The sequence below is a fragment of the Geotrypetes seraphini genome, chromosome 1 (assembly GCF_902459505.1).
Source record: "Geotrypetes seraphini chromosome 1, aGeoSer1.1, whole genome shotgun sequence".
Lineage (NCBI taxonomy): Eukaryota > Metazoa > Chordata > Amphibia > Gymnophiona > Dermophiidae > Geotrypetes > Geotrypetes seraphini.
Window position 1 is genome coordinate 211,544,467 of NC_047084.1, and position 144,179 is coordinate 211,688,645.

The 144,179-nt window shown below is 41.9% G+C and overlaps 1 protein-coding gene across 3 annotated transcripts; it reads right to left on the reverse strand.

The window, feature by feature from the left end:
• Positions 1–14,061: 14,061 nt before the first annotated feature.
• On the reverse strand, positions 14,062–106,596 carry PDGFRA (platelet derived growth factor receptor alpha). Of its 3 annotated transcripts, none has more exons than XM_033945368.1 (23): positions 106,425–106,596; positions 73,979–74,042; positions 70,128–70,445; positions 67,174–67,440; positions 65,491–65,621; positions 59,929–60,100; positions 59,621–59,810; positions 57,296–57,411; positions 55,765–55,891; positions 55,460–55,653; positions 47,532–47,626; positions 44,174–44,306; positions 43,326–43,430; positions 41,948–42,058; positions 39,743–39,896; positions 35,398–35,564; positions 32,567–32,682; positions 30,359–30,481; positions 24,785–24,896; positions 21,798–21,897; positions 20,532–20,637; positions 19,478–19,713; positions 14,062–15,568 (listed from the first exon to the last, which is right to left on the reverse strand). In XM_033945368.1, the coding sequence occupies exons 2-23, from the start codon at positions 74,028–74,030 to the stop codon at positions 15,421–15,423; spliced, it is 3,273 nt and encodes a 1,090-aa protein (XP_033801259.1). In that variant the 5' UTR covers positions 74,031–74,042; positions 106,425–106,596; the 3' UTR covers positions 14,062–15,420. The 3 variants fall into 3 exon arrangements, with proteins under 3 accessions (XP_033801259.1, XP_033801267.1, XP_033801249.1); XM_033945376.1 differs by lacking the exon at positions 106,425–106,596 and adding an exon at positions 105,331–105,433; XM_033945358.1 differs by lacking the exon at positions 106,425–106,596 and adding an exon at positions 76,412–76,776.
• Between the last annotated feature and the right edge of the window lie 37,583 nt (positions 106,597–144,179).

Genomic DNA, 144,179 nt, shown 5'->3' on the forward strand with positions numbered 1-144,179 from the left:
GCAGCCCACCTGCACACGTGGGCGGAGCTACAAACAGTAAATCAGATTTCACCCATTCATGTCAATGGAAAAAATGTAAAAAGCTGCCATTCTCACTGTAATTCAAAAACGGCTTGACCGATTTGAACAAAACTTGGTATGCAGATCCCTCACTACCTGGGGTGATATGTTCTGAGGGTCTCACGGCCCACAACTCTTATGTTGCTTGCTCAAGGGTGGGTTCACCCAAGAATTTATATGTTCTTGCTCCAGGAGGTGAAACTAAAATTGTTGTTTATAATCACGTTTTGCGTTAGTTGTATTGTATTCATTTTGTCAAATATTTCACATTATAATTTGAATATTGTACTTTTTATTAAGCTGTAAAAAAATAATTTCATTCACCACTATAAAGTATCTTTATTTGAATCCATTTACAGTGTTATTGCTATAATTAAATACCCGTGCAACGCCGGGGCATCAGCTAGTAATAATATAAAAGATGAGTAGCATTTAGGTATAGTAGGGGAAAGTGTGGTTAAAGCCACAGCCTCAGCACCCTGATTTGTGGGTTCAAACCCACACTGCTTCATGTGACCTTGGACAAATCACTTAATCCCCCATTGCCCCAGGTACAGTAGATAGATTATGAGTCCACCAGGACAGATAGAGACAAATGCATGAGTATCTGAATAAATTCATATAAACTACTCTGAGCTCCCCTGGGAAAACAGTATAGAAAAATAAATAAATATCCCTAGAAGACTTACAGTTCATGCATTAGGCACTAGAGGGTTAAGGGACTATCCCAGAGTCCTAAGGAGTGCTGGTTGAATGTTAATTCTTTCTTGCCCTGGATCTTAGCCCACTTCTCTAACCACAAGACCACTCTTTCATTCCTTGTAATATCTTTAACATTAATATAGTACTTTGTTTACTTATTTAGGAGTCTTGCTACAGGAAAGTGTTAGTAGTAAGGAATATAAGTGTTATTTTAGGCTTAACGTTACATAACATGGGATACTAAAACACGGCAAGACCAAAATTAATGCTGCATCATGAAAGGAAGTTCTCACTATTTTTTATTGCAGATTATGCATTAGCAAATTAACATATAGTTCCTGTTCCTGGTTAATGCAGAAGCACATACCACCTCCTATTTAGAAAGCATTAACTCTGATTGAAAAATTTGGCAACACGTGGCAAACTACTGCACAACCTCTTAACGTAGTTGCATGGTTGCGTTTTTCCATGTGTTAATACTCTTTAGTAGATGAGTCACATGATATGTTTATATTTCATCTATAGAAAAGGGGTTTGGATGGATTCCTAGAAGGGAAGTCCATAGGCCATTTTTGAGATGAGGAAATCCACTGCTTATTCTCAGGATAAGCAGCATAAAATCTGTTTTACTCCTTGGAATCTAGTTAGGTACTTGGGACCTAGGTTGACAACTCTTGGAAACAGGATACTGTGCTTTATGGACCTTCAGTTTGTTTCAGTATGGCAATTCGTATGTTCTAAAGTTCTAAGTGGATTGTAGTAAAACATAGGCCAGACAATATTCAAAGCGAGTTAACTGACTGGGAGTGGCTGTCGATTGGTAAACTTGCCTATATGCTGCTATCCAGTCATTCCAGTGCATAGGGTACAGTATTCTAGACCAGTGTTCTTTAACCGCTGGTCCGTGGACCGGTGTCGGTCCACTGAAATTTTCTGCTGGTCCACAGGGCCAGCACGTACATCGGGCAGAAGACAGTGTTCTTCAGCAGCCGGTTCACGGTGTGATCAACGTGGTGTCTTCGGGCTGGCTCCCTGAGTGCTGCAATGCACAAAGCCGTGGGAAAAGGCTCCTACGCGCATCCTGCACCTGAACCGGAAGCCTTCTCTCTGACATCGCAACGTCAGAGGGAAGGTTTCCGGATGAGGCATGGGACACGCGCGATGAGCCGCTGCCCACAGCTTTGTGCACTGCAGCACTCAGGGAGCCAGCTCGAAGATGCTGCGTAGATCGCACTGTGGACCGGCCCGAAGATAACACTGGGGCGCAGGCCAGAAGGCAAGACACAGCATGGAGGGAGAGAGAAAACAACAATAGGGGGAATGCTTTTATTTTTTTATTTAGTGATTGATTTGTCTGTTTAGGAAGAAATGCGTTTGTTTCTTTTCCTCTGGGGTTGTACTGCTTGCAGAGTCTTGCATCTTAGGGTTTGTTTGTAAATATTAGTACTTTTAGTTTTTGGTCCTGCATTTGCATAGGATTATCTGTTTTCTGGTAGGAATGAATGTTGAAAAGCATACAGTGAGCTTTGTGTATTTTAATTGTGTGGTTAACCATTATGTGTTGTTAATACGATTATATTGTGTGTGTGTGTGTGTGTGTATATATATATGAAAAATGAATGAAAAAAATGATGTTACAATTAGTACTATTATGGGGGCAGGGTCTGGGGTGGAGACTGGGTGAGTTTTCTTCAACTGCTGGTCCACGGACCGATGCCGGTTCACAAAATAATTATTTTATTTCCGCCGGTCCATAGGTGTCAAAAGGTTGAAGAACACTGGTCTAGACTATTGGCTTTATCCTCCTAATCATGGGAAACCTGCAGAAGGCATCAAATAGAGTATTTAGCTTTACCTCCTTGTGTCACTGATCAGTGCCCTTCTCCCGCAGTTCTTCCTTCTGCAAGGAGGTTGGGAAGGTGTCTTTTCTTCTGCTCTGCATCTGATTTTTATTTTTTGATTTTTTTTTATCTGATTCTGGGAGGCTTTCTGGTGCCCAAGAGGCCCCAAGTATTCCTGGGGGGCATCTCTGCCTGGGAGAAGATACAAATTCTGCAATCAGAGATCTATAGCTGGAGGTGGGGGGGGGGGGCAACTCTTCTCTTAGAGCACCTGTCTAGCACTAATATTCTGGACAGCTTGTGGTTCGGTCCCCTGGGAGTGAGGTTTGTCCCTGCTTAGTCAGATGCTTAAGCATAGGTTGGCTGGCCCCCATATCGATCCTGAGGATTTACAGGTGTCCCTCCCCCAAGAACACAAATCAGAAGCTAGTGGAATCAAGTGTTTCAGGCTCTTGGAGTCTAACTAAAAGGCAGCCCAACGAGACAAGCTTCTGGAAGATCTGCATACTTGTCTGAGGCAGAAAATCTCCAGAGCCCAGCTGCTGTATAAAGCTTATGCAGGCAGGCACCTGACAGGATTGTAAGTAGAGTCTATTATTAAAGATACATTGATACACCTTAATGGTCATGATTATCCTATAGATTACTCCATAAATGTTTTGGGAGTGACACTAGATCAGCATCTAACTCTGGAGGAACATACAGATTTGTTAGTCAGAAAATGTTTCTCAGTACTATGGAAACTTCGAACTATTACAAAATATTTCGACTCAGTATCGTTTCGATTGTTAGTTCAGTCATCCATATTAAGTATCCTTGATTATTGTAACATAATTTATTTGGGAACTTATAAGAAAATTTTTAAAAGATTAAGGGTAATACAAAATTCAGCTGTACAATTGATTTTCGGTTTGAAAAAAATGGGAGCATATTGGTCCCTATTATAAAAAATTACATTGGTTGACATCTTTTATTTCTGCATTATAATTGATTTTGTCTTTAATTTGGTTTAATTCTGTTCACATCCAGGGTGGGGGGAGAGATGGGTTTACTTTATTGTGTCTTGTTGATTACTCAATAGAAGGGTGGGGGGGGGGATAAAATGATGGTTAATGGGTCATGGTAAGTTGTATGTGCTTTTCTTGTTTTATTGTATGCTACTAAATCTGTATATTGCACTGTTAAATATTTTTGAAACTCAATAAAAAAAAAATTACATTGGTTGCCGATGGAGGCAAGAGTTTCATTTAAATTCGCCTGCATCTGTTTCAAATCAATATTATATGTCTCCAGTTTACCTATTTTCTCCTGGATTGTTCTAACAAGTCCACACGCAAAGCTCATTTATTTGTATATCTAACAGTAAATGCTTGTCAATTTAAGAGATTTTTCGACAAAACATTTGCCTTTCAGGCAAATGAATGATTGGCTTGGCTAAATTATTCCATGAGCTTCATCTTACCTTTCTTTTAGGAAATTAGTTAAGACTCAGTTATTTGATAGATTTGTAACTTAAGATTTGCTGTTTAGGTCTTTTTATTTTATTTATACATTTTCTATAATTTTGTATATTTTGCTGATTGTTCAGTTTTTCTTGTTGTAAACCGCCTTGAATTGTCATGATGTGGCAGTATATTAGAATAAAATTAGAAATATTATTATTATCTATGGAAGACATTTGGGGGGGGGGTGAAAATTGACTTTTGGGGGTTTCTAGGGCCAGGATTTAGGTCTCCCACCTCCAGAAACCCCTTTTCTGTATTTTTTTGTCTTTTGATCTTGCTCTCCCAGGCCATTTTTGCCATGAAATCGTAATCACAGCAGCCACCATGGATTTTTCAATCCATTTCAATCTGCCTCAAAAATAACTTGTATTGATACATTGTTGAGTGCCTAAATAAGGGCTAATATGAAGGAATTGTTATATTGATTGTTTGTATAACATGTGTTGTATGTTTTTTTATATGACTGTTTTTTTGTTTTTTTTAAACCACCTAGTTATAGGCAGTTAAGAAATCTTTTAAATAAATAAACTTGATTTGACTCAAAATCAATAGAAATGTGCTCCTCAGACTGTTTTGACTCTATATCATGCCAAATTTGCATGGATGGTCGGTGGAGCAGTGTTCATGCATTTGAGGGGAGTGGGCATTTGAGGGGAGTGGGAACACTGGGCTTAACCCCCCTCTGGTCCCTCCAAAGGGTGGAAGTAGCGGTCAGCTCAGTTGTTGGGTCAGATGGCCCTTCCAGAGCTCCCTGAGAGTGACTCAACATTGCTGGCGAAACGCAAGCATGCAGATGTCTCTGAACCCATGAGGAGACAGGATGTGACCTTGCAGAGATCCTCAAGAGCTCCAATGCAGGTCTGATGGATCTGGATTTTCAGCAGCTTTTTGCACAGCTTAATGTAGATTAGACAACCTTATGCCCAGTGTCATGGGCCGTCGTTCCAAGGCATTGCCTGACAGTAAGACACATACCCAGGGGGTCAGGTAGGAGTTCCTTTCGTAGCTACAGGATGTCTCACCAATCAGCAAGCTTATCTGCACAGAGACCCTTTCATGGATATTGGCAGAAGTTTGGAGGCTCCAAACAAGCACATACATCAGGGTCCTGCTTAGCAGCCTCCACCAAGAAGTCCCAATGATGCTAGGCCACTACTCGAGCTCCCCTGAATAAGAGGGAGACTCTTGGAGTTCTGGGAGGCTTGGAATCAGATTTGATCAGACCAATGGGTGCTGGAAATCATTTGAGAGGGTTATAAGCTTGAGTTTAGTCATCCACTTCAGAATTTCTTTGTGGATTCCCTGGATGAAAGACCAGAGAAAGCAGCCAAAATCTGGGCCACAGTAAAGCATCTAATAGACATTCAGGGCCTGTCCCAGATGAAGACTCAGGTTTTGGCAGATACTCTATATATACTTCATCATGCCCAAGTAAGCAACTACGGTCTGCTGGGTTGGTAGAATTACATATTCCATCTGTTAAAGATCTTAGACTGGCAGTGTCCACGGATAGCATATTTTGTTGTATGGGCCCGAGAGAATTAAATAAGCTACCCTTATACATATGTCAATAGCATAACTTGGCAAGTTTTAAGCAATTACTTAAATGGCATCTTTTTTGTCAGATGAACTGAGAGGGGACATGATCGAAATGCTCAAGATAATGAAGGGAATAGATTTAGTAGATAGACAGGTTGTTCACCCTCTCCAAGGTAGGGAGAACGAGAGGGCACTCTTTAAAGTTAAAAGGGGATAGATTCCGTATAAACGTAAGGAAGTTCTTCTTCACCCAGAGAGTGGTGGAAAACTGGAACGCTCTTCTGGAGGCTGTTATAGCGGAAAACACCCTCCAGGGATTCAAGATAAAGTTGGACAAGTTCCTGCTAAACTGGAACGTACGCAGGTGAGGCTGGACTCAGGGCACTGATCTTTGACCTAAGGGCTGCTGTGGGAGCGAACTACTGGGCACAATGGACCACTGGTATGACCCAGCAGCAGAAATTCTTATGTTCTTAAATATGGAGCATGATTTTGAAGTATGTATTGAAAGTGGAGTGCTGGTTGCCCACTTAGTTTGTTGTAAGTAGTGTGTGTTGTATTGAATTATTTGGTGTTTATTTATATGTATGTATTTTTTTTATAACCCGCCCTGGGTAAGGGTGGGATATAAATAAATAAACCATAAACCACTTGGATTACTGCAGACCGATTCTAGATCTGAAGAATGTCAATGTATGTCTAAGAGTGCCTTGGCTTCAGATAGAAATTTCCAATTTTATTTATCATTTGATATACCAGCTATCAAGCAATAGCTAAACGATTTACAATAGGCATAATATTAAAAAAAACTATAGTAAGCCAAGATGGCAACAGCATAGGTTGGCTGTGCGTTTGCTCCAGAGTCTCCTCTTACCACAGTTATTTTACCTGCATTGCAAACACAATTTCCTACCTTAGAAATGCCAAAGCGGAGAGGGAGAAGCATCACTGGTGCCTCGCGACGCTCTGGGCTTCCGTGGTCTGCAACATTGAGGACCTCATCCGGCGCATGCAGGGCATGCCGATGGTGTCAGAGACATCCCCGCTGGAGACACTGCAAAGAAGCGGTATGCAGCAGTCCTCCTTGGGGCTTGAGATGACCTTTAGCCCTGACATGCTAGCACCGTCCCCGCATCCCCAGACTACCAGTTCCCCGAGGGAGGGGGAGCTTCCAGGAATCGGAGTGCTTCCTCCTCCGGAAGCAGTGGAGATCATTACGGGGAATGGAGATTAAGGTTCCCAGCTTTTCCAAGGGAGCCTGAATATGGAGTTGGATGACTTAACAGCTACTGGGGCTGGTTCAGCCCAGCCAGAACAGCAACGGGAAGACTTGCCAGTGGCTGAGCAAAAATCTTTGCACTTACAATTTCCTCAATTTCATAAGTCCCAGGAAGTAACGTTGGATGCCCTGTGGGACTTGGTAGCTAATATTCCTAAAACTATAGCTTCTCAATTTCATCAGATGGAACAGTGATTTAAAGAGCATGATAAAGATATTTCTGAATTGAAGAAAATTACTTGTGATTTTAAATCACAAGTAGAAAATCAGCAACAAGACAATAAATCTTCAAAATTAATACAGGAGACACTAATTAAGGACAATATGAACTTAAGAACAAAACTTGAATCACTTGAAAATTTTTCAAGAAGTAATAATTTTAGATTAATTAATTTCCCTAGGATTGCTACAACAACTCCTAGGGAAATGTTGAACTGTTACTTAACGGAAATATTCGGAATACCTGAGTCACCTATACCTCCACCCATACAGGTTTACTATCTTCCTGTTAAGGACCAAAAGAATCCACAAGTGATTCAAGACCCATTGGATGTATCAGCCTTATTAGAGACTTCTGATAGGGAAGTAGCCACTCCGGCTACCTTGCTTCTCTCAGTTGCTCTTACCTTAGACAAAACGAGGCTTTTGAAATTATACTTTAAAAATAAGCACAAAGAGTTCTTAGGTTTGAAAAGTTCAAATGTTTCCTGACTTGGCCAGAGACACACAGAGGCGCAAGAAAGAATTTATTTTATTTAGACCAGCTATTACAACCTTGGGCGCTACTTTTTTTTCTTCAATACCCTTGTAAATCAAATAAATTTGTTTTCTTTGAGCCCTCACAACGGACAACATTCCTGTCTCTGTCGAGGCTGGAGAATGCTCAATGAAGGATAGATGACTGCCCTTAGCACAGATTAACCTATAACTGTTTTTTTTTCCCCTTAATAAATAAATTGCTTTAATTCCGTTTAATTTAATTCTGGATCTTATATGAGGACTCGAGCTAGATTTAAGTTAGGATTTTTTATTCTTTGAATCTGTATAATGTTGTTCTGGATGGTTTTCCTTTACCTCTTGAATCTTGCTTTCTGTACAAGTTAAATCTTGATTGTGTTTATTTGAAAATTTATAAATAAATAAATAAAAACTATAGTAAAAAAAAAATAAAAAAATTAATTAATTAAAAACAATATCTGGTATGATATGATAAAACTGGGGTACAAAACAGACATGAACAGACAAGGTCATGGGAGAGAACATTGGGGAATATAATTACATCGAGATACAAATAAAATAAAAGTGATGAGGGGGGAGTGGAAAGTCACAAAAGGGAGAGGGTCGCTTCTTAGGAAGTGTTTGTAGTTCTCGGCTAAAGTGTTTGTCTGTCTTTGAGGAGGAATTGAGATCTCAGATTCCATATGCATCCCTGAAGAGAGAGGTTTTAACTTTGGAATGGAATTTTTCCAGCGAAGGTTCTAGCTTAATGTCCAGTGGAAGAGCGTTCCAAAGCTAGGATGTGGTAACCAAGAAAATGGCTTTTCGGGTGGTATCATAGAATAGTTCACGGACAGAGGGATTTGCTAATAAGTTCTGATTATTGGATCTTAGTGTTCTGTAGGAAGAATAAGGAATCAAATGTTTATCAATAAATGTTGAAATATGAGTGTTTAGTTTTGTAAGCAAGGAGAAGTATTTTAAAGGTGATGCAATGCATTATAGATAGCCATTGGGCATCATGAAGGAGGAGGGAGGGTAACATGATCAAATTTCTTAGCTTTGTAGATAAGTTTGACTACTATATTTTGCAGAATTTGAAGTCATCAAATTTATTTTTGCGTTATGCCTTGGTAGAGCAAGTTACAGTAGTCTATATGTGATATTACTAAAGTGTGGAAAAGTATGTTAACAGATGGAGGGTATGATTGAGCATATGAGTTTTAGTTTGAAGAAGCATCTGTTTGTGAAATTTTTGTCCAGGATTTAATTTTTGAATCCATTTGAATCAGTATGGTATCTATGCTGATTGGTAGTGTAAAGTCTTCTTTTTCTGAGGTTGGGAAAAGTATGCCTTTGGTTTTAGTGATGTTTAATACTAGCATGTTTTCATGAAGCCAGGCACTGATTTTTTGTCAGCTTGGTGTTTATTTCGAATTTCGTCTATGATTTGTGGATTGAGAGGGTGAATGAAGTAGTTGGATGTCATTAGCATAGGCGAATACCATGAATCCTATTGACTGAGTGAGTGTTAGTAATGGGAGCTAAAAAGATATTGAAAAGCAACAGTGATAATATGGAGCCTTGAGGGACTTCATGATTTTGGGTTATAGTAGAAGATATTGAGTTGTTAGTTTACTCAGTAGTTATGATCCTGGAAGTATGAGGAGAACCAGTTTAATACTGTGCCAGAGATTCCCGTGGATTGCTGTCTTTTGAGGAACAGATTGTGATCAATCATGTTGAAGGCTGCAGTGATAAGACAGATTTTCGATGATCTCTAAAGTAATGGATAGCCGTCATTAGACCGATTAGTGAGGTTCAGTTGAAAAGTGGGGCCGGAATCCAGTTTGATTAGGGTGGAAGGCATTGGGGGTTTTTTTTCTAGAAAAGAAGAGAGTTGGTTAAATACTAACTTTTCTGTGATTTTGGATACAAAGGGAAAATTTGCTATAGGCTGATAGCTGGAACACTGGTCTACCTGAGAGTTTTCAGATTTGAGCTTGTGAAGTATCGTGGCTAATTTTCAAGGCTTGGGAATAGTTCCCGATTGTAGACTTTTACTTATCATTGCTTGAACAAATGGACCAAAGATGGGGAAGTTTTTTTTTAAGAGTGATGGGGGATATTGATTCCAAAGAGTTGTTTGAAGTATTCATAGTCTTAATTGTTCAAAGGATGTCTTCTGCAGATGGTGTATTGAATTCGGTCAAAGAACTGAAAGAGAGATGAGGTTCAATGTTGGACGAGCCAGGGGGTTAAGGGTATTTCTGACTGTATTGATTTTGTCATCAAAAAAGATTTGGACGTCTAGCGGTTCAATTTTTGAAATTAGATATTTCTGTGCTTCCAAATTTGGACTTCTGGGAAATGTCCAAATCCAGACTTAGGTGTCTTTTTCAAAAATGGCCTTCTCTGCATGTAAATTAAGGCTTACACCCAATTTGTATGCATAATTTAATTGAATGAGCCAATTAGCACTGATAATTGGGATCTTAAAGATCAATTATTGGCACTAATTTTATTTAATTAAAATTTATGCATATAAATTTAGGTGTGGGATCTGTGCGTAAATTTTATACTAATCCAAAAAGAGGATGCAGAAATGGGAGAGTCCTGGGTAGATCGAGAGCATTCCTCCATGTCTCATGTGTAGTTATAGAATAAGGGGATACCTGCACTTAATTTAGGCATGAGGATTTGCACCATGTTTCTGTTGGGTTAAATAGTCATGCCTAAAATTAGGTGTTTTTCCCCATGCCAAGTGCTATTCTATAAACAGTACGTAACTTTGAGCGTCATTTATAGAATAGTACTCGGTGGTTTTTTTGTGGCACAATTTTTTTAGACACCATATATAGAATCTAGTCCTACATGTGAATCGCTGTTGCAGGATAGAAAACACACTTAATTTTAAGGTCTACCTAACCACTTCCCCTTTAAGTTTGTATGTGCCATGAGTGCATACAGTTCCATATGGCTTTTCAGAAATCTCTGCCTACGTGTGCATGTCCCTTTATATATGCAGAATCTTTTTTTTTACATATACATACATATATATAGCCTTATTATTCTAAAATCCATGCCTATATTTATAACCTTCTAAAGCACTTACAAAGGCAATAAGTTGGAAACAGTTTTTTATTACTCTAAAATATAATTTTCAGACATTCAAAAGTGCAACAGTTAACATGGCTGTGGAGTATATCACAGTCATAGAAAAATTACAAAACAAACAAAAAAAATTCAATGGCAGTGATACAGCTTAGCATAAATGTTTTGGCAGTATTCCAAAAGATGATATTGACATACATATATACAAAATTGATGTATAACATCATCATAATTCCATCCTATATTAGATAATAGGACTATTTTAATTCATCAGACCTCATTTTATGTATTATATGGCCTTTACAAAAATGAAACTGTGTTCCTCTGGCCAGATCTTTCTGATTGTCATTTAATATCTATATAAAACAGGAAGAATCAGCAGTCAATCGTTCCACATGCAACCAAAAAGAAATTAATGGTCAACGTTCAACCCAGCAACAATATCACAAAGCAGATCCTTTTTTTAATGGCTGGTATAAAAAAAAAAATAGAAAAAGCATAATATCAGATCTGAAATTTTAATTTGTTAAAATGATAGGTATGTGATTATGTGATTTTAGAATGATGAGAAGTTCCCAGAAAAGCAGGCTCCGAGTCAACCACTAAATAATCGTACTTGCTCCATTGAGATACCCGTAGCTAAAAGCAAGAGATTGATAGCAATTATCAGTGTAGCCACATGGAGTATCACTTTTACAGAATTAAAAATTGGGGATTGCTACAGTTTGTTTTTTAGCTATTGCATCATTAGGCTTCTCTCAACCAACAGCACACACCACGATTTAAAACCAATGGACTTCTGAGGGCCTCCTATCACATTATCTCAAGTAACAGACATTGAAGTTACAAGGGCTTTCCTCAATCTTCCTTTCAGCTGTAGAGTTGCTAATGGCTTTCATTATATCAGGACAGGTTGGTCCATTCCTGGATTCAGCTTATTGTAATCATGGATTTCTAGTTTCTTATTTCCCTATAGATACGCGTTTATAAAAAACACCTGTATACCAGTTAACCTGGTAAAAAAAAAAAAAAAAAGAATAGCATGGAAAATACAAGGGGAAATTCTGTAAATAGCGTCTATAAAGACAGGTGCTTACCGCCTGTCAATCACACTGGTACCTATTACAAAATCGTACCTATTGGTGCCTACATTATAGGCACCCAAGTTCTTTAGAGAATCAAATCTAGCGGCACCTAAATCCTTCTCTGCCCCTAACTTGGAGTTAGGCACCGCTATGGACTATGCAATAGGCACCTATCTTATGTAGAATCACACCTAAAAATATAGGCACCTATCACCCAATTAATTGTTACTTTTTTCAATTATGAGCTCACAATTGAAGCCAATTTACTAATTAAGTTGCTTCATGGACTGAGAACCAGGAAGGCATAGTTCAAATCCTACAGAGTCCTTGTGATCCTGGGCAAGTCAATTAATGCCCATTGCCTCAGGTCCAAACTTAGATCATAAGCCCTCTGGAGACATGAAAATATCTATTGCAGTGAATGTAACTTGTTTTCATCCACAGCTGAAAAGGACATGAGCTAAAATTCAAAGCCCCTTCCCCTATACCCCACCATAATTACAGTGAGGTATATTTTTTTCTGTAGAAGTTTGGTCATGAAGCAAATTTTGTGCGTAGTTGATCTATGTTTTCATAGGTAAGCCATTGCTTTCCATGATTTTGCATTCCAGCAGCTAATTTTAATAACATTTTCCACACAGAAAGCTATGTGTGAAATTTCAGCCTTTGGGATGAAGAAACAGTTATCAAAAAATGGTTCCATGCACTAAAACAGCAACTAGTATACACTATCACAAATAGCATGCACTATCTCCCATTTATGCATGAAAATACATTTTTGTGACGTTTCTCCACTTACCCTCTCTTCTACAAAGCCGCAGCAGCCCCAAAGCCCTTTAAATCTCTATGGGCTGCAGGGCTGTTATCATGCGGCTTTGTAGAAGAGGGGGGTTAGTGTATTGGTATTTTAACATGAACATAAGAATAGCCATACTGGGTCAGACCATCATGCTGTTTCCAACAATGGTCAATCCAAGTTACAAGTACTTCTCAGAAACCCAACTAGCAGCAACATTCCATGCTACCAATCCAGGGCAAGCAGTAGCTTTCCCCATGTCTGTATCAATAACAGACAATGGACTTTCCGTGCAGGAACTTGTCCAAACCTTTAACACAGCTACGCTAACCACTGTTACCACATCCTCTGGCAACGAGTTCCAGATCATATCTATTTTTTGAGTGAGAAATATTTCCTATTTGTTTTAAAGATATTTTCTATGTAACATAGTGTCCCCCAGTTTGTAATTTTTGAAAGAGTAAAAAAAAAAAAATAATCATCATCTGTTTTTATCCCCTCCACAAAAAAAACAAAGCCAGAATGCATTTTGTTGTATAAAGTCCCTTTTTCTCTGAAAGCGCATAATTGATAATGGTCAATGTGGTTTGCATTTCAAAGGATATCCATACAAGCTTTAATGCTACGATTCTAGGAAGAGATCATTCAGTGGACTCTGTTGTGTTTTGTCGCTGTGAAGTATTTTCTGAGAAAAGAATCCATAGGTTTCACTAAACTCTCAAAGGAGTCCATGTATTAGACTTGTAGGCAGCTGAGGGATTGAATTTGTAACAGACTTGGGAAAGTTATTGATACTGTGTTCATTTGATCAATCTTTAAAAAATAAAAAAATAATAAATCATAATAAATACAATATGAGATTATGGGTTACATGATTCCAGCAATTAACACATCAGACACAGTGATTTTTATGCCACCACTGAAATCTGCTCATCACAGTAACAAAATCCATTGACATGAGAAGTGATCACATCATTAGGACCTGAGAAACCAGAAAGTCTAATTCAGCGGTCATAACAAACACATTTGCTATACACTTCTCCCTCAATATTTGCTGGGGTTAGGGGCAAAGCCGGCCCATGAATATTAAAAACCCGTGAATAATATTCGGGCCAGTTCTGACCCACCCCCCGCCTTCCCCCAGAATCTCGGACTTTACCTTAAGCCTTCTGAGACTCCCCGGAACCTTACCTGGTGGTCTAGCGGGCTTCTGGGCAGGAGCAATCTTCCTACACTCCTGCCCCATGCAGATCACTCATAGGAAATGGCTGCTGTGAGCTCCCGTCGTAGTCTTAAAAGACTACAGGAGCTCACGGCAGCCATTTCCTATGAGTGATCTGCACGGGACAGGAGCGTAGGAAGATCACTCCTGCTCCGAAAGCCCGCTAGACCACTAGGTAAGGTTCCGAGGAGTCTCAGAGGGCTTAAAAATAGCCTAAAAAATGTAAATCGATTTAAAAAACAAAACACAACCCCCCCCCAAACACAAATAACCGAATCCGCGGATTCAGAGGGAGAAGTATAACATGTAGTTAAGATGTGTACATTTAAAATCATTTTTAGATAACATCATTTTTAGCTCCCAGATCAGCTCATCTTAACAAATAATCTTCCTATTTTGATGCACTATAAATTCAGTTCTGAGATGTGTGGCATGTAATTGAGAGTTGCATATTATTGAGTTGCATCCATAATATTTGCGATCCAGTTTCATTTCTTGCACTTCCACTCTGAATTAAAATGAGAATCTCAGAGAAAGATGAATGCATTAAAAAAGGGTTACTGATATTTTGTTACATAAAAATACTTAAGTACAGTACATTTTAAGAATCTTGGTACCACACAGGTTATTATCTACAGTTTTCTATCCACGTGAATGGGCAAAGTCATGTAGTGGTCATGATAATGTTGATTGATTAGTCTAACCAAAGTTCTTATGATACATATTGTCAACTAGTTTTAATCTAGAATAAGCATTAGTATTATTTATCTAACCACAGAACTGAATTCCTTAAATTCATAAAAATATGTTTAGCTACTTGTTTTGTTAAACAATTGTGCTTTTGCTGGCATTAGTTATCAAAAATACACTTTCTATTCATTAATGATGACACTAGAAATTAATTATAGAAAAAGTTATTTGCAACAAACTTTTAATATCCACAATCCCTTATAGAACTTTGCAATTATTTTCTTTTGCCTTTATCCACTATATAAAAATAACACTGTACCTTTAAATTTCAAAAGTGGTTTTTAACTGTCCTCTCAACAAAACTATAGCATGACTCAATATTGGGAAAGAAGATTCACCCAGGAAACACTGCTTGGTTTGTTCTTCAAGTCCAATAAAATGTTTACCTTTGATGTGAACGCATTTGTGATTAGGCAAAATTATTTACATAATTACATTAATGAAAATTAGCTGCAGAATGAATTATTTTCTTCAGTTATGAATGCCCTTGAGTCACAAAACTGCAGTTTTATGGCTTCTCCCTTTCTTCATCCACTCTGTATAACGATGACTGATACCGAGATGCTACTAAAGTATCACAACAAGGGTCTGTTCTTAAGACAGTTTTGATGCGTCCCATTTTTACCAGATTACGGACAATCTTTTCACCATCAGTTGACCCCTTGACTTGACAAATCAAATTTCCTTACATCCTTTTCTTTGTTTCCAATGTGATAAGTGGTTTGTCATTAGAAAAGTCAGAAGTCTGTAGATGGTATGGCAAGTTTCCCTTTAATTACTGATAGATGTCCACTCATCATGTGTTAAAGGTTACAGGAAGCTGTCTTCAACAAGGTCTGTGGAATCGATTCCTATGTCATCCATCATCTCAATGTCCTCCATGGTCTCATCCTCTCGCTTGATGAAAGTAGAGCTGCTGGAACCAGTCTCAATGGCACTTTCATCTGAGGTCTGAGAGCTGTGAAGACAGGACAATCTATCATGTAATATAGCCCAAACAGTGTTAGAGCAATGCTGTTTACCTAATACCTGGCACATAAAAACCATAGGAGCCCCTTTACTAAAGCAGGTAGACAAATTTGCACTTATAGCATGTTAGTTAAAAAAAATTTACACAAGTAACTGCAAAGCCTCCATAGTAATGGTTAGGGGCATACCCAACATAAGAATTGCCAAAGGTCCTTCAAGCTCAGTATCCCGTTTCCTATAGTAGCTAGATCCCAAGTAGTAAAGCAGATTTTATGCTGCTTATCCTAGGAATAAGCAGTGGATTTCACCAAGCCATACCAATAATGGCCTATGGACTTCTCTTTTAGGAAATTAGCCAAACCTTTTTTAAACCCCACTAAGCTAACTGATTTCACCACATTCTCTGGTGACAAATTCCAGAGTTTGATTACATGTTGTGTGAAGAAATATTTTCTCTGGTTTCTGTTAAATCTACTACTTAGTAGTGTCATCGCATGCCCCCCCAGTCCTAGTATTTCTGGAAAGAGTGAACAAGTGTTTCACATCTACCCTTTCCACTCCACTCATTATTTTATAGACATCTATCATATCCTTCCAGAGCCATCTCTTCTCAAAGTGAAGAGACCTAGTTGCTTTAGCCTTTCCTCAGAGAGATGTTGTCCCATCCCTTTTATCATTTTTGTCACCCTTCTCTGTACCTTATCTTCTCATACAGTTAACAAAGATAATCTGCTCAGTATGTAAAACCATTTAACCAGCCAAGATCGCCTCCTGGCCAGTTAAATGACACTTAACCAACTACCAAGCAATATTCAGTTATCTCCTAATGAATTTTGCTGCTTAGCAAGTAGCCAGTTATACTGAGTAATATTTAAAGCCAACCTGTTCAACTGATTTGAAACCAAGAACTCTTAAACAGCCTCACCCCCGAACTCTACTTACTTGCACTTGATGTCCCTACAATGTGACTCACTCTCTCTTCCTCCCTACAAATATTCATGTATTCAAAGACATCATTGTTATTCTAAGACTTCATTGTATTCAAGGACTTCATTGTTATTTCTTCGCTGACTGTCCAGCTCATCTTGTTGTAAACAGCCTCGAACTACTTAGACTTTGGCAGTATATAAAAAAATAAAATTATTATTATTAATTATAAAACTGGCTATCTGGTGATATTCAGTACATCCCCGGCTAAGTTTGGTGGCCAAATTAAATTGCTGAAATGCAGATGCACTTAACACAATCTAGTAAAATATTGTATCATATAAATGGGCACCTCCATTTAGATTCTCCAAAACTGCTTTCCGAGAGCCTTTTCTACAACACTTTCTGAGCATTCAGATTCTATTGTAGAATATTGTACTAGCATAAACTGGCACCAATGGATCTTATATTTATGCAGCTGCAGTTACACTAGCCACAGTTCTGGCATACATGCAGTTGCATACGTGTAGCAAGGGCACACATAACTATTCTGTAAGTTGCACCGGTAAGTGGGAGACATACCCATGTCCTGCCTGTGAACCACCCATGTGAACGTCCTCTAGTATTTACATGCTATATCACATATATTGACCAGATTGCTTTAACACCTACACTTAAATCAAATAGCTTTGATTTCTTATTAACAGTTAATTTCAGACCAATTGTGAGTATTTCTTCTTTCACTAAGGGCTCCTTTTATCAAGGTGCACTACGGGGGTTAGCACGTCGGACATTTCATCATGCGCTAACCCCCGCAGCAAGCCAAAATACTAATGCCTTGTCAATGGAGGCGTTAGCGACTAGCGCGGCAGGCGGTTTAATGCGCAGTATTCCGCACGTTAAACCCCCTACCGCGCCTTGATAAAAGGACCCCTAAGTTGATTGAGACTTATATGAGCCAACAATTTGCTAAATATCTAGACAATTTTTCTTGCTTGCACCCTTCACAATTTGGCTTCAAAACCCAACATATCACTGAAACCTTATTAATAACCTTGACTTCAGAGATTAAAAATCAGTTAAGCTTTGGAAAACAGGTTGTATTACTTCAACTCAATATTGGATTCTGTTGACTATTCTTTATTGTTGAACAGGTTACTTGAGATTGGATTTATTGGCAGAAGCTGTTGTTCTCATACTTGGAGTCCAAAATGTGGCATCCTTCAGGGATCCCTCTTGTCCCCATTGTTTTTTAAAATCTTTTTACGAGTACTTTAGGGCTTATTATTCCAAGTGCTTATGAATTACCTTTTTGATATACACAGATGACATTTAAATGTTAGTCTCAGTTCTAGACAATTTAGATGACACATTAGGTAAGATATTATCCTGTATGAGAAGGATTAAACATTGGGCAGTGGAAAATATGCTTAAATTGAACACTTACAAGACTAACAGATTACAAAGGCACTACTGTAGAATGCGCTCGTACATCCCGTAGTAGTCCCAGGATCAGCTAACACCAGTGTTGGATTCATCGCTTATACTGCCTTCAACCATAAGTCTTAAATACCACAATTAAAACGTTCTTTTAACATACTATATTTATAATTTTTGCTGCGATAAAAGTGCCACTCAATCGTGACATTCATTCCAGTAAGTGTATGTTCAATAAAGTTAATTAAATTGAATGGCAAGAACAGAATGACATTTTTATTATGCCATCTCTCTATTAAGGAGTGCGTCATAATCATTTGTTTAATTCATTTTTTTTTTTTTACCAAGTTATATTTATTTGGAATGGCTTACCTATATGCATCAGTGTTGAACCCAATTTTTTATCTTTTTATAAGATATTGAAAATTTTTATTTGATAAATTTTGAATAATTTATGTGGGCCTTAGAGTACTTGGAACTTGCTGGCTGATATTTAGCCAGTGGTGGCCAGTGTATTTTTAAACGTCGACTATTGCCAGCAAGATTAGCTCCCGATACTCGGGGTCCTTTTATCAAGGCGCGGTAGGGGTTTAACGCACGGAATACCGCATGTTAAACCGCCTGTCGTGCTAGTCGCTAATGCCTCCATTGACGAGGCGTTAGTATTTTGACTTGCCGCGGGGGTTAGCGCATGATGAAATGTCCGTGCTAACCCCCGTAGCGCACCTTGATAAAAAGGAGCCCTCAGTGTTGAGCCATGTCCAGGCACTGAAACTGAATATCTGGAGCTAACAGATAAGGTAGGGTTTTTAGAGGTCTGGGTGCCAGGATGGGCTTCCAAAACCCAGCAGTTTGTCGTTTTGGAAGGCCCCAAGCTCGGGGCCATATCTGATGTCCTCTGCATGTGCGTGGACATCGTAGCGATATCATCTTGTCAACATCTGCACATGCACAGAGGATATCCACACACAGCCCCGAGCTCAAGGAAGGAGACATGCAGTTCACGTGGAGGCGGAACTAAGAGCGGAACAGGGTGGGGCAGAACAGGGCGGAGCCATGTGTCCTCTTTTTTTAAAGCTTATACAGGTCCCGACTAATTTTCATCCATGGCCTTCATAAGACAGTAATGTAGGCCCTGGTTGAATCTCAGCTAGGACTCGCATAACCTTTTTTGTTTTAGTATCGTGATCTCCCTCCTGGCCCCCTCAGAAAGACCCCCCTTTTTTTACCTTCCCCTGCCAGTACTCCCACCCTCCTGGCATGTTGATCCCCCAGCCCGCTTCCCCGGCAATCTAGATAGCCTCCCCCCCAGGCCTACTTCTTCTCCCTAGTGGTCCAGTAGGGTGTTGGGGGAAGGAGTGCAGCCCCTTTGCTTCTGCTTCTTGTTGCTGGCCTGAGGAAATGGCTACCATGACCTCTCATGGCAGCTTGTGGTAAGTGTAAATCTTGCAGGCAATTACTTTACCACCAAAGAAAAATTATTTCCATTCTATTTCATCAGAAACTCTGTCTGATAACATGCACAGTGCGTTACCTGTGCCTGTTCCTTTTTCCTTGTTCATCATCCGAGACCGGGTCAATGTCAGGCAGGGGAATGATATAACCGCTGTCTGCACTGAGCCTCTGTTCATCAAAGCCACTTTCCCGGTCCTTCAGCTTATCTTCATTCTTGTATGTGACGCCACTGTACGTGTTATCACACTCCGATCTCATGCGTGTGACAGCAGGATGGTCACTCTTGAGGAAATCGCTGTGGATTTTTTCATAGCTCTGTAAAAGGATATTTAAAAAAAAAAAAACCTTCTATATGTGTATATCATGTGAAAGGTTCACTTAAGTGCAACTCACCTCTAATTAAAATCTAACAACATCATGCTGCTATTTCTGAATTAGCAAAAAGTTTCAATAACCCTATTTGCCATGGTGCTCTCTACATAATCCTTAATTTGATCCACAAAAGAAAATCACAACCTGCAAAAAATCCAGTTTAATCCACTAAACAAATCATAGCTGATTAAATGAAATAAATGCAATAAACCTTTTCCAATTGCTGACCTACCTTCTTGAAAATGGATTCACTCAGTTTATATAAATCTGTAATTCTGCACCAGATGGTTGTCTGACAGCTACATAGCTCATAAAGGGCACTTTTTACTAAAGTGCATTAGATTTTGCAAGTAATGGATCCCTTTTATTTAACTGCGATAACGGTTTTTAGGACAGGGAGTCGCGCTGAATGCCCTATGCTGCTCCCGATGCTCATAGAGTTCCTATGAGCATCAGGAGCAGCGCGAGGCACTCAGCACTGCTCCCTGCGCTACAAACCGCTATCACGGTTTAATAAAAGGGGGCCAATGTGCTTTACTGTAGGAAATTAACTTGTAACAAAGGCAAAACTAACATGGCACTTAGTGGGGAACATACCAACATGTAACTTAAAGTTGCTACATTAGAATCCGTCTAGCCCAGACCATTTTTTTCTACATTCATTTACTGGACTAGAGTACAAAAGTTAGAATCAACCTCTCATATATGTCCACCACCAGCTAAATCAGATCCGATAAAATACTGATTTTTAATGCATATACCTTCTTGTATTCCCCAGGCAAAAGGCTTTCAACAATTTCACTCAAATGATAAAAGGACGGTCTTTTTTCTGGTTCTGTATTCCAGCACTTCACCATCAGCTCATACCTGAGGACAAGATAGAGACCAGGGTAATCAAATAATTCAAATAAAAAAAGAAACACAATAAGGGCCATAGTCTAGAGCCTAAAAAATCAGCACCGACTAGAATGGTGCTTAGCTTAATTCTATAAGACAGTGACTTTTTTTTTTTTTTTGAGTCATGGACCTCTTTAAGAATCTGATGAAAGCTATGGACCCCCTTCCCCAGAAATATTCACATAAACACAACTTTGTATGCAATGAATATAATGTACTTTATGTATCAAGATTTGATTGTCTTGTCCATACGACATATACAAACCTCCTCTTCTATGAAAGTGCTAATAGAGAGTTGTGTTTTTTTAGATTGTTTACTTTAAAGTTTACTTTCCCCCTCTTCTACGAAACTGTGCTAGCAGTTTCTAGCGTGGGGAGCCGCGCTGAATGGCCTGCGCTGCTCCCGACACTCATCGACTTCCTATGAGCATCGGGATCAAGTGTGGGTCATTCAGCGCAACTCTCTGTGCTAGAAACTGCTAGCACAGTTTCGTAGAAGAGGGGGAAAGTGTTATTAAACTTTAAAGTAAACAATCTAAAAAAAACACAACTTTTTTTATGCAAAAAGTAATGGCCACTCATAATTATGAAATAGAATCCTCTTGTGCAAATTAAAACAGATCTATTACTACTATATCTACTCTCTTGCTATCTGTGTATAATGAATATAAATGTTAATTTTTTTATCTGATCGTCATGGACTCCCTGAAACTCATCCATGGTTAAGAACCCTTGCTATAAAAGATATGCGCACCTTATAGAATTGCATTAAGCGCCAGTGCATGTCTTAACTTTTAGGTGTACTCATTTAGGCCAAGGAAAACCAGGCCTAAATACCTGGGCCTAACGCCCACAATCTGCCAATGCTCATCCCCTGATCACATCCTCTCTTCAGATTCACGAATTAGAATTGGCTCATAACTTTATAGAATACTCTTGTCATGTGCGTAACTTCTAATTAGTGCCAATTAGCTTCAATTATGAGGTATTAATTGCCAATTATCAATACTGATTAGGCTTGTTAAACAATTATGTTGTATGTGTAGATTAGTTGTGTGCAAGAGGTAAATCAATAAAATAACATAAGAGGAATATGTAACTAGGGTAATAAAAAAAATAAATTTGCATACACTTCGTGGGTAGCATGATCAGGTTTAGCCATTCTGTAGCCACTTTTGATCTTGTTGTAAAAAGTAGAATCAACCATCATTCCAGGGTATGGGGTGCCACCTAGAGGTGAAATGTTAAAAATAGAATTATGAAAAGATTTATATTTGTTGTATGTTTTGGTTTACATAGCACAGATATGTCAAAATCTATTTAAATTTTTATAGTGCTAAAACATTATGGCCTACATTTACAGTAGGTACTACAGTTCTCAAATGACAGTCAAAAATAGAGGAGAGTCCTCAATACCTGCTACTGCTTTGACCGAAAGTTATATTTCTATCAAAAGGAACAAAAATAGCTTCATAGATTCAATATTGTATAACACACTACTCTGAATGCACAAAATGAATGACATTACTGCTTTGATTATGCTATATGAAAACATGCAAAATTTCCAGTTAATATCATTAAACTTATGGCTGCAGTTCTTTGAAATGATTAATGTATTTTCTAATGATTCTAAAATCAATCATTTAATAATTATAAAGTGGTAGGAGCCGACTGTTTCTTTCAAAAGCCCTGAAGAGAAAGGTCAGACATACAGTATTAAGTTGTAAGATCTTGTGTTTGAAGCACACCAGACCCAATCATGTAATCTAATGGCTTTTCTTAAATAAGAAGCCAGGCTAATTGTTGGGTTTTTTTTTGTCACAATTGTGTAACTGGTAGGAGGGTTTAAAAAAAAAAAAAATTGTTTTCATTGGATATTTTTGCCATGCGATAACTCTGAATACTCTGAACAAACTGTGGTATATATGAGAGGCACATAAGTTATTTTTTAGTTAGTCCTTAGTCATGTTGGGCACTTCAAAAAAAAGCTTTCACCCTGATAAAGCCACCTCTTGGCATAACACTATCCATAACTAGTGATAAAGTTGATGGATGTTATAGGTATGAAAATTATTGAGATGGTATAAGAAAAGTTATTATAAAGATTTGAACGGTAACATTTAGTCCATCTTACCAGTTATAAAAATTTGGGAGTCTACCTGGATCGCAAATTATCTTTTGATTTTCATATTACCACTCTTGTTAAAAATAAATAAATAAATCTTACTTCCTTCTATGGAAACTAAGAATGATAAAACCAAATTTTGATATTTTTTTTTTCATTTAGATTGTTGGTACATTCTGAGTTTATTGGACTATTGTAATAGCCTCTATCTCTCAATTTCTTAGCAAAATATAAAAAGTTTGCAGATCATTCAAAATACTGTGGTAAGGTTGATTTTTTGGATTAAAACAAACTGATTTACATATCTTAGTATTATCATAGATTACACTGGCTGACTATGGAGGCTAGAATAATTTTCAAGTTTGGTTGTATATGTTTTAAAGCTCTGAATGGATTATTGTCAAGTTATCTTGATCATTTCAAATTCGTAAACAGGAAACATTTACATATACTACAATTATTTGACTTTCCATCAGTAAAGGGATATGTTTATAAACAATTTTTTTGGTAAAAATTTTATCATATCAGGCAGCTTTATGTGAAAAACAAGTTGGCGTTTACATATAATTTTCCACCTCTTATTTAGTTTTCAGAAAAATGCTGCAAATATATTTATTTGGCACATATCTTAATTCATTATGATTATACTATGTTAGTATTGTTTGATTTGTAAAATGCACAGAACCTTGAGTTCTGTTATGTTATGCATCACATTTATTGATAAGAAATTCACAAAAACAAGATCTGAATTTATGAAGGTTTTTTTGGTTTTTTTTTTTTAATAACTATGCTCTTCAGCCACAAAGTATAATTTAATGACAGTGGCAGGTACTGAGGTCTTTTTCTTCTCTTGTTTTGTAAATTATCATTTGGGAAGTTTTTGCTTTGTGGTTTGATTTTCCAATTTTTTTTATCTCATTTCTCAGCCAGTACAAGAGGATAAAATTTCTCAAGTTACAAAACCAAATGCTAGAAGAAAGGCAGTGAACAATAGAAAGAATGCAAACAGAGAAAGTAAGAAAGGGTACAGGAAAAAAGCAAGTGGAAAACAGGAACACAGTTTTAGTAGGAAATAGAGGCATGGCTGCTGAAGAAGAGTGCTTGCTTGTGGGCTATGGAGAGCAGTCATATAGGGCTCCATAATGTTTGATGGAACAATATTGACTTCAAAGGGGACTTGTATACCACCTTTTTGTGGCTTTGGCGTTCAAAGCTGACATTTGAAGTAGTGGGCACTAGAGGTTTAAGTGACTTGCCCAGTGTCACAAGGAGCAGCACCAGGATTTGATCTCACAACCCACAGCCCTTCCTCTAGAACAAAGAATTTTTGGCAGTGGATAAGTGAGAGTTGGAAATCAAGCAGAATTGGAGTGTAGTAAGTAGGAAAAAAGAACAGATTAGGTGAGCCCAAATATTTTAAAAAAACATGTATTAGTGTTTAAAGTTTGAGCTTCAAGCTCAGTCAGAACCTGGGTTGGTTCATTCAGAAGTAGACTGGGGGAATTCCCCTAGTTTACATCCTCTCCCAAGTCACTTAGCTGATTCATTGCAGCAACAAGCCTTGATTAAGAAAAATTCTCCAGGGATCTTACCAGAATTCTGAAATCATAAACCTGTACACTGACCACTAGGTGTCAAAATTGCACAATGACTGAACCTCCATGGACTATTAAATGCACCATAACATTCCCAGCTCCAGGAGTCATAAGACCTGAGAAGGGAACTGAATCCAGGATTTTCCTCATTGCACCAGGCTAGTCCCTCGTCTTATCATTTTGATTGGTACAGCTCTTTTGATTTCAAGGTGTACTTAATGATATACAGAATTACGCTTGGAGCTTGCACAGCAGCTTTTAAAGTGATATTGAACTTAAAAGCTGCACACTATTTAATACAAAGCTGATTCCAGGCGACATCATTCAGTCTATGAAAAATAAATGCAATATATTTGGAGGATATTGTATTATGAACTAGAAAATGTCTACTACATACCCAGGGAAAATATTTCCCATAGCAGAATGCCATAAGACCAGACGTCACTCAGTGTTGTATACAAATTGTCAAAGATGCTTTCAGGTGCCATCCATTTCACTGGAAGAAAAGTCTGCATCAAACAAACAAATGGGAATAATTAAACAACAGATTCTGAATGACAGATTGGTTTAATAGAGAAGATACCAATAAAAAGTGCCAGTCTGATGTTTACAAGCATTGAATAGTGTTCATAGTTTATTTAAATTTTGATTAAAAGCTTAACCAAAAGGTACAAAACATTGTACATAATAATTAAAAATAGCTGGGAGACAAACATTTTAAATAATTAGACATACACCAACTAATCATACATACTTATGTCTCTCTCATTAAACTTGTAACAAACTACATAATCAACTGCTATTTAACATCTTGGCAAAGTACAGACAGTCGCAGATATATATTTTTTATATTAAGAGACCCTGTTACTAAACTGTGGTAGGATTTGAATTTAACACACATTAACAGCAAAGCCTAGGGTTGCCATATTTTGGGCTGCAAAACCCCGGACACATGGCTCCGCCCTGTTCCACCTCTGGTCCTGCCCCGTTTACAGAATATAGCTCAGTGATTTTATTTTCAGCTCTGAGGTTTTGTTTTTTTTTTAGGCTCCATATATAAAATCTAGTTCATAATGGCTGCTGGAAATCATCTGAGTACTGCAGATATTCAGCTCCTGTACCTGCATAATTATCTGGGCCAGTAAGGACAGCAAGTGGCCTGGATACAGATCTGGGTACCAGTGCTGAGCACTGGCATTACCCAGATCACTTCCAGCTCTTTCTCGACTCTACCCCTGGATTGCCCTAATTCCATGAGAGAGACACGTTTTTAGACATCTATTTGGAGGCAATTCTATAAAGGAAATTAAACACTTACTTAGACAAAGGCCACTTATCAGACATTAAGAACATAAGAATTGCCGCTGCTGGGTCAGACCAGTGGTCCAGTGCCCAGCAGTTCGCTCACGCGGTGGCCCTTAGGTCAAAGACCAGTGCCCTATTTGAGTCTAGCCTTATTTGCATATGTTCTTTTCCAGTAGGAACTTATCCAACCTCGTCTTGAATCCCTGAAGGGTGCTTTCCCCTATAACAGTCTCTGGGAGAGCGTTCCAGACCTCCAACACTCTCTGGATAAAGAACTTCCTTACATTAGTTCTCCCTTTTGTCCTTGAAATTCCTTCCTCTTTCTATTTATTTTTTTGCAACATGTAACATGTCTTGTCAGTAATATTTTGTAGTTTTTTTTTGTTTTTTTTTTATTACCCTGTTTTTACTTTTTAAAAAAAATTTTGTACAATGTAAACCGCTTAGGCAATTAAAGCCTAAAGAAACTTGAAACTTTATAAGATATTAGCACAGCAAGGCAACTGTATGTGGTTATTTGAGATGTGATCACTTATCCCAGTCAAGGAGTGGTATGTATAAAAATAGTATTCTAAAATTTACATGAATTAGTGTACTCCCACCCATTTGTATGCCTATCTTCAAAGTAAATACCATCACATTTAGGCGCCATCTTATAGAATAGTGTGTAATCAGAATATTGGCATTTTGATCATTTATGCGAGTTCTTGGTGCCTAAAAGATCACCCCTTTATAGAATTTATGTCAGAGATGATTAAATGAATTGTCTTTTTGTTAGTTTTGCCTTGGCGTCTAGCACCTCGACCCCGATGAAGTGGGTGAAACGCAATTTCACGTCAGGAGATGTGTTGTTGCAATTCATATATAAGTTACTATATAAGCTTTCAGATAAAATGTTGAAATCTTAATTGAAAGATCATTAAGAGAAATATTTTTGATAAAATATTATTGATCAATGAAGAGTGCAGCTATGTTTGAGCAATTTACTCTAGCAGCTATCTAAAGATCCTAATAACAACCCCCCCAAATAAAATAAAAAAAAAAAAAATATATATATATATATATACATACACATACATACACTTACATACACTTACATACATACACACACACATAAAAAAAATTAGAGAAGAAATATCTAATAATCTTTGAATGGCTTCACTGCTCAGATTGTTAATGCTGAATTATGATCTACCGCATCCATATCTGGATAATGCCACTAAAAATCCAGATATGGCCCCAGTGAGCAGCACTTTCTAGGTAGAACAGTTCCCACCTGGAAAATTGCAGCTAAATATCGAACCAGTTATTCTTTGTAAAAATGAACATGGGGATTTTATTTTATTTTATTTTTTTCACTTATTTATTTATTCAATTTTATCAATACAAACAAGCAATACACTACTTGTATTTCAGATTAACAAAAATTATTAAAATGAAAATTTATAAACCCAGTCCACTGAAGTCAGTGTTTTGGTTATTCACTTATATTTCCAATATATTTAGTCCACAAACTTTGGAGAGAGATTTTTAGAAAATAAATTTAACAATTGAAACAATCTTATCCAACCTAGAAAGCGGCAATTATCTGCGGTGCTACAGCCATTCATGGCAGGTTATACATTCTCAGCCATAGACACTACTTGCTCTTTGGATTCTATAAATCCTACCAGTTGTTTAGGTTCAAAAAATAAGTAATTATTGTTCTGATAAGACACAAAACATTTTACAGGAAATTTCAACAAAAAATTTGCCCCCAAGGCAAGGACTCTTGGCCTTAATGCCAAGAATTCTTTCCTACGCCTCTGGGATCTTAAAGACATGTCAGGAAATATTCGAACATTAGAACCTAAAAACTACCGTATTTTCGCGGATATAACGCGCGCGTTATACGTGATTTTACATACCGCGCATACCCCTCGCGCGTTATATGCCTGAGCGCGGTATACAAAAGTTTTTAAACATAGTTCCCACCCCGCCCGACGCCCGATTCACCCCCCCAGCAGGACCGCTCGCACCCCCACCCCGAACGACCGCTCGCACGCGCTCCCACCCGCACCCGCATCCACGATCGGAGCAAGAGGGAGCCCAAGCCCTCTTGCCCGGCCGACTCCCCGACGTCCGATACATCCCCCCCCCGGCAGGACCACTCGCACCCTCACCCCGAAGGACCGCCGACTCCCCAACAATATCGGGCCAGGAGGGAGCCCAAACCCTCCTGGCCACGGCGACCCCCTAACCCCACCCCGCACTACATTACGGGCAGGAGGGATCCCAGGCCCTCCTGCCCTCGACGCAAACCCCCTCCCCCCAACGACCGCCCCCCCCCAAGAACCTCCGCCCGTCCCCAAGCCGACCCGCGACCCCCCTGGCCGACCCCCACGACACCCCCACCCGCCTTCCCCGTACTTTGTGTAGTTGGGCCAGAAGGGAGCCCAAACCCTCCTGGCCACGGCGACCCCCTAACCCCACCCCGCACTACATTACGGGCAGGAGGGATCCCAGGCCCTCCTGCCCTCGACGCAAACCCCCCTCCCTCCAACGACCGCCCCCCCCCAAGAACCTCCGACCGACCCGCGACCCCCCTGGCCGACCCCCCCACCCCCCTTCCCCGTACCTTTGGAAGTTGGCCGGACAGACGGGAGCCAAACCCGCCTGTCCGGCAGGCAGCCAACGAAGGAATGAGGCCGGATTGGCCCATCCGTCCTAAAGCTCCGCCTACTGGTGGGGCCTAAGGAGCGTGGGCCAATCAGAATAGGCCCTGGAGCCTTAGGTCCCACCTGGGGGCGCGGCCTGAGACACATGGTCGGGTTTGGCCCATGTGCCTCAGGCCGCGCCCCCAGGTGGGACCTAAGGCTCCAGGGCCTATTCTGATTGGCCCACGCGCCTTAGGCCCCACCAGTAGGCGGAGCTTTAGGACGGATGGGCCAATCCGGCCTCATTCCTTCGTTGGCTGCCTGCCGGACAGGCGGGTTTGGCTCCCGTCTGTCCGGCCAACTTCCAAAGGTACGGGGAAGGGGGGTGGGGGGGTCGGCCAGGGGGGTCGCGGGTCGGTCGGAGGTTCTTGGGGGGGGGCGGTCGTTGGAGGGAGGGGGGTTTGCGTCGAGGGCAGGAGGGCCTGGGATCCCTCCTGCCCGTAATGTAGTGCGGGGTGGGGTTAGGGGGTCGCCGTGGCCAGGAGGGTTTGGGCTCCCTTCTGGCCCAACTACACAAAGTACGGGGAAGGCGGGTGGGGGTGTCGTGGGGGTCGGCCAGGGGGGTCGCGGGTCGGCTGGGGGACGGGCGGAGGTTCTTGGGGGGGGCGGTCGTTGGGGGGAGGGGGTTTGCGTCGAGGGCAGGAGGGCCTGGGATCCCTCCTGCCCGTAATGTAGTGCGGGGTGGGGTTAGGGGGTCGCCGTGGCCAGGAGGATTTGGGCTCCCTCCTGGCCCAATATTGTCGGGGAGTCGGCGGTCCTTCGGGGTGGGGGTGCGAGTGGTCCTGCCGAGGGGGGAGAAGAATCGGACGTCGAGGGGGGGCATCAGGCTTTCAGGATGGGGACAGGACTTCAAGGGGGGACAGGCAGACCTTCAAGGGGGGACAGGCAGACCTTCAAGGGGGGACAGGACTTCAAGGGGGACAGGCACGGAGAGGCGGGGCAGTGCACCGAAAGTCAGGGCGGGTGAACGGTGAGTCGGGGCAACCAGAGGAGAGTCGGGGCAGTGCACCGAAAGTCGGGGTGAGTCGGGGCAACCAAAGGAGAGTCGGGGCAGTGCACCGAAAGTCAGGGTGAGTCGGGGCAACCAGATGAGAGTCGGGGAGGGCGAAAGGAGAATCGGGGTGGCCAGAGGAGAGTCGGGGAGAGCGAAAGGAGAGTCGGGGTGGCCAGAGGAGAGTCGGGCAGCATGCGCGTTATATGCCTGAGCGCGGTATAGAAAAGTTTTTGTACATATCATCGTGATTTCTGCGCGCTATACCCCTGTGCGCGTTTTACAATGGTGCGCGTTATATCCGCGAAAATACGGTAATATGACGAAAATACAAAACGCAATACATATTCTCTATCACTTTCCAAAGTGAGAGTTATTAACAGGGTTTTTCTTTCTGTTATAACCTCCAAGGAGTTTTCCCAAAAAGTTGTTAAGTTCATATTTTCATCGTTTGTCCCTTGAATCTCATTAGGAGTGGAAACTTCCACAGGTCTCTTAATTTGAAAGTAATTAGCTCTAACAATAGGTGGCAGACTTTCAGTAGGAATAAGCAAAATTTCCTTACAATACTTTCTTGCCATCTCCATTGGTGAAATAAAGGGACATTTTGGAAAATTTAGGAGTCTCAAATTATTTTTCTTTAATTGGTTCTCGAAACTTTCCATTTTTCTAGCAATAAATGTTCTTTCTTTTACTAATTCCAAGTCCAATGTTTTCATTCCACAAATTGTTGACTCCTGTTTTTCTATTTTCTCACTTAAATCTTTAAGGGCCAAACCCTGTTGCTTCACTTTAGAGTGGATAGTTCCATAGTCAATGTTTAAAGTGGAAAAAGACAATTTGAGATTAGCATCCATAACTGAAATGGCCTGCCATAAAGCCTTCATATCTATTGTTTTAGGCTTCTCCAGAACATGGGGATTTTATTCTTTTGCATTTAACCCATCTCAAAATGTAACCAAACTGACAAAGTACATACACTGCCTTTAGAGACATAGTTGGAGTCATGCATGATGTCCCTTGCCAGACCAAAGTCACAGATCTTCACAATCTTCCCCTGAGCTAGCAGGACATTACGAGCTGCCAAGTCGCGGTGTACACACTACCCAAGAGAAAGAAAAGAGAAATGTCAGTGGAAAGGCGATACCTACTCTGTAATGTTACACCACTATACTAAAGTGCATCATGGGAAAGACAATGTTGACACATGTTAAACGCTCATGAATGTCGGTTCAGTACCATCAATATTAAGCAGTACTTAGCTATCCGGGAATGGCTGTCCGCCGATATTCAGTGAGAGATAGTTGGCTATCTCCTGCTGATTATCCAGTTCACTGGCTTGGTAGGTGATCGGCATTGTTGAACAACATTTGCCAGTCACTGCTAATATTCATCAGCCGGCCGCTAGGTCTCAGCCAACCATCCAATGAATTTGATAAGTGATCAAATCAAATTGTAATAAAACTTGAACTTGAATATCAGCTTGGTTGGCTGTGTTCATGGCAGCAAATTTTGACCTGGATATTCAATGTTGGTGGTCTGATACAGCCCTGGCATTGAATATCCGAGATCCCTGTGGACTGCAGGAGGTAGCTGGGCAGTCTCCCGCGGTCTCAACATCAGGCCCAATGTGTCTTAACACTACCTAACCCTTAATGTATGAGCAATCTAGTCTGCGCTAATATTAATCAAGTTTTAATGCATATTTATGCCTTAAATAAAATGTGGAATTTCATAAAAATTCATCCACAGCACATTACTATTTTTTTTAATCAAACCCTCCCTCAGCATTTTGTGAAAGCAGCATACAAATCAAATTAAACAGAGTTAACTCAACTTGTGTTAGGCAAATTAACCCATTAGTTAAGTTTTTGCTTTAGTCTCTGGACAATGATGACCACCCCCAAAGTCCTCTCTCCAAGTGACAGTAAACAACCCCTATGAACTAAGAGTTCCCTTCTTCCCTCCTATCCCTTGGCATATGCCCCCCCCAACCAAAGGAACCCCCCTCACTGGTCTTCTACCACTCCTCTTTAACAAAGGGCTCCTACAGACTACAGGAGAATCCTCTCTGCTGCAAAAAGTCTTCACGGGTCATGGAAGCACTCCCTATATTTTCTCATCATAATAATCTGGGGATTTTTAGTCTACCTTGCTAAATAATGCTCAAGGCAGAATTATACCAGTTTTAGAATCCTGATGTAATAACTTCCTGCTAAAAAGATCTAACCTTCCCTCCAGTCTCTTGCAACTCCAATTTACCAAATGGCATGTTGACTGACTTTGTGTAGGCTTGTTTTTTGTGTTGTTTTTTTTTTTTTTTTTTAAGAAGAGGATGCTTTATTTTGGATGGCCTTACTCCCCCAGTGGTAAGCAACCCCCTCCTACCATCCAAAAATGTGAAAAGAAACCCCAGTATTGTCCAGCCTATATGACAGATTCACATGGCTCACATCCATTAGCTCAATACAGCAGAGAGGCACCCAAAAGGATTATTGCAGTGAATGTCATATTAAAAGTCCCAGGTACTTGCTTATACTATATGGTGAGCTCTCCAAAGCCTACTGTACCTACATAAAGATGACACCTGCAGGCATAATGGCCATTGTTGTGGTGTACAGGTGGGTACAATAAGTTTTGGGTGGGTTTTGGAGGGTTCATACAATATAAGCAAGTTATAGTGACATCTGTACCTGGTACTTTTAATATGACAATCACTGCAGTAATCCTTAGAGTGATCCTCTGCTGTACTCAGGAATGTTCAGCCGTCTGTAACAGTTTGCTAAGAATGCTGGCTGTTTCAACGTCAGAAAAACTTGGGCGTCTTTATATTTGAGAATGGCCAAAATAGATAAGACGTACTAAGGGCCCAAACAGCTAGATAATTTATTTTCATACAAACAAAAAAAAAAGATAGACATCTTGCAGTTTTGAAAATGGACATTTTCTGTGCTGGATTTCTGGACATCTTTCCCAAACATCCTAACTCAACTTAGACGTCCTATTGAAAATGCCCCTTTGTGCATTGAACACAATCTTTTCCTGTGTATAATGCCAGCATTAAAATTGGTTGTTGATGTGTATGTACAGTATACTGCCAGTTTTAGTGCTGCTTTTTGCTATATATTGATTCCTAAGGAAGGGCCGTGATTTTGCTGTATATTGATTCCTAAAGAAGGGCACTTACATTTTTAGATGCCAAAAATTCCATTCCACGTGCAACCTGGTAAGTAAAGCTCAATAAATCCAATAGAGAGAGGCCATCTGAACTGTCATCTGAGAGGAAAGTTTTGGTCTCTGGGTCTATCAAAAAGAAAATGGAGTTGTTTAATGTATAATACAATAATTATGATTTTTGGAATCTAATTACTTAATGACCCTCCTAAATTTTGTCAAGCCTCAATTGGTGATTTTTATGCAAGATGATCAAATAGATGTAATGTCTAATTGTAATCAAAAGTTGTGTTTTAAATGATTGGCTTTGTAATCATGATTTTGATTCTTGAACAACCCTCTGCTTTGTGGATATCTAGAAACTATAAGCTGGGAGTGTGTGGTGCAGTGGTTAGAGCTACAGCCTTGTCACCCTGAGGTTGTGGGTTCAAATCCCACACTGCGCCTTGTGACCCTGGGCAAGTCACCTAATCCCCATTGGCCCAGGTACATTAGATAAGAGTGGGAGCACACCAGAACAGTTAGGGAAAAATGTTTTGAGTACCTGAATAATTTGTAATCCGCATAGAATTGTAGGATATGCGGAATATAAAATTATTTTAAAAAATAAATAAAATAAGCCATTAAAGCCAGAAATATGGGGGAAGTGTTTGTTAGATAAAATTGTAGCATGGGGGTTTTGTTGTGATAGAAACATAGAAAGATGACGGCAGAAAAGGGCTATTGCCCATCAAGTCTGCCCACTCTACTGTCCCACCCCATTAAGTCAGAGTGCTGCTCGACCCACGTAGAGATCCCACTGGATGTCCCATTTATTCTTAAAGTCGAGCACTGTGATTTTCTTCACAGCTAAGTGCAATTGTGCAAGCTTGATTTTTTTCAACTGAGAATGATTCATCAACTGAAGCATTATCTTACACTATCAAACTTAAAAGTAGTCCATGTCCTGGTTACTATGCTGCTGACTTACTGTAATTCATTATATCAAGGACTGATTAAGAACAGTTTTGAAAAGTTTGCCGTTAATTCAGAGCACAGCAGCATGGTAAATAACACGTGTTCTTGTTTAATTACATTGGACGCAGATTATAATGCAAATTTCATTCAAGCTGCTGTGACTTGTTTATAAAGCTTTCTAAATGGGTATTCTGAAATATCTTCTCAAATGACATAAATGTGTCTCAACTTATATTATGTTCTTCTCTGAAATTAATGATTCATCTACCGTGAGTTCCATTAAGTTGGCAACAGGATATTTCATAAGAACATATAAGAATTGCTGCTGCTGGGTCAGACCAGTGGTCCATAGTGCTCAGCAGTCTGCTCACACGGCGGCCCTCTGGTCAAAGACCAGCGCCCTAACTGAGACTAGCCCTACCTGCGTACATTCTGGTTCAGCAGGAACTTGTCTAACTTATCTTGAATCCCTAAAGGGCGTTTTCCCCTATGACAGACTCCGGAAGAGTGTTCCAGTTTTCTACCACTCTCTGGGTGAAGAAGAACTTCCTTATGTTCGTACGGGATCTATCCCCTTTCAACTATAGAGAGTGCCCTCTTGTTCTTCCTACCTTGGAGAGGGTGAACAACCTGTCCTTATCTACTAAGTCTATTCCCTTCAGTACCTTGAATGTTTCATAAGAACATAAGAATTGCCGTTGCTGGGTCAGACCAGTGGTCCATCATGCTCAGCAGTCCACTCAAAGACCAGCGCCCTAACTATGACTAGCCCTATCAGCGTACGTTCTTGTTCAGCAGGAACTTGTCTAACTTTATCCAGATCGTTTATAAAGATGTTGAAGAGCACGGGTCCTGCGGCACCCCACTGGTGATGCTCTTCAATATGGAACTCACTTCTAGATGACTTTAAGCAGTATTTTTTATTATTTACCATTTTGTAATGCATTAAAAATGTGGTTATTTGAGAAAAGATATGGTCTAAATACATATTTGAGCATTAACATCTATTGTTATGAATTAAGATTGTTTACTAATGCTTTATATTGTACTATGGGGAACAGAATTGAGGGGCTAGAAAAAAAGATTGATATTCTTGGATTAAATGAAAGGAAGAAGGGCAGGGAGGAACAGAAGAGGTAGATGCAAAGATTGAATGGGGAGAAGAATTCTGGATCAGGGGAATATAATCTAGGACCAATAGAGGAAGGTTCCAGGAGTAGGGGTGGACAAACTGACACAAGAGACAGAACCAGTTGGGGGAGGATCCATACTGGGCAGGGAGAGGTATTTTCTCCCATCTTTGTTTCTACTTCTCCTAATACTTACATTAAAGAAAGCGTATATAAAAGAAAAGCAGGTCCTAATATAGTATAGACACAGTATGGAAAAAAAAATTATAATATTATTATAATTTACTCTTGTCACTCTGAAAAATGCTTTCCACTTTTATCATCATCATTACAAGAAAAGAGGATGGCTTTAATACCTTTCCAGCATATCACAAGGAAGCTATCATAGAGAATGACATGGCGACAGAATTTGTCACCATCCGCATGGATATCCGCGGGAAACCATCCCATGTCATTCTTTAGTGTCTATCTCAACCTCAGTCCTTCTACACCAGCATTTTTCAATGTAAAGCTTGAGGGTCAGTGGTTGTACCCAGTCATACTCTGATCCTTCCCTCTCATCTTAAAGAATGACACGGGATTGGTTTCCCACAGGTATGTGGATGGTGACAAATTCTGTCACAGTGTCATTCTCTATGTATATATTCTTTCATTCAGACTGGCTATTGTGCCATCATCTGCATCTGGTCTTTGGCCCCAAAGCAGTTGACTCTATCCTGAAAGAGAAGAATACCAGTGAGCTTCATTTCCCAGGTACCTGAAATAGATTTTTTCTTGTACGATGCAGGACGATCATACATGGATCTCTGGATATCTGAATATTTGGAACCCTCCTTCCGTTCAAGCATTGGCACATACTGCGTAGTATCAGCCTGCTTCATGTCCATGTAATCCCCATTATTCTCAAAAGACAGAATAACATAACTGCAAACAAAGTAGAAAATATAGTTTTCTATTCATTTCTTGAGCAAATTTTCTCGCATCTGTAGAAATAAGGGTCAACCAATAAGCTCCAGGCTAGGGGTGGACAAAGAGGGCTGCATGAATGTTAGTACTACTCAAGGGTGGACTGATCACTGGGACAATAGAGCTATGCCCAAGGTCTCTTAGCAGTAGGAGTCCGCTCTCCCCTTAGCTCCATATAGTTTAAACATTTTTGATAGGTAGTAAGGGTCTATGACACTTAGGGCTCCTTTTACAAAAGGTGCACTAGCGGTTTTAGCGTGTGCTAAAATGCCGCACGTACTAGCCACTACCACCTCCTTTTAAGGAGAAGGTAGTTTTTTGGCTAGCGAGCGCTATAAGGCGTGCTAATCTTGTGCGTGCGCTAAAAACGCTAGCACACCTTAGTAAAAGGAGCCCTTAGTGCCCTGGGGCCCAGATCACTGTCAGTCTGTCCCTGGCTAGAGGGCCACAACATTACATAATGTCAGAATGGGTAATGCACAAAGCTCTATTGACCATCTGTGATCAAAAATAATAAAAATTTAACTAAAAATGGTAAAAACAAACTGCTAGAGTAGCTATTCTGAAATTATTTGAAAAACGGAGTATGTAAAAATCACCAAAACTCTGGTAAATTACATGTTCTATATATACTTCCGTGGTCTCGGGGCCACATAAAATTCAGTGCCAGGTTGCATTTGGCATCCTATAGGAAGGGTTTTATATATCTGGCCAATCGGAGTTTTAGGCCACTCCCAGTGCATCCCAGGATGCACTGGGAAGGGGGCCTAAAACTCTGGTTGTCCCAGGTGCCTAAGGCACCAGGAAGGGGAAGGCCTGACATTTTGCAGTGGCAGGCCTACTGGCAGGATAGTGTGAGCATCCTTCTTGCCAGCAGACCTGGGGCTCGGGGGTGGCAGGGGAATCTTGGTGGGAGGGGCATTTGGGGAGTATCAGGGGATCTTGGGGTGCCAGAGAGTGTCAGGTATGGAGTCAGGGAGTGTTTGGGGGGCTTCAGAGGATGATGGGGCCAGCGGCAGGAGAGAGTAGGCATCCGTCCTGCCAGGGGATGTCTCAGGGGTGGCAGCAGGAGGAATTGGGCACTCCTCCTGCTGCAGACATTCATAGGGGGGCTTTGTGGGTTCTGGCAGGAGGGAGTGGGCATCCCTCCTGCTGAGGGATGTCTAGGAGGGTGAGGGTAGGAGGGAGTGGGCATCCCTCCTGCTGGGGGATATCTCAGGGGGGTGGGGGGGGGGGGTGCAGGCAAGAGGAACTTCATTTGATACAAGACAACTTCAGACCTTACAAAATATAGTGATTAAACTTTTAGGGCATAAAAGCAGATATGATCTTGTTACTCTTATTTGCAATGTCACTTGCTTCTGATATCTTATAGGATTCAGTTTAAAATACTTATGTTAATGTATAAACCTTTAAATATTTCACACCCAGGATATTTGAATTCTCTAACTATTCCTTATGCACTTAAGCAAACTAAGATTACTTCATGATAAGACTAGTTATTCTCCCAGTTAGAAGGACTAGAAGGGCAACTACCGTATTTTCGCGGATATAACGCGCGCGTTATACGTGATTTTACGTACCGCGCATACCCCTCGCGCGTTATATGCCTGAGCGCGGTATACAAAAGTTTTTAAACATAGTTCCCACCCCGCCCGACGCCCGATTCACCCCCCCAGCAGGACCGCTCGCACCCCCACCCCGAACGACCGCTCGCACGCGCTCCCACCCGCACCCGCATCCACGATCGGAGCAAGAGCGAGCCCAAGCCCTCTTGCCCGGCCGACTCCCCGACGTCCGATACATCCCCCCCCCCCCCGGCAGGACCACTCGCACCCTCACCCCGAAGGACCGCCGACTCCCCAACAATATCGGGCCAGGAGGGAGCCCAAACCCTCCTGGCCACGGCGACCCCCTAACCCCACCCCGCACTACATTACGGGCAGGAGGGATCCCAGGCCCTCCTGCCCTCGACGCAAACCCCCTCCCCCCAACGACCGCCCCCCCCCCAAGAACCTCCGCCCGTCCCCCAGCCGACCCGCGACCCCCCTGGCCGACCCCCACGACACCCCCACCCGCCTTCCCCGTACTTTGTGTAGTTGGGCCAGAAGGGAGCCCAAACCCTCCTGGCCACGGCGACCCCCTAACCCCACCCCGCACTACATTACGGGCAGGAGGGATCCCAGGCCCTCCTGCCCTCGACGCAAACCCCCCTCCCTCCAACGACCGCCCCCCCCCAAGAACCTCCGACCGACCCGCGACCCCCATGGCCGACCCCCCCACCCCCCTTCCCCGTACCTTTGGAAGTTGGCCGGACAGACGGGAACCAAACCCGCCTGTCCGGCAGACAGCCAACGAAGGAATGAGGCCGGATTGGCCCATCCGTCCTAAAGCTCCGCCTACTGGTGGGGCCTAAGGCGCGTGGGCCAATCAGAATAGGCCCTGGAGCCTTAGGTCCCACCTGGGGCGCGGCCTGAGGCACATGGGCCAAACCCGACCATGTGTCTCAGGCCGCGCCCCCAGGTGGGACCTAAGGCTCCAGGGCCTATTCTGATTGGCCCACGCGCCTTAGGCCCCACCAGTAGGCGGAGCTTTAGGACGGATGGGCCAATCCGGCCTCATTCCTTCGTTGGCTGCCTGCCGGACAGGCGGGTTTGGCTCCCGTCTGTCCGGCCAACTTCCAAAGGTACGGGGAAGGGGGGTGGGGGGGTCGGCCAGGGGGGTCGCGGGTCGGTCGGAGGTTCTTGGGGGGGGGGCGGTCGTTGGAGGGAGGGGGGTTTGCGTCGAGGGCAGGAGGGCCTGGGATCCCTCCTGCCCGTAATGTAGTGCGGGGTGGGGTTAGGGGGTCGCCGTGGCCAGGAGGATTTGGGCTCCCTCCTGGCCCAATATTGTCGGGGAGTCGGCGGTCCTTCGGGGTGGGGGTGCGAGTGGTCCTGCCGAGGGGGGAGAAGAATCGGACGTCGAGGGGGGGCATCAGGCTTTCAGGATGGGGACAGGACTTCAAGGGGGGACAGGCAGATCTTCAAGGGGGACAGGCAGACCTTCAAGGGGGACAGGCACGGAGAGGCGGGGCATTGCACCGAAAGTCAGGGCGGGTGAACGGTGAGTCGGGGCAACCAGAGGAGAGTCGGGGCAGTGCACCGAAAGTCAGGGTGAGTCGGGGCAACCAGAGGAGAGTCGGGGCAGTGCACCGAAAGTCAGGGTGAGTCGGGGCAACCAGATGAGAGTCGGGGAGGGCGAAAGGAGAGTCGGGGTGGCCAGAGGAGAGTCGGGGTGGCCAGAGGAGAGTCGGGGAGAGCGAAAGGAGAGTCGGGGTGGCCAGAGGAGAGTCGGGCAGCATGCGCGTTATATGCCTGAGCGCGGTATAGAAAAGTTTTTGTACATATCATCGTGATTTCTGCGCGCTATACCCCTGTGCGCGTTTTACAACGGTGCGCGTTATATCCGCGAAAATACGGTAATCGGTCTAACACTTTTTTAATCTGGCACCCTCATTATGGAATCAACTCCCTAATTATGACTGAAATCGAATTTTAAAGCATTCAAAAACACTCTTGAAGACTCTATTTTTTTAGTTAGCTTTTCGAAAGGAAAAGTCTTTCAATGTTCATATATATTAAAATATATTATTTTTGTCATAAGGTTCCTCTTTTTGAGGCTCAACAAACTCCAGGTTGATTTGTGTCTTTAAGCTTGTTTTACTGTCCTATGCTTTCATGGCATTCTTTTCTATTTTAATTTTATTTACTTTGTAAACCGCTGTGATCTGTTGTAAACAGCAGCTGTATATCAAATTTTTAATAAACTTGAACATATGAGCATCATACAGTAGATCCAAGTTATATGGACATTAAGATAGCTGTATAGGTATAAGCACTGGTCGCTTATTTGTGTGATTGTTTTACATGTACCTTTGTATTATGTATGTAATTTAGGAAAACACACACAACCCTCCCCCCCACAAAAAAAAACGAAGGCCCATTTCAGATTGTCCACAGTGAACATGCAGGAGATGAATATGTATAAACAGGAGCCCTGCATTGATGAAAAATTACACTTGCATACGGAGTCAGCATGATATGCAAAGTAGTATCATAACAGGCTTTTAACAAAGGTTTGTTGCATTTGTCCTTTACCTTCTTGTGCTCTCATCTGCTGGATTCATCCCAAATATATCCAAGTCTTTCTTCATCTTCTCTGGGTGCCTGTTCAGAAAATTGTCTCTGTTCTTGTGCAGGTAGTTTACCAAATCTCCATAAAAGCAGTATTCAGTAATAATGTAAATGGGCCCTAGAGAAATTAAGCAGAAAGAGTAGACCACTGTCAGAAATTGCTATAGAGACAATGAGGCATACAAACGCAGCACGATTCAAAAGAAGAAGTCGGTGCGTTTGTGAAGAAAAAGTCAAATCGCTTGAAATTCAGCGCCAGGAATGGCTCCTCGCTGGTTAAATAGCATTCGATTGGTTAACCGTGAATATTTAACTGGAGATAGCTGGTTATCTCAGTTGGGTCTGGATTCTAAAGATGGCACTATCGCCGGCCACTGTTTAGAGAATCGTGGCTTCGTGAAAGGTAGGCACTGGAAATGTAGGCCAAGATTTTCAAGGCCTACATTTCCGGTGCCTACCTTTCATGTGAATCACAGCCACAGAGGCGCTTTACGATGCCTAATGCCATTTCCGTCATAATGATACCGTGACTTGCACAACCAGAAGCAGCATCAATCAAATATAGAGAGAGATCTAGGGATCTTCAGACCACCAATCATCATTAATCCCCAATTGCTTTATCTCATAATATTCTTAGTCATTTAACTTTCTACTTTCATATTAATACTTTTCTGTCAGCGTTTTGTAAATTTTCGTTAAGATGAGAAACAATAAACTAATCTTGCAGCACCACCTCATCCGACGTGAGCCCCATTTCAGGGAGTGAGGTGTAAATAAATCATATAATCGATGCGTTTAACTTTCATAATAACAAGCATTTTGAGCTATGCCACTAGGTTAATGACTGAATATTGCACTAACAACATACATTTTAGTGGCCAACATACTGTGTTTCTCTTAAAATAAGACCTAGCATGATTTTTAAAAGGTGCTCCTAATATAAGCCCTACCCCAAAAATAAGCCCTAGTTAAGTCCTTTTCCTGCCCCTGCCTCATTCATAAGTGTTTGAGGCTTGTGCTGTTAAGACAGAGCTTACAGGAATGGGGCAGGAACTGCGGCATAACTTACGGAACGGGAAAATTGAGTTCCTGTGGATACGGGGACAAATTTGTCCCCGTGTCATTCTCTACAAGAAAGTTCCACATAGTTCCAAAAGACTAAGGGCTCCTTTTACAAAGCCGTCCTAGGGCCTTAACGCGCGGAACAGCACATGCTAAATTGCCAAGTGCGCTAGCCGCTACCGCCTCCTTTTTTGAGCAGGCGGTAGATTTTCAGCTAACATGTGCTAATCCAGTGCGTGCATTAAAACCGCTAGCGCGGCTTTGTAAAAGGAGCCCTAAGTCCACCCCATGTTGCTCATTGCCAGGCATACGCAATGGCTTTCCCTAACTTGATAATAACTGTTTATGGCCTTTTTTCCAATAATTTTTTAAAACCCATTTTAGACCCAGCTATGCTATGGACTTTGAATCAAATTAAAGATATTGCCGACTTTAGTGAATCTAGGGCTACAGGTCTTGAATTAACCCTGAGTTATCCAATTAGTACACGCTAATCCTAATACACCAGCTGGATAACACAGGAATGCTCACTTTTGGCCCCCTCCCAAAAAAATAATAATAATAAAAAATAGCTAACATGCAGGTTACCATGTACTTAAAGACAAAATACAGCAAAAAGGTATTGAAGCATTTTATAGTGGCCTGTTGGCGCATGTTAACCACACATTAAGACCCAGATTCTCTATCCAGTGACAATATTTTAGGTGCTGGTAGGCACCCAGGCTCAGTTAAAAAAACACATTTAAATGACATTTTTAACTGAGTTTCAAGGTGCCTAATAAACTGGCATTGGAATCACACCTCTGTAGATGCTTTAGGCTGCCTAACGCCACTGTGGGCATTGCTAACGCCGGAAGTGATGTTATAGGCCTAAAGTGCCTACAGAGGTACGATTGACATCAAAGGTAGATGCTGGAAAACCCTGGCCTACATTTCCAGTACATACTTTTGCTGGAGGCACAATTCTGTACTTGACATGCGATCGGCGGCCGCTTTTAAGGCGGCCACAGACAACACCACCGGTTACAGAATCCGGCTGTAAGGGCTTAACACCCTTTAGTATAAAGGCCCCTTAAATAGATAATCAGTGCTAGTTCCATAGCTCACCTGATTTTGTGCACGCGCCCAACAAGTTCACAATGTTCAAGTGAGGTCCAAGATGTGTCATTATTTTGAGCTCTGACATTAGAGCCTGTTTTTCGCTAGATCTAGCAGTAGCTGTTAAAGAGAAAAAAAAATTCTAGTTATGAAGGGTATTGCCAAGTCTTGAAAAAGTGACCAAGCCTAAAAACCCTACTGGATTGCGGCCCTCGTTGCCCACCTCAGATCAAGGCATTGTGAATGGAGATGTGATATAGTATAATCACCAATTCTAAAAGGACCAGCTATATTAAACACATTAAAATATAAATTGCCCCAGCTCATATAATTATTTAAAGCACACTATTCTATTAAATGTGGAGAGAAAAACCTCAGAAGATTTGTTCCAAACTACGCCCTAAAAAGTGTCATACATACATAGAAACATGATAGCAGATAAAGGCCAAATGGCCCATCCAGTCTGCTCATACAAGTTCACAAACTGGATTTTATGTTTTACAGTATTGTGAAAGGCTTTTTATATTCTATATGAAGTGGTACACTTTGGCAGGTGGCTATACGAGTATTAGACTCATTCATTTGATTGTAGGCTCTTACGCAGGCACTGTGGCACAAACATGTCAGTTGTCTAGATACAGATATACCCGAGCCCACTCTTTGTTGGGATTTTAATAAAGAACATTTTGAGCCTTAGTCTTTTAGCTGTTCTTTTTTTCTTCTGCAAATTAAGCTCCGTCAATTAGGATGACATAGTCAAAGGACCAGATAGAAGGGTTTAAAAGACAAATGGGGGAAGAGTGTGGCGGAGTAGTTAAAGCTACATCCTTAGCACCCTGAGGTTGTGGATTCAAACCCACACTGCTCCTTGTGACCCTGGGCAAGTCACTTAATCCCCCCATTGCCACAGGTACATTAGATCGATTGTGAGCCCACTAGAATAAACAAGGAAAAATGCTCGAGTACCTGAATAAATTCATGTAAACCATTCTGAGCTCCCCTAGGAGAACGGTATAGAAAACTGAATAAATAAAGGGATATTGATTGATAAAAGATGGGAAGTGTTACTGTGGAACAGAGGAGTAACCTAATGGTTATTGTAATGGAACGAGAACCTGGGGAACTGGGCTTGATTCCCTCTGTAGTTCCTTGTGACCCTGGGCAAGTCACTTAACCCTCCATTGTCCTAGATATAGATTGCGAGCCCACTAGGGATAGAAAAAAAAAAAAAAAAGTACCTGCATACAGTATGTTTAAAATGCTTCGATTGTACCCACAGAAAGGCAGTATATCTAATCCATAGCTCTTTACCCTTTATTTCTGGTCCCAAATGAAAATGTATGTTTTCATGGGTATATGTATATGTTGTCTTAAAACTTGTACTCACGTTTTAGCATTTTCACAGCTACCTTCATCACTGGCTGAGAACGATTTAAACCATATGCAGTTCCTTCAACTACTTTGCCAAAGGCACCTGATCCAAGAATTCGACCTGCATAGGATAGATGTTATTTTTACTGGCTCATTATGACATCCTTACATAGTATTGCTAGAATTATTGCCCCACAGTATAGACATGCCCCCAGTATAGACATGATTTTGCCGAGTTTTATCGATGTAAATGTATACTGTTTTGAACAAAGTTTTGTGTAAGCAATATATAAACCTTAGGGGTCCTTTTACTAAAGTGGGCTAATGGATTAGCATGTGCTAAATGCTGCTCATTGTATTCCTATAGGCCAGGGGCAGGCAATTCTGGTCCTCGAGAGCCGGAGCCAGGTCAGGTTTTCAGGATATCCACAATAAATATGCACGAGATAAATTTGCATCTCAAGGAGGCAGTGCATGCAAATCCATCTCATATATATATTCATTGTGGATATCCTGAAAACATGACCTGGCTCTGGCTCTCGAGGACCGGAATTGCCTACCTCTGCTATAGGCTAAATGGCAAACTAATTCTTTAGCATATGCTATATCCATTAGCACATTTAATAAATTAACAATGTTTGTTTTCCTTGACCTTCATTCATATTGATTACTTATTATTACAAAATATTCTAAGCAAGCTTCATATAGGAGTTGAAACATGAATGAATGAAGAATGGATGGAATGAAGGATTGATGATTAAAATAATTTTGATAGTTAATTACTAGTCTTCCTTTTCTCTTTTCCAGCCCCTCATTGTTTCCCTTTGTATAGTGTTCAAAGGCTACATGTTCAATTTCACTTACCCAATACAAGTCCATCTCTTGGAAATTCCCATCTTGAGTCATAGGGCAGCTGCATTGGGTCCACATATATGTACTCATGGCCATCAGGGCTAATGGACTCGATCACTCGCCATCTTATTTCATATCGTGGTTTCTGCAAACACAATAGCATGTCACCTCTTTGTTTTCTTCTCTTCTTGTTCGAGTCCAGTGTACTAAAATGTGCTAATACTGGTAATTAACATATTGCATATAAACCATGCCAGAATGAAGACTAAAGAACAACGGTAATGATATACAAATGAGGTAGAAGGTATATAATACAACGTTAAAATACATCTGCATCCGAAAAGCAATTGATGTGCATGAATTTTAGCTGACCTAATAGGTAATGAGTTGTTTTGCAGACATTTATTTCGGCTGCTACTATTTATCATTTCTATAGCGCTGAAAAGTATATGCAGCGCTGTACATTTAACATGCAACAGACGGTCCCTGCTCAGTTTCTCATTAAGGGCTCCTTTTATCAAACAGCGATAGAGTATTTTACTGTAGGACAGCAAGGTAAATGCTCCGATGAAGTTATAGAGTAATACTTTAAAAACAATAGGAAGGAATATTTTTTCATTCAGAGCATAGTTAAGCTCCGGAACGCGTTGCCAAAGGATGTGGTAAGAGCAGTTAATGTAGCTAGTTAAAAAAAAAAAAAAGAAGGTTTGGACAAATTCCTGGAGGAAAAGTCCACAGGCTGCTATTGAGACAGACATGGAACAGCAGCATGAAATGTTGCTGCTACTCTTTGGGTTTTTGCCAGGTACTTGAGATTTGGCTTGGCCTCCACGAAGATGGGATACTGGCAAGATGGACTATTGGTCTGACCCAGTAAGGCTATTCTTATGTTTTTTCTGCTGGCAAGTCCTCTCTCTATAAATTCTATAAAGGATGCCTAGCAGTTGGTTGACAACTGTGTGGAGCAGCGACTACAAGTTAGGCACCAATTATAGAACCGGGCCCTAAGGGAGTAATTCTATACTAGTTAACATCTAAATAAGCACCCATTTTAAACAGGAAAGTATTTTAAAAGGTATTAGCGCCCAGCAACTTTTGGGAATTCAAAGACATCTCCTTAGCAGTCCCCGCTTGTGAGTGGGCTTTTGAAATTTGGGGGTGAAATTGCATTATTGGGGCATCCAGATGGTCAAGCCTGAGGGAGGCAGGGTGAACATGGGCAATAATACCACCTGGTGGCTGATGGGGTGGGATGGGATCTAGAAAGACCTACGAATTACACCCCATGGAAATGTAAACATCCTGGGATGTTTATGAAAGATGCGAGCAAGATGTAATCATCTAGTTGTATGTACATCAGTTTGAGAAGGATGATTAAGTTTTAAGTTGTTTTGTGTAGAAATTAATAAAGCTATGAATTGGAGTTATTCCATCAGGAGAAGGATAAGAGTGTTTGGAATCTGTAGTGAAGGCATCAAGTATGCAAATGTTTATGTTGTGGCTGATATATATGCTTATAATTTAGGCATAAGCAACTACGCCAACCATAGAGCTGTTGTAAATTCTTTTACCTAAATGCTGAAGATACACCTGTGTATGTGTTAGTCCCACTCACGCTCTGACCAGACACTACCTATGTGGACATGTATATAAGTTATGCATATATTTACAGAACAGTGTTTTACACTATTTCCTTCAAGTTGAACAGGGGTCCTCCAACAGCATTGCTGCCAATGAGGAGTAGTGCTTCAATATTGTTTTCAATTGCTGGGGTCAGGCATGTTCCCTGGAGTCCTACAGAGCTTGCCTGTCCCTCACTATTAAAAATGTAATAGGGAAATAGCACCCCCTACTGGTAGAGGGAACAGTGATACTTTAGAACAGGGGTGCCCAACACGTCGATCGCGATCGACCAGTAGCTCAGGAAGGCAACGCGAGTCGATCGCGGAGCCCATCCCGGGCTCCGTGATAGACTCGTGTTGCCATCCTGATCTACCGGGCCAATCAGCCTTCCTCTCCAGTGTTCTCTCTAGGGCCTTTTATCTGGGCGGTCTGCCCAGCTGTCATCTGCTGCTGCCGCCACTGCTGAACATTTAAAAAAAACCAAAAAAAAACCAGCTTGGAGATTTCAGCCCGTAGCGAACTTATGCTCCGTGGCTCTAACGTGTGCGTGCCGGCTTCGCTTCTCTTTCCTCCGAAACCGGAAGTTATGTTTGGGGGGGGGGGAGAAGGGAAACCGGCACGCACATGTTGAGAGCCCTGAAGCAAGCGTTCACTATGGGCTAAGGCGGGAGACAGGTTAGTGAAGCATTTGCTCTTCTTGCTGCTGGGTCCTGCCTACTTTCTGTTTCCGCAAAGGCAGGATCCGGCAGCATTTCCCCCAATAGGTCGATCGCGATCTTGGCCAATCAGCCTTCCTCTCCCCGACGGCAGAATTGACGTCGGGGAGAGGAATGCTGGTCGGCCGAAGCAGGGAGAGCCTGGGGCAGCATCGGCTTTCGGGCCTGTTATTGGTGGCGGTTTGGGTCCTTGTCCCCGATGGCACTGGCAGTGGCTTGGGGGAGGGCAGGGAGAAAGAAAGAAAAAGGGCAGGCAGGGAGACAGAAGGAAAGAAGAGAAACATAAAAAAAAAGAAAGGGAGGCAGAGAGAAAGAAAGGGCAGGGAGAGAGGAAGGAAAAGTTGGAGGGAATGAGGTCTAGAGGAGAGGAAGCATACAGGCTAAAAGAAGGGAAGAAAGATTGGATGCACAGTCAGAAGAAGAAAGTGCAACCAGAGACTCATGAAATCACCAGACAAGGTAGGAAAAATGATTTTATTTTAAATTTAGTGATCAAAATGTGTCTGAATTTATATCTGCTGTCTATATTTTACACTAAGATCCCCTTTTACTAAACCGCAATAGAGTTTTTTAGCACAGGGAGCCTATGAGCATCGAGAGCAGCGCTGGGCATTCAGCGCAGCTCCCTGCGCTCTAAAAACTGCTATCGTGGTTTAGTAAAAAGGGAGGGGGGTATATTTGTCTATTTTTGTATGGTTGTTACTGAGGTGATAGTGCATAGAGTCATCTGCTTTGACCTCTTTGGAAAACCCTGGAATAGGAATGATAATTAACATTTTCTATGCGTACAGTGTGCGTTGTGTTTTTTAAAAATTTTATTGTTGGTAGATCATTTTGACTTGGTCATTTTAAAAGTAGCTCGCAAGCCCAAAAAGTGTGGGCACCCCTGCTTTAGAATATTTTTTTGCATTTAAATGCATGTATCATTATTCTAAACATTTATGCACATAATTGTCATGTAAATGATAGCACCCACTTTATAGGGTTATCCTCTAAATTCTAAAAACAAGAAAAGAATCCTAAATTCAAACCTGTTTCCAAATGATGACCAGCACAATCAGCGAGATGATCACAATCACCAACAACACCAGAACCGCGGCAGCCACTGTTAACTCCGAGCGCACCACTGCAAAAGCAAAGAGAATCAGATTGGAAGCCGCCTCAACTCCTTTCAATGCTGAATTTATATTTCCCAGTGAGATTTAGCCATATTAAAGCAATGGATGGAAGCTATCCTACCAAAATCATGGTATATTGTGGAACATAAGAATCTGTGGAAATTCAGTGATACACTTCTCCCTCGGTATTTGCGTAGGTTAGGGGCAGAGCCGGACCACGAAGTGTGAAAAATCACAAATAACTTTGTGCCGGCTCTGGCCCACCCCCAGACCTTACCTAGTGGTCTCCGCCTCCGATCGCCTCCTTCCGTGTGTGTTGCGTGTTTGCAGGGGCCAGTGCGGATGCTTCAGTCTCCTCTTTCCCTGCTCACAGCAGCCATTTTCTATTGGCGATCTGCAAGGGGCAGGAGTGTAGGAAGATCGCTCCTGCCCAGAAAGCCCGCTAGACCACCAGGTAAGGCCGGGATGCTGGGGGGAAGGCGGGAGGGAGATAGGGTAGGTCCAAAATGAAGTATTTTTTCTTCCCCCTCCTCCCCAAATCACGCATAACCAAATCCGCGGATTCAGAGGGGGAAGTGTACTTGTATTTGATTAAGGCACCAGTTTCAAATGGGATCCTTGGCAAAATATTACTGTAAAATGGAAGCCCCACTTACAGAGTCAATAGAAAATACACAAATAACACTATTAAGAGCTATATATGCAATGATGGTCATCCTCACCCTGTAGATTTATGATTTTACTACCTAGCAGTATATTAATGTAAAAATACATGACATTTTTAACTGGCACCTATATTTTTCAGAAACAGACTAGCAGTCATTTCAAATTTTCTTGCCAACACATTCAGAAGAAATGCAAAATTGGGTTTTAGAACACTAGCGGAGATAACTGGCTAGTGGCGATTTAGAACATCTCTGATCTGAAAATTTACAGATCAGTACTCAGCTGCCCCATTTGGCATTGTTTTTAAATGCCAGTTGCTGCATGGGCAGAGTGTGGCACAGTGGTTAAAAAGTTTCAGCCTTATCACCGTGAGGTTGTAGGTTTCAGCCCACGTTATTCCTTGTGACCCTGAGCAAGTCACTTAATCCTCCCATTGCCACAGGTACATTGGATATATTGTGAGACTGTTGGGACAGACAGGGAAAAATGCTTGATTACCTGAATAAATTCATATAAACTGTTCTGAGCTCCCCTGAGAGAATGATATAGAAAATTGAATAAATAAATAACATCTGAATATTCATTACTGCTATCCAGATACTGAGCAGCACTGAATAAGAAGGTAGGGCAGTTGTGACAACTCATGGTCTCTGATGAGCACAGCAGACCATCTGGGTTGCGAAAAAATACTGACCCGGCGTGTCCCCTTTTACTTGAGGTACCCTTCAGGCCTGGCCACAGCTATGCTGTGGTTTAAACCCCAGTATTTTGGGTAAAGATTTCCCTTTCCAGCAAGCAAGAAGGAAACTTCCAAAGGTTTAAGTTCTTAACAGGTTTATTATTCTTGGCCACTGGCCAGGCTTCATGTTTGGGTTCAAAGCACCCTATTTCTCATAGAACAATTCAACAGTTTCAAAAGTAACAAAAGCAAAGAATTTCAGCAATACACAAAAATACAGTTTGTCCTCCAGCAACTGGCCAACAGCCACCTCAGCTGTTGCAATTAGGTAAACTCCAAAAATCTTAGCTTCTTGGCCAGCCCTATGCCAGGTGCAAACACTGGATATAGAGAGGTACAGTATAGCAATACTTTCAGGCAGGTTCTTAAGATAGCTAGTAGCAATGCTTAACTTCATCAAGATATCTTGCCTCTGGTAGTAAAGGCTTAGATTTAACAAGGTTATCTTGCATGCAGGCAGCTTTTGCCCAAAGAGTTCTCAAATAACTGTCTCTGGTTACACTGCACAACAAAGTTTTTGCTTCCTGAACACTGCTGGGTGTTTCTTATAGAATTTTGGGTGCTGATCATGAATATTACATCAAAAATTACCCATCACGTACCATTTCAGAGAAATCTTCAATTTTGTCGTGATTTTTTCTTATATTTGGATGCAAACAATTTTTTCTCCCATAAGTGTCTTATCAACAACGGTTTGTGCCGCCTGGGTATGTCCATACATAAAATCTAGCCAGGTTGGAAGCTGTTTTATGGAAGATGACATCCTGGGCATGTCTGGGCAGGTCTGAACGAGCTTGCGCTGTCTCACCATGCTATAATGGTGGCTTCCATACACCGATCCTGCTCATTTGGTTAATATAGATAGTCCGTGTGTGTATATAGTATCAGTATAGTAAAGTATAGTAGTATAGTAGCTGTAGCAATATAACAGTAAGTAAGCTTGATGCTATAGACGTTTTGGTGTCGGGCAATATGTCTCGTCGGTGTCGTAACAGCCGCGACACATTCTGCTATATCTGTGGGGAATATACACTTACGCCTCAGAGACGTTCGATGACTGCCCTTGTAAAGAAAGCCTATCATCTGTATTTTGGCTGCAAAATAGGTGATCAAGACAAGCAATGGGCGCCTCACATTTGCTGTGCGACATGTGCTGTTAGTCTGAGAGCCTGGCTCAGAGGTACTCGAAAGACGATGCCATTTGCTGTTCCGATGATATGGCGAGAACAGAAAGACCATGTGACGGACTGTTATTTCTGTTTGACTAATGTGTCTGGTTTCTCTGCCAAAAACAAGAAGTCAATTGAATATCCTAATCTGCCTTCAGCAATGAGACCCATGCCACATGATGACAGTCTTCCAGTTCCGAAACCACCAGAGGATTGGACCTTAGACGAACCAGATGAAGAAACTGCAGTGCAGGGTTCTAACAGTGACATTGACCCGGATTTTGAACCATCCTCATCAGGCGATCCACATCTGATAACACAGTCCGAATTGAACGATTTGGTCAGAGATTTGGGTCTGTCAAAAGCAAAAGCTGAGCTGCTAGGTTTGAGACTGCAGGAATGGTGTTTGCTATCACCAGGTACGAAAATTTCTGTGTTTCGAGACCGGCATCATGATATAACCAAATTTTTTGCACAAGTCGACAGTCTCTGTTTCTGTTGTGACATTGAAGGATTGTTCTCGGTCTTTGGTTGTGATCACAACCCGGAAGAGTGGCGTCTTTTCATTGATTCGTCAATGTTAAGCCTGAAAGCTGTTCTGTTGCACAATGGCAACGTTTATCCTTCAGTACCTGTTGGCTATGCAGCACATATGAAAGAAACATATGAGAATATGGAAATGTTACTAAAGTATGTCCAGTATACCAGGTATAACTGGAATATCTGTGGAGACCTCAAAGTCGTTGCTCTGTTACTAGGACTGCAGCTTGGCTATACAAAGTACTGCTGTTTCATCTGCGAATGGGACAGCCGAGACAGAGAGTCGCACTATTCTAGAAAGAACTGGCCACTCCGTAAAAAGTTAGTTCCAGGACAGAAAAATGTAGCACATGAATCGCTTGTTGACCCGACAAAGATATTTTTGCCTCCTCTTCACATTAAACTGGGACTCATGAAGAATTTTGTGAAAGCAATGAACAAGGAAGGGGAAGGTTTTCGTTATTTAAGACAGATGTTCCCAAGAATAACTGATGCCAAGATCAAAGAGGGTATTTTTGTTGGCCCCCAGATCAGACATGTTATGAGTGACAAGCGATTTGAAGATCTGTTAGTTGGGCCGGAAAAAATTGGCTGGAAAGCCTTGAAAGACGTTGTTGACAATTTTCTGGGCAATTACAGAGCCCCAAACTACATTCAGCTGGTAGACAAACTTCTCAAAGCATACAAGAGAATGAAGTGCAATATGTCACTCAAGATTCATTTCCTCCATTCACACTTGGACTTCTTCCCCGCAAATCTCGGTGCTGTGAGTGACGAGCACGGTGAAAGGTTTCATCAAGACATAGCTACGATGGAGAAACGATACCAGGGCAATTGGAATCCGTCAATGCTTGCCGACTATTGTTGGATGCTACAACGTGATGCACCAGACACTGAATATAAAAGAAACTCGGGAGCAAAACACTTAATTCTGTTTCATTTAGTCGCTTGTGCGAAACGTAAACTTGACTATATATTTTATTGTCAGTAAACATAAAAATGTCTATTTCTCATAGTTCTTACGTGATGCAGTAAAACCAAAACCATATTTGAGCATACCAAGTTGGTACCTGTCATAATCACCAAAAACTTTTCAGGAATCAAGACTTAACCAAAAAATTGTTGTGCAGTGTTATAAGGGAAGCAAAAAGGTACAAATATCAGATTCTCAATCTTACAGTCCAGCAGCTTGCAATCATACAGAGAACATTTCTTGGGCACAGGCTGGCTCAGCATTCAGAACGGCTTCTAGGCACAGCTGTTGCACAGCACTGCTGCTAATTAACTACCTTTGTTCAATGCCCAAACCTCAAGAAAACAAAAATAGGAAAAACCAAACGTTTTCTCTGAGCTAGTTTTGAAAAGTCAAAAACCACCAGCTCAGAAACATTACAGTCCTTAAGCAGGAAAAACTTCTGCCAGCACAAGACACTCTTCTAGGCAAAATATTCCAAACAAAAACACAGTTCAAAATAATGTCCTCCTCAAAGAGTTAATGGCACAGTCCACACACTCTCTTTTACTGCAGTTGATTCTCCTCACTAGATTCTGGTACACTCTGTGCTGTTTCCAAAATCCTTTAAGTTTCAAAGTATTTAACTGTTCCAGTCATCTAGCCTCTCACAGTCTGGCTGGGACCCTGTCTCCTCTCTCCTTCCTGACTCCCTCACCAGCTTCCATTTAGTGAGCTCCAAACCAAGCCCCCTCTGCAAGGCTGAGGGGGGGGGGGGAAGGTAAATCAGTGGCAGTGGTTCCTAATCCTGTTCTGGAGGACCACCAGCCACTCAGGTTTTCAAGATAGCCCTAATGAATATACATGAAAGAGATTTGCATGTAATGAAGATGATATGCATGCAGATCTGCTACATGCATATTCATTAGGGCTATCCCGAAAACCTGACTGGCTAGTGGTCCCCCAGGACAGGGTTGGGGACCACTGATTAGAGAACAGCTACGTTTGCCAGGAGTCCGATTTCCCTGCTCCTTTTTTAAAGGAACAGCAAGCATTTCAGGAACAAGTCTCCTGCCAGGATTTCAAGGCTCTATACAAGAGTGCAAGCTTTCCTGCAGAACTTTCCCTGTCCCATCCTGGCTATTCCAGAGATAGTCATCGCATGCAAGTTCCAGGGCACTGACCTGTTCAGCTCTTCTGCACTGGAGCTAAACATTACACATTTCCTAGGAACAAAGCCGCTGCAGGCAGTGGGTTTGTTACAAGGTCTGTCCTATCTTTAAGCACTACTCCATGGCTCCATAAGTGCGGAACATCGACTTAAGCAGCTATGTGATAGCCAGCTCAGAAATAACTGGATATTCATAGCTAAAATCCAGGCAGGAACTGGCTCTAAATATCTAGGACTAGCTCTCTTGGTGGTAAGCAACACGTTTACCTCTGTCAACTGAATATTAAGCCCACTGCTCAATACCTAAATCCTCAATACCTAAATGTGTGGAGTGGAATACCATTGTTTGATCTTTTGGTGACTCCTCCTTGTTTTTTCTTTTTTGTTTTTGATTGGTTGAAAGTGTCTGACGTCATTTTGGATCTGCTTTTAAGCCCGGTCAGTTGCCTCTGCGGGCTCTCCTGCTTCCCTACCAGCCGGTTCTGCTCCAGCCTTAAGATCCTGATGAAGAGTTTCACCCGAAACCGGTTGATCCAATGACTATTCTGGTCTCCTGCAATTCTCATTGACTTCATTTGGCTCACTTTAAAAGCTAAGTTGGCTGTGGTTTCATTTTGCATCTTGGGGATTAGGCTGGGGAGGACTCTATGAGTGGGTTTTCAGTTTGATTCACTCTCTCACTAGTTCACTGTTTGTGACTTATTTATTGTTATTAATTCTGCACAGTTGATTTTGCACACTAGGGACGCCCGATGATGGTGTGCAGGCGGGGTGATTCACTTCCGTCTTTGTAAGTGGAAGCGCTGGAGTTTGTTCTCCCGTCGCTAATAACCTCACACTGAGAGCGTCCCTACTCCTTAATTGACATTTGGTATTTGTGTGGTTTGGTTTGTTAGCAGTGATTAGCTGATAGACACACTCATAGAGTCCTTACTGACATTTTTTGCCTTCTTTTTTGTATCTTTTTAAGCACCTTTTGGCAAACGTAGAGGAGTTTATAGTATCAATACCTAAATCCAGCACCAGCAGCCAATTTATCCAGATGAATGACTTGGAATGTTGATCCATTATTATTATTATTATTAATGGGGGACAGTTAGTGAGATAATTCAGTTCTAGAATACCTCCATCCAACTGCATTCTTTAGAGAAGATCACATGTCCCACTCTCTAACTAGAAGGATTTTATGAGAATGTAGTGGTTAGAAGAAAGAGATCACTGGAGGACATCATGTTTAGGAAGATCGAAGGAACCAGGCGAAGAGGGCAACCTGCAATCAGTTGCTGGAGGACCTTACCAGACTAGCACAAAACTGATTTTTTTTTAGATCTCTAATTTGGCAAGATGCTAGGACTCGAACACAAGTCAATGGCGCTTAACAACAAGTGATTAGAATCATGAGGGCAATGCTTCATTTTATTGTACTGTTTCATATTTGTATACCATCTTGATTGGCTTGTCCAATGAGAGGGTATATAAAATGTTAAACATAAATAAGAAATGCTACACAAATGTTCATCAAACTGATAAGAACATAAGATTTGTCGCTGCTGGGTCAGACCAGTGGTCCATCGTGCCCAGCAGTCCGTTCACACGGCGGCCCTTAGGTCAAAGACTAGTGCCCTATTTGAGTCTAGCCTCACCCGCGTATGTTCTGGTCCAGCAGGAACTTATCTAACCTTTTCTTGAATCCCTGGAGGGTGCTTTCCCTTATAACAGCCTCTGGAAGAGTGTTCCAGATTTCTACCATTCTCTGGTGCAGCTCATATGGAGAAATTGGATCATGAAACTGGTTAGCAGCGGGGCAGGAGTTTGGAAAGCTTGCTCCTGCCCACTGCACCTCCACCTGTGATCGGCAGAGGACCCGCTGCACCTCCACCAGATCGGCAGAGGTATGAAGATAGGGCAGGGAGGGAGGACAGAGGGCAGAGCCTGGGAGGGAGAGTGCAGAGTATGACAGGGGAAGGAAGGAAGGGTGCAGAGCCTGACAGGGGAGGAGAGGATGGAAGAGTGCTGGGTGCAGAGCCTGACAGGGGAGGGGAGGATGGAAGGGTGCTGGGCGCAGAGCCTGACAGGGGAGGGGAGGATGGAAGGGTGCTGGGCGCAGACCCTGACAGCGGAGGGGAGGAAGGAAGGTTCCTGGGTTCAGTGCCTGACAGGGGAGGGATGGAGGGAAGGGGGCTGGGTGCAGAGCTTGGCAGGGAGAGGGCTGGGTTCAGAGCCTGACAGGGCAGGACACTTGAATATTAAGCCACCCAACTTATATTCGAGTCAACCATTTTTCCTCCTTTTTGGGGGGGAAAGGGGGGTCTCGACTTATATTCGGATTGACATATATTCGAGTATATCAAATTCCATGACCCTTTACTCTTTGAAGTAGCTCTAGTTTTGCCAATGGCACTGATTCATCATTAAAGAAAACTCTGTACCTAGAAAAAAGTCGTGTAAATAATGCCACAGGACTTTTACTTAGTCCTCAATCCTGGCCCTTAACACCAATGAGCTTCACTGAAATTTTTTTTGGCTAGTACTGTTTGTGGAGAGCTGTTCCAAGTCTTTGTGTAAGCAAAAAGAGAGAGCTTAAAGGGATTACTCTATACTCACTAGGAGCCACTAGTTTCAATTCTCGAGCTGCAGTTCCAAGATCATTCTTTGCTATGCATCGGATTGCCAGAGTTTCTTCTACTTTCTGGAAGGTCACCTGACTTTCCACTGTGTTTTCTTCATCCAAATGTGTATCCATGCTAATATCAGAAGCGTTGATTGTCAGAGGCGCCCAAGAGCTCTCATTGTTACACCTGCAAAAAACATCATCAAATTCAGTAGATGTCAGAGTTTCTGAGATATGTTTGAGTAAGTTAAAGAAAAGGTCAACATTTGTACTGGAAACAGCCATCACTTTCTCTCACTTTATAATGCCTTTGCAAACCATCCATTCAACTGCAGGGACAGGCATCCCTTTCGCCAAACATTCCACTTTCTGTTCTCCAGAAGACCCATGATGATCATCCACCAGATCTAAAATCAAAGCTGGAACTGCAAGAGAATAGTCAAATGGTGTCTGTCAAAATGGTTTCTTCAACTATCAGCACTAGCTAAAGAGCTCATGACTTGATATGCAGGCAGCATATACAAAATGAAATAAAATATAAACGTACGTAATCTTAATACAAACTCCTGTATAGCACAATAATCTCCCACCCAAATTACGCTGCCAGAGAGGGCCTTAAACTGTAATTTTGTGCCTGTGGGCTGAGCAAACCTGCCAAATATACTAGTTTACCCACCACTAAACAGGGGTGTCAAAGTCCCTCCTCGAGGGCCGCAATCCAATCGGGTTTTCAGGATTTCTCCATTGAATATGCATGAGATCTATTTGCATGCACTGCTTTCATTGTATGCTAATAGATCTCATGCATATTCATTGGGGAAATCTTGAAAACCCGACTGGATTGCGGCCCTCGAGGAGGGACTTTGACACCCCCGCTCTATGCTCATATCTGTTTATTTACAATAGCTCAATATACCACTAATCTGAAAATTGTAGCAAAGTAGTTGACAATATTTAAAAAGCTCCAGTGAGGGCAAGAGAAACAAAGAAAGAAAAAGTAAAAAGAGGAAAATATATAGCTTTATGTTATATGAGTACTCGGGCAATTTCATGAAAAGGTAGTGTGCTAAAACAATGGTTCCCAACCCTGTCCTGGAGGACCACCAGGCCAATCGGGTTTTCAGGCTAGCCATAATAAATATGCATGGAGTAGATTTGCATGCCTGTCACTTCCATTATATGCAAATCTCTCTCATGCATATTCATTAGGGCTAGCCTGAAAACCCGATTGGCCTGGTGGTCCTCCAGGACAGGGTCTGGAACCACTGTGCTAAAACACTCTTACTTGCCAAAATGCATGTTAAACTTATTCCCACATTTTTTATACATTTTAAGCCCATTCCCATAGTTCATTTTTGAAGCACAGAACATTTTTGCTTAAAAAATGCACAGCATATACAGTAAGAAAGAAAAGGGAGGAGTTGAATAGTTCCAGGCTCCCATGTGATATACAGGGGCATTTTCGATATGACTTCGAAATCTGAGTTTAGACGTTGTGTGGAACATGCATATAAATCCAGTATCAAACATTCTTGTTTTCAAAACTGCAAAACATTTATCTTGTTTTTTTGAAAATGGATGTCTTTGTGCTCAGTGCGTCATTTATTAACTCTTTTTGGATTTTTCTTGGGGAAAGAAGAGGGTGAGCCCACCTGCTAACACTTCTTTTCCCCAGCTGCAGGCATCAAGTGCTAACCGAGGGGACTGACTGAAATTGCTTTCAGGAGACTTCAGGCAGGTCAGGCACTGGACCCAGAACCACCCTGAAGAGGATGTTACATATTAATACCTCTGCAGAACCTGGCAAGGTTCTTTCACTAGAGGCTCACCTTTGATTTGCAATGAAAATGTATAACTTTTTATCTCATCGCCATTCTGAGCTACAATAGTGTAGAATCCACTGTCTTCTTCTTTGGCACGAATCAGTTTTAATCTACTTTCATACCTGTAAAAATAGATGGAGATTGTTTGCTTTAATTCACTAATGGACACTTGGCAGGTACTAACAGCTACCACACACTAGGACAGACAACGTGTTAAAAGTCTCATGCTAACCACAAAGCATGGGATGGAGCAGGGACTGGTCATAATATGGGTGGAGACTGGTTGTGGATTTCATATGGGGGGAGAGTGTGGCGCAATGGTTAAAGCTACAGCCTCAGCACCCTGAGGTTGTGGGTTCAAACCCACGCTGCTCCTTGTGACCCTGGGTGAGTCACTTAATCCCCCCACTGCCCCAGGTACATTAGATAGATTGCTTACTAACTGCTGCACAGTAGATACTGTGCTTACTAACTGCTGCACAGTACAGAGCCTTAACATTTCTTCATCATGAGGTGTTGTGTATGTGTGCTCATGACTATGTGCAAGCAGGGTCATTCGAAGTGTATCATCCCTAGGTGAACTTTCAACCAGCCATGCCCTCCCCCCCTCAGCATCTTTCCTTCTGCCCCTCATTCCTTCAGGTTGCCAGTATCTCCCATTCTCCTCTATCCCCTTTCTGCCCTCCAGTAGAGAGTTGCACGGGTACAGAAATGTCACCCTTCCCCAAGGGAATCTAACCCATCCCCTCTAGTACCCATTAAGATTCATTAAATCCCCACCCATCCCCACAATTAATCTCTTCTATCCCTACCCATACCCACAGGAGTCAATGCTATTATTTAGTTGCTTGTAGCCATCTTGTTTTCTCCCAATTCCAACAGCTGCCCATGGTTTTTTGGGATGGTATTTACTATTCGACCAATGAGTGTTCCAAGTCTTAGTCTGGTGTTCCAGCTGCCTCTCTGAGCATTCCAAACCTAATTCTGGCCTTTCAACTGCCTCTCTCCATGTTCCATGCCACATTTCTTAGATCATTCTGAGCCTCATTCTGGAGTCACCAGAGATATTGACTACACTACAGCGGGGATCCCATGACAACTTCTTCCATCCCTTAATCCCATGGCAACTTCTATCTCTGCAGGTTCCCTGTGATTCCCATAATCCCCATTCCCATGGAGCTCTCTACCTCCTAGATCAGGCCTGCACAACTCAAAAATTAACCGGGGCCGAAACAAAGTCAGAAGATGTAGCGAGGGCCACAGGCAGTGGCCACGGCTTGAGGCGCCCGGAAGTGTGCAGACTTTGCCATAATGACATCACGAGCATGCATGACATCATCGCGTCGACATCTGTGCATGCGCAGAGGCCCTCCAGACGGGCCCTGAGATGCCAGTAGGCCCTAGATGATTTGCATTTTATATCCCCTTCTCTCTCCAACCTTGCTTTTCAGTCACTGCCCTACCTGTTCCCCGATCGGTTCAAAGCTTGTATATGAATTGGCATTGTTCAGGTCCTATAAGCACAAGATGTCCCTCAGGTTCTACCATGTCAAAACACTCACCCCCTCAGCAAACTTCCTATCAGAAGGAGGGAGGACAGAGCTGGCCAGTTAAGTTAATAGAAGGCAAGGATAGTACTGCTATTAATGCGGTCTGATTTGCCCACTAAATTTAGCCGGTCGGCACTTGAATATTCATGGCCAGCTGGCTAAGTCACGTGAAATAGCCAGTTAGGGGGAAATTCTAGAAACAGCGCCTAAGTTATGTAACAAATGCCATTTAAAATGGCAGAAAACAGCACCATTAAAGCGCCTATTGTGTCTAATTAATATGCACCGGAATCATGCCTACATAGGTTCTGTAGACCGCAGAATGCCACTGTGGGGGTGGCTAACACCGGAAGAGGCATTAGGCGGCCTAAAGTAGCTACGTAAGCGTGATAAACACCAGGAATATAGGCCCAGAAAACCCTGGTCTACATTTCTGGTGCCAATCTTTCACGCAGGTATGATTCTCTATAGGGTACTGTCACGTGATTGACACGTGATCGGCAGCCATTGTTTAGGCTGCTGCTAATATCAGTGCCCTATAGAGAATCCAAGCCTTGGTGAATAGCCACTAACCATGAATATTCGGCAGAGATAACTGCTATTTCCTACTGAATATTAGCAGTTAGCTGACAAAACACTATTTAACCAGTTAGGAGCCTATTTTATGAATGCAGAAGCATGCAATAGATGCCTTTTTGATATTACCCATAGGTGCCTTGATGTTACATAGAGGTTCTCTTTATGTCGAGGTAAAGCAATTGACCCCCTCATCCTTGCTTACCTGGTTTCTTCAGTCGGCATCAGTGTAGCAATGATCTCCGTAAGGTTCTCAATCAGAGTCACATTGTCCTTCAGCCAAAACACTTTGGGAGGTGGGTAGGCTTGCACATCCACTGTGAACTTTTTGACTTCATGGAGATTTGCAGATTCCACTATTCCAAATTTAGGGTCTAGTCTAATGAAACCTTTCTCTGTAAAAATTATTTTTTTAAAAAAAATTTGATAACCTGTTAGTTTTACTTACAGATGGGTTAAGACTGTTGTGAATCTATGCATTAAACATTGGGTCCTGTAATAATTATATCATACCATGAACTGAAATAGATATTTTCTTCATTTCCGTGGCATCCTGTGTGGCATGTATGACTGTACATTCATACTCCCCAGTGTCCTTCTCTGAAGCATTGGCAATGGTCAAAGTGTACTCTAACTTCAAGGATGGTACTTTGGTTTCTTCGAGTTGAATAATGCCTCTTCCTTTCTGCATTTAGAGAGAAGTGCAAACTTGCTTGAGAAAAAACACTCCTGAAAAAATTGAGAGCACTTGGAAACAGTGGCCTGGTGAGGGTAGGAGGCACCCAGGGCATCACCTCCTTTCCACCCCTCCGCTCCTTCTGCACCCCACATGCCACCCTTGCGCCCTCCCTTCCTACCTCTGTACCTCTTTAAATCTTCACCAGAACGAGCAGCTTCTCCAGCCTGCTGTCTGTGCTGGTGTTGGCTTTCCCTCTAAGGCAATGGTCTCAAACTCACGGCCCGGGGGCCACATGCGGCCCGCCAGGTACTATTTTGAGGCCCTCGGTATGTTTCTCATAATCACAAAAGTAAAATAAAAGTTTCTTGATCATATGTCTCTTTAGCTATAAATGACAATATTATTAAGACTTAGCCAAAAGGAAAGATTTATAAACTATAAAGAGTTTTACCTCATGCAAAATTGTCATTTCTTTAATAAGACATTAACTATTTTTTTCTGCGGCCCTTCAAGTACCTACAAATCAAAAATGTGGCCCTGCAAAGGGTTTGAGTTTGAGACCTCTGCTCTAAGGTCACTTCCTAGCCCCACGACCAAGAAGTGATTTCAGACGGAGCCAGGCCAGCGTAAGCAGCAGACTGAAGTAGTTGCTTGCACTGACAAAGATTTAAAGAGGTACAAGAGGAAGGGAGGGGGCAAGTGTGTGTGTGTGTGTGGGCGGAGAGGTGTCGGCGCCTCCACCAAGACAGCACCTGGGGGCGGTCCGCCCACCCCCACCCCTTACTACGCTACTGCTTGGAAAGTTTTGAAATAAGTATGGTATTTAGACTTATTGATCAATCCTTAGTTCTTTCACAGCTGGACTCTTGCAATGTCATTTTCTTAGGTTGTACCAGGTGTCAGAAATGGTGTAAAATTCAGCAGCTAGACTGATTTGCTCTGTATCTAAACACTATTGATAAAATTATATCGGTTCCCAGTTGAAGCTAGGCTACATTTTAAAGTTTGTGATTTTGCTTTTAAGTTTTATAAGGAGAATTACCAGCTTATATGGCAGATCATTTCCAACCATTCTCAAGTTTATCCTCAATGAATATGAGAGAGAAGCTACTGATAGGTTTTCCATTGCTGAAATCCATAAAATATAAGAACATAACATAAGAACATAAGCATTGCCTCTGTTGGGTCAGACCAGAGGTGAGGTCCATCACGCCTAGCAGTCCGCTCACACGGCGGCCAATCTTTCAGCATATGAAAGGTTTTCCATACCTTTTATCAATCTCGTCGCTCTTTTCTGTACCCTCTTGAGTATCGCCATATCCTTTTTAAGGTACGGTGACCAATATTGGACGCAGTACTCCAGATGCGGGTGCACCATCGCCCGCAGGATAACTTCCTTTGTTCTGGCTGTAATACCCTTCTTGATAATGCCTAGCTTTCTGTTCGCCTTCTTAGAGGCCGCTGCAGACGGCTTCATTGTTTTGTCCACCAGTACCCCTAAGTCCTTCTCTAGGCTACTTTCACCCATTACCAGCCCTCCCATCGTATAGCTGTACATCGGGTTTCTGTTTCCTACATGCAAGACTTTACATTAAAGTTCATCTGCCATTTATTTGCCTACTCTCCCAGTTTGTTCAGGTCCCTTTGTAAATCTTCACAGTCCTCTTTAGTCCTAACCCCACTAAAGTTCTGTGTCATCTGCAAATTTTATAACTTCGCACTTCGACCCTGTTTCTAGGTCATTAATAAATACATTGAACAGCAGCGGTCCGAGTACCGACCCCTGAGGAACACCACTCGTGACCCTTCTCCAGTCCGAGTAGTGGCCCTTCACTCCTACCCTTTGCTTCCTACCCGCCAACCAATTTTTGATCCATCTATGTACCTCTCCTTCACCCCATGGTTCTTCAGTTTCTGTAGTAGGCGTTCACGGGGTACCTTGTCGAAGGCTTTTTGAAATCCAAATATATGATGTCTAGGGGGGGGTCCCCTTTGTCCATTTGTTTGTTAATTCCTTTGAAGAAGTGCAATAAGTTCGTAAGTTGTTTGGGAATTCTTTATCCTACCAGGCTGGACTAATTTGGAACACTCTTCCTTTATGCTGTTAGAAGAACTACAGGTTATCTTTGCTTTAGAAAAACTATTGAAAGCTTTTTTGTTTAGAAAGCATATTTAAGTCTATAACGATGGGATTTTAATTAGGTCTTTTAATTGTCATTGTGCTGATTGTATAGTAATTTTTGTTTTGATGTAATTCTTGAGCTACTTTGAACCTGAATAGTAATTGCGGGTTATAAAAGATATTTTTAATTTACATGTACTGCCCTGAATAAGGGAATCTCTTAATATGTACCCTATTTAATTTTTGCACCCCTCCCCCAAATAGTATTATCAAACATCTTCTACTTCTGCCACTTATGCATTGTTCACAGTTCCCTCTTTTAGGGGACTTTTTGCCAAAGTGCAGGAAAGTTTTGCACTTACCATTTTTTAAGAGCTCAAATTACTATACAGGTTTGGACAAGTTCCTGGAGGAAAAGTCCACAGTCTGTTGTTGAGAAAGACATGGGGGAAGCCACTGTTTGCCCTGGATCGGTAGCATGGAATATTGCTATACCTTGGGTTTTGGTCAGGTACTAGTGACCTGAATTGGCCACCGTGAGAACAGGCTACTGGACTTGATGGACCATTAGTCTTACCCAGTAAGGCTATTCTTATGTTCTTATGTAAGCACCGACTGACTGCCTATAGGACATGCCTCTCGCAGCAAGAGGCACATCCTGTAGGCCAATGTATCGCAAACTGTGTGCCATGTCACACTAGTGTCTCTCCTGAGATTTCAGGGATGCCGCGAGACGCTGGGGAGGAGGAGAGGCGCCAGTGCTGGCTGACTGCCTACAAGCAATCCTGTAGGCAATCAGCCGGTGCCAGCGCCTCTCCTTCTCTCCGTTCATCTTCCCCGCCAGCACCCCTTCCCCCACTGGCGGCTCAGGGCTCATTTGGACGGCCTTTGCGCATGCGCGAACATCGATGTGTGTATCGATGTCTGTGCACTTCCAGATGCCTTATGCCACAGCCACTACGTTTAGTGTGCCGCGGCTTGACAAAGATTGCGGGACACTGTTATAGAATATGCCGGATTCATGCATAACTTAGGCACAGGCATTTAGGTCTAGTTTTATCTGGCGTAATTGCCTGCACCTAAGTTATGCATCGTACACTGACATTATTTTATTAAAAAAATGTGAGTATCTTGTAGAATCGCGCTAAGTACCACTCTAGTCGGTGCTTATTTTTCAGGTGCCATTTTACTGCTTCCTGTTATGGGTGACAGCATGCAGTAAGTTGCCACATGTTAAGATGCAGTCTATGAAATATTTGTAAATTTTTTTTTCTATTTGTCAAGTTATCAGGCCAGTTATACGCTTGGAGAAACTTTGTTGCAACATTTAGAGTAGGGGTGTCCAACCTTTAGGCTTCCCTGGGCCACATTGGCTGAAAAAAATGTTTCTGGGGCCACGCAAACGCTGCAGCAAGATAGAGGAGGGAGCTGGCAAGACTGTAAACACCAGGGGGCAGCAGAGGAAAACAATGCATCGTCCTTGACCAGGGCCGCACAAAATACTTCACAGGGCCGCATGTGGCCCTCAGGCCGCAGGTTGGACACCCCTGATTTAGAGGGTAATTTTATAAAGTAAATGTTATTCAAATAGGACAATATATACTTTATGCCTCATAAAATTACCCCAAAAGTAAAATTATACACAATAACAGGATTTTATGTAATTGTATAAGAATGTAGGAGTGTTCTAGGCAAAATTTAGGCAGAGCATGGGTGGAATTGTGATTTACATGCTTCCTTTATAAAATATATGTGAGTGTGCATGTGTTATACACATAAATTTGTCCCTTCTGTCAAGATGTAAAAGTATGTGTGCCCATTTAACCCATGATTTCTACTGGACTTATGCACATAGGTGTTTATGGCTCTTATTTTTAAAGCTTATGGATGTCTCAAAAGGCTGAAATGAACATCCGTGTGCTTGAAGCATTAATAGGGATGTCTAATCCTGCAGTATGTCCAAATAGCAAGGGGTGTGTGTTTTGGGCAGGACTAGAGAGGACCTAAAATCTGGATGTCCAACAGCTGTTACCAAGAGATGCAAAAGGCAGGAAAGTCGGTTGGTCCCCAGTTTGAATTTTGGTGGGAAAATCAGTTGACTTTCCTTCTAAAATTCAAATTGGTGATCCACGGACTTTCCTACCTCATTCACCTCAAGCGCCAACCAATCGGGTTTGAGGACCAACTATATAAAAACTGTAGACCACACAGCATACCCTAAAGAAAGCCACAGCATGACAGCTGAAACATCGGTTCTACCTGACAAGATACTATGAGACCTGGAAACCTGCAACAAACATGATGCCAGTTTCAGAAACTGACAGAACCTATAATCCAGCTTCACAGGGGGAACATCTTTAAACTCACCAAAGACTTTCCCATTCTGTGGTAAAAAAAAGAGACCAACTGATTTTCCCACCAAAATTCAAATTTGTGACCAACAGACTTTCATGCCTCATTCACCTCAAGCCCCAACCAATTGAGTTTGAAGACCTACTATATAAAGACAAGCTGCAGACCTCACAGCATACCATGAAGAAAACCACAGCATGATGGCTAAAACGTTGTTTCCACCTGACAAAACACAGTGAGACTTGGAAAACTGTAATAAGCATAATGGCAGATGTGGAAAGCCAGAGAGAACTTATAACCCAGCTTCATGGGGAGAACATATTTAAACTCACCAGAGACTTAATGGGGAAAAAAAAGAGACCAACTGATTTTCCCACCAAAATTCAAATTGGTGACCAATGGACTTTCCTGCCTCATTCACTTCAAGCCCCAACCATCAAGCACGATGCCAGCTGCGGAAACCCTGAGAGAACAGGCCACATCTTGTTCCAAAATATATGTGAGATGGACCTCTGTTTTGGAATTTCTGACTTGGATTTCCCTATTCTGAATAGGCTTCCTTTGGAAAATGTGTTCTTATAAAATAATCCAAGTAATCTGTTATAAAATTACCCTCCACACGTCAATCAATCATTCATGTATAAGTAACTCTGCTTGACGCCACAACTACTTGATGCCCTAATCACTTGGTAGCAGTATTTATTAGAAAAGCATTACAGTATCACATGGTATGTTCATAAGTTAATCAGTGTTTACAGATAATTGCTAAAAATATCAAGCATGTATAAGGTAGTTTTCTTGGCAGCTCTTTTCAACGAGACTACCTTTGTCTTTACAAATACAATCACATGGAAAAACCATCTTACAAAAGGGCTGTGCTTTGTTTTCAGTATCATCAGTAATTCAGAAAAGTGACGTTTACCATGCTCCCTGGATATCTCCATTGCAAATCCACCACTTCATTGTCCAGGACCACACATTTAACTATGATGCTGTCACCAGTTTTGAATACAGTTTTGGGGGCCTCAATATAGACCGGAATCTCCGGTGTAGCTAGAAATAAAATGGGAAAAAGGAGAAATTTAAAAGGATCAGTGTGGTTTTTTTTGTGCTCATTTTATTTCAAACCAGTTCTACTTCCAGCAGTTAAGAGTTGCCGAATATTTCTTATTGACTTCAGTTATAGCTAATGAAAGTAATCTGACTGTTCTGAAGTATATTATTTTTCTTGGCCTGACATACATACTGCATACAAGCTCCAACAGCCTTTAGTGAGTTTCAGCACAGCTAAACACATTAGCCTCTTGGACTGGACATATTATAGGCTAAACTCACCTATTAAAACTTTTCAGCTTTTGGACCACAAAGCTACTGGTTTGTACTAAGCTTTTGTGATCAAAACAGCTAGACACCTCATGTAAGCTACTATTGTCACCCAAGGGAGAATCTATAGAGCTGTTGTCATGATATCTGAGGGGGTCCTGCAACATGTAGAATCATGTGTGCACCTGTGTCTGCCTGGCAGAGTGGATCCCTACCTAAGATTTTAGATAACACAGGTTATAATTTTATTTTATTTTTTTTAATAATAATTAAAAAAAATCATTTTGTCAGGTTTCTGGAAAACGATGCCCTTTGAAGCCCATCTTGCTGCACCACAGCCAAGAAGAGCAGTGGTTGCAGCTGTGGACCAACTTGATTACTATCTTCATCATCATCTCCTGGATCCTGTTGCACCCTGGAGAGTGCAAAACTAACAGGAATCACCAGACAGACCCATGAGATGATGACAGCACATAACGTTGATAAATTGCTTTGTAAGGGGAAGGGTTAAATGCGGACCTCACGGACCTGACGGATCTAAACCTGCGCGTCCTTAAAAATCTGAGGTCCGTGCCGCTTGTAGGTAGTTTCTGGCTCTGACAGACCTTGGTGACAATTTAGTGCTGACGGATCCGTCTCAGCATAGGGAGGGAAAAGTATTAGGATCCGTCAGCGCTAAAATCTCACCGAGGTCTGTCAGAGCCAGAGACTAGTGTGGCTCTAAAACAAATCTTTTAAACTGGTTTTCTGCAGCCCCAGTAAATCAGCTCTGACAGACCTCGATGACATTGTAGCGCTGACGGATCCTAATACTTTTCCCTCCCTATGCTGAGACGGATCCGTCAGCACTAAATTGTCACCAAGGTCTGTCAGAGCCAGAAACTACCTACAAGCGGCACAGACCTCAGATTTTTAAGGACGTGCAGGTTTAGATCCGCGAGGTCTGTCAGGTCCCTGAGGACCGCGTTTTACCCCTTCCCCTTTGTAAGTTGTCATCTTTAAATAATTGTGGATGGGAGAAGGACCAGGAGCTTTGGTAACGCTGTCAAATTTGGGTGTTTGCTTCTGTTTCCACCTTGAGTACACTTTGGGCCTCTTCTATTAAACTGCACTAGCAGTTTTCTAGTGTGGGGGGCCGCGCTGAATGGCCCGCACTGCTCCTGATGCTCATAGAGTTCCTATGAGCGTCGGGAGCAGCGTGGCTCTATGCGCTAAAAACTGCTAGCGTGGTTTAATAGAAGAAGGGGTTTGTGACATTCTGTATATTAAATTGTGAGATTACCTTTCCACGTGTGCACGATGAATGGCTCCGTTTGGAACTCTACACCACTGATGATAGTCTTACAAACATAAGACCCCGACGGAAAGTGACCGAGAAAACCCTGCTTGCTGTCATACAAGTTATACACTCTCTTGAGGTCCTCCGTTTTAAACAAGGTGACCTCTGCATTTGGATCAGTGGTGCGGCATGGGACGATGGCCAAGTCATTCTCTTCCACAACAATAAAATGATCCAGCATTGATGAAGGGACAAAGGCTACAGTTGGGTCTGTTGAGAAACATAAATTGTATTTTGGTTTCAAATGGTCTCTAATATTTTATATATAGAATTAACAGTGCTTTATGCATCAAATACCGCTCAAGACATGTTATTACATTGTTTCTAAACCTGTGACTTTAAATGGCAAAACAATTCTATTCTATTCATTCTTTCCAATAATAAATATATGGAAGATAATTTTAGATCTGAACACATACACACATAGGGGTCCTTTTACTAAGCTGCGATAAGAGCTAGCACAGGCTAATCACTATCTTAAAAGGGTTTACCGCAGGATGTGTTCAGGCAACCTGCAATATATTCATATCAGTGCACACAAATATTTTTATTTTCTATTATTTCAATGGAGGGAACAATTAGGGAGGATGCTCACTTCCTCCTGCCATTGGCCCCTCTTCCCCCACCCGCTCGCTGACACCCCCCACCCCCCACACTGAAAATATGGCAGGAGGGATGCCCACTCTCTCCTGCCATTGTCACCATCAGACCTTCTCCTCCCCTCAAAAAAAAACAAACGGTAGGAGGGATGCCCACTCCCTTCTGCCCCCGGACACCAGCCACTGGTTGCCCCTCCCCCTGCCTCTCCCCCGTACCTTTAAGTTGGGAGCAGTAGGGATGCTCAGTCCCTCCTGCTCCTCCGACCTCCTCTTGCACAATGTGGGTCTTAGGCCCCACCCCGGTGCATCATGTGATGCACATGAGGGGTCCAAGGCCCTGATTGGCTCAGGTGCCTCAGGCTTCTTGGGAGGGGCCTGAGGCGCCTTAGCCAATCAGGGACTTCCTTAGGAAGGAGCCTAAGGAAGTCCCTGTTTAAAAATCGGCCAGAGAATCGTCCAACAACAATTGAGTCACTATCTTTAGTGAATCTGGGCAGCTATCCTCAAATCAGATCCCTCTTTCAATCTTCTCCCCAGTGATCTCTCTTCCAATTATCTACGTGACAGCAAAATTGGAAGATGTTGTTTTTATGTCATGTAAATGAGATATGATTTTATGGATGTTTCATTGTAACTTGCTTAGGTTTTAGGTAAGAAAGAAATTTTTAAAATAAAATAAAAAAATAACACCCCCCACCCAAGAACTCATACCCTGACTCCCTGGAATCTACTCAGGGTTGTCTATTGGTGCATGAGTAATCCCCAATGGCAGAAATCCCCCTCTACTGCCATCCAGATCAGCGCTAGCATCCAAAATGGTACTCATGACTGCTAACAGTATTCTCACAGTACTACCACTAGAGAGCATCCATTGTATAAGGGGTAAATCTCCTTACAAGGAAGGATGCACCCTTGTGGCAAGACATTTGTGCTTTTCAAAATCAGAAGGTATGTAAATAAACCCAAACCCCACTTCAGCTGTGCCCTCAGCAGCAGCTCTGCTTATTCTGAGTAAAAGTATGTACAGGTTGTTGGTGAGGCCACACTTGGAGTATTGTGTTCTGTTGTGGAGGCCATGTCTGGTGAAGGATATAAGAAGACAAAATGGTCGAGAGGAAGGCGATGAAAATGGTAAGGGGTTTGTGCCAAAAGACATATGAGAAGAGACTGGAAGACCTGAATATGTATACTCTAGAGGAGAGGAGGGACAAGATGGAATTACAGATGTTACCTGAAAGATATTAATATGGAACCAATCTTTCCCAGAGAAGGGAAAATGGTAAAACTAGAGGGCATAAACTGAGGTTGCAGGGTGGTAGACTTATGAGTAATGTTAGGAAATGGTTACTGTGGATAGGCAGACTAGATGGGCCATTTGGCCTTTATCTGCCGCCATGTTTCTATGTTTTTCTCGGAGAGGGTTGTTAATGCCTGGAATGTCCTCCCAAGGAAGAAGGTGGAGAGGATAACGGTGACAGAATTCAAAAAAGCGTGGGATGAACACAGAGGATCTCTAATTAGAAAATTAATGGTACTGGGCAGACTTTACAGTCTATATACTGCAAATGACAAGGTGGTTTGGATAGGCTGGAGTGGACTTCGAAGGCAGCTCCAGTATTGGAAGCTAAGGATAGTACTGGATGGACTTTATGGTCTAGGGCCCAGAAATATATAAAAAAAAGAAAAGACAATTTAATCATAAATTTACAATGTGTGTAACTATTGGGCTAAGTGAAAAGCAGGAGAAGTAAGAAGAAAAATTTTAAAAATTAAAAAAGAAAAAACTTTTAAATAACTTATGAACCAGTTTAGAATAAGTTAAAATAGTGAAATTATTTATGGTATGAGTAAAAATAAATAAATGGGTTTTTTGGCCAATGACTGGAGTTTGTAAACTACGCTGACCAATTCAGTCTATGATAGTACGACTGTGCATAGGTTCCATTTCTGAGGCCTTTTCCTGTATTAAATATATCTTGAATGCATTTCTCTGAAAGAGTGGTAGAGTAATCTATATAGTATGAGATTTTGACAATATAAACCACTCGGGTTTGTTTATTTAGGTTGTAACTATTGGCAACAGGATGGACATTCAGGTCTTTATCTGCTGTCATTTACTAATTTACTATATATAATGGCATCACATAAATATTTTTACCCACATTTGGTACCCATTTCTGTACATAAACCTCCGTTTCCTAAGTATAAATAACTTTTACAATTATTCTTTTAGTGAGTGTTTCATAATCATGGAAGGTATATTTACTGAAGACAGTAATATTACATAGGTCCACTAACCTGGCACATAGATATAAATTTCTTTCCCCTCTATCTCGTGGTCTTCCATTTGACTGTGGTTATGATAACAAGTATATATTCCAGTAAGGGCAAATGAAGCATTCTTCACTTCAAGCAAAGATACAAAAAGGCCACTATTGTTCTCTTCACTTCTGATTTCCAGCCCAGAACTATCTTTGTCGGATTCTGGGTAGTGCCAGCTCAGTTCACTCTCTCCCGTGCACCTCAGAGTAAAGGAGGAATGTGGCTGAACCACCATCTCTTCATCATTGGGAAAGAGAGAAGGCATCACATTCTGGCAGAGGCCTAACAACGGTCCTATGAACAAAAGAAGAAATGATCAACTGAGTTGGCAAGAAAAAACATGTTCAGTAAATCAAGTTTGGAAATCCTGGCCAGCCACTCAGCAGCCATGTTGTGCACAGGAATTGTCCAGAAGGGACTCGCACTTTATGGGCTAGATTCAGTAAATGATCCTGAAAAGTAGGCATCAAAAAACTGCTGTGGATGAATTTAATAAACAGATGGAGAGCAGATTTGGATATATAAATTAAAAGAGGTGGAACCCTGTGGATTAAACAAATCCAGACCATTTGGACGTGGGAGGGACCAGCATTGTAATGGACTGGCCACACAGACATGCCACCAGAGCAGTGGAGCACCTTATGAGTGTACTGCTGTGAACTTTATATAAAGGGTGCCAGAAGTATATCTCACTAGAACCCCCTTAAAATGTATGGTGAGTCCTCCAAACACCCCCATGCAAAAAAAAATCTGCTATACCCACCTGTTTATCACCCCGATAGCCCTTATGGCTGCAGGTGGCACCTATCTGGCAGTATAGTAGAATTTTGGTGAGTTTTGGTGGGCTCACACTTTCTACCATAAATGTAGTGGTTAGAGTGACTTATGGGCCTGGATCCTCCTCTCTATGGTTCATTAGCCCACCCATCAGGCTACTTAAGACACCTGTGTGATGCTCTACTAGGATTTCCCATGCCTGGTGTTGCTGTTCTAGAGATAGATCTTTGTGGGGTGGGAGGAGGTCAGTGAAAGCTTGGGGGGGGGGGGTTCTTTACTTAATCCCTCCAGTGGTCATCCCACCCATAACATGCCTCCAACATGCCCCCCTTGAATTTTGGATGTACAGTGGCCAGGAAGCCTAGCTAGATGTCCAGAAAGTCAGCTTCAAAAATCGTCTCTTGGACGTTTTGGCAATTAAGATGTCCAAGTACCGGTTTATGCCTTTTTTTTTTTTTTTTTTAACATCTGTATTTTTTTGAAAAGGAGCCCCTTTGCCTCTTAGGGCTCCTTTTACAAAGCCGCGCTAGGACCTTAACGCGCGGAATAGCATGCGCTAAATTGCCGCACGCGCTAGCCGCTACCGCGTCCTTTTGAGCAGGCGGTAAATTTTCAGCTAGCACGTGCTATAGCGCGCGCTAATCCGGAGCGTGCGCTAAAACCGCTAGCGCAGCTTTGTAAAAGGAGCCCTTAGTACCTAGTTTTTGGATGCATAACTTTTAGCACCCTTTACAGAATTACCCCCTCAGCCCTCAAGAAAATTTAGAGCTAGAAGGATGATACATCAACGAACATTGCGAAATTAATGCAAAGCTGTAGCTTGGATTAGAGTTATGTTTTACACACCAAAGGCTCACAGTTTTATGGCTTTTAACATCTATTTATTCTATAGCTTCCATCGATGTTCATCATTTGAACATGTATCCATGTGATTTTATGCTAATGGTGCTTATAGTCTATGATGAAAGCGAATTGATTTCATGGGGCTAATTCACTAAAGGAAAGGAATCATTACTGGGCACAATAAACTGGCTTGTGCTAGTCAGTAAGGCCTTATCATGGCGGGCTTTTACAAAGGTGTAATAAAATTAAATGAAATCAAAAAGTGATAGTGAACAAAATTGCGAAGAAGAAAATATGAAGTCATATTATAATATGATGACCATTACAGATTAATCATATAAAAATAAGGCTAATCTGTAATGGTCATCACCATTATTTTATCACTATTGGTTCATATGTTGTAAGGTCACGCATTTGATATTATTGTATCATTATTTATGTTCATTAGGACCCCTGAGGAAGGTGTTGTCCAAAACATGGACCGTGTTGGGTCCCCTGGTTGGTAATAAGGTGGTATATTCACCATATTGCATTAATATTGAAATAAACAGTGCCTGCATCTTGTACATGGTCTGCAGTTTTTGTTTTTGCTTGCTGTTGGTTACTGCAGATTCTGTTGGATTTTTTTTCTTTTTGGGCTTTTACAAAGTGCACTACCAAGCAGTGCATGCTAAATGCCAAGCCGCCCATAAGAATATAAGAATTGCCGCTGCTGGGTCAGACCAGTGGTCCATCGTGCCCAGCAGTCCACTCACGCGGTGGCCCTTAGGTCAAAGACCAGTGCCCTAACTGAGACTAGCCTTACCCGCATACGTTCTGGTTCAGCAGGAACTTGTCTAACTTTGTCTTGTATCCCTGGAGGGTGTTTTCCCCTATAACAGTCTTTCAGGAATTCATCTAAACCTCCCATTAAACCCACTTATGTTAAATCTCTTGATCATTCCACAGCCTGATTGCTTTGAGGAGAGTGTGGCCTAGTGGTTAAAGCTACAGCCTCAGCACCCAGAGATTATGAGTTCAAACCCCACACTACTCCCTGTGACCCTGAGCAAGTCACTTAATCCTCCACTACCCCAGATATATTAGATAGATTGTAAGCCCACTGGGACAGGTAGGGAAAATGCTTGAAGTACCTGTATGTAAGCCACTTTGAGTGTGGTTTTATAACTACAAAAAGGCAGCATACAAGTCCCAAATACTTTGCATGAAATGAAAACAGTTTTTCTCCGATTGTGTAAAATCTGTTCCCAGTTACTTTCCTGGAATGTTCTTTTGTCCTTGTACTATTTGACAAGATGAGGAACTGGTCCCTGTTTCTGGATTACCCCATTTGTGATTTCATAAAAGTTTTTATATCTCCTATCAATAGAATGGGTGGCTCAGCATTTAGATTGCATTGCTTTGTAAAAGGACCGACATGTGTGCTTAGGTGACCCCCTAACAGAGTGGTCTCCAATGCACGGCCCCCCAATATCCTCCATTGTGGCCCTCAAACAGTTGGCTGAAATGCTCTTCAAATCCTGTAAATGTGTTCATTTCAATCTTGCCTACTGCAAACAATCTCTTAACCGTGTTACTCAGGTAACTTATTTATATAATTTGCTTACAGCTGACAATCAAAAATAAAGTGAGATTTCAAAATGCCTCCTTGAAATTGTATAGAATCGATATTAGTATTCATTTTCAATGTTTAATACCCAGTCTGAACAAGTAGATCAAAATTAGGGGTATGTGTAAGCTTTAAATCTTTTGGTGGCTCTCAGAGCTTTCTCCTATTCACAAGAAAAAGTTGGAGACCACTGGACTAGCCTCTCGTTTAAATATAATAGAAAAGAGAGAAAAGAGCTGCGAAAACAGCAGCACTACTCAGGAACAAAATATCGCACGCCGGTAAATAAAGCAGTGCTCAGCCCACATTACTACTGATAGGCAGGTTAAATAAATTTTCGTGTGCATGCGATAATATTTGGCACATCCAGGCTAAATATTGTTAGTCTGAAATTTAGGCCCTCTTTTACTAAGGTGCGCTAACCGATCAGCGCGTGCCAATCGATTTAGTGTGCGCTAAACGCTAATGCACGCATGTTAGTCTATGGACGCGTTAGCATTTAGCGTGTGCTAATTCGATTAGTGCGCGCTAATTGATTAGCGCACCTTAGTAAAAGAGGGGATAAGTGATTCAGCCATGAGGTGTTTATAATTCTTACCTATTATCAGCAAACATCCCCAGACTAGGACTGCTTTGAGGCTGGAAGCCATAACTGGGGACACCTGTAAAAGAAAACCAAAAATCAAAATAGATGTTTCAGGAGCAGCAAGATAACCCCCCCCCCCCCCCTCCTCCTTTTACAAAACTGTAGCGTGGTTTTTAGCACCGGCCGTGGCAGTAACACCTCCGATGCTCATAGGAATTCTATGAGCATCAGAGCTCTTAGCGCTACAGCCAGCGCTAAAACCATGCTATAGTTTTGTAAAAAGGGGGAAGGTGCAGTTCACAGCTATGCCTGAGACTAATTGCATCATAAAAGGAGAATTACTTTTCCCTAAAAAAGCACTGATTAATCATTTTGAACCCAGACTTAACTTTTTGAACCCAGACTTAACTTATTTTACCACTAACTTGTGCTGTTTTAGCAGAGGTCCCATTTTATGTAATGAAATTATAAGGGAAATTTTCGATACGATGCCCAAGTCTGATTTGGAACATTTTGGTCCTGATTCTAGTAACGGCACACTAACCCCCCTCTTCTACGAAACTGCGCTAGCAGTTTCTAACACGGGGAGCCGCGCTGAATGTCCTGCGCTGCTCCCGACGCTCCTAGGAACTCTACGAGCGTCGGGAGCAGCGCGGGCCATTCAGCGTGGCTCTCTGCTCACTCTCTGCGCTAAAACCCGTTAGCGCGGTTTTGTAGAAGAGGGGGTAAGTTAGGCAGCGATAGGCACCCTACTGCCGCCTAACTTGTTTGAATTGGTGATAAATAGCAAGGTAATTGACTGCATCATTTAAAACCAATTTAAAAACTATTTTAAAAAAAGAAGGTGCCTAAGGATGCCTCCGGAATTGGCATTAGGTGTCATAAAGCACCTTCGTAGCCATGATTCTCAAGAAAGATAAGCACGAAAGGTAGGCACCGGAAATGTAAGCCTTTAAACCCCTGGTCTACATTTCTGGCGCCTATCTTTTAGAAAGCGGTGTTTCTAGAAACGGTGCCGTTGCTTGATGGACCTGCAAATCGGTGGCCATTTTTTAGGTGGCTGCCAGCAATGACTCCATTTATAGAATCCGACCCTTTGCGAAAAAATGTCTAAAAATCAATTGACGAACAGAGTGTTTTTCAAAACAGATGAATACCTACTTTTTGTTTTAAAAATTGCTATTTTTCTAAACATTTTTCCAATGTCTCTTTTTTTAGGTAAAGGGGGATGGGACTTGATATACCACCTTTCTATGTAATTACAATCAAAGTGGTACAATTTTCAGAAAAAAAAAAAATACATCCTAGGGAAAAATACACAGAAACAAGTCATTAGGATATTTGGAGGCCAGTGTTTTTAGTAGACTGGCCAAATAGACATCCCAGCAGAGCAATGGGGCAGCCTAGGAGGCACTGGAGTGCACTTCATATAAAAGGTCCCAGGTACAACGTTCATTGTAACTCCCATTGTGAGCCCTCCAGGAACAACAAAAAAGACAACTGTACACCACTACAATATCACTCAAGCCTGCAGGTATTTCCTATATGTAGGTACAGCAGATACTGTGGGGTCTTTTTAATAGGGCGCTCTTACCATTTTAGCGTGCGCTAAACGCTACCATGTCCATTATAGTCTATGGATGCTTTAGCATTTAGCGTGCGCCAATATTTAGCACACGCTAAAACGGCTAGCGCTCCTTAGTAAATGGACCCCTGTATTTGCTAGTTTTTAGAGGACTCACATTTTCCACCAGAAGTGTGCCAGATAGAATGGGACCTAGCCCTGGGTCCCTTTCGCTACAGACCACTGCACCGACCAGTAGCCTTCTTCTGGAACCAGCTTGCTGCGCAGTGGGAATGGCCATCATGTCTGAAGCTGTCATAGAGCCTGGCATGTACTGTCACTGTCACATCTTTAGGGGTGGGAGGGGGGTCATGCCTTAACCTCTAAAGTGGTCATTTAGGGCACCTTTCTGTAACTTAGGGGTCCTTTTATCAAGGCGCGGTAGGGGTTTAATGCGCGGAATACCACGCATTAAACCGCCTGCCGTGCTAGTTGCTAACGCCTCCATTGACGAGGCGTTAGTTTTTTGGCTTGCCGCAGGGGTTAGCGCTTGATGAAATGTCCGACGCGCTAACCCCCGTAGCACGCCATGATAAAAGGAGCCCTTAGTCTATCCAAAACGATGTCAAATTTTTGCCCCCGACGTTTTGGTGGCAGAAAAACATCTAACTTTTGGGAACATTTTGAAAGTAAAGCTTCATAAATGCATTTAAATCTTGTTCGAATACAAATGAAGTAATTAATGTTGCTCTTGATGATATCTCAGTGACAGATTCTTCCAATATAGCTGATATATCACTGATATCAATGTTATTACTTCGTAAATTTCCTACCAAAACTTGGTCCTGTGGATCCATAGTAATTTGTGAAATATAGTATACCTTATTCAAAGGTGGAATCATTTCAGAGGACTATTTCAGAACAACAATTAAATATTTCTTTAACATCTCCAAAGGAGAGATCCTGTTGGCCATAGGAAACTTCAAAAAGAGACGATTTAATCATCTATTGTGGTTCTCAATCTGTTCAATTTTCTAATGAATAGTTAATTTATCTACAACCGTTATGTTCATAAATTCTTGAAGATTCATCACATCACCCTGTAATTGTTGAAATTGTACCGCAGACTCATTCTTCATCTTTTCTACAGTCATAGCCTTAGAGACCATAGATGTTATCTCTTGTGCCAATTTCCTCACTGTTGCAGTCAGCATCTGTTGCAGTCAGCACTGTTGCCTTCCAAATAGCATCTAAAGTCACCACCAATGGAGCCTCCTCAGGCCCAAGAGTCTCAAACCTTCCGAGGGTGCCTTCCAGCGCTAGGCCAATGTTCAAAACTTGCTGACCATTTCCCAGGGCTTCTGGTTCAACCCTAGCTGCTGCGGCTTCCACCGGACATGGCGGTAGACTAGAGTCTGGAGGGGAAAGAGTGACATCATGTCCCAACACAGCTGATGCTCCTTCATCAGACTTCTCAAAAGGGTAAATACCTCCAGTATCAATCACCGTTGAGTGGATGGAGTAGTATTCAAATTTTGTTGACCGGCGAGGAAGATCAAGCCAGCGAGGGTGCAGCTCAAATCACCTCTTTCCTTTTAGTATGAGGCACTTTAGGAAAAGAAGAAAGCAAGGTAAAGATAGATAAAAATTATATCCTTAAAGAACGCTACTGAAGAGACCAGCACCATACTGCCATCTTGGCTCTGCCTCCCACACTTTCGGTGTGAGAACTTACACCAGCCAAAAGCTGTGCAAATGTTTGTGCTCAGCTACTGTAAGTATTCTATAATTGTGTGCCTAAATCCTGAGAATGCCCATGACCCACCCATGCTTTTCTCCTGGCCATGCCATGATTGAGGTTTTAAAAATCCTGAGTGGTGTAAAACAGGTAAGAGTGAATCAATTTTTCACCCTAAGTACAAAACCTGGGGATACTGAATAAAATTACATGGAAATACTTTCAAAAACAAATAGGAGACTACCGTATATCTATCTATCTAATTATTTTTTTAATATACCACTTATTGCCTAAGTGGTTTACATTCAGGTACTCAAGCATTCTAATGTACCTAGAGCAAATGGGGCATTAAGTGACTTGCCCAGGGTCACAAGAAGCAGCGTAGGATTTGAACCCACAACCGCAGGGGGCTGAATCCATAGCTCTAACCACTGCACCACACACTTAATACCAGAGGATGTGGTTACAGTGGTTAGTGTAGCTGGGTTAAGGAAAGATTTGAACAAGTTCCTGGAGGAAAAGTCCATAGTCTTCTATTGAGACAAACATGGGCAAACCCACTGTTGCTACTTTGGAGGTTTCTGTCAGGTACTGTGATCTGGTTTGGCCACTGTTGGTAACAGGAAACTGGGCTAGATGACTATTGTTCTAATCCAGGATGGCTGTTCTTATGTTCTTAAGGGATTGCACAGTGCAACAAATACTTCTCAGTAACCTGTCTCCTGAGTTAAACTCCGTCTTTCATGGATCCTGCTAATCCCTCAGCCCTTTTTAGTCTGTGCTGTCTGCAAATTGAGTTAAGGAATACATTTAAATCATCATTGTGCTTCTCCCTGCTCTCAGCTTTTCCTCTCATTTGGAAAAGTGATTTTGCTTCTTTCAGTAGAAACTGAATCCAGAGACCTTTGTGGCCAGCTGATGTCACCACTTTAGAGCTGCAGGGAGTTAAACTCCTCAGCTCCAGCAGGTAGTGACTGCAAAATGCTGCCATCTGCGAGTCAGCTTAAGAAACAGGATTTTTGCAGGAAGACACACAACCAAACAAGGAACAATGTGACATGCAATAATCCTGTTTAGCCACAGTTGTTAAATAGATTTGCCCAGGCTTACCATTGTAACTAAAACAAGTTAGGAAAAATCTAACTAAGCACAGTGGGCACTGGCTATCCTGGAGAGAACAGAGGTGTGAGCCAGGTCTCCTGATGTCTTAGGAGAGATTCCTGACTGAGACATCCTGAAGTCCTAGGTGAAGAAAGACCATAGTAACATAGTAAAAGAGTGGTCCATCCAGTCTGCCCAACCATACACGCTCCATAAATTAATTATTTAGTTTAAATGGTCCTTTTTCTTAGATATTTCTGGGCCAGAAACCCAGAGCCCTGCCCGGTAGTGTGCTTAGGTTCCATCTACGGGGGGTCATACGCATTGAAGTACTTGATATTGCATGAGCAACAAACTTGTAATAAACTTGAAATTTGTCTTCATCAACACTCAATCCAGCCCATCTTAACCATCCCAGCCATCGAAGTCCTCCCTAGTCCGTCCTCAACTGAATGTCCATATACAGGATACATGGCGTGCAAGCCTGCCCAGTACTGGCCTTAGTTCCTTCAATGTATACCCATTATTTTCTGATTAGAGATCCTGTGTGTTCATCAGACAGGTTTATTCTATTGGCACTGTGGGAGCAGCAGCTGCGCTCACTGACCAGAAGACAGATGGTCAAAGCCCACTGGTATCTTGGTGCATCTCTGGCATGCTTGTCTTCTCCATTGCACACTATCCTCTGTCTCATGCCAACTACAATGAACCTTACTACCAGGTTTCAAGAGTTTCTACTTGCAGACATACAGTCATAGAAGAATAAGGTCTAAAGGGGCCATTCTTCCTCCAGGCATTTATTTGGTAAGGGGGGAATGGTCTGAGCATATATTTTTCTGTTCCTGGAGGATTCACAATTAAAAAAGAACAAAGTTACAAACAGCTGAAGTGGAATTTGAACCTGAGTCCCCAAGTCTTCATCCACTGCTGTAACCATTAGGCTACCCCTCTGCTCTACACGGATGTCTTTGTGGCTATTTTATAGGATAAACATTCCTGCCAAACTGACATCCATGTCCCTTGTTGGATGGTTTAGTTTGTGTAATGGATGTTCATGCAGGTATTTCCAACTTACTAGTTACTCCTTGACACTTTTCATTTCATTTCATTGAAATGGAAAGTGTCAAGATAAATGAGGAACAACTAGTAATTTTCATGGCTCCACATCATTCTCTTCTTGCTTGGGCTGAGAACTTTTCAGTGGCCCCTCAAAGATATAACAGTGACACTCATCCATATATATTCAGTATTCCAGTGCCACTGCTTCTAGAAACACTGCTATTAAACACAAACCAAATATTTAAATGCTGCAAGAAGCATTTTAAAATAACGATGGCCACAGCATTTGAATACTGTGTTGTTTGACTTTTTTTTATATATATCTTTAATTAATCCCATAAAGGCAATCAGAAATATAAGTACTATACATTTATAAGGAATATTATAACTTCTGCATAGCTTATGGCACAAATTCTTCCTTGGCATATAAATTTATCTGTGAATGTAAGTGGGTTTGCTATCTGCGCTATCTGAGACATTTAGAACACCAGAAATATATCCTACCTCTTGAGGGAATTCAATTAGTAGCACAGCCTTGTGTACTTCAAGGGATGGGGGTGTTTAAATACCATTTATCTGGGAGTACAGCTTTAACTGCAAAAGCAAAGCAAATAATATAAAATGCCACTGCTTATTTTGTAAAGGGGACAAGATGGCTCAAACCCATCACTCTCGGATTAATGATATTGCATTAGTTACCAATTCGGCACAGGGTAAAATTTGAAATCTACTCAGTTTTTAGGCGATGCAAGGTGAGGGCTATGGTTATTTTTCTGAGATTATTAAGCCATATTCTCCCAAAGGAGGTCTTTGGTCAGAAAGAGGATTAAGACTGGTTATATCTGTTTTGTACTGGATGTATTTAATTGTGACACTAGATTGTGATGACAGAGGGTAGTGGTCAATTGAGATCACTCTGAGGAAAGGGATGTTACCAGTGGTGTGCCTCAAGGTTCTGTTCTTGGGCCTGTTCTTTTTAACATTTTTATAAGAAATATTGCTGAAGGTTTGTCAGGTAAGATTTACCTCTTTATGGATGATATCAAAATCTGCAATAGAGTAGGCACTCCTGTCTGTGTGAATAACATGAAGAATGATTTAGCTAAGCTTGAAGAATGGTATGAAATTTGGCAGCTAAAATTTAATGTTAAGAAATGCAAGGTCATGCATTTGGGCTGCAAAAAAACAGAAGGAAAAAAAAACAGAAGGAACAGTACAGTTTAGGGGGTGAAGAACTTATGTGCACGATGGAAAAGTGGGATTTGGGTTCATATGTGATGATCTTAAGGTGGCCAACAGGTTAATAAGGTGACGGCGAAAGCTAGAAGGATGCTAGGTTGCATAGGGAGAGGTATGGCCAATAGGAAAAAGGAGGTATTGATGCCTCTGTATAAGACTCTGGTGAGTCCTCATTTAGAATATTGTGAACAATTCTGGAGGCCGCACCTTCAAAAAGATATAAAAGGATGGAGTCGGTCCAGAAAAAGGCTACTAAAATGGTGTGTGGTCTTCATCATAAGGCGTATAGGGGCAGACCTAAAGATCTCAATCTGTATACTTTAGAGGAAAGGCGGGAGAGGGGAGATATGATAGCGATGTTTAAATACTTATGTGGCGTAAATGCACCTGAGTCAAGTCTCTTTCATTTGAAAGAAAGCTCTGGAATGAGAGGGCATAGGATGAAGTCAAGAGATGATAGGCTCGGGAGTAATCTAGGAAATACTTTTTTACAAAAAGGGTGGTAGTCTCCCGGAAGAGGTGGTGGAGACAGAGGCTGCATCTGAATTCAAGAGGGCCTAGGATAGGCATGTGGGATCTCTCGGAGAGAGGAAGAGATAATGGTTACTGCAGATGGGCAGACTGGATGGGCCATTTGGCCTTTATCTACCATCATGTTTCTATGTTGTGTTTTTTCTATAGCAGCCCTGAGGTTGTGGGACACATGGAGAGCCATTTTCAATAAGATGTCTAAGTCCGACTAAGGGTATGTCCCAGAAAACGTCCAAATAATGGGTAGAGAAAAATACTCGCAAGACATCTATCTTTTTTTTTTTTTCAAAAATAGCTCAACTAGAGATTTTGTACAGCTAGACATCTATTTTTTGTACCATTATCAGAAAAAAAACCCCATAGAAATAAAAATTGTCCAAAACAAGCCACAGAAAAACAATACTGTTACGTAGATCTACTTGGAATGGAAATAATCTAAATAGAAATAATGTTGGAACTGGGAGAATGACAAAAGAAATGGGTAGTATAAGAGTTGTTGAACGCATATTATAAAAATGGCAAAATAAAATGTGATTCATTCCCTTGTGCAACTATTAATTTCCTACTTCTCTTTAATAGCATATCAACAGTGCAAGAATTTGGACACTGAAATTCAATTTAATTTGAAAAGGCACTTATATTCTGTTTAGTCTCACATGGAATTCAAAGTGGAGTATAATGAACGTTAAAATACAAAACGCAATATACAAAGCACAAACAATTTACAAACACTATACTTCTTAAAATCATAATTTTAATGTATGGCGCAAAAAAGTATCATAAATAACTAATCATCAATCAAGCCATTTGAACTGCTAACTTTCCACAAGATCCATAGAAATATTCAAATACAGTGGTGCCTCGCATAAAGAATGCCTCGCACAGCGAACGCTGCACACAACGAACTTCATGTCATGATTCATACAACGAACTTCGTTTCACACAACGAAGTCGCCCGAGCTTCCACGATCGCTGCCGATGTATTGCATCCTTCCGCGCAGGCACTGCAGGCAGTCGTTAGTCACTGCGCTTAACTTAAGCACGTATCGCGGCAATCGTTCATTACGAATTAAATCACGCACGCACGCACGTATCACGGCAGTCGTCCTTTTAAGATAAACTCAATATTTTTTATATATCATGGCTTCTAAAAAAAGCAGGAAGGTGATTTCTGTTGAAATGAAACGGGAAATAATTAGAAGGAGTGAATGTGGGGTAAAACAGTGTGACCTCGTCAAAGAGTTTGGCCTCAGCAAGACCACCATTTTCACCATTTTGACAAATATATCTTTTTTTATGTCATCTTAGCATATTTTATGCTGCAGAACGAATAATTTTTTTTAACATGTATTGTTATGGGAAAACGCGTTTCACATAACGAACTTTTCGCATAACAAACTTGCTCCTGGAACGAATTAAGTTTGTTGTGTGAGGCACCACTGTAATTACATTTTAATCTCTTTCTAAACATCATGTAGACTGCTTCATTATTCACATCCCCTCAACTGAAAATGTACTGGCTGATGATAGCAGAGCTGGGAGTATAAGATAGGTATCCAGGAACATTCCAAGGCACACAATGCTTGAGGTAATAGGAAGATTTACAAACCATCCAATGAAACAGGAGCCCCACCTTAGAAACCAGAGCCAGCAGCTCCCCTCCTCAGAGTCCAGCATTTCTCTGTAGAACAAGCAGCTGTGACTGATATCTGTCTGCTCTGATAGCCAGCACTACAGCTTCAAAGAACCTTTAGAGTTTGAACCTTCCTCCTCATTCTTATCACATTTATATCCTACTTTGCTCAGGATATAGTCCCAACCCATCGTACAACTGCAAGATGTTCCCATGTCTCCCATCACAAAGTGGCTGCTCCTACTTCATTCTTTTCACCACTAGTCAGGATGACCTCCCTACCAGAAATCCTTCTGTATTTCAGACACAGGAATTAAATTCTTGTAGTAAAATATTTTAGAATATTGGGGGGGGGAATTCAAGCTGCCAAATGTAATTCAAGCTGCCAAATGTAATAATTATGTTATCAACTTCTCAGAGTTGAAAAGATTCATTGCCTGTATTGATCGGAGGATGGAGCATGGCCCTCCAAAGCTATACACAAATTATATTTACAGTACTCCTACAAAACGTTGTGACCTATATCTTGTTTTCAGACCTATTATTGTTCACTAAAATAACTGAGTGCCCAGTTCATTGCAGCCTGTGCTTATAGCAAAGATCTTAGAATCTGCATCACTTAGGGCTCCTTTTTTAGCGCACATTGCCCCCCGCGCTACGTGTAAAAACTAACGCCAGGTGGTGTTAGCATCCAGCACACACAGCAATGCAGTGCGCGCTAAAACCGCTAAGGCAGCTTAGTAAAAGGAGCTCTTAATATCTTAATTCATTCTCTTGTCATTACACATCTTGATTATAGCAATTCTTTATACCAAGGTATCTCTCAAAAAGAAATTAGACAATTACACTGCTGTGAAACTCTTATTGAAGGCAAAAAAAAGTTGACCATTTTATGCCTCTTATTGATTCTCATTGGTTACCCATTACTTACCAATTGACATTTAAAATTGTTTCATACTTTTAAATCAAGACAACATTCTCCAGCTTTTATTGACAGACTACTTCTTCCCTATAATCCTTCAAGAACATTATGCTCTTGTCAACAACATCTTCGCACTGTCCCCTCATTGTGTCACGTTGTTTACGCTACTACTCATAAATCTGTTTTTTCAGTAACAGCTCCTACACTATGGAATGTTATGCCTCTATATCTTCATCAGGAATCTTCCATGGACAGATTCAAATCAAACCTCAAAACTTTTCTATTTAAAGATGCTTATAACATATGAGAAAAAGTGACTTCTTCCACCATTATTCACTCCATTTTACTGAAAAGACTGAAATTATTTTAATTTAAACTTAGTCAACACTGGACAATTTTTAAATATATTTCTCCCTTTTTTATGTTAAACCTTTTTTTTGTTAAATAAAATATTGTATTTCTCCCCTTTTCTTTTTATGTATCTATTTGACTGTTTTATATATGTATATTTGTAAGTTACGGGGTTTTTTTTTTCCTATTTGCTATTACTGTAAACCGCTTAGATATTCTAAGTGGTATATAAAGATTTGAATAAACTTGAAACTAAACTGTAAATCAATATTTAACCATTTAAGAACCTATGGTAGAGAAGATCTCCAATTTCAAAATGCTTTTACTTAGAAACTAATGGAAGATCTTCCCATGTTTAAGATATTTGGGAATAAAACATTGCAGCTTTTCATATGAGCAAACATAAGGATGCCATCATAAGCCATGTCAACCAATTGCTCTCATTATGGATCAGGCACATAGCCAGAGACTATGAGCAATGAGATGAGACCCTTAAGGAACAGTATAACTATACAGTAGACTTGAAACTTTTAGGTTTTTCTGTGTTAAATTAAGAACAAAGGTAATCCCTGTTAAATGATAGAAGATCCACATTTTAATACATGATTTTGCACATTACATTTTCTACTACGATGAGAGAAAAATGCTCTGTAGTTATCGTTAACAGATCTGCCGGTGCGCCCTTGGAACGCCATCCATCTGACAGTCAAACCAGAAGTAGATTGCAAATTATGGATAACCCATTGACTGAGTGACAGACTAATTCATTGATTCATTGAAACCTCTCACATCCTGCTTTCTTATTTTCCAAAATGTTCAAAGTGTACAGTGCAAATGACTTGACAAACAGATGAAAAGCTCGCTTTGCAGAGCAAACTTGACAGGGGACTGGCTGGGCAGGGTAGCTTAACTCCACAGTTTCAGCCAGCAACCAATCAAATCTTCTTAACAGTTTTTTTGTCTGGGTGAATAGTTAGAACAGAGCTAAAAGTCAAATTTCCTCTCACAACAATAAACTTCTTTTGATAATGACAGGGGTTACTATGCAACTGATTTTAAGAAATTGGAAAAATTGGGACAGGTTGAACTACAGTTTTTGGTGGGAATCGTTGTGTCATATTTTTAAAACGAAGCGGGTGTTGGCTGAACAACATGGAAATTATACAAACTTTTTGAGGATTTGGGAACCATTGATAAGTTATTGTAAGGATTGATTTTATTTCTGGTCATTTCATTATACACATCCAGGGGGTGGGGGGGGGGGGGATTCACAGGACAATTCCAACCTGATTATGTGTAATGGATTATTAATTGGGGGGGGGGGGTTAAAGTGATTGTTAGGTATATATATTAGTTAAAAGTGCTTTTACTGTAACATTATTTGTGTAAATATCTGTTATGCACTATGATTGTTTGAAACTTAATAAAGATTAAAAAATAAAAAAGAACAGCCCTGTTTCCTTCAGCATTTCAGGTTTCATTCTACAGTCAGGATTTAAGGATTCTATGGCAAAGTTTCTTGGATTCTGTAGAAATACTGCAATAGTTTTGCATATTCAGTAATGAAAATGTTGCATATTATATCATTAAAAGTTGTCTTGACTTTCTTCTATGCCTGGGCAATTTATTTCTTCTTTCTGTAAGGTTGTCTGGGTGGGAGGAAAGGGGATCACGGTGATTAGTGCATTGAATGGAGGAAGGGAGATCAGCATAGAGATGGAATCCCAAGAGATAAGAACTGAAAAAGACCACTTGGATATAGCCAAGCTGCCAGTTTTCATCAACAACATTTTTCCATATTGGTACAGGCTATTGTATTTGCATAGTTAAATTATGCAAATTCCCTTTTCATCAGCATTAGTAAAAGCAATCTTAAAAAGGTTACAACTTACACAAAATACAGCGGCCAAATTGATCTTTATGAATGTTTCTCCCCTTTTGAGGACTCTTCAGTGGATTCTGGTCTATTCTAGGATTCAGTTTAAATGTGCTAGCATCATATTCAACATTCTTTAAGGGTTTTTTTCTCCGTTGGTCTCCGTCTCTTTTAATTCTCTACAGTTGTTGCACTCAAGAATTTCTCAAAGATATAAACTTGTTTTCTCCTATTTTAAAGGAATTAAAACATTAAGCTATATCTCTCCTTCTTTTGCATTTACTTTTGTAAAGGTTTGGCATGATTTCCTTCTGAAATTAGAATCTTATCCTCTCTTCAGAGTTTATGTAAATCTTTAAAAACGCTTCTGTTTCAGAAACCATTGATGGATTCTTCAAATTTACATTGATGATTCTAATAATGTTGTTCTCATTTCAATTTCAGAAATCATTGATGGATTTTCCCTATTTACTTTGAAGATTCTAACAATGTTGTTCTCATTTTGGTATTTTCCAACTTAGGGCTCCTTTTACGAAGCCGCGGTAGCAGTTTAACGTGCATTATAGCGTGCGCTAAACCGCCAGACACGCTAGCCGCTACCGCCCCCTCTTGAGCAGGCAATAGTTTTTCAGCTAGCGCGGGGGTAGCGCGTGATTAAAAGTTACACGTGTTAAAACCGCTACCATGGCTTCATAAAAGGAGCCCATAATGTTCTTACTTTTATGTAAAGAATTAATTATTGTAAACCGAGTCGAGCCTCTCACAAGGATGACCCAGTATAAAAACCTAAAGGTTGTATTGGATTGGAAGAATGGTACTTGATCAAATGCCTTTTGAAAATGCATAAACACAATATCGACTGAAATGAAGATAGGTAGACAAAGAGCTCCATAATATAGACACTATAGGGCACTATAGGGCCTTTGTCTCAGTTTTATGCATCATTTTTAGAGAAGGGATTAAAAGACACTAGTAACCAGATCATAGCAACCTTGAAGATAAGTGCTTGCACAGTTTTGTGCTATAATAACAATGTGCAAGATTATGCAAGGCCTTTAAAACACAGGTCAAAATTTTAAACTGCGCTCATTAAGAAGCTAGTAACGATGTAGTTTTGTCAGTCAGGGGAAATATGGATTATTTTTGAAAACAAAAAACCATCTGTACAAGCTGCATTTTGAATAAGTTGAAGAACTCAAATATAATAGTTAGGCAAACCTACATTCATGCAATTACAGTAGTCAACAGAGGGTAATTCCAGACAGAGTCTTCATAACAAATCTAAGATCCTGCTGAGAGTCTCAATCCATATAGCATGAAAAGCTTATATAATGCTGTTTTATCACTGTTTTAATATATTAGCAAAGAAAGCAATGCATCCAAACAAATAAGTACCTAGCCTCAGTTCTAACCAGCAATTGAATTTCTCCAAATTTGAGTTTCATTCATTTCATTCCCACCTTTGAATGATACCTTTGTCTAGGATTGTGTGAACTCACTCCATGTTATCCAACTGGTAACCATACACATCCAATTGTTTGAAAAGTACTGGTAATGCTTTCTTGGTGGGTAGAAAGACCAAGATAAACTTGTTATTCAATTTTCTATACCATTCTCCCAAGGGAGCTCAGAATAATTTACATGAATTTATTCAGGTACTCAAGCATTTTTCCCTGTCTGTCTATCTAATGTACCTGGGGCAATGGGGGGATTAAGTGACTTGCCCAGGGTCACCAGGAGCAGCATGGGTTTGAACCCACAATCTCAGGTTGCTGAGGCTATAGCTTTAACCACTGTGCCACACTCATATAAATAGCTCTTTTGTGTCTTAGAGCATGATTATTGATTTATGAAGTTGCAATAACTGGAAGGTGAACTCTTATTGCAGGGAGGTTTAGTAGCCTTCCCTTCAGAGTTTCATGTCTCTGATCATTTTATATATTTAATTGATCACTCACTATAGACAGTTTTTCTATTGAAGTCAGCTTTTTGTTACTTTTAATTTCTTTCTGACTTCTGTTGCTGATAAATGATAGTCTAACCCCAATTTCTCATTCAACTTACATAAGGGTGAAGGATAGAAATGTTAACGCAGCAGAAAAAGGAGAACCTTGAACCCCTCTACTCAGCTGCCTCCAAACTGACTACTGGCAATTACAACCACTGTTTCCACCCAATCAGTTACAAAGGACTCAAAGCAATTCTAATCTTCGCCTGCATTTAAAACTGTCAATCTTGTCAAGAAAATTAGATGAGATAAGGTACTGAAGCCAAAGAAATGTCTAAAACAATCCGTAAATAAGAACAGATTGAGCCTTGCCAAAGCACATGCATCAGAGAGAAAAACAAGGTCTCGGTCCCACACATTAGCCAAAACACACTGATGAATATGTAAGTGGTCATAATCAGTATGGAATTCTTGCAGCTTGAGCAAGACCACCATTCCAAGTAATTTTGCCAGAAATCAGATAAATATTGCCAGCAAGATTTTTCATAATAGGATAGATCAGTGCTTGCTTCAAAGCAGATGGCGTAACCCAAAACTCCAAGAAAGATTTGCCATAGATTGATTCAAGTATTGTAGTAGGCAGGCCAGGCAACTACTGGTAATGTTAGATCAGTGGTTCTTAACCTTGTTGGAGGTACTGAACCCCACCAGTTTCATATGCGTGTTCACCGAACCCTTCTTTATTGGAAAAATAAAATATGATTTTTACAAATTCAAAACATAGGTATACAGTGAGGGAAAAAGTAATATCAATTTTGAAAACAAAAAAATTCTCCTATATTTCGAATAGTAATGCAATTAGGACGCTGACTCCCATCACGTTCCGACCACTTTCGTATTTTGCTCGACATAGTTAGTAAGGGATTAAAATATTAAGATAGGTATCACACGACGTACCATCACAACAGTTACAATTCGACTACTGTGCGCATCAAATCCCCTGCAGCACAGATAGGCCAAGCGATGTTGCATGATCACCTGCAGCCAATTATGGACAAGCGTGGCGTATCATCACGAATCATAAGCGCTTCGGTCACGTTCAATCATCTATCAGTTAAATCACAAATTTTGATCAGGAATTGATTGATGTATATAAGGCGTTAGTTACAGATTGATAGATCAAGAAACCGAGTACACGATCAGTCTTGATCAAAATCACTGACTAACTGATAGATGATTGAACGTGACCGAAGCGCTATATGAGTCGGAGGTGTGTTTTGACCTCCGCCGAACCCGCGAGACTGACTCACCGAACCCCTGGGGTTCGGTCGAACCCAGGTTAAGAACCACTGTGTTAGATTATGGAGGTACTGCCTCCAACACTTCACCTTCACTCACCATTCTAGAATGATCCCAACCAGGAAATACAGGAATCTCAGGTGAGCTTACATCAACATCCTGCCTAAGCAGAGTTAACGGATCATGGTCAGAACATCTAAGAGCAGATGACATTGTTCCTATTACAGAGCCAGCCATTTGAATGGCTAAAACCACTGATAGTTTTGTTAATGAGAATAATCAGAACAAAATTTTTTGGCCGTTATTTCTTTTTAACTAGATCTAAAAATGACATTTTTTTCATTGCGAAGACTGGATAATAATTTAGAAAATGGTTGACCCAAATAAAATAAGAACTATCATTTTTAATTTCTATGAATGAGAATTTTTTTTAAGTGCAATGAAACTTTTAAGTACTATTCCTACCTGTACTAGTGCATTCTAATTGTTATCTGACAGGGATCCCTCCCAAGTCCTGCCAGCTGAAGATACTACTACTACTATTTATCATTTCTATAGTGCTGAAAGGCATATGCAACGCCGTACATTTAACATTCAATAGACAGTCCCTTCTCAGAAGAGCTTACAATCTAATTTGGACAGACAGGAAGATGATTCTGGAAATGCACTCTTCAGCTCTGCAGCCTGCTGCATGAGACTGCCGGTGCCGACAACCACACATGCGCAAAAAAACAGAGATCTCTGACCCATGCCAACACCCCTATTTGCGTGTTCTTTGCAAATGTGCTTTGCCCCAGTGTCGGTGGACTGAGCTGATCAAAGGTTGCACCCATGACCAGGCCGATGTTGAGTGTATAATGTACCTCAGCCCTAAGTGTGTTGACCCTTGCCCACTCAGGCCCACCCGTTGCTAAGCCACAGCTAAGCCACCCACTGCAATCTTTTCAACTGAAGAAAAAAAAATTTTTCTGTGCCAAATATATTTTTAAAACACACAGCAGTAGAGCAGCAATTTCTGTGCCATCAGGAGAATAAAATGATTCAGTCCAAGTTATTTGCAGGACGTAAGAGGGAAAATGGCACGTGAGAATTTTTCAAATACTGTGAAAATACAAAGAAAAGTTATAGTGGACAAAGATATTCTTTAGACTCTTTGGTTTCTCCCAGGTAAAACCCAGCTATCCCACAGCCTGTAATATCAATGGATCCTGCTTCTTTTATCCACCATTTCTGGTGCCCTTATCACCTCTCCCCATGCCTTTACTCTCATGGAAGTTAAAGGTGGCTGTTTGCAATACTGCAAGAGCCCATCCTTTTTCCTACTGCTGTCATAAGTTCAAGCCCAACAAGTCCTCACCCGTCAGTGTAACCTTACAGTCAGTCCCCAGCCTCCCCTCTCCTCCTTGGCCACAATGCTTATCCTACGCATTCTTCGCTCTGATTATCATGTTTATCTCCATCACTTCCACTGGGTAGCCATGCCATCGCCATCACCCTTTCCAGGATGAAATATTTTCCAGTACTGCTCCTGAATTTATCTTCCCGGGAGTTTCACGCTTTGAGCTCCTATGCTAGATCTTTTTATAGAATTGGGGGATAGTGTGTAAACGTGACAGGGCGTATACAAGGATGGGGCATTGATGGGTCTCCTGTTTACATGTCTATCTTACAGAACATTGTAAGTTATGCACGTTCCTGCTGCATTTACACTGGGTTACACTGGTATTTTAGAATGGAATCTCAGTGGCCAGATACTATACTAGTGAATAGGTTTTCACCATTCGGTATTGGGGTGCATAAGTGGAAGCACCAACTTACGAAATTGCCCCCCAAATCTTTAATTATGCATTTTTTGTATTGAACCTTAACTTCCAACTACTCCTTGAGCAAGTTTAGATCATTCACAGGTAAAGTTAAAGCTTGGTTAGATGATATGATTTGACAGACTGCATCCTATTGTACTTTTAGAAAATCAGTTAAGACTTGCACTTGTTCAAAAAATTTGTTTTCTGAATTGTTCAGTCTTCTTACTCTGTGAACCACCTAGAACTCTCTGGTTGTTGGCGGTATAGAAAAATAAAGTTATTATTATTGTTATGAAAGTGCAAAGATCTCAGAGAAGGAACTTCTGGAATATAGAAAAGAAGGATATGCAGAAGAAAAAGGAGGGCTGGGGTAACAGGAAAAGGGAGAGGGAGGGAGAGAGGATCTCTTTCATTCTCCCTCCCCATCTGTCATGGATCCCTTTTCTCTTGTACACAACCTGCCACCAGTTAGCTTAGCGGGGTTTAAAAAAGGTTTGGCTAACTTCCTAAAAGAGAAGTCCATAGGCCATTATTGAGATGGCTTGGGGAAATCCAAGTATGCTGCTTATTCCTAGGATAAGCAGCATAAAAATATGTTTTGCTACTTGGGATCTAGCTAGGAACTTGGGACCTGGGTTGGCCACTGTTGAAAACAGGATACTGGGCTTGATGGATCTTTGGTCTGTCCTAGTATGGCAACTCTTATGTTCTAATCTCCTTTCTATCTCTCTCATTCACACATACACACTAGAGATGAGCAGCCAGAACATTTTCATTTTGTGCCATTATGGGAATTTTTTTATTTGGGTTCTCTGCCCATTTTGTCATTTTACAATCCTTTCCAAAGAGCGTGCACTATTATAAGTGAACAGCTGCACATAAAGAGGCCCTTTAACTAAAGCAGTGTCTTTCAACCTTTTGACACCTATGGACCGGCGGAAATAAAATAATTATTTTGTGGACCGGCAGTTGAAGAGCACTGGGCTAAGTCATGGGCCAGACCCCGCCCATCTCCACCCAAGACCCCGCCCCCATAACAGCACTAATTATAACACCATGTTTTCCATTCATTTTTCATATATACACACTCACAATATAATCATATTAACAACACATAATGGTTAACCACAAAATTAAACTACACAAAGAACACTGTATGCTTCTCAATATTCATTCCTACCAGAACACAGATAACCCCTATGCAAATACGGACCAAAAACTAAAAGTACTAATATATACAAACAAACCCTAAGGTGCAAGACTCTGCATGCAGTACAACCCCAGAGGAAAAGAAACAAATGCATTTCTTCCTGAACAGTGCAAAATACAGACAGCAGATGTAAATCAATCACTAAATTCAAAAATAAAATCATTCCTCCTACCGTTGTTGTCTCCCTCCCTCCATGCTGTGCCTTGCCTTCTGGCCTGCCCCCGTTGTTATCTTCGGGCCGGCTCCCTCTTCCTCAGTGCTGCAGTGAACAAAGCCGTGGGCAGCGACTCTTTGCGCACGTCAGAGAGAAGGCTTCCGGTTCAGGCAGGATGCATGTAGGAGCCTCTGCCCATGGCTTTGTGCACTGCAGCACTGAGGAAGAGGGAGCTGGCCCGAAGACAACGCCGCATCGATTGCACCATGCACCGGCAGCTGAAGAGCACTGTCTGGAGCCCCATGCACTTGCCAGCCCTGTGGACCGGCAGGAAATTTCTGTGGACCGGCACCAGTCCATGGACCGGTGGTTGAAGAACACTGAACTAAAGCATAGGGGGCCATAGTATAAGGGGGGTTTTTTCTGCTCATTTTCATTTGATAATGACAAGCAATAACATGTCATAGAAATATCCTATATTGCTGGAAATGACTAATCATCTATAATACATAGGCACACCTTTCAACTCTCTATCTTCTTTCTTATATACATTGTCTATCTCCTTTCCCTTCTCTGACCCACTTCTCCTATACAGATTCTTAACCTCTCGTTTCTTCTTCTTCCTCTCACCCTAATACCCGCCCCCTTTCCCTTTGTTGATGGGCCAATAGAAAATTAAGGACAGCTGTGGTGCTTTAGGTAGTGAACTTTCCTTCTGCTAGGAATCCAACTCATACTTTGAGTTATGTGAAATACCATAGTACAGCGTATCTCAAGCCATGAGTCAGCAGGGGAAGATGCAGCCTCGGGGCAGCTCCATCTACTGGAAAATTGAGAGAGGGGGGTGAGTCAAGCCATATACTCCGGCCCAGATCTGCGCAGCCCTGTTCTTTTTACTATGATTCTATACAGGAGTGCACAGTATCATATTGAGAGATAAAATTTCTAGCCTTTGCAATGGAAGCAGAATTTTTGGAGACTAGTGGTCTTGATCGCAAGCCACAGAACAGTACAAGAATCCCCATTGGGTAGAAAATAACCCTTTACTCCTTCAGTGTAGCATTTCGCAAGATACACATGGCAAGTAGTCATACTCTGATTCATTCATGAATCATTAAATCATGCTTGAAATTCAAGGAGCCATGACTATACCGCCATTCTCCTAACAACCTTAGAGCAGATGTGCTCACAAAGGACCAGGAATTACTTTATACTTACTGGATCTCATTACTCCATTCAGACTATAATACCACAAATGTCCTCACACACCACCACAGAGGTGCCCAGACCCCATTTCATACAGAGCCATTTGCAACCCTGTTCTGAATATGGCTCAGCATCACTTAAGAGGCCTAAGTAGTCTTCAGTTCTGAACCTTAAGGATGTTCTGAGGCTTCAAGGTGAACCTTCTGCTTGCTGAAGGGGTAGTAGGGTAAGAATGACGCCCTACATTATCCTTCAGTGCCTTTTAAGTTTCTATCTAATCAGGAAGCCAAACTGGGATCTGGCACGTTCTCTGAACAGCATGTCAGAACTTCTCACACATGCTGAAGTCCCAACAGGCTGCTCAGAGCCAGAAACAAGCAATCCATCTATTTAGCTGGTCTCGGCAACCTTGGCAGCAATGGTATGCCTAGCATGCCCGCACAGGGGGAGGATAGAGATGAATGCACTGCCATCTCTCCCCTCTCAATCCACCCCTGGGATCCCCTTCCATGTTTATTCAAAAATTATTATCCTGCTATATGGTTATATCCATCTAAGTGGCTTACAATCTAACATAAAATTATTTTACTAGAGAACAGTGTTTCAATATAGTACACAAAAGTAAGGATCAGGAAAAGAACTACAATATCAGATAGGAAAGATAAGGGTGGGAAACACAGTAGGATAAACTATGTCTTCCAGAACTGTTCTGCTTATTGATTAGTGAATTCTATTTTAACTAAAGGCATCGTTAAATAAGAAAGTCTTCAGATCTGTCTTAAATTTATCTAAAGATGATTACAATCCAATAAACATTGGAAGTGAATTCCATAGTGAAAGATCCTGTATTGAAAAATTTGACTGTCGAACATGTTCATGAATGATCATTTGATAAGATGACATATGCAACTGATTTTGATTAATTGATCTAAAGGTTCTTGTAGGAATGTATGGTATTAAGTAAGGAGCTAAATAAATTGGTTCACCAAATATAAGGTACCGTATTTTTCGCTCTATAAGACGCACCTGACCATAAGACACACCCACTTGTAGAGGAGGAAAAACCATGAAAAAAAAAATTAGTTGCAGAATTATTTTTTCTTGGTTTTTCCTCCTCTACACGTAGGTGTATCTGGTGGTCTGGTGCATCTGGTGCTGGAAAGCCCATAACCTGAAGCAGCCTGCAGCCCGAAGAATCAGCCCATAGCAGTCCGAAGAAGCAGCCGCAGCCCTCCCCCAGTACTTTTATTAAACAGGCGGTGGTCCAGCGCGGTCTCCTGGTGGATGGCTGCCTTTCAGTTGCAGAATGGCAAACAATGCAGAAGTGCTCCTGCGTTGTTCACCGTCCTGCAACTGAAAGGCAGCCGTCCAGCAGGAGATTGCACTGGACCACCGCCTGTTAAAAAAAGGTACCGGGGGAGGTGTATTCGCTCAATAGGATGCACCCACTTTTCCACCCCCTTTTTGGGAGTGGAAAAAGTACATCTCATGGAACGAAAAATACTTTTTTTTGGTGTATAAAGCTCTTAAGAGTAATTCGATATGATATGGGAAGCCAATTCTCTTTTTTTCAGTAAAGGAGTTCCGTGATCATATTTCTGAGCATTATGAATCAGACGTACAGCAGTATTTTGTATTAATCATAATCTGAGTAAATCTTTTTGTGGAAGACCATTATAAAGTGAATTACAATCGTCAATCTGTTGGATTACTAATGAATGAATAATAATAGTAAGAGCAGATGAAAAAAAATAGAGATCAAATAGATCTAATAATATGTAATTTATAAACAGATCATATGACTACTTTACCAATTTGTTATTTAAACTTAAGTTGAGAATCTAAAATGATGCCTACATCACGAACAGCATTTACTCTTGAAATTTTCACATTTATAATTCCAATGATAAAGGTAGATCAGGGTCAACTGTTGGCATAACAATAATGACCTTTGATTTTTCTGGATTAATGTTCAATTTATGAATCACAAGCCAATCTGCTAGATTGCCATTTTTTACTAACTTTGGTTGATTCTTCAATATTGTAGGAATCAAAAATGTAAAGAATCTGTATATCATCAGCATAGACCAGGGGTGGGCAATTCCAGTCCTCGAGAGCCAGAGCCAGGTCAGGTTTTCAGGATATCCACAATAAATATGCATGAGATAAGATTTGCATCTCAAGGAGGCCGTGCATGAAAATCCATCTCATATATATTCATTGTGGATATCCTGAAAACCTGACCTGGCTCTGGCTCTCGAGGACTGGAATTGCCTACCCCTGGCACAGACAAACTGCAGGACTGGCTACACCCAGAGAGAAAGCCTCTTTTTAAAAATCTTCCAGCACACCACTGACCAATCAATTAGTTATTCCCAGATTATGGGTGGCTAAATCTGTGGGTGGGTATATGACTAAATTCTCCATCCTTGTACTAAAACACTTAGATGCGTTCAATGGGAATTTGTGGTGCAGTGGTTATAGCTACAGCCTTAGTAACCCCTGCTGTTCCTTGTGACCCTGGGCAATTCACTTAATCTCCCCATTGCTCCAGGTACATTAGATTGTGAGCCCGCCGGGACAGAGAGGGAAAAATGCTTGAGTACCTGCATAAATTCATGTAAACTGTTCTGAGCTCCCTTAAGAGAACGGTATAGAGCAGGGCTGCCCAAGTCCGGTCCTCGAGATCTACTGGCAGGCCAGGTTTTCTAGATATCCACAATGAACATGCATGAGAGAGATTTGCATACCAAGAAGGCAAATCTCTCTCAGGCATATTCATTTTGGATATCCAGAAAACCTGGCCTGACAGTAGATCTCGAGGACCGGACTTGGGCAGCCCTGGTATAGAGAATTGAATGAATAAATTTTCAGAGAGGTTTGAAAACACTGCTGCTTCGATTCACTAGTGAAGATTACTGGGGTTAAAGGAAGAGTCCGGATCTATAGATGTAAGGGGGTGGGGTTGTTGATGGTTTTATTGTCATTGCCGTTATCTGTTTTCATTATGAATGTAATGTTGAAACCAGCCTTGAATGTGAAATGGTTAATTAATCAACTCACTTATCTCAGTTACCGTAGTGACATTCCCTAACTGGGGGTCAGGTATCATACATAGCTTCTTCCAGATCCATGTACTCTTGGGCTTCATGTTTAGTTACTAGGTTGCTGTCAGCAGATTACTAGGCTATCAGCATTGTGTGATTACGTGGACTCCCCCCCTCCCTCCCCCCTGCAGCATCCCCCACCCTGGCCTGCCTTGATAGTAGAAGACCTGAACAGAGAACCAAACCCAGGTCCAGATCCTCCAGATAGTAATGCTCTCAGCGAGCGCCGCCCCTGGGAGTCACCACCCTGGCCCAGCAGCTCTGCTTTTTAATATGGTTAATGTGCTGCTATGTTACATGGTACAGTATACAAAACTCCCTAGGGCAACTTCTGGCATGGTTCTGCAGGAAGGCTTAGAAAACGCTAAGACACATTTTTTCAGAAATCTGCAGTAAATTTCAGACTATTTCATACACATACACACACACACACACACACAAATGCTCATTTTATGAAATACAGTAATAAGAGTTTTATGAAACTCTTATTACTGTATTTCATTTACCATCTGTGGTTTTTTTTTTGTTCAGTATTCTCATTATTTCTCTCTTTTAGTTCTTGGTTTCATTTCTTTTATTCTACTTCCTTTCCTCTCTCGTTCTTTGTCCCTACTAAAGAAAAAAAAATCCTCTAATATTCCAGCCTTTCCTTTCCAAGCTTCCTTACAGTTTCACCTCATTATCCCTTCTGTTTTGTGCCATGTCTTTCTTACCCAGTGTTAACTGTTCTCTTCAACCCTTAATCATCTTATTTTCTCCTCTATTCCCCATTCTCCTTGTTCTTTCACAACAGCATAAGATACACCATTCTGTCTTCAGAGTCCTGGCTCTAGCAGTAACCAGTCCAGGTCACAAGCACTTGTCAGCTCCCTAAATGTAGACTATTTTCATAGCTCATTTTCAGAGATAAGAGATGTCTTTCTCACATCTATACCTGGCTAGTAAAGTTTAATGGACTTTTCCTCCAGGAACTTGTCCAAACCTCTTTTGAATTCAACTGTCAGTCATCTTATCATGTCCTATGTCTACAGATTGCTAGGACAACAAACAGGAGAAACTGCCTCCACACCTCCGTTGTTTCTTGCTGTCTAGAGACTCCACACTATAATTCTGCTGCATGAACAAAATATATTTTAGGAAATGTTTTGCACATTCTGGATTCTTTTCCTCCTCCCTCTAAACTCAGATCTTTCCTTATTTCTTTGCTCATGTGTCCTTTCTACCTTTCCTTGATATTGCTTCTCTCACCTCTGTAATCACTGATAATATTAAGAGCTTTGTGATGTGAATGGGGACTGTTTCCCTTGGCTAGCTGTGGCTATCCCATAGGAACAGGGGGAAAAAAAAATTGGTATTTTGACGTGGGTATGGAAACAAGGCTTTTTACTGCCCCATGGTGCGGTAAATGTCCCTGTCCCTGCAATGGATCTTCCGTGAGATGCCTCCCTTCCCTCCTGGCCAGCTGCCTCCCTTCCCTCCTGGCCAGCTGCCTCCCTTCACGATCATGGGTCCAGCAGCCTCCCATCCTCCCTATGAATTTTAGCAGCAAACATAAGCTTCAGTAGTGAGAACAGGGTAGGATTATATGCGAGTATGTTTTGGAGGATTAAGAGTATAAAAGGTCATGTCCAGTAAGTATGCGGGTGAGGGGGGGGGGGGGGTTACGAAAATAGGAATCAGATTAAATTTGGGACAGGTAAAAGATGCCAGGATAGATGGCACTTACCAGCCTCAGCAGGAAGAAGCAACTACAAGGTTCTTGATTTCCTGCAAATCCTGAAGACAGATGCTGCAGAAGTGATGGCAGCTGCAGTAGCATAGGGAAGGAGGGACCCTGGCTTTCTAATTCTCAAACTAGAAAGCTTGAGGTTTACTATAGGGTTCATTTGCTAATTTATCTTTAGTAAAAGAAATTGTTCACACTTATCCAGGAAAACATCTTATTACTTTCAAAAGAAAAAAATTCTGCTGTGCTTTTTGAATCAATAGAGACTAACACAAAAGTTGTGTAAATAATCTTTGAATTGAAATTAAACCCAGACAAAACAAAATTTTTTCTAGCCTCCCCCAAAGATAAAATTAAGGAAACCACAATTCAACTAAAAGGAAAGACCTTCCCCCTTGATCCGACCATAAAAATTCTGGGAGTCACGCTGGACAAAAACTTATCTCTAGAAAACCATACCGACCTCATAATTAGGAAAAGCTTCTCGGTACTCTGGAAACTTCGCACCATAAAAAAACACTTCTATGACAATGCATTCCGCCTACTTGTACAATCCTCCATCCTCAGCATCCTCGACTATTGCAATATCATCTACCTTAACGCCACTAAGAAAACTACCAGGAGACTAAAAACAGTCCAAAATACCGCGGTGCGCCTCATCTTTGGCCTAAAGAAATGGGAACATGTCACCCCTTTCTATCACCAACTACACTGGCTACCATTTGAATCTAGAATTCTTTTTAAATTTGCATGCTTCTGCTACAAATCGGTTAACGGCTCCTCCCCAAGTTACATAAACACACACTTTAACCTCTACTGCAGCAACAGGACATCACGGAGAACTCAATTGTTCGCCTTCCCTTCGCCTAAACACTGCCCTCTCAAAAGATTCCTGGATAGAACTTTTGCCTTCCAAGCAGCCAAGTCGAACCCATGGCTAGCTCAGATGATACTCGAGGCCCCCACTTACCTAGCATTCAGAAAACTACTAAAAACATACCTTTTCAGCAAACACGACCCTTAATAACCCATTCACCGCACATGACACTTACCCCACCGCTGCCCCCTTCCGCCTTCACCAGTCCCTCCCTCCCCCACTCTCTACCTCCCCTACCTAGCTCGGTCAAACCTGCAATTTCTGTAATATTGATGTAAACCTGCCCTCTTTGCAGACAGTTAAGAATCGCTGTAACTTCACGGCTGACAGCGGCAAATCACTGTAATTTATCGTAATTCAGCCTGCAATTTTCAGTCAAAAATTCTTCAAATTATGCTGTAAATCTTCTTCTAATTTTGTAAACCTACTTCCAATTTTGTAGTAAATCTACTATTCAATGTTGTAAATCTGCTTCTAATTTTGTAAACCTACCTCTAATTTTGTTGTAAATCTGCTACTCAATTCAAATTATGCTGTAAATCTTCTTCTAATTTTGTAAACCTACTTCCAACTTTGCTGTAAATCTGCTATTTAATGCTGTAAATCTGCTTCTAATTTTGTAAACCTACCTCTAATTTTGTTGTAAATCTGCTACTCAATGCAGATCATTTGCTAATTGATGTAAACCGCCTAGAACTCACTGGGTATGGCGGTATATAAGAATAAAGAATAATAATAATAATAATAATAATAAACCCTGAAGCAAGAGAAATGAATGAAAGAAAAAAGAACATATAAAGCAATGAGACCAGAAGAGCTAGGAGAAAGGATTTTAGGTAGAAAGTGAAATTGGAGGCCTCAGACTGCATGAAACTATCATATTTCTACAAAGGGATCTCTGAAGGATCAAAACCTGGCCACGTTTTCCTGCCATTAACTCATTTAACCACTTGAGGGCACTGCTGATTCACATTAACTAACACCTAATTTATTTGCACAAAGAAATAGGTCATAAGGTAAATTTTATAACGAATTTCCATTACCTTAGACTTTTTCAGTAACATCATTCTATTTGGAGTGGAAAAGACATGCAAATTTCAGAAGACAGAGAGGTAAAAGTGTAATTTCCTTCTTAAAAGAAAAGTGTATTGTGTTTTCCTGTGCCAATTCTCCATTGCCTGCATCTAGTTTTCTAGAGGCAAGACTGAATTATTGTACTAATAATGTTGCTGGATAAAAACAATGAACTGTAACGTGTTTATTATTTTTAACAACAAAATCACCAATTAATTGGCAAGAAACAGAGCCAACCCTCAAAACAAAAACAAAGGAAGAAGACTATTAATCAAAAGGTATTACGAGTTCCTGAGCAACATGTAATAATGCATTATCTGGAATGATTGAAAACACAAAACTATTTCAAAACAATAGCTCAGTGTGTGATACAAAGAGCTATACTAACACCATACACTGTTGTATTTTGCAGTTGTTTTTCCTGTAGGATTAATATACCAGGGGCTGTTGAAAAGTTCTCAGCCCAACCAACAAAGTCGAGAGCTGTACACTTAGTCCAGCGATTTTCCACTTTTTTCGTTCCGTATTTCTCAGACGGAACGAAAAAAGTGAAAAATCACTGGCCTTTTGTATAGCCCTCGATGGAGACTGCCCCAACTTTGTTGGCTGGGCTGAGAACTTTTCAGCAGCCCTTCATATTCTTCTAGTCCTTAAATACAGTGGATTTCACTCCGCAACTACAGCTTGATTTGTTCATTCCTAAATTAAGGGTACATACAGACTCATTAGAATACAGTTTATATGATAAAACTACTTTCTAAAATGTACCGGTAACATCAAACGAACGCTCAGAAATAAATGCTAACTTTTTTTTTCAGACTTTTAAGAAACGCCTCGCCTAGAAGTCCATTAAATGCACATAAAATGTGGGGGATTATTTGAAAAAAAGATGAAAGACAAAACATCATTGTACCTCTGGCTAGGTATTTAGCATGACCTCAACTTGCATATTATATGCAGCTCTGGTCCTCCCATTTCAAAAATAAAATGATATATGCAGAATTAGAAAAAGTTCAGATGACAAAAATGATAAAGGGGGTAGAATATAGGAAGAGAAGTTAAAGGAGTTACGGCTCTAAGGTTGGAATAAGATGAGAAATGAGATAAGCTTAAGGGCTCCTTTTACGAAGGTGCGTTAGGGCCTTAATGCGCAGAATAGCGTGCGCTAAAATGCCGCACGCTAGCAGCTACCGCCTCCTCTTGAGCAGCTAAAAATGCTAGCGCACCTTTGTAAAAGGAGCCATAAATCATGAATGGGATGGAAGATTACATAGAGAACAGATGTTAATCTATCAAACAACAGAGAAACAAGATGAAAACAAGTCCAAAATAGATTTTAAAAAACTGTTTACAGTGCTTGATTAAACTGTAGAATTGGCTGCCAAAGGACATGAACAAGGCATGAAACAAAGCAGGATTTAACCGTTTGGATAAATTCCTGGAGGAAAAGTCCATCACAAATGATATGCGAGCTTTGGAAAGTCATTGCTTATCCCTGGGAATGAGCTTTGAGAAATTTGATCTGCTGGTCTGGATCCACTAGGTCAGGGGTATCAAAGTCCCTCCTCGAGGGCCGCAATCCAGTCGGGTTTTCAGGATTTCCCCAATGAATATGCATGACATCTATTTGCACATACTACTTTCATTGTATGCTAATAGATCTCATGCATATTCATTGGGGAAAGCCTGAAAACCCGACTGGATTGCGACCCTCGAGGAGGGACTTTGACACCCCTGCACTAAGTATTTCTGACCTGCACTGGCCACTGGTGGATGTTGGGCTCCATGAACCTTGGTGCAACCTGCTTTTCTTAAGATCTTGAGTGAACCGGCTGTCATACTATGAATGGTCACTGAGGGGAGCTCTGCCAGTCAGAAAGAATCCTCTTGGGAAGAGGCTGCTGGGATCCAGCAGTCTCACTTCTCCCCATCTTCCCAAGACAGTTCCAGCCTCTGGCACCATCCTATCTCCCACATCACACAGACACCATCCTGAAACAGATCTGGTTTTCTTCTAGCCGCCCAGATAAATCTTAAGTTTGTGTTTCTTTACAGATGTCTGAAGCAGTTTCAACACTTCTACTGAGCAGAATTTGTTTCCAGGATAACCTCTCTGTAATTGTTCTTTAAACCCCCCCCCAAAAAAAAATAAAATACAAAAATAAAAAATACATTTTGCTTGTGAAAACCATAACATGTTTTGAAGTGAAATAGTTTGGTTTATAACTGATCATTAAAAGTGCCCTCCTATGCCAGGGACTACTTGATTTCTTTCAGAGCCTAAAGATAAGGAAAATTAACACTGTTAAAAACTTGGGAAATAAATTTAGAGATAAACCAATAAAGTGATTGGCTGTGGCTGACGCTTTTATGATTTAATGAATGTATAACAGATACAAACTCTAGAGGTAGTTTCTGACAAAAGGCCCTTAGCAGCCCCGAAAACTTGCATCCTAGATATTTAATAATACTCTTTAGCTGTTTTCCTATTATTATTTTTTTTTTTTGGGGGGGGGGGTCATAGAGTGGTCTTTTGATTTTCTTTTTGTCTTAAAATAGCAGAGGAGCTTTTTTTTTATTATTATTTATTTATTTATTTTTACCAAAGATTATGATCAGGCTTGAAAAGTAATTTGAAGACACAACCTGAAACAACTCTGAGTAGAAAATTACAGTGTCAGAATAGAAATGGTTTCAGAAGAGCAAAACTTTTTGACCAGCAAGAACTGTTCCCTTCTGCGAGCTCTGAAAATGTTCTTTCAACTTCACCTCTACCAACCTTGCACAATAAGGTCAGATTAGAAAGTAGCCGATTTCAGATGTAGTGAAAGAGTGACCTTAAGACTTGAAATAAATAAATTAGCTGACAACATGGGGAAATGCCACTTATTTCAAGAAAGAGGTGTAAAAGTTAAGCTGAGATAATTCTATTCCAATGGTCGGACCTGTTTTTTTATGCCGTGACTTTTTAAATTCACAGCCAATGAACCCAGTTACACCCTATCACCCTGTTTTATGTTCCCTGCCAGACCAATCCCTTTTGATCCGAAACCTTGCCACTTTTTCCTGAAACAATGGGCAGTTAAGCTTCTTTCGGAAGAATCCACTTGTTAAATAATCCCAACTTTACATTTCACATCCCGTACAGCAATTTTATTTCACCTAGCACCACCACCACAAATCCCCCCCCCTTCATTATTTACACCTTTTTCAAATAGGAATCTTAAAGCTACTAGCCTTATGAAATCTATTAGAGCTGAATCCCAGATTACACAACAAGCTTTTGGTCCTCAGTCCCGAAGGTGGCACAGGACAGAAGGGCAATATCTGCTCTTATAAGGCACAATGATCGGGTGCCAGGGTGAATCAGGGATCACAGATGCTGCCTATGGAGCTCAATTTAGGGTTACCATATGGCTGCAGAAAAAGGAGGATGAATCAAGACATCCGTGTTTTACTTCCATTTCGTGCAATGGAAGTAAAACCCGGATGTCGTAATCCGTCCTCCTTTTTCTGGAGCCATTTGGTAACCCAAGCTCAACTGCCCTAGGGCACCATTACTGGTGTTCAGTAAAAGGAAAATAAATAAATAAAATCCCCAGCAGCAAATCACTTCCCGCCCTTTCATTTTCATATCAACAGGAGTCACCCTATTCAGATTTCATTTGCTGACCCATTATGCTCAACACTACACCCCTAATATCCAGGTACAAACTTACATTATGAGCCCTTCAGGGACAGAAAAATACCCAATGCATGCCGTTTCAATAGCCTTCTAACTTACAGGCGAATAAATAAAATTAAAGTTTTAAAAATGCCCCTCCTCCATTAGTCTAAATGATGGGCTTAATGAGGTCTGGTGCCAGTCTAGGCTGTTGGTCGCTAGACCTCCTAATTTCCCCAATCCTGGGCACTGCATTCCTAAACACAGCCTTTCCCGATTCTAGTGGGTTGGTTGTTTTTTTTTTACTTTTTTCCTTTCCTTGGTACTAAATAGGTTAGTTTCTGGAAAATGGGATTTTACATGTGAAAATGGCTTTCAAATATTTGCAGGATGTTGGTGGGGGAGGGGGAGAACCTCATATTCCTGACAGAGTTTTCATGAAACTTGCAAAGGACTTAAAAAAAAAATAAATAAATAAAAGTAACTAGCTGAATATGTTCTAAAAGCACTTTTTATTTTGTTCCCTGGTCTGCAAGGAACCTCAGCCTTGCTGATACATCTGTATATATGTTTTCTTTGGTCCAAAAAGCTGTCCAGTAAAGTCTTCTGAGTTCCAGAAATCCAAGCCAAAAAATGTTGAGCAATGCTATAGGGAGCCAAGAAGTCATTTCCCGGCTCTCCCAAGACTCCTGCAGGGGAGTCCAGCCTGGTAGGAGGAAGCGACATCTGCAACTAATTCACCTGAGAGCTGGAGAAAGGGCACCGAAGAGGGACCCGGACGGGGCAAAACCTCCCCTGCCAGTCCCTGCCCCATCGCCACCCCTCAGGGCCACCAAGCATGGAGCCAGGGGACAGGAAGTCCACCGTTTGATTACCCTTAAGGAGTCTGTCACATTCGTTTGCTCAGGAGCCCAATTAATGGCCCTGGGCTGACGGATTCTTTCATGCAACAGAGATTCCTTGTCTGAACGCCCTTTCTCTTCACTGACTCTCACTAATTGTGAAAATCCACTTACTGGGAAATAGACAAACAAGGAGGGGGGTGTAGACGGGGACAGGGGGGGGGGGCAGAAGAGATTCTCTTCCTTGCCAAGCCAGGCAAGAAAAAAAAAAAAAGCCCCATAGCAGTGTCAAAAAAAATCAACAAAATAAACTAGAAATCAAAGAGTAGATCTTTCACCCAGCAAAGCGCAGCTCTTTGGTCTAAGTCTAAGACTAAGTGGAAAGCCAAACCGCGAACTGGAAAAGTTTATAATGAAATAAAGCAAATGTGGTCTTACCTTGGCCCAAGCTTTCTTTTTCAATCTATTCCCCAAACTATACAGAGATTATCCGATTATTATTGGCAAAAACCTTCCACTTCCCTTCTTGTTACGAGATTCATCAACAGATCATACATGTAAAACCAAAAACTTCATTCCAAATCGGAAGGGGGGGGGGGAAATACCCCTCCCAGTCCTAGGAGCCCCAATTCCAACCCGACATTCCAGATATCCCAGTTCCAGGAATGTGATGGCTCGTCTTTACCAAATGTGTTTCTCATTAATGCCAAATGGCTTCTGCCCCAGAGGAGAAAGTGCCTGCAGCTTTCAAACAAGAGGCATCCCGGGGGGGGGGGGGGGAGGGGGGAGAAGCAAGTCCCTTGTCCGAGAGCCACAACCCGAAGCCCTCAGCGCAGGAACGGTCCCGAACCGCGCAGAACCAGAGCCACTTCCATTGTACGTATCCACACGGGCACAGCGGTGAGCTGAGGTGCTGGGAAGGACGAGGAACCAGATGTAGGCTCGGGCTTTTCCCCATCAGCTTAACAAAGCCTCCGCTGAGTATCCTTGGAGCTCGTCGCCGTCGATCCCTCTGGTGCTGATACTGCGCCTCTGCCATCCAGACGGGGGATGGGACCAGCACATCCTCTCCTCCGTCCGCATCTGGAAACACAGCCCTATCTTGCCTATTCGCTTCCTAAAAAGCGTTACATGGAGCAATCGCTTTTCCAGTCTATATAAACTGGGTCTAACAACCCTCTTCCCCGGTCCCTTAGCGAGTGGCCACGGGATGAGTTATTTTAACTATCCCTACCTCATAGATGTTAGGCTCTTAGAGAATCTTGTCTTTAACCCCCCCTCCCCCCCCAAAAAAAAATCCCCAACAACACCTTAATTGCTAGAAATCGGTGCATTGCTTAAATATATATACGTAGGTTACAAACAAGCACAGTTCAAGTTAGACTGAGCTTAGTATCGCCAACTGCAGAATTATTTCACATTTTGGTAATGTTCACTTACTCTCTACTAAATTAGCCCTTCAGAAGGCACTAAACCATAATGTAATTGGTTATTAAATTTTCCCCCTGCAAAATTCGACTTTAATCCCTTACCTTCTTAATCCGTAACGTCAAAAGCTACACAGATATGTCTAGATCTTAAGACTTTTTTCTTCCTTTCTCTAAACTTAAAAACAAAACTACAATGCGCTCAATAACCGCGTCTTGTAATTGACTCAGTGGTATAGTCCATCCTTCCAAAACGAATCATCTGCTTTCAGGAATAGCTGTCAGGAAATGAAGCCCCTCTGCTGTAAGACGGTCTCCCCCCTCCCCGGCCTGGGCAGCCCTGGGCGCCCCCTCCCTCCAGCCTGTAACCTCTCTGAGCTCTTACGCAGCAAGGCTCAGCCTCCTCCCCCCCCCCCCCCCCCAGCCAGTCTCCTCCAGTAACTGGGCGGGGGAGGAGGGCTGAAATTTGCCATATGGGAATCTAGATGGCTTAGATTTGCTGTGCAGGAGGGGGAAAGCAATTCTATACAGACCCCCAAACTGTACAGATTTTTTTTTTAACCTCATCGCAAGGCCCTCCCCCAAGCTGTAGAGCAGCGGCTGCTGTAAGGTTTTGTTTTTGCTCTCCCTGCAAGTTTGTGGCTAAAGCCCGGATGAAAATACATTTGCCACGCAGATCCCGTGCATGTGGCGCGATGCTATAAACGTCTATGAGAGACATAAAACGATATGGAGCTCGATGCCACCTCAAAGACTTCAGTAGAAAATTTATGTTGTCCTTTTGAAAGATTCAATTGCTGTAAATTCACTTACGAAAAAAAAAAAAATTCAAGCAGAGAGATTTAAAGGATCTCAAATTAGAAAGACTTCGGAGTGTTAGCGGTCACTCTGAGGTCTGCAAACCGTTGCAGAAAGCATCTTGAGTGTGCACTCAAACCAAAGTGCGACAGATTGAGCAAAAGTCAGCTCTAGTGTCCATGCAATGTAACAAGAAAAAGAAATATTTGTCAACGAAAATGCACCAACATTTCCAAATGGGATGCAAGCTATTTTTATACTGCGCAAAACTTAAACGACCATTTGACAAAGCGCCCCCAGGTTTTTCCTACAAAATTTAGAAAGCGAGAAAAAAAAAATATGCGAAAGACTATTTACACTTTATGCGACAGAGGGCGCTGCTGCTCCAGGAAAGATGATAGCCACTTCCTTAAGCCTCCAACTAAGCACTGCATAAATATATTTTTTTTTTACATAGCATTTATATTTTCAGTTTGTGTGCGTGCATGTTTTGTTGTTATTAGTATTTTAGGATTTAATCTTATCCGTGAGGTATGAAACCTTTCCAAATATTCAACCTCTCTTTATGGATGAAAAGACTGTATATAGCAGAGAGTCCAGATGAGTCCAAGGACAGGGGAAGAGAGTTTTGGGGATCAGTGAGGGGGTTCTGCAAATACACCTATCGGGAAACTCTTTTAGATTGGGGCTCCCTTAGATGGGTTTTAGATAGAGCCCCTGGATCCTGGTGTTCTCGGAGCCCCCAGGCTCTGCATGTTTTCCAGCCTGGGTGACTTTGCAGTCCCAGCTATTGCTTCCACATGTTCCTCCAGGAAATCTTTAGAGGCCGCTATATATGAACAGACCCTTGTTCAGAATGCTAACAGGATACCGTAATGCCTGGAAAGAACGAACAGAAATCTAGTCGATTAAGCAGCGTGCAGCAGCCTACAAATGCATACAAAAAATGATTAAAGGCATGGAAAACCTTTCATACACTGAAAGATTGGAGAGACTGGGGCTCTTCTCCCTGGAAAAGTGGAGGCTTAGAGGGGACATGATAGAAACCTACAAGATCATGAAGGGCATAGAGAGAGTAGAGAGGGACAGATTCTTCAAACTTTCAAAAAATAAAACAAGAGGGCATTCGGAAAAGCTGAAAGGGGACAGATTCAAAACGAATGCTAGGAAGTTTTTCTTTACCCAGCGTGTTGTGGACATCTGGAATGCGCTTCCAGAGGGCGTAATAGGGCAGAGTACGGTGCAGGGGTTCAAGAAAGGATTGGACAATTTCCTACTGGAAAAAGGGATAGAGGGGTATAGATAGAAGGCTACTGCACAGGTCCTAGACCTGTTGGGCCACCGGGTGGGCGGACTGCTGGGCACGATGGACCTCTGGTCTGACCCAGTGGAGGCATTTCTTATGTTCTTATGTCCTTCTTAGTCTAGTCTTCGGGGCTTATGGAAAGATAGTGCATGGGTGGGAAGAGGGGTAGTCTTTAAAAATGAGGAAATTGGCAGCGCTCAAAAGGTTTAAGAACATTTGTACAAAAGAGGTAATTTAAAAAGGTGAAATTTGAAAATTTGCTGAAGACAACACTATGGTTTGTGCTACTTTTTAATAATAAAGTTTTTTTTATTATTATTAAGTTTTGAGAAGAGTGCATTTTAAAGTAAGGTCTGTTTATTACCGTAATGTATAAGATTATGGATGTACTATGTAGACGCTTAGTTGTAAGCGGGACAGAAGGTTTTGTTTTTGGTTTTTTTTTGTTGTTGTTTTTTTTATAATTCTTTATTGATTTTTAAATAAGAACAGTGTTATATAAATAAAAGAACAGTATATTATTGCATTCAGTCATAATACTAATATCTATATAGATAACAGAACTATCCTTCAATAATTACATTATTTTGCATATAGTAATAACATATGACAGAAGGTTTTAAATAAATAAGTTAATACCGAAGTTCCAGTCAGATCCCCTTCTGTCTGGTGTAAATTGTAAAATAGCTCCATTTTTGCTCTTAGCCCTTTGAGTAAGTATAATAATTATCTTAGCAGATATGTGGAGGTTAGAAGAGACTGCAATGTGTTAAAGGAGCCTGTGGGTAAGTCAGGCCCAGACTTGGGGGGGGGAGAGGGGGGAGGGGGAACCATGCTTCAGATCCAGATGTGAAGGCAGAGCTCTGTACACACATTCCCAAGAATACTTCCAATACCTTAGAGCCGCCCTTCTGCTTGCAATTACTAGGTTAATTTGAATAATTTCTTTGTTTTCACCATTAGCAAACATTTGCTAAGGGTTTCCATGTGTGAAGTTTGCATAGTCTCTCACCAAAAGCCCATTTGGTTTGGAGATAGAACAGAACTGAGGCTGCCGGGGCAGGGGACAAAAGGAGACATTTGCAGGCCATGTCACCGAGATAAAGATGGGGCCAGCTTCAATTAGACAGTAAGATGTTCAAGTGCCTTAACATCTCCAAAGCATCACCTGTGTCGGGGCACGTAGGCTGTGAAACCAAAAGAGCCGACTCTTCTGAAGAACCCCAAATCTCCGAGGAACTGGAAAGCGAAGTTACTTACCTGTAGCCTGGGTTCTCCTTGCACAAAGCGCCCTACAATGCGTGCAAACACAGGCGTGCAGCCCTAGCAATGAAGCCAGACAAAATTGCTAGTCAGTTGCCGGCCCTCCACTTTCATCTAATTACAATCTACATTTCTCTCATTTCCTGCTAAGCTGCATCCTTCAGACTGTACTATATGAAACAGGCCGGGGGGGGGGGGAGGGAGGGAGGAGAAAAAAAAATCCTTATTTTACTGTTACGGCTGGGGCGCGAAGACAGTGGCCAGACTCAACCCTGTCACGTGTGGTCTTTCGCTTGGGAACCGGGGTGAAAAGTCTCTTCCATTTTACAAGCATGTTTATTTTGATTCTTATCTGGGGATCAGGTTGATGGAGAGAGCGAGGGAGACGCGCACCATATGTGCCCCCTTCACTGCAGCGCCTGCCTCGGGTGTTTCTGCCAGCTGCCTGCTTCTAGCTGAGCTCCCCAGGGCCATGTGCTCCAAGAGACCCCTCCCCACCACCAAAAGGTCCCTGGCAACTTGATTGACTCCGGAACGGCAGGGGGGGGTGGGGGTGGGCTGAAACCAAAGGACTTTTGGGTTGACTGATGGCTTGTTGCACTGCACAACGTCCCCATTAGGTGTCCGGGGAAGGGGTAAAACACGGACCTCGCGGATCCTAACTGCACGTCCTTAAAAATCTGAGATCGGTGCCACTTATACTCTCAGCATAAGTTATGGCTCTGACGGACCTCTATGACAATTTAGCTCTGACAGATCCTAATGCTTTCCCCCTCCTTATGCGGAGATTAAGGGCTCTTTTTACAAAGCCACGCTAGCGGTTTAACGCACGTAACAGCGCGCTAAACCACCAGCCGTGCTAGCCGCTACCGCCTCCTCTTAGGGGTCCTTTTACAAAGCCACAGTAGCGGTTTAACGCACGTAACAGCGCGCTAAACCACCAGCCGTGCTAGCCGCTACCGCCTCCTCTTGAGCAGGCGGTATTTTTTTTGTCCAGCGCGGGGGTTAGCACGTGATGAAAAGTTGCGCACATTAAACCCGCTAGCGCGGCTTAACACGTGCTAAACCGCCGGCCGCGCTAGCCGCTACCGCCTCCTCTGAGGGGTCCTTTTACAAAGGCGTGGCAGCGGTTTAACGCGTGGAATACCGCGCTTTAAACTGCCCGCCGCGCTACTACCTAACGCCTCCATTAACGAGGCATTAGGATTTTAGGCTGCCGCGGAGGTTAGCGCGTGATGAAATGTCTGACGCGCTAACCCCCCATAGCGCGCCGTGATTAAAGGGGCTCTTAAGCAGGCGGTAGTTTTTCAGCCAGCGCGGGGGTTGGCATGTGATGAAAAGTTGCGCACGTTAAACCCGCTAGCGCAGCTTAACACGTGCTAAACCGCCAGCCGCGCTAGCCGCTACCGCCTCCTCTTAGGGGTCCTTTTACAAAGGCGCGGCAGCGGTTTAACGCGCGGAATACCGCGCTTTAAACTGCCTGCCGCGCTACTACCTAACGCCTCCATTAACGAGGCGTTAGGATTTTAGGCTGCCGCGGAGGTTAGCGCGTGATGAAATGTCTGACGCGCTAACCCCCCATAGCGCGCCGTGATTAAAGGGGCTCTTAAGCAGGCGGTAGTTTTTCAGCCAGCGCGGGGGTTAGCGCGTGATGAAAAGTTGTGCACGTTAAACCCGCTAGCGCAGCTTAACACGCGTAATAGCATGCGCTAAACCACCAGCCGCGCCAGCGGCTACCGCCTCCTCTTGAGCAGGCGGTAGTTTTTCAGCCAGCGCGGGGGGGTTGGCGCGTGATTGAAAGTCACACGCGTTAAACCCGCTAGTGCCGCTTTGCAAAAGGAGCCCTAAAAGTGGCACGGACTTCAGGTTTTTAAGAACGCGCAGTTAAGATCCGCGTTTTACCCCTTCACCTCTTCATTTCACTGGGCTAATTACCTTTAGAGAGGGAGATGCAGCAGCCTTCTGAAAACACTGGTCTTGTGTGCAGAAACCAACTCAGCCCCATTGTTCGAGCACAGCCTTTATTTACAAGGAGAGGTGTCATTAAGGCTGAAGTATTTAGGCAAATGCTTGATTGCACAAGCTAGCCAGATAAATTACAGCATTGCAAATCAGCGTCTGTCCCATGTGGCTTCTGTGGCTGTCCCTTCTTGTTGTTGGTTTTCAATTTAAATCCCATTTAGTTCACTGCAGTGCGTCCCATGGAGCTAAACTTGATTGGTATCATGCAGCTCCACTCTGATACACTGAACTTTTCATCTGGGGTTATTTTTTAACCGTTATACAAGATGTAGACCTAGCCCCATGGTTACATTTCTAAGCTAAAAGTTGTGGTTTGTTTTTTTAACTTGTAGTAAGGGAAGATTTTGAAGCGCTGGCGAGAAGTGGCGGAATGTGTGCTTCAGACTCCGAACACCCCCCCCCCCCCACCCCCTCAAGAAAAATGAAACACTGGAAACGTACAATAACAATTTAGATGATAGTGTAATAAAAAAAATGAGGTCTCCAGATGACACTCTTCAGCTGTGTAGTTGAGTGGAACCCATCAGGCTTGCCGGGGGTGGGGGTGGGGGGGGGGGGGGGGGAGGGAACTGGTTGTATAGACCAAAACTTTACTAGACATAGCAAGACAGAAAAGACTGTCGGTTTTTATTTTCTTCACAAATTTAAGAGGTTTGTGAAATTTAAAAAAAAATCTAATAAAGCATTAACACATTTGACTGTGTGGTCTCGAACATCAACCACATTGAGTTTGAATATAAAGCAGCAAGATTAAAAGCTAAGAACATGGGAGTGGGGACCCCCTGTTTGCTTAATCTTTAAATAATTGAAACAAATCGTTTTTCTTCTGTGCAGTCTAGTGAAAAAGACACTTTGGATTTACAGCATTTTACAGTTAGCCCTGGGATTAAAGCTGAAGAACTGGAATGGGGAGCACTCTTCCCCAGGCCAGAATCACTGTTCATTTTTTTTTTTTGGGGGGGGAGGGAGGATAGGAGGGTGGTTCTTCATGACAAGAGGGAGTAGGCATCCCTCCTGCCCATGCCATTTGTGGGTTGCTGCATTTGTTGGGGGGCACGTTTGTCAGGGGGCGTGTGTATGTTGGGGGTCATTGAGGGAGGGCCGGCGGAGGGGTTTTTAAAAAATTTTTTATGGGACAGATATTTTGTGTGTGTAATACACGTAAAATATCTGTGCCATAAAAATGAAAAAGAACTCCAGCAGATCTGTTGGTAACACAGTTACTGACAGGTCTACAGCAGTCAGGTTTTAGGATGGTAAAACCCGATGTAAAATAGCCAAGCAAATGTAAGTGAATCAATCACTTGGCTATTTTGCATGGGGTTTTACTAATTTGTATGGCCGGATCGAGGCAGTGGCATACCTAGCATATGTGACACTCGGGGCCCATAATTTTTTGACACCCCCCCATCTATATCAAAAATATGATTTTTAGTAACAATCTACATATCACACAAGAGTGTACCTAGGAAAAGGCAGCATCTTAAACTGCAGTGAGCACTAGAACACCAACATATACATTGTAAAACTAAACAAGCCAGATCCCGCACAGTCAATTGATCCTGCAGTCAATGCCAACTGACAACTATGTCCTTTTCATACACACAGAACAGAGATAAACTCTCGCCCAATATGGAATAATCACATACTAAAAATAGAAATATAGACAAAAGTTAAACTGAACCACCAAGAAACCAGACTCTGCATACAATGCAACACCACAACACCACAAAAAACAGTAACACGTGTCCTCTAGTACTGTGAAAAATATAAAGACAGTAGATGTAAATTTGAAAAAACTGATACATAACAATCACCACTTTACAAATTAACAAATAAAAATAAAACAAATAATGAGAAATAAGAAAATACCATTTTATTGGACTAATCCATTTTTCAATTAGCTTTCAGAGGCCAAATCTTTCTTCAGAACAGTACAGTATACTGCTGTTATGGTATCCTGGCCTGAGGAAAGGAGTTTAGTCCAAAAATACTACTTGATGCTAAGTAAAGCAACAAAAAATATCTTTCTACCTTTTGTCGTTTCTGCTTTAATCATCTTCTCTTTGCTCTCTTCTTTCTATACAGTGTTTGTCCTCTCTCCCTTCCATGCAACATCTGCCCTTTCTTTGCCCCTTCCACCCAGCTTCTGCCCTCTCTCTCTTCCATATGGCATCTTCCCTCTTTCTATGTCCCTTCAATAGACTGTATATCTGGTCCCTTCTCTCCTTTGCACATGATTCATTTCAGTTTCACCCCCTCTCCATTTTTCTGTCTTCATCCCCTCCCCTATGCTTTGACATCTCTCTCTTTCTCTTCTCCTTTCCTTTCTTCCTTCCCACTCCACACCATGGTGTGGTATCTCTATCTCCTTCCCTTCCCTCATGCCATGGCATCTCTTCCTCCCCCTCCAGGTCTGGTATCTCCTTTGCTTTTTTCCTTTCCCTCCCTCCCATGGACTTGGCATCTCTGGTTCCTCTCCCTTGTCTTCCTTCTCCCTCTCTCTCCCCAATTGGGTGCTGCAGCAGCAGCATTTCTCTCTCACCTTCTCTGTGCAGCAGCAGCACTTCTCCCCCCTTGCCTGTGCAGCATTTCTTCCCCCCTTGCCTGTGCAGCAGTAGCATTTCTCTCCCTCTTGACTGTGCAGCATTTCTCCCCCCCTTTCCTGTGCAGCAGCAGCATATCTCCCCCCTTGCCTTTGCAGCATTTCTACCCTCCCCCCCTTCTCTGTGCAGTATTTCTACCCTCCCCCTTTTCCTGTGCAGCAGCAGCATGTCTCCCCCCTTGCCTTTGCTGCATTTCTCCCCCCCTTGCCTGTGCAGTATTTCTACCCTCCCCCTTCCCTGTGCAGCATTTCTATCCTTCCCCCCTTGCCTTTGCAGCATTTCTCCCCTCCCCCCTTGCCTTTGCAGCATTTCTCCCCTCCCCCCTTCCCTGTGCAGTATTTCTACCCTCCCCCCTTCCCCGTGCAGCAGCAGCATGTCTCCCCCTTGCCTTTGCAGCATTTCTCTCCCCCTTTCCTGTGCAGTATTTCTACCCTCCTCCTTCTCTGTACAGCATTTCTACCCTTTCCCCCTTCCCTGTGCAACATTTCTACCCTCCCCCCCTTCCCTGCCCAGCATGTCTGGCTGGTTCCCCTGCTGAAAGCCGTAGGCGTCTACACCTCACCGATCCGCGGCTGCGTCGGAAGCCTTCTCTCTGACGTTGTGACGTCAGAGAGAACACTTCTGACGCAGCTGCGAATCGCGCAAGGAACGGACGCCCATAGCTTTCAGCAGGGGAGCCGGCCAGAAGCTGAGCAACGCCGATGAGCACCCGCGGACACCCCTGTTTACTGCCACTGCTGATGGTTAAGGAAAGGCAGCAGCGGTAGAATAGGGAGGGTGGCCAGCTGTGCACCTCCATAGGGCATGCACCAGGGGCGGATTTCCCTCCCTCCCCCGCCCACTCCTTGGTATGACACTGATCAAGGGGAAGAACACTGCGGCGGGCCGTTTTGTGAATCAGGTTTAGCGACAATCGCTGACTTTAGTGAATCGGGGCCTAAGAACATGGGAGCGGGGGCCCCCCTGTTTGCTTAATCTTTAAATCATTGAAACAAATTGTTTTTCTTCTGTGCAGTCTGGTGAAAAAGACACTTTGGATTTACAGCATTTTACAGTTAACACCCCTGGGATTAAAGCTGAAGAACTGTGTTGGGGGTGGGGGGGGGATGTAGAGAGTACTCCTCCCCAGGCTAGAATCACTTCCAGGGGCTCTCTGGCTTGGTTTATATGCAGGCACATCTGACCTTTCCCACTTGCTATAACTTAAACAAAACCTTGCAATTGCAGTTGAAAATATTTCCCTTTAAAATACATGTTTACGCTACCCATATTTAAATGTATATACTTTGCCGCTTGGCCTGACCTGAAACCCCAAACTAGTCATTTTTGAAAAACAGTCTCTGCAGCTTGGATTTCAAAGCTTACAAAATGCTGCAGAGCTCCAGAAGGGGACTGCACTTTCTTCCTTTGCAAGGCAGTAAACCTCAGCTAGCGAGTGCCATTGAAAGGGAAGAGTTTCTGGTCTCATAGCCTGATTGTTTTCTCCGTTTTTAGGGTCTTTTATTGGTTTGGGAACCCTTCCCTGCAGTGTCATTGGCTCTGATGGAGAGAAGCAATTTGCTGCTAATAAAGCCACTGCCCCAGCCTTTCTCTGCCAGGGCTCGCGGATGCTCAAGGACCCACCAGTGCATTATCTGGGCTAATGGCATGCTAATCTGGGGTGCTTTCTTTCTCTGTACAAGTTCAGATGAACAGTTTTGTAGTACTGTATGTCTCTTCTGCTCCTCATTGTGGGCTCCTTTTACTAAGGCTTGCTAGCCATTTTAACATGCGCTAAACCCTAATGTATCCATAGACTATAATGGACGCGTTAGCGTTTAGCGCACGCTAAAACGGCTAGCGCGCCTTAGTAAAAGGACCCCCAAGTTTCTGTTTGCTTATATTCAAAATGCGTCGTTGGATTATTTGTCATTTTCATATTTATTTCTAATTTCAGTTCAAATCTTGGAGCTTGGAGCGGTGGTGCTCCCTCCGCACTTTCTCCTCTCTGGTCACCCTCCCCCACTCCTTCCGTGCCATCCCCACTCCTTCCGCGCCCCCATGCCACCCTCGCATTGTCCATTCCCACCCCTGCACCTCTAAATCTTCGCCGGCGCAAGCAGCTTCTCTGCCTGCTGCTCGTGCTGGCTTTCCCTTTGATGTCACTTCCTGGCCCCGCGACCCAGAAGTGATTTCAGAAGGAGCCAGGCCTGCGTGAGCAACAGGCTAGGGTAGTTGCTCGCACTGGCGAAGATTTTAAAGTGGTACGGGAGCGGGGAAGGGCGAACATGGCATGGCACCCACCGAGACGGCATCTGGGATGTTCTGCCCACCCACCCCTACTACGCCACTGGTACCGGGATTCATGCAAATCTGTGTGCATTGGCAATTTGGACACTCGTCTTAGTTAGTTAACCTACCAATCAGTGCTGATAGGTGCCACTTAACAAGCAATTATTGGCACTAATTAGGGACATAACCACTGTTTCTACATCCTCCAGCAACAAGATCCAGAGCTTAACTATTTGTTGAGTGAAAAAATATTTCCTCCTATTTATTATAAAAGTATTTCCATATAACTTCATTGAGGCCCATATTCTATAAATGGTGCTTTGACTTAGACACCAAATTATATGTCTGGAGGCACCTAGACCGGTGCATTAGATGCCAGTAGGTGCCTCCAGTGGCGTGATTCAGGTCAAAGGTAGGCACAGAAAATTTAGGCCTTGAAAACCTTGGCCTACATTTCCGGCACCTCCCTTTGCCAGAGGCGCAACTCTCTAAATGGCACTGTCATGTGACTGACACGCAATCAGTGGCCGCTTTTAAGGCAGTCACCGATGATGGCGCTGTTTAGAGAATCTGGGCCTGAGTGTCCCCTAAACTTTGAAATTATTGAAAGAGTAAAAAAATCGATTCACGTTTTCTTTACTGATTTTTAGTGTTACTTACGTTTTCTCAGGATTTTGTAGACCTCAATCATCTCCCCTCAGTCATCTCTTTTCCAAGCTGAAGAGCCCTAACCTCTTTAGTCTTTCCTCATACAAGAAGAGTTCTATCCCCTTTATCATTTTAATAGCTTTTCTTTGAAACTTTTTAAATTCTGCTATATCTTTGATATACGGTGACCAGAATTGAAAGCAATACTCAAAGTAAGGTTGCATAATAGAGCGATATTGAGGCATTATAAGAGGACTGGGATTTGATATACCATTTGGACAAGGTGTATTATAACCTTATTTACCATCTCTTTCCTGATAATTCCTAGCATCCTTCTTGTTTTTTGGGCCACCGCTGCACTTTGGGCATTGTCTACAGTGACACGTAGATCTATATCTTGGGTGCTGACTCCTACGGTAGATCCTAGCATCTGTCAACTATTATTTGGCCTCACTTTGCATTTGACCACATTAAATTTCATCTGCCATTTGGAAGCTCAGTATTCCAATTTCCTAAGGTCTTCCTGCAATTTTTCACACTCCACGTGTGTTTTAACAACTTTGAAGAATATTGCGTTATCGGAAAATGTAATCACCTCACTTGTCATTCTGATTTCCAGATCATTTATAAGTATGTTAAATAGTGCCAGTCCTAGTCCAGATCCCTGTGGCACTCCACTAATTAGAATTTATGCACACAACTTGCTAAGTGTATTGTATAAAGTTGTGCATGTAAATTCTACCACACGGTTCTCAAACGTTGACGTGGCCAGGAGAGGGGCATGGAAGGGCCATGGGTGTTCCTATATGTTTACACTGTTATAGAATATACCCAATCCATGCTTCAGTTAGGTGCAGGCATTTACACCAGGTTTTAGTTGGTGTAAATCAGGAATCTCAAAGCCCCTCCTTAAGGGCCGCAATCCAGTCGGGTTTTCTTGATTTCTCCAATGAATATGCATGAGATCTATGTGCATGCACTGCTTTCGATGCATATTGTCACAAACCCGGCACTGAAGTTAGGTTTGTGCCAGGAAAAAGACAAAAACCCCTAAACTTTAGGAGAGCTGATCAATGTGGCAGCCCTTCCAGCAGCAGACAGCAAGACTCTAGCCCTTATGAGAGTGCCCAAGAGCAGGAGCCCTGGGGGGAGGGGAAGCAGGATGAGGTTAGTAACTTCCCTAAGTCTAAAGCAGCCCCTAGCAAAATGCACCCTAGTAGGCAGGCTCTTAATCAGGCTAGCACTCAGCTGCTGAAGCTAATTGAGCAGCAGCAGAAGGCTCAGCAAAAGCCAGCCCATCCCCCACTCAGGTTAGGGCGTGGCTTTCTCAGGTCTGGTCAAAGCCAGCAGAGCAAGCTTGGAAGAGTCAGTCTGGATCCAGCTCTGGAAGGAGACTCGTGGCCAGGTGCTTCCAGATTCCAAACCGAGAATGAGGTTGAGATGAGAGACCTGGATGAGCCGTCTCTGCCAAGTCTGCTTGATGGTCTACAGACTGAGGAACCTATGGACACTTACCTGGAACCTGAGGAAGCACCCATGGAACTAAGCTAAGTTTGATTTTGGCTTTTTGGATTACTGACTGTGTTTTTGTTTTTGAATGCTGAGACTTGTGCTGGGAGAGTGAGCATTACCAAGCTCACTACTGAGGGACTGTGCAAGCTTTCAGAGGAAGTATATTTTGTTTTTCTTTCCTCTGTTTGGAGAACTGTGCCACTGAATGTTAGTGGGAATTGAGGGGAGAATCCACAGAAGATCCTTGGGCTGGGATTGTGGGGCCAGTATTGGCAGCGTTTAATTGTGGATTCAGCAATTCCCCATCTCCACCCGTTAATTGAAGCTGGTTGGAGAGGCCTGATTGAAGCTAGGCAATTACAGTGTGCTTTATTGAGAGCAATGAACTTTTAGGATTGACTGCTATAAGGACTGTGCTAGTGGATCCACTCCTGTTTTTGCAGTTATCCTTTTTGCGGTGTGAACAAGCTGACTAAGGACTGTTATACTTACCTGAGGAAAGGCTGAGTGTAATCTTGGGCAAGACCAAGTTTTGTTTATATTTGTTTCTTGTGTTTTTGCCTTAAACTTTTGAGCATTAAGCACATGGCTGAATGAAGCTAGGTTGTGCATTAAAGACTTATTATTTTGAGGAGAACCAGGCTGTCCTGAACTTTATTTTTGCTCCTCATATTAGCACCAGCAGGGCCTTCAACCCGTGAAGGCACGCCAGTGACTGTGTTTTGCACACCTCCCGGTAGCCATTCTGACTACTCGGTACCGGGGGTGTGACAATATTCATTGGGAAAATCCTGAAAACCCGACTGGATTGCGGCCCTCAAGGAGGGACTTTGAGATCCCTGGTGTAAATGGTTGCACCTAAATTTTAATTGTGAGAACGGACACTACAGCTCATATTCTATAAATAGTGGCTTAAGTTAGGCACCAGTAGGCTACCGGTGCCCAGCTTAAGTGGAAAATGCCGTTTAAAATCAAATAAAAGCAATTTTTTTTAAAAAAATATAGTAACATAGTAGATGACGGCAGATAAAGACCCGAATGTTCCATCCAGTCTGCCCGACCTGATTCAATTTAAATTTTTTTAATTTTTTCTTCTTAGCTATTTCTGGGCAAGAATCCAAAGCTCTACTGTGCTTGGGTTCCTACTGCCGAAATCTCCGTTAAAACCCACTCCATCCCATCTAAACCCTCCCAGCCATTGAAGCCCTGTCCAGCCCATCCTCCACCAAATGGCCAAATACAGGCACCTATTGGCACCTAAAAAAAATAACGCTTGCATCATGGCTTTGGAGGTGCTTTATGATGCTTAATGTTACTGTAGGCATGGCTAATGCCGGAAGAGGCGTTAGGCATCGTTAAGCACCTCCATGGTCATGATTCACATGAAAGGTAGTCATCGGAAATGTAGGAATTGAAAACCCTGATTTATATTTCCAGTGCCTCCCTTTCACAAAATTGCAATTCTTTAAATGGCGCCATTGTGTGATTGATACACAATCGGCGGCCATTTTTTAGGCCGCAGCTGCTGACGGTGCCATTTATAGAATTCCAGGCCTTTGTGTATTCTATGAGGAGATTTGGTTTATAGTATAGCACTAAGCACAATTTTTTTTTTTCAAAGGAGGTTGGGAGGGGGAGTCAGAATCACAAAAGCATACAACTTAAAACAAGCCTTAGTCCAAAAAGATGGCAGTTGCAGCTATTTGAATATTTTTATTTTATTTTACAAATACACAGTGTATGCGATGAGATATTCAATTCTGTCTTTTCTTACAGTAGAATTCCATATCCTGATTCAGCAGACCTGGCTTTGATTAATGCTCTACCCTGGCTATATTCATATAAAATCTTGGCTTTGAAGGCTACTTCTGCTGGATTTCACTTGGAACACACCCCTGTATCCTGCTCTGCCCTTTTCTCTGTTTCTCTTCTCTCTGAGGCTTGTCGGAGATCCTTTTCTTTCTTTTTTTTTTGTAAGGAATTTTGATGTTCTTCCTGATCTCGCAGTTTCCAAAACATAATAGTTTTGAACTACGATCCCCTGCTTATAATCCTAGTTTCCCTTCCTGATAACCTAGTCTAGAGAGAATCAAGTTGTGGCCAGGCCAGGAATTTAGTGGATGTGTCAGGCTTGGACCAAAGGCTGGTGGCCAAATAGAAATTATAGTAGTCAGAATTATTTGTTTCTTCAAATGCTTGCTTTTAAACAAAGTATAAATATGGGCATACTGCTATTGCAGCTGAGCGAGGAAGTAAACCAAATTACAGTCTTCCAGTTTGCAAAGACATTAACGTCTGTAGCATAGGCAGGCTGCACATTCTCGTATGCCTGGACAACACCCATCATTCACAATAATAAGAAACAGAGATACTTCTGGGAACAAAGGCCACAACTTAATAGATGGCAATCATGCAAGACACCCTAGGAAGCACTTAAGCCTTTAGCACTCTTTGGGCCTTTCTCCCCACCTTGGGCCACCAACCAGGGAGTGTGACCAACAGTCCCTATAATGGCCTACAATGCCACCCTTTAGTTCATTCAAATACCTACCTACAGTTCATCAGTTCTCCCGCTTTGCATGCTAGCTAGGTGGACAGTCAATTGCCTATAGGTGTAGAAGAATCTCACCGCATGAGACCAGTTTCGTTTTGTGGCAAGATGTTTTAGGGCAACTATACGCCTTGGGTTCCCAGTAATTCTCTCCCCTTTCCAACCCTTCACCCTGAAGATGCTTCTCCAAGGCTTCTTGAAAGTCATTGATAAGCAGGTCCATGGCTATGTCAGAAAGGAGTGTTGTATCCATGAGCTAGTATCCAGAGATGATGGAGGTAACTCACTCATGCCAGATCTTCCCCTAGCCCAGGCCCTCTACCCAAAATCAAATCTGGCTATTTACTTTTTCCACCCTCCTTGACCAGAACCTGGATGTGTCATGTTGTGGGTGGGGAATGATGTTGGACAAGAGGATTAACATGCCTTTGAGGGGGAAGGATAAGTCAAAAAGGTTTCTTTTTGCTGCTGAGATAAATTGTCTGCAAAATGTTGTGCTGATGTCATTGTCTCCTAGATATATGAGAAGCACATCTGAAGGACATGTATTCAGAAGATTGGTGATGCTGGGTAAGAGCTCGTACCATCTCATGACGCGAATCCCACACCACAAGACAACTGTCATTCTTTCATCGAATCCCAAGTTGGTGCCAATCAAGTGGTCAAGTAATCAGGCTCGTACTCTCAGGATTTGAGAATGTCTGATGATCCATACAGTTCTTTTCTGGTTTCACAGTCCTAGAAGAAATGGAGTTACTGGTTAGAAGCGTTGTGGGTGAGAGCACTCCCAGACCCAGCTTTAGTATGCTGTTGTCTTTTAGTATCCCAAACCACATATTGCCACTGTGGGAAGGCCATGCGGAAAGGCATCCATATCAGCACCGATGTGAAAGGAATACATGCCATAGTTCTTAGGGTTTTGGCCTGCCTCAGCTAGAGCCTTTCGGAATACTGTGGTGAATTGTAATTTGGAGAGCAGACTGGCATACTGGTGGATCAGTAAGACCCGCCCTTCATTCGGATGGGATGCCAAATATCATTCGAGGTTTGTTAAAAGGTATGTTGGTAAGTTTGGGACTCTGTGTAAGGTGATCGTCTGACCCTTGCCACTCAGATCCATTTTTTATCTGGTGATGTGGATGAAGACCATTCTGGGCTAAACAGTGATATCATCTAGGCATAGTTCACCCATAGGGCATTGACTTGACTGTCAGATCACTGATGCTCAAGGCAGCGAAGAGGGACAGGGTGAATATAGCTCTAAACAATCCTGTCTCATATTTAGAAGTACATGCAAAGGGGTGCTGAAAAGTTCTCAGCCCAACCAAGAAGAGAATGACGAGGAGCCATGAAACTTACAAGTTATTCCACATATTAACCCCTAAGTTCAACATACTTGGCACATCATGTCTGAAATTTCAGTAGTCTTTTTCAAAAATACTCTGATGTCTGGTCACTGAAATACTGCTCCTCTGCTGTAATCACCTCTAAATCACTGGAAAATTGTCACCCTTTCAAACTCTTTTTAAGGTTTGGAAACAGAAAATAGTCAAATGGAGCAAGATCTGGTGAGTAGAGTGGATAGTTTATGCAAGTCTCAAAGAGTTTGCAAGATACTTCACAGCCATTGGCATACACTTGTCGAAGAATACGTCACCATATCTGAAACCTAGAAGCGGGAAGCAGTTGGGATGACTAGGAAGCAAGTAGAAGGTTGATTCAATGTCAACTTTTGCCATTAGAGCTTCAGGTCCGTAGATCTGATCATCTGCACCGCTGAGTCGAAGGACATATACGTACTATACTGAAGTAGCGCTCTCTGGGATGAAATCATTGACTGATGCACCCAGGGTGTGTGAAAGGTTGTGAATTAAGTGGAATTTCCCTTGTTCTTTCTTTGAGACCATCAAAAGTGGCGACACAAACATCCTTGGGAAAGGAGGTTTGATGAATTGTTCCTGCCACTCGGCCCGGATCAATATCTGTTGACAGTTTGTTTGCAATCACCTTGGATAGGCAAAGTCAAGGAGTAGTATTTCTCATGACTGATGCTGAAGGAATGGTTCCATGAAATGTTATGATGAAGCCCAATGTGAATCCTTGTAATAGAAAATGGGCTTCAGTCTGCTTTGGGTATTGCTTTATACCAGATAGTATTTTTTTGCATGAAGATTTGGTTGGAAGTCCTGCGGAAGGCCTCATGCTTTAGAGTTTGTTCCTCCACAGATGGCAGTTTGTGGCTCCACAGATGGCATTCAGATGCTTGAACTTGCATTCTTGAATAGTACATACTGATTTGTTATATATTTCCAGGATTCTTTATGTTAAAGGGGGGCAGGTCTCCCTGTCTTGACTCCTGGTGCCATTTTCTGAAAGGAGGAACAGATAAAGACATCTGCACTTTGGCTGAAGACATTCCTCAGTGAAAGGTCACTATTGTCCATATGTCAGGCCACGTTCGGGTTGGATTCCACCTTATTCTTCAAGTGTTCATCATAAGCAAGTCAGGCTGGACCTTCATATTCTCGATATATATCAATAACAGTCTCTAGATAGCACAGCATAGCAACAAACAATTTGTGTCTTTTTCTGCCATCAATGCTCATCATCCTGGCAAATAACAGCATCTAGCAGGCCAGATTGGCTAGATGCTACGATCTAGGTGCTTAACTTTAGGTGTCATAAGAATCCTCATGCAACATCTATTATGGTAAATGCAATTCAATATATGATTTGTTCATCTATTAAAATATTGGGAGTCATATTTGATCAAAATTTAACTATGAAAAGCCAGATCGATGCTATAGTTCAAAAGGGATATTATACATTATGGAAGTTAAGTACTATTAGACCTTACTTCTAAATCTCTGCATTTAGACTTTTGGTCCAATCATTGTTGCTGAGCTTACTGGACTATTGTAATATCATTTATTTAACAAGCACCAAGAGAAACATAATCAGATTCAGAACACTGCGGTGAGACTGATTTATGGTTTGAAGAAGTTTGATCACGTTATTCCTTTTTATCATGATTTGCACTAGCTTCCTGTGGAGGCATGTACAATTTTCTAACTGGGTTGCTTAAGTTATAGGGTTGCCTATGGTCTAGCTCCACTCTATTTAGCTGATAGTTTTTCAGTAGCATCCCAAAAGAATAGTAGAAAATTGCATGCTCTCTTTGTATTTCCTTCTATCAAGGGTTGTAAAAGCAAGAAATACCATGATCATATGCTTTCATTTCAAGCAGCTTTCCATGATAAGGTTTTTCGACCATTGTTCTTCTCACCTCATTCCTATGAACATTTTAGAAAACAACTGGAGACTTATCTTTTTTCAAAATATTTGGTCGATTAAATCTCTAATGCTTTCTTCCTTTGTTATTATGTATAATTTTTGTAAACAGCATTGAACTTAAGGTTATGCGGTATAGAAATGCGATGTTATGTTATGTCTTTTATAGAATTAGGGCCAAAGAGTGTGGGTATATTCATTTTACAAATACTGTAGTATATACCCTTTCAAAAGGGGAAAGGGGATGGGACTTGTATACTATCTTTTTGTGGTTACACATTCAAAGTGGTTTACATATATAGAGATACTTTTAAGAATTCACGCTATTGACAACAAAAACCAAAATTTCTTGGGGGGGGTTCTGCTCATTTTTATTTGCCAATGACATAAAAAGACATGAGGAATAGAAGGTCCCAGGCCTTCTAGTCAAACAGAACAACAAAAAGAAGAGGCACAGGAGATGTCTTAAACCAAACATTTTTGACATGATACATTTCTATTTCTTAGCTCCTTTTATTAGTATGTTTATGTTCTAATTTTTACATGGTGGTCTCATATTATGCTTTTATTGTTTTGATATTTATACATTTGCTTGTCATATTTATCATATGTTTATTCTGTACTTATGATGTTTTATAATATTTTGTCATGCCAATAGTTTTATCTTATTCGTGTATTATTTCAGTTCCTTATTGTCCCTGAGGAAGGCAGTGGTGTGGCCGAAACTTGGATCCTTTTGGGACCTAATTTACATTGTATGTAAAAGACTTGTTTTTACATTTTGGATATTTTGACATCAATAAAGCATATGTAACTGAAGGCTGGTCTAATACATCTTTTGTGCCTCTTCTTTTTGATGTTCTATAAAAAGGCATGAAAAATGTCATATTATTTACCATTTTGTTTCAGTGAATGCACATGCCTACTTCATATATATACTCTTAAACAACATATTTTCTCCACACACACCAATCTACCATACTTCCAGTACCACCCCAGTATTCACTCTAAGATGTGCATGTGTGTCTGCACACACAGATTGCAAACCTCACACGCATGGCAAAAAACATAGTAAATAGCTCTGTCTTAGGTGAATCTCTTTATAACGGTGGTTAAGAAATCCCAATAAATAGGGGGCATGGCTTGGCTGCAGAGCAAGATAGAAACATAGAATAAGATGGCAGAAGAGGGCCTGGTGGCCCAACAAGTCTGCCCACTCGAGAACCCTCCCTCCCTGGTGTACCTATCCTTTACACATAACTCTGTAGCACCCCACCTGTTTGTCCCATCGACTTTTGAAGTCGAGCACGCTACTAGCCTCGACCACATGGCGTGGAAGTTTATTCCATTGACCAATCACCCGTTCTGTGAAGAAGTATTTCCTTGTGTCACCATGAAATCTTCCCCCCTTAAGTTTTAGCGGATGCCCTCTTGTTGCCGTGGGGCCTGTAAGAAAAAATAATTCTTCCTCCACTTCAATGCGACCCGTAATGTATTTGAATGTTTCTATCATGTCCCCTCTTTCTCTGCGCTCCTCGAGAGAATATAGGTGCAGTCTGGTTAGACGTTCTTCATATGTGATGTCTTTAAGTCCTGAGATCATCCTAGTGGCCATTCTCTGGATCGACTCCATTCTCTTCACATCTTTTTGATAATACGGCCTCCAAAACTGAACACAGTGATCTCACTGGTCTTCCCTCAATAGCACTATTCAGATAATCTTCAACAAAGGAGATCAAATTTTCTCTTTAAAATTGAATAATTTACTTAGTAATATCTTCTACAGCAAGAATGGCTTCTGGGAGACAGACCAGATTAGATACAGCATTTGCTGCAGGAGGCACAGCTAAGTGGGCTAAACCGGACCCACCAACTCCATCAAAAGTGCCTCTCCCTAAGGACACTTCTGAAAAGTTTGAACAGGTGATAAATATAAAAGAAATGCTTCAAGATAATACAATCAAGCTAAATACTTTACAAGAGGAAGTTTATATTCTCTCTCAGCAGTATGTGATCCTAGGACTGAACAGTTAGAACACTGGGTCTCAGAAGCAGAAGACAGTTGGAATTAATTTAAAAATGACCATAAAACATTGGCTCATTTAACCAAAGAACTAGAAGATGCCAATAACCGAAGCAGGAGAAATAACATCTTATTATTGGGTCTTCCAGAAGGGTTAGACAGCTCAAATGCAATAAGTTTTTCTTAGAAGACTTTTTACCTAAATTGCTCTCCATCAAGCTGAAATATCCATTGTAGACAGAGAGAGCTCACCATATACCATCATGTGCAGATAACAGACAAAACGGATTTTCAGGGTACTTCGTTTTCAGCAGGTTTTGGATATCTTAACTACTGCCAAACAAATTAAATTGCTGAAATGGCAATTTCTTTTACCTGACTTCGCTAAAGCAACTGCTAATTTGAGGAAACAGTTTCTGCTTCTCAGACCTCAGCTGTGGCAGTTGGGGGCTAAGTATGGGCTTTTGTATCCGGCTGTCATGAGGATCACTTACAATAATAAAACCAGTCACTATGATGATCCAACTAAACTGCAAGCGTATATTAATCAGCTTTTGGAGCCCATGACTTAGGGAGTGACAAGGAAAGCTGGATTCATTTTTCAAAAGTAATAAATCTTTTTGTTTAATTTGGATTTTTAATGGAAGATCATACAAGGTCTTAGTTTTAATTTCTTAGAACTTAGTTTTATTTTTTCTAAGGAAAGAGTTTTTGGTAAACTTGTAATAGGTTTTAAGAGAGCCAATGGAATACAGGATAGTAAGTGAAGGGGGCTGAACTTCAAAGTGCTTTTGTGTAAACAAGATGGAGAAGCCTGTTATAATATGAAATGTGTATGTCAATCTCCTAGGGGCTTTGGTGTGTTCAGGGCAAGGATTGCCTGATTTTTCAGCTTCAGCTCACATATTGTGAATGGTGTTTCCATGGAAATGGAGTTGGCAAAGCAGGTGAGCTTTCAGCTTGTTTGGGATGGGTGCAGTTCTGCTGGAGTTGTGTGGGCATAAGAGACAATGCTGTTGGTGTCAAGAAGAGAAGTAATGGTAATGAGGATTGTACTAACTGTTGTCCTATCTGTAACATGCCTTTTCAGCACCCGTTGTGGCATAGTCTCATTTTGAGAGCAAAACCCATGCTAAGAACCTGAGGATAAAAGAATAAAGACACTGTGGAAAAACTATTTTCAGCAGTACATCCCAATAAACTTTGTTGGTCCTTTTGTGCTCCCTAAAAATAAAAAGTTATGACTTAACAGTTTTATGGATTTTGACATATAACATTTAACAACCCTCTGATTGCCAGACGGCATTATGTGGACAAGAAACACATGGCTTTTTGTGTGAAATAAATTCAATATCCCGATCTGGGGGCCAGTTTCAGCTAATGCCAGTCATTGTGCAAGAAAATGCTACTCCTCTGGGTCTAACAATGTAATGCCCGTACGGGCTCAACACATGGCCGTCTCCAGGGTTCCATCTTCCACAACCCTACTGTACTCTGCAGGAAACTATACATATATTGGAGCTATACAGGGTGCAACTGCAAGAGGAAGATATCCCCCAGCCCACCAACACCAGCTTCCAAACAGAATGCCATAATTCCATACAGCTGTGATTCACATCATGGACACCTGCATCTCATTTTACAACCATCCTGCCTTACGAATCCTGAATGAGAGTCAGGGGATCTTAGCTGCCCAGCTGTGGAGAGTGCTTTCCAAATTAAAGATTGGTGTGCCCCTGAAGATGTCTCTGTAGCAAACTGATGAAGAGTGGAGGTTTTAATGAAATGAGAGACAGAGTACTCGGTATACCAGTACTTCTGCCAAGGATTGGTTCAGGCTACTTTGCTCACTAACTCAATATACTACTTTCATTGTTTTTAAATATTCCTGTATTGGTGGTTCTTTTTAATATGATTATATTATCTATTAATTATTAATTATTTAATTCCATTTTCATTTTCTTTTGTCAGGTAATATTTCAATTTATTCTTCATGCTTGGAAAGTTATGTGTGGCACAGTGGTTAAAGCTACAGCCTCAACACCCTGAGGTTGTGGGTTCAAACCTATGCTGCTCCTTGTGACCCTGAGCAAGTCACTTAATCCCCCCATTGCCCTAGGTATATTAGATAGATTGTGAGCTTGCCAGGACAGAGAGAGAAAACTGCTTGAGTACCTGAATAAATGCATGTAAAACCGTTCTGAGCTCCCCTGGGAGAATGGTATAGAAAATTGAATAAATAAATATTTCCTTTAGTTCAGTTAATTTTTTTAAAAATCGATATATATATATTTACAACAAAAAAATTTTTGTGTGTGTTTTCTGGCAAATTGAATTGATAACTTATGTATTAAGTTGAGTTGGTATTAACTTAGGGAAATGTTTTCTGTTTATTAAATAGATGTGATTTATATTAATTAATTCTTCAATACTTAATATGTTAAATTAGGAAGTTAATTAATTTAGGGACATTGTCATATTAATTGCTATTGATTATTCTTATAATTATTGATTACTCTTTTAGTTTACCTTTATGAATTGGTATATTCCCTTGAATAGATTTTACTTGTTCAATCAGATGTTTTTAAAATTTTGGTCTAAAACTCTAGCTATTTATGTCCTTTTTGAATTGGTATATTCCCTTGAATAGATCCTACTTGTTCAATTAAATATATTTAAAGTTTGGGTCTAAAACTCTAGCTATTTTTTGAGTCAGTATTTACTGAAGGGGATATACACAACATACCCGAAGCCGACAGGCTATACACAGGAAATGAAAACGGGAAAGTGATAGGGTTGACGGTCAGTCTAGAAGAAGTATACAGGCAGATTGATAGACTTAAAAATGATAAATCCCCGGGACCGGATGGCATCCATTCGAGGGTAATCAAGGAACTGAAAGGGGCTATAACTGAATTGCTTCAACTAATAGCCAATCTGTCGATCAAACTGGGAAGGATTCCGTAAGACTAGAAAGTGGCGAATGTTATGTCGTTCTTCAAGAAAAGTTTGAGGGGAGATCCGGGAAACTACAGACACTCCTAGTCATAAACCGTGGTGTCTAGGGTTATTTATTTATTTATTTGAAAGATTTCTTAACTGTCTATAACTAGGTGGTTTTACAAAAACAAAACAGTCATATAAAACCCCCCCATATAACACATGTTATACAAACAATAAATACAATTCCTTCATATCAACCATTATTTACGGCACTCAACAACATATCAATACAAAAACATTCATAACCCAGGATAGACATTTATTGAAATGCTTCTACAAATAATGTAGTTTTTAGGAGTTTCTTAAACAGCTAAAATCTACAAGAGCTGTTAGCCTACGCAGTTTACATTCATCTATTTCTTCATATTTGTCCCGTTTCACCATCCACTTCATCAATGGATCCAGGGGAAATATTAACTACTATACATGAGCTAACGGCTCTCCTTCCTGCTCATAGTGAATCATGTATAGTATCACATTAATATTTTCCCTTGGATCCCCTGATGAAATGGACAGTGAAACGGACCCTATTGGGACCATGGATAAACCCCCTCTTTTACTAAGACGCACTAGCCGATTTAGCGCTTGCTAAAGATTAAACGTGCAATAAATGCTAATGCGCCTATAAAATATAATGGGAGCGTTAGAATTTAGCGAGCACTAAATTGGCTAGCGCGCCTTAGTAAAAGACCCCTAAAATAAGATAAGTGCTTTCCTGCTCTTTAATTATTCACACTTCCTTTTGATGATAAATTAATAGGAGGTTTTTTTTGACCTATGATTATATTAACTCCAGAAGACTCTGCATTGTTGGACACCTCAGTTTATGACTAGGGTGTCTAAGATCTTTTTTCTAGAATGATATGGAAATATAAACATTTTGGGCCTCTTTTATCAAGCAGAATAGCACGGGCCTCCTTCACATGTGGCCATTAAAAAGTTTACTGCATGAACAATCACTGCTGCTCATTTGTAGGTGGTAAGGGCTCATGTGCTATCTCTGCATGATTAAGTGCAGTTAAGTGCATGGTATGTTTCTGTGCTGATTAATGCCCACTCTTTAGCCCTTCAAAAAATTTAAATATTTTTTGCATGCAATTAACTCAAGCAAATTTGGCAGTTATCGCAGGATGCTTGAGCATGTTCCATGATATGTCATTTTAAGCTGCATTAGATTGTGTTAGCACCTAATGCATCTTAGTAAAAGTGCCCCTACATAAATGCTACAACAACTTTTAATTAGGGGTCCTTTTTTTTTTTTTTTTTTTTTTACAAAGCCACAGTAGCGATGCTGTCATGGTAAATCCACCAAAGCCCATAGGAATTGAATGGGCTTCAATTAATTTACTAAGGCAGCATTGCTACCACAGCTTTGAAAAGGGGCCCTAGGTGTTATAAACCAGCACAAGGAAATCAAACTGTTTGCATCTGCTTGATCTTAGCAGCTGCTGTTTTCTAATTATTTAAAACAAATGAAATGCTAAAATAACTTAAAGTACAATTACTTTCATTAAAACAATTACCTCCCCCTCCCCTTTTTACAAAGCTGTGCAGCAAAAGCCTCAAACCCTTTAAATCTCTATGAGCTTCAGGACAGTTACCACAGCAGCAGCCAATAGCGCGGCTTTATAAAAAAATAAAAAAAGGGGGGGGGAGGTAGTACTTTGGAAATTCCAGTATTATTTGCATTATAATTGCTGAGGTACATTTGGCTTGTGGTGCATATATCTGAATTTGGCTTATAAAAAGTTGCACAAGATAAAATGTTTGCACTCATAGCCTGACTAACTTACAGGAGACATTGCCCAACACCCCTTACTCTTTAGACTCCCTAAATTACCCCTTATTCCCCCCCAATACACACACACAGGGCAAAACACATTTATGGTTTGAGGGGCCAACCAAACCAATCTCCAGCCCCATCCTCACCCCCAAGCTCTATAATTGCACATGCTGCATTGAGCAAAATATTGGTCAGACCATAGTCCCAATGTTCCACGTTAGTCTGCTGCCCCCCCCCCCCTATCTCTCTCTCTCTCCGTCTCACACACTCACACTGGTTTCCAGAATAGGATGATGAAGCCTTCTGCAGCAGAGGGATACAACAACAACAAAAGGTAATAGAAAGACTGATGTAAGGGGAAGAAGGGGGCATTAAAATAGGGAAAAAAATAAGCCAGTGCATGGGAAAGGAAAGAGGGAGATTGAAAAACAAAAAGGAAGAAGCAAGAAAGGAGTGAGTAGGAAGGAAAGGGAGAAAGAGCTGGAAGGGAAGGGAGGGGAAGAGGAACTGGTAAGAATATAGAAGGGTAGAAAAGTATAGAGAGAATTTTGGGAGAGGAAACATCTGCTCAGATTACAAACAATTCTGACTTTGGGCCTCTTCTGCTGTGGGTCAACACTAGTTTAGTTTAATTTATTTCAGTTTGAAAAGAAAGGATCTACTGACTTCAGTGGAAAACACATACACACAATATAGCAGTATCTTAGCTTCAGTTTCTTCAGTTCCTACTGTGTAAGATATCAGAGGGTAAATCGTATTTCTATTTTTCTGGAAAGTAAACATCTGGCATTATAAGTTGAATGTGATATGAATGAGTAACCAAGCTTCAGTAGACTGACTTGCCCTAATCACATAAGGAAGTAAAAACTGAATGCACGGCAAGTTGTTTTTTTTTTTTTTTACCTAAAATGTTCATGTCTCATTGTTCACGTGGAGGGGCATAATAAAAAAATAACATATACCGTGTTTCCCTGAAAATAAGACAATGTCTTATATTAATTTTGGGCCCAAAAAATACACTAAGGCTTACTTTCAGGGATGTCTTATTTTTTCATTTACAACAATCATTTTTCCTTTCCTCTCCTCTACCCGAGTTCTTCCTCTTTCCTTTCTTCCCCCATGTGCAGCATCTTTCCTCCCCTCTCACCCATCTGTTTGTGCAGCATCTTTCTAACCTCACCGACCCTCCCACCGTGAGACTGACATACCTCCGCTCTGAGGTCTCCTAAAGCAGCAGGGGTGGAGTCAGATTTTTTCAGCAAATCAGGCAGCACTAGTGTCAAGGATGGAGTAAGGGAGTATTGGAGACATTCGGGGGGGGGGAACTTTGTGGGTCAGTCTTAACTAGGGCTTATTTTTGGAGTATGGCTTATATTAGGAGCTTCTTCAAAAATCATGCTAGGTCTTATTTTCGAGAGTCTCATTTTTGGGGAAACAGGGTATGTCCCTTTTTGCCCTAAAGCTTTAATCGCCCAAAGTAGGCAGCAGGGAAATGTCTATTCTCAAAAAAATGTTCAAAATTTGGGGTTTTTTTTGAGAATGGCCTACCTGTATGTTTAATTGCCCAGACTGCCACTACGTCTACCTTTAAGCCTTATTTTCGGAAAAAAAAAAAAAAAAATCGGCCAATTCCCAAATGCCCAAAACAAGACCTTGGAAGGGACTAGTCCTTTGCCTAAAAGCACGATTCTCTAACTAGCGTCTGTCATAAGCGCCAGTTAGAGAATAGTGAAACCATCTGTCCCCCCCCTCCCAGCAACTATCGCCGTAGGAGAGATGCCCAATCTTTCCTGCTGAAACCTGCTGCAACCTCCCCCCCTCCCAAATGATCGTGGCAGGAGAAATGCCCACCCAAGGCCATCTCTACCAGGACCCCCCTAACCTTTATTAGATGGCCAGACAGACAGGTCCATCCTATGTCTGACTGGCAGGCCCACCTTCACTGGAATGGCGGGCCTGCCCCTTCCTGGTGCATCTTGGGATGCACCGGAGAGGGGCCTAAGGCCCTGATTGGCCCAGACGCTTAAAGCCCTTACTGTAGGGTGAGTGCACAGCAATGCCCATATGCTAATTGATTAGCACAGAGAACGCCCACTCGCTGCCCCCAGACCTGCCCCATTGCACACACACATCCCAAAATTACAGCTGGATGTCTCAGTGCACCCCAGGGTAAAGCCTTTTTTCCCCCTTTACCACATTTTGTAAAAGGGCCTCTTTGAGCAACAAAATGGCTGAAAGGGTAATTGAGAGAACTAAAAGGACATAGGGAAATCGGACTATTGACCAGAAAACCTTTAGGACCAGAAAACCTTTAGATGTGGGCTAGCTGCAATCATGCTAAATTAAAAAAAAAAAAATACATCTTTTTATTAACTAAAATTTAAGTTTTAAAATTCTCTGGAGAAAAAAAATTTAACATTTGAACTTTGAACTTCTTGCTTTAATTCAAAAATGACTTTCTTTATTGAAATCCGATAAATTGGCTTTTTTTTTTAATAAGTGCTTACAGCACTGTATTTTCATATGACCTGGAGTATGATTCCAGTAATACCTTATTAACTTCTTTAGCAACATGTTTGATTCAATTATTTAATATTTCCTGTCTAGAAGCAGCTCTGTCTCCAGGTTCCACCATGGGCGACAACTGTCTTGAACACTAGAGGGCACTCTGAACCTGCAACACTTGCAAAGCTGCTTGCCACGAAAGAAGGTTTCACGTTCTTTAAAATAATAAAGTCCTGTGTTTTTTGAGCAATGTCCTACCTTTTCGATTAACATGAGTCATGGAAATGATTATAACAGCAACAATTCTCTCTTGAGGAAGAACCACAGATTCATATCTGGTAGGTAGCTGAACTGAGGCTCTGTAGTAGGGAAAATTCTATTTTTGGACTGTCTTTGTTTTGCTACCTCTAGGAAAAAAAAAGTTTCTATTTAGCAGTTAATATGATGGAAAGTTATTACGATGCAAACGAATTCTTATGTGGTACTCCACCTCCAGAAAGAATTCTGAGGAAAGTTCTAAAAAAAAAAACACCAAAACAATCCAACCCCAAACAACTGGAACGTGCTGGTTGTATTTCATGGTTTAAAGGTGCTGACAAAGTGAACAGCAGTGAAATCTGATTTAATGACGTAAGAAGGACGGTGCTAGGAGGCCTCTTAATGCAATCAGTAAGGGGAATGGGATGATTCAGCATAGCCATTTCAGCCAGGTTTGCCTATGAACTAGAAAATGACTTCCCCATCACCGCAGGAACTCAATTTCTCCGTCCCCTCCCCACGATTTTGTCGCTGTCCCTGTTCTTGCCCCATTACTGTAAGCTCTGCCTTAACTACACAAGCTTCGAATACTTATGATTTTAAAGTGTTTCAGGCTTGCAGGAATGGGACAGGGACAGGAAAATTAACTTGCCGGGATGGGAAAATGAGTTCCCGTGGGGATGGGGAAAAATTTGTCCCCGTGTCATTCTCTACTATTAACCCCACAACCAGAAATTAAATCCTGCCCTAGCATAAAATTTCTGACAGAAATTCACTCACTTTCTTTGGTAAATTAGTACCTGGCTTGGAAGGGGTATCTGCTTCTTCTTAAAAAATTAGTTAATTAATTGAAGTTTTTGAAGCTGTTTAAAGTAGTGCCATTCTCCTTCCTTCACATCCCTTCTCCATTTTCTTCCTTCCGTTTAATATCTTTCTCCTTGCCCACTTCATTCCTTCTCTCATTCTCAGTTATCGCTAGTCATCATCTCCGTCCTCTACCTTGTGCTCAATCCTTAGTCATCTTTCCTTCCTCAACAATATTCAATAATCAGCCATTCTCCTATCCCTATTCCACAAGTGTTCACTCTCAGTGTATCATTTTACCCTCCCTCCCCCAAGTGTTCAATACCTAGTCATAATCACCCACTTAACTAGAGCTCAATCCACAGCCATCCTACCCCCACACTGGTGCTCAATTGTCAATCAGCCTCACTACACCCACAATTGATGGTCAGTACCATCAATCTATTCCAGCCACATAAACATACATACCTAGGGGGATTGGGTAAAATGCAGACCTCGTGGATCTTAACTGCGTGCCCTTAAAAATTTGTTTACCTTGGGTGTGAGAGGGATCTGCGAGGTCCACAGCAGCTATAACGAGGAGCTATAACGAGGATCTCTGTGGATCCAGGTATGTGGTTAAGATCTTCAAAGTCCTCAGCCAGCAAAAATAGAAGTTGAAAAGCACATGGCTTGAAAAAGAAAGTGGCCTTGGCATGGGGTCCGCACGGGTCCTTGTTTTTTAACTCCTGTGGACCTTCTGGATCCTACTGCAGGGGGGTAAGATGACGGTGGCTGCGAGGGTAGGTGGTGCCCCTCCAACCTCTTTCTAGCTTCCCCCCATGCATACACAACACAGGCACAACAGTATTTTAAAAAAAACAACAAAAAAACTGTAGCCCTGCTGGCAGGGGGGGGGGGGCCAAAACCGGCACACCAGCCTACATTGTAGTCTTGTGAGCTGTGCTGCTTGTTTGTAATCTCATAACTACTTGGATTTTTTGTGACTTTTATGTTTTTATATTTAAGACAGTCAAGGACCCTATAAGACCCCTGAGGAAGGCATTTTTATTTTGCCGAAACACAGCTCATGGTGGGTCATTTTTATTGTATCAATTATTTGGTTTATCCTGTGGGTCACTTGTGACTGTCTACACACCCTTCGTGGATTGTTTTTAAGATTATTGTTTTTAAGTTATTTGGACGCTTATTAAACTGTAAACTGGTACATCTGATCTTCTGTTCCACAATCCTTTGTTTTAGTACTCAAGTCACCAGGAACCCTCTCCTTTCAGTCTTCAGTCATCATATTCACCCCACTCCCTTAAACCCCTATGCCACTGCTTAATGCTAGTTGTCCACCTCCCCACTGGTGTTGCATATCTAGCCATCCTCCTCTTAATTGGTGCATTAATCCCCAATCATGCTCCTCCCCCAATTAGTGCTCAGTCCAACCATTCTGCCCCTTACCAGTTCTCTATCTCCAATTCACTTCTCTCCCACTTTCTCTCATCTCCACCTTGGCCCACACAACCCATGCTCCCCACCTTCTGTTTGAGGATGAAATGAGCCTGTTCCTCTCCTGATGGCATTTTCTGTGCCCTGCTTTTGCTATGGGGCTTACATTGGTATGGGCAGTTCCTTCTACACTAGGGCTATCTCTCTCTATGTTAATGTTGACTTAAGTGCAGCTATTTTAAGAAATTTGTGCTTTTAAGGCTTGATGTAGCCAGGCACTGATTCACATTCTATGTTGCCTGCATTCAATATGCTTGTACAAGAAGTTTGTTGATGATGCTGTTCTTCAGGATATTGCAATTCAGCTACTTAAAGGGTTAATCTAACTCTAGCTGCAATGTAATGCAGAGGAAAGAGTAAACTCAGCTTTATGGGATGCTGCTAACTTGGTTCTGACCAAACAGAGCATTCCAGACACTCCAGCACTAATGGGACAGGGTTTCCTGCTGTTGTTGGCTCCATGAGGATTTTGGGAAAGAGCCAGGGTTGTCTGCAAGGTCTTGAGGAGAACAGAGCAAGGTTCATGCCTGGAGGCAGGAAAGAGAGCAGAGAACCTTTTCATATGAGCAGTGAGATTGTGTGAGAAAGAAAGAGAAAGACAGAATTCAATGTTCCTTCTACTATTTTCTGGGCTGGGTGCAGGTAATTTTTGCAAGTGAGTTTGTATATATGTGTGTGTGGGGGGGGGGGAGGGGTTGTCCTCTTGTGTTCTTCTTCATAACTCTTCAGTCACCAATGAGATGTTTTTATTGTAGCACTTAAACTTACCTTTGCCATCATCAAGGATCTGAGTTCAATCTTTCTCTTTCGTTTTCTTCTTAGTTTCCTTATGTCTTCCTTTCATTGCCATCTCCTTTTTTGTCATTTATCCCCAGATTTTTTCAGTTTTCTCACATATGCCTTCACTTTATCTTTCTCTGTCCTCCCCTTCTATTCCACCATGCCCTGTACATCATCCCTCATCCTTATAAAAGTTCCTTTCCCATTCTTAACCTTTGTTTCCACCAAACCTTTGCTCTACTTCTTAATATCTGTCATCCTGCCCGTTGTTCTTTTTCACTAGTTTTTCATCTCCTTGCCTTTTCCCTCTTACCACAGCATCTGACCCTGTCCATCTCTTCTCTTTCCACAGTATCTGACTTGCTTCTTATCCGTTTCTCAGCTTCCATCTTTATCTCCCCTTTTTCCCTCTGCATCCATCCCTCTTTTCTTCTCTCCCTCCTTCAAGCCTCTCTCCAGCATCTGCCCCCTGCCACAGTCTTTTATTCCTTACATCCCTTCCCTTGTGCATTTTCTCCAGTCTCCATCCTCCCCATTTGCCTCCCATTTTCCTAGCTAAAAAAACCTTTAGCCTTTATTGTCTCCTGCAGCCACAGAGACAGTCTTACTGTAGAGATGCTTTGGCTTTGATCACGAGACAAGCCTCTTGACAGCAGAAGATGATATGCATTTAAACACTTCTGCTGGTGGTCCAGCTCAGCTAGGATGCATTGGGATTCTGGAGGAACGAACAGAGCAAATACTGCAGCTACATTGCATGAGGCAAGAAAAATTTTCAAGGAGCGGGGGTTGCACGCCATGCAATTTAGAGAGAACATTACTATAGCCTCAGAGATGTTTAATGTGGATGTGTCAAATAAACCCCCCAAAATTGGGAAAATTGCGATGTTTCCAAGCAGGATATTTTAATCAAAATAAAACACACAAACAATGTAATGCATTAAGAAACAGGCAAAAACTCAACACTGCAATTGTTTTAGTACACAGGCATGTACCTTCCTCAGGAGTCAAAAGCTGATATCTCTGAGTGTGGATCTGTGAAAGAGAACTTTCCTTCTACTGCTTTGTTACATTTTACATTATATACAAGGGTAAATCAAAAATTAATTGTGAGTATATAATCCTCCATGCAAGACGACACATTTGTTGTACTGTTCAACTAGCTTCTCCATTCCTGCAGGGAAGATGTTTTTCACATGTACCTTAAGCCAGGTGAGCACCACTTCCTTTACTTCATCATGCTTTGGCTTTTTTTCTCTCTGGGTCGTAGTGATGCATCCATATCTCATTGCCAGTGACAATGCTCTCCAGAATACTCAAATCTTCTTCATACCATCTCAGGAACTGAGTCGCAACTTCCACACACTGTTGTTTGTGCTGATCAGTAAGCTGTTTGGGAACCCATCGTGCGCAGACTTTCCTGTATCCTAAGTCATCATGCATTATGGCAAATGCAGATCCATAGCTGATATCCAAATTTGTAGCTAATTGAGACACTGTTATCCATTGGTCTTCTCTAATCAAGGCATTCACCCTGTTAATGTACTCTTGTGAGCGCGATGTTGATGGGCAACGGAAGATGCCACTCCCCCACCTAAAACACTTATCCTATCCTTAACTAATTACCAGAACCTTTCAATACCCCCATTTCCCTTCCTCAAACTCCCCTCCCCTCCCCCCCAATGGTACTCTCCACCCCACCCCACCAGTACTAACCATTACTCTCCCTACCAAACTAATTGAGCGCCCAAATTAGGACACCCATCTTAAGACCGCACTGCGGCCTTTGGGATGCAAGACTTGCAGATAAAGTTCCCAAATATTTAAGAACAACATCTTTCACTTCCTAGCCCTTCCAGCATCTCGCGCCTCCAAGATGACCAACTGATGAAATTGGTTACGCAAATGCCAATATGCCGGAGGGTCCGGAACCGTCCAGCACTGAAGAATACATTTCCTGGTCAGTAAACTCATCTTCCTACACAAAGCCCAATGCCCTCTAGGTAAATGGCCAAAATCCTCTGGCAAATCCAAGACAAATTGTTCCGGGGTACTACGTAAGGCTCTCCCAATTAACCCCAACATATAAGAGATTATATGCCTCCAGAAGCGTTGAATAATGGGGCAGAACCAAAAGGCATGTCCCAAAATATGACTCCCTGTCCCACATTTATGACACAGTGATGTAGAGAGACCTCTACCGTAAAATAACTGTGTACGAGTGTAAAAGGCATATAAGGTCACCCTATACTAAGTTTTCCGCAACCAAGCACATGGGGTCACCCGAGGCATTGCCCTCAAGGTATGGGCTACATCAAAATGTCCCAAATTAATCTGTAGTTCCTTTTCCCATTTCCACCTGATACTCTGGTAGTCCCTGGCAGGTTATAACTCTTGCAAACTAGCATAAATGATAGACACTGAGAGAGACACCCCCTCCTTTCGAGCAAACAATTCCTGCAGCCTGGCCCCCAAGTGCAAGCTCAATTGTGCTCTGTCAAGGGATCCCACATAGTGTTTTACTTGATGACATGCAAATTGCACTCCCCGGGTCTCTCCCACCTTAGCTAGCAAATCTGCACATGTCAACAGCTCCCCATCATCCCCCAAAATATGTTCTAACCTTGTAACTCCATTCACTCCCCAGGACAGATACTCTCTGGATTCCCGTTCCGGAAGAAATTCCGGGTTACCTTGCAATGGCAAGAGATCAGTGACCATCGGATCCCCTCCCAAGGCATGCACCAGCCAACAACAGGCTGCTTGCAATGTGCTAAATACTACACTGGATCGGATAGAAGGGGGCAAACACATCATAGGGTGCAAAAAACTCATGTTCCATCATAAGAGGGGTGTGATTGCTGGTCATTTTCACCCAATCTCCCAAATGACGTAGCAAACAAGCATAATTATAAATCTTCACATCTGGTAATCCTAATCCCCCCTATGCCAATTCCCCAGCAACTGAGACACCTTCAATTTTGGTTTCTTGGCCGCCCAACAAAAACCAGTAATTACTTTATAAAGAATGCGTAAATCTTTCTTCAGCAAGCATAACCGCAGAGTCTGCAAAACACATAGCCATTTAGGAAAGATGAACATCTTAACCAAACAAATGCGCCCCATCAGAGAAAGGGGCAATGCCCTCCATGTTTCCAGCAAGAGCTCCGTTTGTTGCTGAAGCTCATCCACATTAAGACGATACAGACAGGGAACCTGCATAGCCATCAAAGTACATAGCCCCAAGTACACAAACTGCCCCAACGCCTATGTCAACGGAAACCCATTCCCCCCACAGGGCCTCCGATTTATCCACATTTAAGCGAAACCCTGTATATTCACCATATTCTTTAATCAAGTCCAATAAGGCCATCAAGGAGGGTAAAGGATCTGTAAGATGTACTAAGATATTATCTGCATAGGCCGATAACTTAAAAGAGGTGGCTCCGATGTCAATTCCCTGTATAGAAGGCATTGCATATATAGTCCGAATTAGGGGATCCAATGTAAGCACAAACAACAACGGCGATAAAGGGCAACCCTGTCTCGTCCCCCTAGAAATCGGGAACCGTCCGTTTCAAAATCTTTCAACACTATTCTAGCCTGTGGAAGAGCATACAATGCTCGCACCGCCAATACAAAGAAACCATCAAAACCATATGCCGCTAAAGTATCATAAAGAAAATCCCATCTCACCCTGTCAAACGCCTTTTCAGCATCAAAGCTAACCAACACAGATGGGAGATTGCTTGCCGCTCGCTGTTCCAAAGACAGCAACAATTTTCTTACATTTTTAGCTATAGTTCGTCCTTTCACAAATTCCACCTGAGCTTCGTGGATAAGGGAGGGAAGCACAGCAGCCATCTGCTTTGCCATTATTTTTGCTAACAATTTAACCTTCGTATTCAATAAGGAAATAGGACGATAGGAGCCTGCTTGTTCAAGATCTTTATACGGTTTAGGGAACAGCAAGATGCGTGCCGTGTTCATACTCTCCGTTAAAGCCTCTGCACCAACCATGATATTAAACATCTGAGCTAGCTGCTGGATGATCTCCTCACCTAAAAGTTTATAAAATTCAATGCGTTTGCCATCCTCACCCAGTGCCTTCAACAGAGGACTATTCCCTCCTGCCCAAAACACTTCCTCCGGCGTTACTGGTGCATTCAAACCCTCCCTATCTGTCTCAGAGATACGAGGCAACGTTATCCCATCCAAATAACACCCTGCCACTACACCCACCTCCGTTGGGGGGGGCATAGCGGATGGGACATATTTAAATCTATGGGGTCGCAGTTACGAAATATCCATGCACATTTCTCAGAACCTGAATTTGCCCAGCTAATCAATGCTTTTGTGTTGTCTCCCATGGACTACTGTAATGCATTACTAGTAGGTCTGTTTGCTAAAAACCTATCCCACCTACAATGTGTGCAAAATGCAGCAGTCCATCTTCTGAAAAATTTGAGCATCTGTGACCACATCACCCCAGCGCTAGCATCTGTTCTCTGGCTACCCATTAAGAAATGCTTCTTTAAAGTCCTAGTTCTAGCCTTCAAAACCTTCCAAAAGTGGATACCAGGCTATATGATACCCAAGCTACTAATCTATACCCCTGGACAACCATTAAGGTCCCAAGGAGAAAGATGACTGGCCCTACCCCCGGTTGCTCCCTCAAAACAGAATCAGCCCACAGGCATGCCTACTCGCATTTTATACCTAAACTGTGGAACCTTGTCCCCCCTCCCCCCACCATCTACTAGAGCACTAGATGGTCTATGGAACTTCAAGAAGGCCATGAAAATCTTCCTTTTATATAACCATGTCCCAGCCTCAATAATCCTAGTAGGCTCCCCGATTATGCTAATCATTTAGATCCATATTTAAACTAACATATGAATTGTGTCTGCAATACTCTGTTGCCAAATAGCATACTTATCTTGTCTTCCCTGACCTATACTGTGCATCTACTGTAACACATGGCACACATATTACTTGTTACCAAATTACATGCTGTTTGTCTTGTCTCTGACGTATGCTGTGTATGTACTCCTATAACCTGTTCTGGACTTTTTTTGGGAGGACAGGCTATAAAAATAAATTCGCTATAATAATTCCCTTAGCGCGCATGCGCACTTCAAACCTGGTGGTTCCGTGCGTCCATAGCTCCGTGAACGGCAGAGAAATTGTATTGTAAAGCAGAGAAGGTGGTAAAGCATGTGGCGCGAGCGACACGTGCAGTGTGTGCGTTCGTTCGGCGCATGTGCACACATTCGATTTGCTGTGAGTGGCGGTTTACTTTACCCAGCAGCGGTTATTATGTGCCAGTTGCCGTTTCCTACACAACGCGTGATAAAAAAATAAAATAAAAGGTAGGTGGGAGAAGGGGCGCAATAATTACATCCCCCCTAACATCCCCAATATTTCCCCGACATCCCAGACCTCCCCTGTCATCCCCCTGACATCTCCACACACACATAGAAGGACAGGGGGCCAAACAGATTGACAGACTGACAGAAAAGGTGGCAGTGAAAGACACACACAGAAGGACAGGGGGCCAGGGAGAGAGATTGAAAGAAAAAAAACAGACAGTAGACAAGGAGAGAGAGACACACAGAAAAAAAGACAGACAGACAGAAAGCGGCCAAGGAGACAGACAGCAAAAAAAGACAGACAGACAGAGGCCAAGGAGAGAGAGAAAGAGACAGAAAGACAGGCAGATCGTGGCCAACGAGAGAGAGAGACAGAGACAGAAAGACACACAGACAGCGGCCAAGGAGAGAGAGAGAGACAGAGACAGAAATACACACAGAAAGCAGCCAAGGAGAGAGAAAAAGACAGACAGACAGTGGCCAACAAGAGAGAGAGACAGAAAGAAAGACAAACAGACACCCGTTAATGTAATGGGCTTAAAGACTAGTAAATAAATAAAACATTTTAAACAGAATAAAATTTGCAGCATTGATGTACTTTTAAGACTCCCAGTGAGCATCTTTGTTTTAGCCATGTGAACAGTGATGTTCAATAACGCTGGACAGAAATCCAATGGTTGCTGGCAGCGATAAAATCATTTGCTCATCAATGTCTTAGTAGGTTGCCAAATAACCACCGGGTTTCAGATCTGCTGCCCCTTATTGTTGAGAAATAAAACTGTGATGCATGTCCGTCTATACCACATGCGAGCCACATGTGGCCCGCCAGGTACTTTTTTGAGGCCCTCAGTATGTTTATCATAATCACAACAGTAAAATAAAACAGTTTCTTGATCATAAGTCTCTTTAGCTATAAATTACAATATTATTATTAAAACTGAGCCTAAAGGAAAGATTTATAAACTATAAAGAGTTTTACCTCATGCAAAATTGTAATTTCTTTAATAAGACATTACTATTTTTTTCTGAGGCCCTCCAAGTACCTACAAATCCAAAATGTGGCCCTGCAAGGGGTTTGAGTTTGAGACCACTGGTCTATACTGTGCATAAATCCAGTGGGGAATAACAAACATGGATGTGTCAGGAGAATTAAAGTTGTGACCTTTATTCCAAAGCATAGAGTTCCAAAGGTAGCAATACTGTTTAATTTTTGATACTGGCTTAACTATAAAAAATCAAGTAGCCCAAATAATTGGTTTGATTTTCTCTAGGTTAATGCTTGTAAGGCACTTAAGAGATTTCTTGAATCCTTTTAACTTTAGGATTTTAGGAGCTTGGTTTTTCCCTGCTTTGATTATTGTAAACCTTTGCTGTAAGGTCTGTCCAAGAACTGCCCGGGGCAGTGGCACTCCCCTGCTCCTTCCTCTCTGCCGCCCACTCTTTCTGTGCCAAACCCCCTGCTCCTTCTGTACCCCCACACCACACTCGTGCCCTCCCTTCCTAACTCAGTACCTTTTAAAATCTTTGCCAGAGCGAGCAGTAACTCCAGCCTGCTGCTCGTGCAGAC

Excerpts from the sequence above, each read along its gene's own strand:
- PDGFRA (XM_033945358.1), bottom strand. The coding sequence starts at position 76,432 with ATGATTCCACCTTTGAATAAG. Across the intron at positions 74,043-76,411 it reads TGATTCCACCTTTGAATAAG|GTGTCCCCAGTTATGGCTTC; the intron begins GTATACTATATT and ends TTTCTTTTACAG. Across the intron at positions 35,565-39,742 it reads GCAGATGAGAGCACAAGAAG|TTATGTTATTCTGTCTTTTG; the intron begins GTAAAGGACAAA and ends CTTTGTTTGCAG.